A 144,179-nucleotide genomic window follows, 5' to 3' on the forward strand; every position below is an offset into this window, starting at 1 on the left:
GGGTCGCACAAAAATAGAATGCTCGTACAAGCTAGAGAGGGTTGTAACTGTGTTGTTCTCTTTTGGAATGGGGGCAGTAGACTCATCCAGAGTTGTAGACAAGAGAGTTAGCATACTTAACAACGTAAAATTATGTACCTGGAGGCGGTTTGAAGAAGTGACTAGTATCCAAATCGTCAAATGCCTAAACAAATTCTTGAAAATAAAGGTCAACAACAAAATTCATCATTTGAGTAATGTTATGCAAGTTAGAACAAACTAAAGTACAGATGCCATAAAGTTCAAGTCATACAGATGGGTGTCAGATATCGGTGAGGTGGATTGTATATGTGAGTAAGTTTTCAAACCATTGATTATTGTCACAAGAAAATTAGAAGCTAGTAAAATTTCATCCGTGTTATTGAAACTAGCTAAAATATCAAAACAACGGCTAGATTCCATGATTTCCTTCAAGTAAATCGGCAAAGTTTTACAAGTTTTAGTGTGAATACGTGAAAATCTTTGAATTTTGACCTAAAAACAAAGGAGCTTTAGGTGTGCCCGCATTGTCTTCAGTTAGGAAAATTGTTTTTAGTAGGCCCTAACTCGATCAACAAACATTGCTATGAGTACTCTGATCTAAAGAGAATTTCTCGTGAAAAAATTCGTAGGAACTACTTTCGATGGTCATCTTTGAATGGATACAAAAAATAGTAAAATACCAGGAGACATAGTAGTGCTTTTCGCCACCTTAAATATAGACACACAAATCTCGCACTGCGTAGCCACGAACAAAATTATGTATGAAAACAGACTGGTACAATCCTTTTGTATCTATTCCAATGCCTGGGTAAAGGGGGGGAAAATTTTAAAATTAAAATAAAAGAAAGTGAAAGATTGGAACAAAAAGTCTAAAAGCATGGGAGTAAACCATCATATCATCGTCACTGGTCGACATTGCCAGAGAAAGGATTGCACTGCTCGCTGAAGAATTTCATCAATGTTCGCCGTTGTAAGTAGCGATATTCAGAAGGGAAAGAGTAAGAGCAAGATGAAGTAAAATCTTATATTACTGGTCTTCAAAAGGCCATGGGGATCAAGCTCTTGTGGATCTACGATAATATCTGGGTACAAAAATGAAGTACAATAAAATACTAAAAATAAATAAAGAGAAATCGTCAGCATCACCGTCGTCGATGCTAGAGGATGGTCGACAGTAGGTCTTGTAGGAGAAAGTATTGTAGTATTCACTGAAGAGTGTCGCCATGACCAAGTAGGTTGTCAGTTGTAGTGTGGCAGTTGCGAAGCAAATGTTGTCAACCGAGAAATTTCCACTAGTCATTAATTCGGTGTCTGGCTACATGTTATGACTGTCCAAGCCATCCATATTTGAATCTTGCCTTCCCTGACTGCGGTCAGTTACGAGGCAGAGAAGAAAACGAATGGTAGTTGTGGCAACAATGTAGTCATGGTCTTGAGAGGATTTCTCTCGGTGGGAATCACCTCTGTGTTTGATTTTTTTTTCTTTAAAAAGAAAAATGATGCAGGGGTTTTCTTTGAGTCGCCTGGAAACATGGCGAGCATGGGAAGCGAGGGATCAGAGGTTTGTACTGGAAGCCTCGTGCTGGGAAGGGAAAAAAAGGAAAAAAGAAAGGTGCAGTGTTGAGGGGGGCAATGGAGGGGAGCTTGCAGCTTGCAGGTGGGAAAAGAAGAGCCAAATGCTCTCATAACGCTGGAGAAGGGCTTCGCCACAGCGTCGTCAATGCATGCAAGTTGGTGTCGATGTGTGCACAACTGTTCTGCAACAACGAGGGGCAGAGAGAGAGAGAGCGAGAAAGAGAGAGAGTTTTACTCGGGTGGACATTGTTTGCATGTTACAGACGATCAAGGGGAGAGAGAAGGATTGCGAAGGGTTGCCACTCGTTGATTGCATGAGTACTGGGAGTCGAAAAAGGCTGCGGCTAGTGGTGGGCGAAGAGGTTGGTGCACGACCGGCTGTTCGTGGATGAGAGTTGCAACCCACTCAACTTCAAGGTAGGAGTGGTTGTCAGTTTGCATGGTGTGTGGTGTAGGGAGGCTTGGCAGAAAGTCGGGTTGTGTGTGGCATCGATATCAGGGCAGTCGACGTAAGGTGGTGAGGTTGCATGGAAGCGTCTGAGTGAAGGTGGGTGGCAGGGAAAGGTCGCCACCGGCACTGACTATGTGTGTGTGTGGGTCTTGTGAGAGCATGTGGCAGGGAAAGGTTGGTTGCCACCGGCAATGACTGTGTGTGTGTGTGTGGGTCTTGTGAGAGCATGTGGCCGCCAGCCGCGAAGGTTAGAGGGGTTGTGGGAAAGTGTTGCCATGCAGCCATTGGTGGTCATCCTTATTGTTGGCGGTCAGTGAGCGCAGAGGGGAGATCTGAACGGCCTGACAAATGAGCACATGCTTGGGGACGACAGTAGGTAAGTGGCTACGACTGACAGATGACGGCAAGGAGCTTGCCGTAAACTAGCATGAGGGTGGCGCATGATATGCACCCGAGTTGGTGGAGCGTCAGCTGACGAAAGAGGGAGCACGAAACTCATCGATTGCCTGTCAGGAAAAATGTTGTGTCGATTCCATCACTATTATGTCGTCATTTTATGTTGGTTAGAGCGTTTATGAACCGAAGATTGCAGGTGCGAGCCCCGCAGGGAGTATGCTTTCTAAATCAAAGAGGTCATTTGTTTGTGGGATGTCAATCGAAGAGCGTCTTGGTTTAAAGTGTACATGAAACTTAACCCTCTACCGTATTTTGTGATTTGATGTTGGTATAGTAACATTATGCAAAGGTATCGGTCGAGTGAATAGCAATACGATTTGCCCCTAAAGAAAAAAAAAAAAAACACTAGGATCTCCACTACATCCTCATGCTTACATCTCTCTTTCTATTTCACCAATTACAAAAAAAGAAAACATTTCACTCAGCTGTTCCTTATTTGTCTTCTTTAAGCCGTACTTATACATGCAATACATACATCTATGTCGCAATGTATTAGGTATATTGTATGCATCTCATTCAATTGGGCATGGTAGCCAAATACACCACAAGCACTCTTACCGCTCTCACAAAATTAGTAATAATCGTTTCTTCACAATGCTGAATAACAAAATTTAAGTCCAAGGTAAGCATAACTTATCGTTAATATTGTAAGTCTCCATAGTCACGCTCGCTGCAAGCCCAAGAGCATAGTCCGCGCTCTGATACCACTGCTACAAACGGAAGGCGTGGTTGCCCTGCAAAATACGTAAATAACATGTTGCAATTCATGAAAGCACGAATCGGTATACCTGGCACAAACCCATAGCATGTATGCAACGCCGTACTCGAATAGATAGAGAGACATAGAGCGGTAGAGAGAGAAAAGAAGCCTGCAGGCGCACCTCCTAAAGTGGAGTGCTACACCGGCACAGCGAGAGATAAGAGAAGAGGAGAGAAGAGCAGACACAAGCACTGGGTGCAATCTCCCCCCGTGCAAGAGTGACCATTTCCCTCTTGCACGTATTTCATTTATAGATTTCTTGAATGGTCAAATTGAATACAAACTTGCCGGCCGGACATAATTGGCCAAAGCTTACAAGGAGCACTTGAATAATCAAATATACATAAAATGTAACATCCTTCTGCATAATCCATTATCTCCTAATGCTTTTGCCACCTGTCAGCTGTAATAAATGGATAAATATCAATTCCATAACAACAACCAATAGACATAGAGCAAGAAGATTGGGAAGATCTTGATGAGCTTGCATGCTCTACAATTGAGCTTTCATTTATAGATTCTCTGTTTTTTAACATAGAGAAGTTGAATTCTGCCTATGCTATGTGGACAAGACTTGACGATTTGTTTGCTTAGAAGAATGATGCTAGCAAGGTCTATTGGCTAAAGAAGTTGATGGATCTTTGCATAAGGGAAAATACAGCCATGTTTGTACATGTCAATGAGTTCCACTCAATATTTTTGCCATCCAATTTCTTTGAAGTTTAACATTGAGGATGAGTTCAAGGCCAATTTCTTGCTATACTCTTTGTGTCAAAGTTGGGATACATTCAGGATAGCCATGAGAATCTCCAATGTTATGCTGATGTACTCCAATGTCGAGAGCTCTTTGCTCATGGAAGAGCTCAATTGATGGAATAATGCAGCCAACAAGTCTTCTAGTGCATTTCATACTAGAGGTAGATCCTAGCAGAAGAGAAATTTGAAAATAAAGGATGTAGCAAGTCTCATGGGGAAAGATGTATAGTGTCATCATTGTGGCGAGGAAGGACACTTTAAGCGTGACTGCTATAAGTGGAAGAAAGAGAAAATCAAGGATAAAAAGACTCATGATAGAAAGGATGAGAAGAAGAACAACCAGCTTGCAAAGAAGAACAATGTCAAGTTAGAGGAAGTCATGAGAGTGACAATACCTCGGGCACATTTACATCCAAAGTAGACATTCTACCATTTTCTTTCCCTGCACAACCAACCTTCCATGAGGTGTCTAGATATGAAATGATTGCTTACGCATGTTTCTATAAAATAAGCATGATGAGATTCTTTTGAGATATCAAAGTATACTTTCCTTTGATCAAGACAATCATGAGATTGAAGTAGTTCTCTCTAAGTTGAGCATGTTAAAAGCTTTATAAAAAGACATCATAATGAGATAGATTCTACCATACTTCCTCTTAGGTTCTTTTAGAAATTAAATTCGTAGCATATTCTTTTGGTATGCTAGTGCCATAGTCCTTAGTGTTTGGTTGGTTTTTGGCTAGTTCAATTAAATCTTAGAGGAAAGAACATGAAAAGTCGTTCATCTCCTAGTGCTTGACATGTGCCTCTCAAGTGGAGTTTCACACAATAAGATATGAAGGAAGTCATTTCATTTCTTGGAAATGTGGGGTCTTCACTTTAAGAGCTTCCTCAATTTAGAATTGTATTATAAGTCCGCATCCAAGGAACTCCTAGAATGAATGCTTTGTTGATCTCTGTATTTGCCATCACATGAAATTGATGTGGTCATTGATGGTCGTCAATGTTGATTGACAGATTGGCTTGGCCTAAACTGAGCATCTTTCCTCGATTTGTAGCCTTGAGCTCTAATTAATTTATCGTTAATGGTACATCGATCATCTTTATGTATGTAGAGTACTTGAGGACATTGGCTCGAGCTCCAATGTCTGCAAGTGCTCGCTCTATCGATCCATCTGGAAGTTGTATTCGGATTCATATGTCCATGCCTCCAAGCCAATTTTGCTCTATCTGAATTGCTTCGATTTGAGGAGGTGCCATTGCAGGTTGTGGTAGAATTTGTACGTTGTTCTGTCGATCCTTGCGCTTTAAAATATGCAACTTAGCTTCCTCTTGGGCTTGTGCTTGGTTAGCATGGGCTTGCTTTTTCTTTCCAGCTGCTTCTTGGATATTTTCCAACATTTTCGTGGGCTAGTCTGGTGGATGATACTTCTTCAATCTGCAGACACTAATCTAGTTGGGCATCTCTTCTCCCTCTAAAGTTACAAGTTTTATTGCTCCACTTGAAGATATGTCGTGAATCACAAATGGGCCATTTTCTCGCTTCTTTAATTTCTTGGAGTGTTGCTTTGAGGTGTAGGTTAGTACATAGTCACCCTTTTTGAACTCCTTGTTTATTACATGTTGATGTGAAACTCCCTCATGCGTCTTTTTTGTGCATAGATGCCTGCCAACTCGTAAGCGTATCTCGTCACAGTGAATTCGAGGAAGATCTCTTTCTATACTCGTGAGCATAGTGAGAACCATTAATCCTCAAGCTACTTTCTCCATTCATTTTCTCACACTAATGGATATGATTCTAGCATGATGGTGTTAGTAGATTGCACCTTCCTACCCCATTTTATCAAAAGCACTCTCACCCAAGGCAAAGAGTTAGGAATATCCCAATCACCATCGATTCTTCTAACACCAACCTAGTTTCACGAGACACATGACAAACTTTGCTTCTCTGTAGAAGACAAAAGAAACTATTTATGCTTTTCTATTGTTCTTTTCAAGAATTTTCGATCAATTTCCCACATACAAAAGGAAAGCTTGTAAGTTGTGTTGCCACCACTTTGTCTACGAAAGAGAGGATAGCTTCATGTGTACAACTACCTTTCCCAAGTCATTATCTTTCACTCAATCAAGCATTTAGACTCAATAAAAATTCTTAGTTATGACAATTAACCCAATTACGTGTCTTTTTTATGTTTTTTCCAAACAACATAGAGTTAAATATATATAGTAAATAGCATTTCGCAGGTTGGCACTAAAGTACCAACCTTCGAACGTGTTCACAAAGCCTTCACACCTAAGAAATGTGTGCTCGTGCAAAGAGCTAGAGAAAACAAGAAACATATTTGATATGCATTCAATTTGAACAAATGAATAGGGAGAAGACTCGAATGAGATACTTATGAAAAGAAATACATTTGCTATGTGGATGTTATTAACTCTCAGATGAAAACACAATGGAAGCTTTCCACAACCATTTGGAGAGTTTTGGCCTAAAAGTAGGCCTCAGTAATGTTGCCTCATAGGCATTTGAACTATAATTTTGATACCCCCACATAGAGGCGGGTACTCATAAAAGAGAGAGGGATGGGATTGATGTTAGCTGCTTTGTGCCACACACACACACACACACACACACGCGCGCGAGTGGGTGGGGGTAAGACCTTTGTTTGACAATTGCACCTCTTTGAGGTGCAGTTAGTGGGTGGAGGGAGGGAGGGAGGGAGGGAGTTATTTAGCGTTCGAGCATTGTTGTTTTGGCAAAAAGGAAAAATTGTGATTCTTGAACCCGTGAGAACGAAGATTATGCGGCAACTCACATGGGACATCGATTGTTGCGAGCATATTGGCCACTTGTTATGAACTATTTAAGTTCCCCTGGGTAATTTGTCAAAATTTGTTATGCACTAATTGTGACTAGTTGCAAGCTCGTTCCACCCCTGGGAGGTGGAACACCACGGGAACCGTGGAGTCGAAAAACATTCGACAGTCAAAATGATGGCTAAAAGGCTTGGCATCTTCTATGTTGGGTCGCATGTGGAGATATGCATATGCAAATTCATAGTTGACGTGTAAGGTTGCAAGTAGGGAGGAAAAAGTGACAGATGGAAAGTCCTTGGAAAAAAGATTTGGCACTTCATGTGAACATGCATGGTCCTAGATGTAGATTGCCAAGAAGTTGGCAAACCCCCCACACATGAACTGGCTCTATGTTGTCAAGAAACAAGATCAAAGATGCACAAATTTGGTACTGATGTACCTGAGTGGTGTAGTATGAAGTTAAAAGGGAGCTTGTGTGGTGGGCAAATCTTAGAAGCCTTCTAGATGATACATGTATTCAAATGTGATACCTCCTGTAGAGTAGATCCAAGGAAGGGAGGACTCAGAAAAGGAGTCAAAAGGAATAGTATCATACTAGAAAACGTATGAAGGATTACGGGTACAATAAAATAAGAGAGTTGGAGGTCATAAATAGATATAATGCAAGATGCCAAAGCAGGAGTGATGGGAGCCAATGTGGTAGTGCCAAGTAAGGCTCTTTTACTCGTTTGGTTACGGGTGCGGGATCATGAGGTCACCTGGCGCATCATGCTGCTGCGTTTCTTGTGCCCGAGATCGGCAAGGACTAGCCTACAGTGTACACGCAGGCTTTTCTCTCTCTCTCTCTCTCTCTCTCTCTCTCTCTCTCTCTCTCTCTCCCCATCTCTCTCTAATACACATTAGACTGTAGAGAGTGTCGACAAACACAAGGTTGCTGCGCAGTGCGCGCGACCCCCACTTTCCCGATCTTCTCTTTTATCCTTTCCATTTGGGCGCTCTACCCTCTCTCTGTCTCTCTCCGCACTTGGGCGATTTTCTCTTCTGTATTTGCGCCGCATCCTCATCCCCGGCTTCTAATTGCCTGCGGTTTCATCGCCCGGCTCATTTTCTACCGTCTTCGGGTTTTCTCCGGCTTATGGGCGATTTCCGTTTCAGCAATTTCGGTGTTTCGCACTTGGACGATCTTTTTTAGTGCAATTTTCTGCCATTTTCGCGGCTTTTCTCCCCAATTTGCACCAATTGTGCAGCTGCCCAGTTTCAATTTTCTGTTAGCTTTTCGCCATAGCCAGGGCCTCCTTCAAATTTCTGCTGGGCCTCAGGTGATATATTCTATCCTTCAAACCCCCTACATGCAGCGACGATGATCTCTGAGGGTCAGATCATTTTATGCGATGAGAAGCGGGCCTTCCATTCATGAAGGCAATTTTTCTACCTTGTTGCAGAAAAATCGCTTTCTGAGAGAAGAAGTTAGAGCACAGATCAGAGGGTGAAACAGCTATTGAAAGCATCTCTTTGTCCTCTTCTTGATCTGTTTTTGCACAGAAGCCATCAATATGAAGGAGTGCTAGTTTTTGATGCAGAGGAGACAAGATCTGTTTGCTACAGCCATGGTAAATCGAAGATTAATTGAACTCTTTGAAGTTTTTGGTCACAATAACTGTGTCCACCACTGCCATTGAGGGCTTCCCCACCTCTTTGCACCATCAAAACTGGCTCTTGTTTTTTGCTGCTGGCTTTTGCTTCTCTTTGCCATTTTTAGTGATGCCTTGAGCAGAGGCGATTCTGCGTTTTTTGTTTTCTGGTGTTTCTCCCAGTCTATAAAAACTAGCAGGGATGACAATGAATTTGAACTGCATGAGCGAGTGGGACCGCTGCCTTCCGAGGCCCGACGAGCTGACCCCCCTCTCTCAGGGGCTTATTCCCCATGACTTGGCATGTGCATTCAATATTCCTCCTTCCTCCTCAGCGTCCACGTGTACAGTCACAACACCATCGTCCGATGTGCTAAACACCTCCCCCCATTCGGCATTTGAGTCATTCCTCCGAATGCGCAGCGTCCTCTTGCCTTCTATAGAGTCTGAGCAGAAAGGCGTAGCAGAGACGGCCGTCCCTTTGTATCAAAGCAATTTTAATGAGCCTAGAGATGTTATGAAGCCAGTAAAAGAGACAAGTGATCAGAGTCTTGATGGTATGCAATTAAATCAAGCAGGACGTGTCGGAGGAGTTTTAATGGCAGGGGCATATTCATCATCTGCACCAGATAATGATTATGGGAGTGTGCTCGGTCCGGGAATGACCAACGGGCTGTCTCGACTCATGTCTAATTCATCATATGCTCATATAACAGAAAGTTCAGTTGTTGATGTAAACCATCCCAAAGCATTGCTTGAAGAGGCAAGAGGCGGATGTGGTCGAACGACTGGATCGATGCTTGAAGGCACAAATTTTATGCACCTTAAAGTGGATCCAAGTGAAGAAGTTGATTCAGCACCATCATCCATGGATACCTTCCAAGGCAACTCTGTTGCTATTTCAAATGAAGAACAGTCCGCCCGGACCCTAAAAAAGCCTCGGCTTGTGTGGACTCCACAACTTCACAAGCGCTTCGTTGATGCAGTGGCTCATCTTGGGATCAAGCATGCGGTGCCAAAGACGATCATGCAGCTTATGAATGTAGATGGGCTGACAAGAGAGAATGTTGCCAGTCACCTACAAAAGTATCGCTTGTATCTCAAGCGCATGCAGGGTTTGTCAAACGAGGGACCCTCTTCTTCAGATCACCTCTTCGCGTCAACCCCTGTACCTCCAAGCCTCGCTGCATCAGCTCATTTCCTAGTTTCACACCATAGCCAGCATCTTGACCACCCCTATGGGCCAGTGCAAAATTCAAATCTACCAGCCATACTAGGCCATACTGCCCACCACCTCGCGCCACATATTTCCTCTCAAGCGCCATCGTTTTCAAGTTTCAATACGCGGCCTGCATTTTCATCCCTAACAAGAGCACCTGCTCCACCTTTGATGAGTTCAGATCTTATGAGAGAAGGCCACATGCAGCAATCAAGCTCTGCACCTGGTCAAGTACTCACGCTTTTTCCAACTAGTCACAACTGAGTGCATGCTGATAAGGATGCCGCGACATGGAGCGCGCTGTACTTTGTGGTGATCAGTACGACGCACATGGATGCCATTTGCCGCTTTCAGGGTTCGTGAAATATGGATGAGATCATACTCTATTTGTGGGAGATGGTGCATAGGTGTTGCTCTTTGCAGGCCAGCGAGAGGCAGAAGCCTCAGAAAAGCAGATGTATTTGGAATATGTTAACTTTCTCTGCTATGTCTGTCTGTCTGTCTTTGATTGTACATGACCCAACCTATGAGGTGTAACTTTTTCTTGGTGAAGATGTCATAACATTACAGAACAAAATCGTGGTTTCTTGTTTTCAGATGTTCTGATATAAATGCCCCATTGTCGTGCTGTTGCCTGCTCTTAAGTGTAGGTGCCATTTTTGTTTTACCTGTAAGATTATGCAGAGAAAAAGGCAGGGCAAACTTACGCAAAAGCATGAATCTAGACCAGTATTGACATCCACTTAATGAAGTATATGCATGGATTTGAATGAGCAAAGATGTGCGAAGTATTGAAATGCAGAAGGCGTTGAAGATCTGCTCATTGCAAATTGGGCTTTGCATTAGGTCTGATGGAACTTGGGACCTTTTTCTTTGTCAGCTTGGCATCTGGGTCGTCTGATGAGTGTCGACACACGCTTGGTTGTCCCCCATCTAGTGGATGTATTATCGATACTTTGGTTTCCCTCTCCTTCAGGTGTTGTGTATATTGCTTTCTGAAGATACCCTTTACATATAAAGTGGTTGTTTAGTCTCATTTTTTCTAGTTCTGCAAGGCTGTTGCTAGTTTTGTAGCGTACTAGCATGCTGAAAATTGTGTTACAGCCGAATTTCCAGCCCCTCGCAGGTGTGGTTTTTGGGTGGACAGCAGGGAGGAAGTTCGCCTTTCTGCATTGGGTTGTCGAAAGACTTTGTGAGGGGATGACATCTACGCCATGTTGCTAGGCGTCTTGCAATGCAAGGCCTCACTTTTGATTTCTCAGGAAGGCCCTTGACGACCTATTTTGAGGGTAAAGGCACCTTGTTGGGAAAGATATTGACTTCCTCATTGAAAGAGTGGCACAACGTTGTATAAAATTTGGTCTGCTACATGAAAGTGCATACATTCTGGCTATGTCAAGGTTTGAGGTGAACAGTACCTTGAACTAACATCAGTACATTTGAGACCTGCCTTTGTAAGGTTCATAGCAAGAGGGGACAGGCTACATTCTCACTAGAGAAATTTGGGAGTCCATTTTTGGGTAAAGAATTTTGCTATTTTACGATTGCCCGGGGGTGCAATTTTTATTCATAAATTTTCTGTTACATTTTCTTTTCTTACATAAGGAATTTTTTAATTGGGAAAAAGAAAAAAGAAAAAAAACCGGCAAGTTCAACAAGAATAAGAGTTTATTCTATTACATACAAGGTTCTTTTAATACCAATTGAATGCAAGTGATATACGTTGGAATGGACTTTGTGGAACGCAACATGCATCATACGTGGATCTTATATCTGCCTTTCAAAAGTACAATTGCCTTGTTTGATTTTCATTACGCTTTGTTTGCTCACTCGCTAATTCCATGCCTCAATACCAGAAGTTTTGAACAAATTCCCACAATATTCCCACATTGTGACTTACCTCAACATCATGAGCGTCTGTGAGGGAGGCGCCGCATACCTAGCTAGGTACAATTGGGGGCAGGGGACCGTCGGCCCCGTGGGCCCCCTTATGGGGCCGGCGGTTCCCTACCCCCAATCGTACCTAGCTAGATATGCGGTGCCCCTCGAGCAGAAGTTCATGATGTTATGCATTGTATGAAAAACACTGAAAAAAGACTCCATTTTCCTTCAAGAGAAAATTTCTATCATCCAATTATCAACATGCATGCTGCAAATTATTGAATGCAAGAAAGCTACCAAGATAATTCAGTCTACCCAATTCGCCCAAACCCATGAAGGAAAGATTATGAAGACTTCTACAGCAACTCGTGTCAAGAGTTTGCGCATTTGTAGGTGCCCTTCCTTTTATTTTTGCTAATGAAGTCGGAGAATTCATTGGCAACTTTCACCTTTAGGTGCAATAATGTATTCTAGTGGCTGCATTATGACACCATTTTCTCCAAAGCAAGGGATCCAATTGGGGGTAACCGCCTCATACAAGTTGCAAAGGTATTCTTCCCAAGCTTTATGTACTCATTGAAATGATGAGTGTAGTGAAGTGTAAGCAGGGTTGTGTGCACAAGGGTGAACAAATTTGGGAGTGGAGATCGGGCCACATCTTCTTGTTAAAATCTTTTAACCATTATTTTAGCAAGGCTACCATTTTCTGAATGAAGGGCATGTCTCATGCTGCCTGTGTATGTCACGTATCATGATGCTATTTCCTGATTAACGTCAACCACATTGTAATACTTATACCAAGCTTGCAAGGTCACGTTCTAATTCACTACACAGAATATTAAAAGGGAAAATTGTGACAGCTATCAAATCTTATAGCACCGGTAAGGAGCAAGAGAAAAAGGAATTAATTTCGCATAAAATTTAAGAAAAATATTGGTAAAATGTATCAAATTCGTCAAACTTTCCTTATCGAAAAAGTATAAAGAGGAGACATCCGTGGTTACGACTACTTGTGCCTTGTTGTTAACAGATGGAATGCCTAGGACGGGGGAAAATCTTGGCCATCAGTAAATAAAAGATCTCAGAAGAAGGACAAGATTATGGACCTTCTGTGCCAAGGAGGGGGCGGGTTGGTAGGGGTGGCTGCCCTGATAGCCGATGTAATTATAGTCCCTGGATGATGTCATGGCTCAACAAGAGCATGACAAGACCTTGTAATTTTTTGGGATGTTCAATATAATTCACTCACAATTGTGAGTTTTGCTAAAAAAAGAGAGAACGATTTTTGCCGAACATTGAAAGGGGGGGACCACCCATACTCTTCCAAAGAAGAAAGATGGAACTCTTCGACTCCGCATCAACTATAGAGGAGAGTAACCATGTGTAATTTTAAACTCATTATAATATCATCATAAATTATTGCCCACACGTTATAATATCATTATAAACTACTGCCCACACGTTACAAACGGTATATAGCCGCATTCAATGCACCAGAGTATGCCTGATTGCATCCAAAAGCACAAGAACTATGCCTTTTGTATCATCCAATCAGTACAAATTCTTTATAATCATGTTGGCATGGATGATTGTAGACCTGCTTTCATTTGACCATATCCTCAATTATTGTAAAAAATCAAATTCATAATAATCATTACAAGGCAACCATATTATGTACATAAACGAGTATTTGGAAGACAAGACGTGGACCCTTTCACACCAGGAAATTTCATCAGCCTTGGATTAGCATTGAAGTCTTTGCTGCTAGCCGGGTGAGTGTGCGTTTGTGGTACAAGTAGCGCATTTTCCGATAGCTTTGTAAAAAATCACTCACACTAATCTCCTCAGAAAGTAGCTGCTTGAAAAGGCCTTCTGATTCATCATCTATTTTTGACGCGGCATCTGTACCATGCACATGCAAAATATGAGGAAGTAACAGGGTTTATATACCTAGATGAATCCAGGATAAGCCCAGATTCACCCTTAAAGGTTGTCTACAGTAGACGAAGGCACTTCCTTTGATTGAGTAATCTCTCTCTCTCTCTCTCTCTCTCTCTCTCTCTCTCTCTCTCTCTCTCTCTCTCTCTCTCATGCGGACCTAAAAAAAATTTTATGTTGTTCACTACACGCTTAAAATAGTAGCTCTATGTATGTACTTCACAAAGGCTTCATACACCACATTTTAATTGGAGACCCCTATGAACATGCACAGAAAAAAGCACGACATAGTCCTTGCCTGCTCAAGACCCACTCGAAACGCACCTTGAAGACGTTCTATAAGCACTGCAGGAGAGAACAGTGCTTTAATATCCGTTTCCTTCTTGCGGACCTCGTTGAATCTCTCTTGAGCTGCTGCAAGCTCCGTGGTACGAATGATGGTGCACTGCAATGAGAAAGAAATGTCCCAATTATTTTACATGTAATGAAAATAGCACGACACAGGTAAAATTAAAATGTTCCATTACATTCTTCAAATGACACTGCAGTACGAAAAACCTGTTGCACAAAAGGTTAGCATGATGTTCTGTGGAAACCTGCCCCTTCATTGCAGAAGGGTTATCTGCCTAAATTGTTGAGTTCAAGATCAAAACTTTCCCTGTCTGCTTCATTATCATAAACAAAAACTTCTCCACAAAGGAGAAACAGAGTGGACACGCACGATCACGTACCATTAATACACGTAGAAAATGTTTGGTACTAATCGCACTACAAAAGTTATAGCCTACTGTAGATGTTACATACGATAAAAAATAAAAGTCTATTTATTAATAGCCTAGAGTCTAATCTTTAATCTTTAAACACTCATACAGTACATACTGGAAGAATATTAAAAAAAATCATTACTGTGAAAGATTCCCCCGCTTTGCGCATCCCTCCCCCTCCCCCACCTGTGCATACCCCTATCTCACCATGCTCTCTATTCCCTACCTCCCCCGCCAACACCTTGCGGCTTCTTCTGTCGTCTGCCTCTCTTATCAACATTTGTCTTCTACATAATTATGCGCCAGATCTGCAAGCCCCCCTCCCCCATCTTCCTCTCTCTTATGCGACCTACGAGAGACAGGGAGAGAATGGTCATGGGCCTGCACATGAGAGAGAATAGGATGGGCTCGTGACCAGCTGAGAGAGAGAGAGAGAGAGAGAGAGAGAGAGAGAGAGAGAGATCTAGATCCTTGCTCTTTGCTGCAAAAGAACGCGTAGAGGGAGAGGGAGAGGGAGAGAGGTGTGCTATGCCACTTCTCTTTATGCATGGTGGCGCACTTTTCCTAAAAACGGAAGGAACATAAGGAGTGTAAACAGCCAGCTGCACCTTATATGACCTTTGTGATTGCAAGCATCTAAACAGATACTTCCTGTTTTGGAATAAATCCCAGCCATACCTCCCTACTGGAATAAAGGGCCAAAAAGGCTAGAGCCGAAACACATGGAAAAGGGTCAAAAATGCAGTCCACCATGTCCAAAAAAGAGGCCATAATTGCAGGTCACAACATTGACCTGAAAACTGTCGAACAAGTCATGAACAAAGCGCACTAATTCATGGTAGAGAACATAACATACAAATTGTCCCGTACGTCAAGCGTGAACTACCTTAGAGAGATTGAGTACTTCCCAGGAAAGCAGATGCTTTCCCGTAAAGGAGTCTATGTTCGCATTGCATCTGTGCATGAGACTACATCCAGGGATGCCTGGTTGTGATTGTGTAAGCATAGTTCTCAGCTTATAAGGTTTTATTGAGTTTTGAGCAGGTTCAAACCGTTTTTAAACACTCATTCATCTACAATATTACGGCCAAAAAGCTGGCGCCCACATCTTTCTGGCTATAACTGGCAGCATGTGACTTCTCTCTCTCTCTCTCGCTCTTTATGGCGTGGGCAGCAAGCCAACAGCTTCTCCTCTCTTCAGGCGCCCCCTTGCTCCTCTATTTTTGCTGACCCACCTTCCTCTATTCTTGTCAGACCCTGGTGGCCATAAAAGCATGCTGGCACCCTAGTTCCAGGGGGCAGATTTGCAGGAGGAAAAGCAAAACTCCAAGGATTCCTCATGCTGCTGCAGATTTCCGCCGGGCCAGATGATGATGCTAACGACCACTAGGGCTGTCCTAAGTGTTCCATTGTCACCAAGCCCAAGTAGACGAGTTGCATCGCGAAGAAGTACCTTTGGAAACTGTTTCCATCACGACAAGCTGCTGTTTTTCTCTGTTTTCAGCCTATAAACGTCGTGGACAGGGCTAATTTACTAGAAGGAAACTTGAGAACACACCTCTCTTGTGTGTATGATTGGAAGAGAGAGTTCTCTGCATAGAGATCGCTTCCGAATAGTTGCTTTCTAAGATCCGAGTAGAGTTCCAGGTCTTCACATTTCATGTTTTGATCTAGGAGTGTTTGTTTGCAGGTGCACTTCCTCTTCATGAGGAAGTAGGAGCAGAGGAAGGTACGAGCCTCTGCAGAAGAAAAGCGCTTTGTGTATACAAAGCCAGATCAGCCCAAGGATTTCATACCCTAGGTTTGGGAGTAGATTCACAGATCTGAGAGTGGTAGACTCTCGAGTTGGGATCAGGAGTAGAGAATTCTTGAGAAGGGACTTCGTGTCCAAGATAGCAAAGTTGATCCTAAGATTTCTACTCTAGGAATACAATCGACATAGAGGTATAGGGATGTCATGCCCTAAAACTGGAAGATGAGTTCCAAAGGTGAGAACCTTGTTTCTCGAGGATTTTGAGCAAGGAACCAGGGTTCCTAGGATTAAGGTTTTGCCTTGAGATTAGGAAGTTGAGGCTTCCGAGTACCATCAAGTCTGAGATCTAGAATGGACGTGATAATAAGTTCGGTTCAAGTGCTCTCCCCAATAATAAAGATACTCTTTACAATGGGGACCAACCCATCTTCTGCTCCCCAATACTATGTCAATCTTCTTTCTCTCTCTTTCTCTCTCTATCAATTGGCTTCATTATCAAGTGATAAAGTCTATTTATCAGAGTATATTTGATATTGTTATGCCCTCTCCTTTGTGACACCATTCGGACAATTTTTGCCCTTGCTGCCTTTTTTGGGTGGCCCGTTCATCATATGGATGTCGTCTCGGCTTTTCTGAACGACGACTTAGAGAAGGAGGTGTATGTGAAGCAACCTCTAGGGTTCTTGGATCCAGATTTTAGTGACATGGTTTACAAGTTGTGGAAGGCTCTCTATGGCTTGACAAGCCTCTTGAGCATGGTACCAGAAGATAGACTCCTTACGGCACTCCTTTAGTTGTTCTTCTGCAGATACAGATTTATATATTTTCAGAGAGGGAGGATTGGTGACTATTATTATCCTCTATGTGGATGATCTTGTGGTCATAGGTAGCCATGTTGAGCATATCCATAGTACTGTGTAGTATGGAGAGGCTAAGGAGTTTAAGATTACAAATCTCGGCTTGGATTAAAGATAGGAGGGCATCTTTCTCTCTCATTATGTCCAAGAGGAAGCATTTGGTATGACTCAGTGTAACCCTATCTCATCTCCTATGGATCCCAACCAGAAGTTGTCGCAGTATGACCCCTCAAATGCAGCAAATGCTACAAGTTATCAAAAACTAGTCGGTTCTCCTATTTGGGTGCTCAACACCCGGTTTGATGTCAGTTTCCTCATGGGACTTCTCAGCTCTTTCATTCGAAGACCCGCCACGTCATAAATGGAGCAGGCTCTTCAGACTGTGCAGCATTTGAAGCGGTCAAAGTCGTTAGGCATTTTCTATGCGGCTGGAGGTAAGGACTCCAATATCATTCTTCAAGGATGGAGTGATTCAGGCTGGAGTAGAGATCCAAATGGATACACGTTACACCTTTTCTTTTGGCTCAAAGCAATAAGAAACAGCCTACAGTTGCCTTATAATCCATAGAGGTGGAGTATAGGGTTGTTTGCAATGCGACATATGAGTCAATGTGGTTACGGAGGCTACTTTCCGAGATTGGCTTGCCACAATAGACCACCACAATTTTACTCTAACAACCAGAGTTGTATAGCCACTGCGAGGAACCCGGTTTTTCATGCCCAAACCAAGCATAAAGAGATAGCTCTATTTGACTAGAGTATGTTCTGACATTCGACAACCCTCTTGATATCTTCACCAAACCTCTACCATAGGCGACAATCTCCTCTCATGCTAGCTGCCTTGGATTGGTTCCCCATCGAGGAGCTGAGAGGGGGTGTTAAGAGTTTCAGTAGATTCCTGTCAAGATTTCATGTCCGATGGTGGCTCCAATATCTCCGAAGTGCAGATCAGGAAGTGATGGTTGTTTTGTGGCTGTGCACAACCGTACCTGAGATAGACGTACTTTCTCGACGGTGCATTCTGTTGTCTTGCCCACCGGATAGGCTGTCATGAGGCAAGACCCCTATTCCTAGGGTTTCTCGGGGTAAGAGTCTCCAATGTTTTGCAGTTTTTCTTATAAATATGGGCAATATATCAACTATAGTGACTTTTACACATTTATTGGTTGTTTGGTCCATTTTTACCAAGTCATGGGGGTATGGCTGTAGGTAGGGCCTATGTAAGTTTTCCCTATATATTCAGACCCTCTCCTTGTACTTTTGGCATATTAGTTTAGCAGAGCTTGCAAACATTTGGGTCCAATACACTCTATAGCATTTTCTCTCTCTAGCGTTTATGCTATCTGTCAATTTCTCTCTCATCGCGTTTTTCATTCACAAGCGTTTTTCGACTCTAGCGTTTTTGCCGGCAACACCTCTTTCTCTCTCTAGTGCTCCCTATTTCCTCCGTCTTGACACCCTCTGTTGCACGCTTGCTTACAGATCTGCTACCCATAATTGTTCGGTGGGCGGTACGCGATAGGACGACGTTTCCAAGGAAATCTGTCATGATATATTTGAGATTCATTGGCTGGCCGATCCCGAGAGAAGGTTTGCTCGCGGTTGCAAACAAGATCCTCACTCAATTCACCCTTTTCTGTTGCTCCTTTGACCCGAGAAGCCCTAGGAATAGGAGTCCTGCCTCATACCAACCTATCAGGTGGGGACTGTCACCAGCGTGTGACTACTATCTATCCTTTTTGTTGATTTCTTTCTTATTATCTATTTACTTTCACTTTTTGGAAACACCCCTCGGGAAATCTAACTGCCCTGCATTGCATAGCTAGTGTGGAACTGTCCAGAGGGAGTCCAGGCCCGAGGGCAAGAGAGCACTAAGGTTGGACAAGGACTATGGTTAGCCAAAGTGGGGTCATTGACTAGCCAAAGTGGAATCCTTTGCTACAGAGGCTACATTTCAGTTTTGGATGTGGCCGCAGTGTACAAAGAGGGTCGGATGACCTAGAAAGATACAATGGCAGCATCTCCTAAAATTTAGGGAACTGCTATTTTGGGACCTGAAAATGTGTTGGCGTCATTACCTCCGGAATGACAAAGGGAACATTTTCTTACTCTGCCGTGAAGTCAACTGGGCAACCGGTTGGGATATTTTTAGGCGGCAACCCCGAAACGGGAAAATGCTTCTAAATGTGCCAAGTGGCACATTCTGGTGCACTTGCCTTATGCAACAAGAAGTGGCGCTGAATTTGAAGAGGGGAGAGCCTCATTTTCAGATTTTGTCACAGGTTAAGAGCTATGGAGTGCTTGCTTTCCCTCTTATGCACAGTGCGGTGCCAGGAGTGATGCCCTGCACGCTACGCACTGCCCTCTCTCTCCCCTTTGGCAGTATGTTATGCCCCTCTAGTGGGCTCTTCATTTGACCAATGTACAGTTGTGTGGGTTCATGCGCGATTGCCGAGGCAAGAGCCTCTTGCACAGGTACTGGATTAGCTAGCGGCTAATCCCCCCGCAGGTACAGGTGAATTCGGAGAGGTTTCACGCCAGAAATCTCGTCCGATTCAAAGGGCAAGTAGCCCTACAGGTGCGGGAGCTCGAGGACTTGCTAGGGATGCGACCGGCACGCGAAACGGAGCCCGAAACAGCGAATTACAGCCTGCTGTGTATTTTTGCAGGTTTAGGGTTTTGGCCCTAAACGGACCCTAATACCCCCAGGAGGTTCGGGGACGCAAGGGGACCGCTGTACAGGCGATCTGGCGCATTTTCAGGGCTGAAAACAGAGAATTCAGCGTGCTGCAGTTTCTCGCCAGGTTTTGCAAAGTGCCCGTATGCGTCGGGAAAGTCAGTCAATGCGTGGGAATACTGACCGTGAAGGGTTCTAGTACAGTTATGCTGCCGAAATCGGGCTGGAACAGTGGAAATTCAGCCGAGTTTGTGCAGGGCAGCTTGTAGGGAACCACAGCGTTTATTCCCTCTTTTTAACAATAAAGAAATACCGAAAGGGGCGCCTAAGTTAGGGGCCAATCTGGTGTCCGTCTACTCATACAGGTGCAATCTAGCAGCCTGTATCCCTCTCCCCTTTGTTGTGTCTTGAAAGTACAGGTAAAATAGACGACTAATAATGGGTGAAAGCTAAATCAAGGTTTAAAGTAAAGTCTACCGCCCTTTTTGGATTGAACAGGCCGGTTTCATGGTTCCATCGACGGGATTAAATCACTTTTTCCCATAGAAGTGAGCCTTGGTCAGTTTTGGGCTTGAAGACACAGGGGATCATAGACCAGACACAGGGAATTGCAATTATAGCTGACAGACCAGATGATGTGACTGAAGAGGGTTCCTCTTCACAGAGTCAACAGACACATGAAGTGGGTGAGTCCTCAAGACCACCACAGACAGATGACGATATATTCAGGACCCAGTTGGCTACTGCTATGGCTATGTTCACACAAGTAATGCAGAATCCGAGGTTTTTAGCCTTTCTGCAACCTCCTGTTCCGTCTCAGCAAGTTGGGTCATTGGATCATATTCAAAAGCCTGTTAAGGCTCGAGCACAGGTGATTCATACCGCACAGTCAATGGAAACACCTGTACACTTGACGGAGAACATGCGGTCTCCACAACCTATGCCTAAGGTGCAAGAACAGGTGACTGAGATGCCAGCTTTTCCGGCTGTACCAGTTCAGCCCGCCACCTTTCAGCAGCCTATAGCTGGTTCTAATGGGCAGGGAAGCAACCTACAAGCTATGCAACAGGTCTTGCCACCACCTTCAGTACACTCTGGCTATTTTGGAGGTGGATCGGTATTCCAGAGCATGGCTGGTCATGCACCTGGAAATCAGTTTTACACTCCAGGAACAGTGTTTGGCGGTGCTCAAACGATGATGCCTAACCCCATGTATGGTGTCACGGGCATGCTACCAGGTTTTCAGAGCACTCAGGGCCAATTTGGGATGCCACAGGCAAATTTTGGTATGGCTGGAATTACAAATCAGCAGCCAAATATGGCATTTCCAGGTCAAGTTAATAGCGGCCAAGGAACACAGATGAACCTTAATAGTGTTCCCATGTTTCAGTCACTTCCATATGACAATTTAACGCCGCTGGAGAGGCCAACTCCGTACAAAGAAGGTGGCAAAGGTGTGTCATTCACGACCTTTACAGGGTTTGATGACAGGAAGAAGGCTCTTTCATTCCTCCAGCAGTTTGATAAGGCCTATGCAGGGGGAAACTTTACAGAGGCTTCAAAGGTCCGCAAGGCAGCCACTTTCTTGACAGGGAATGCGGGACAATGGTGGACAACTTTATTACTTCAAGGGCAAGCTCCGTCCACATGGATTTACTTCAAGCAGATTTTTGCAGCAGCATGGTTATCTGATGACTTTGAAGCAGATGTCATGACAGAATGGCACCAGCTAAATGCTGCCACTTGCAGAAATCTGGATGATTACAATCGGAAGTTTTGGAAAGCTCTACTTCCAGTAACTTCCTATAGGTTTGTGCCATTGACAGAACAGATTGAAAAATACTGTTGTGGCCTACCTAAAGGATTGAGAAAATACTGCACGAAGACAAAAGTCACTACTTTGACGCAGCTCATTGAGGTAGCAAACACTGGCAATGGTTTGCTCAAGGGAGAAGATTGTGAATTTAACACTGGCGTCAAGGCAGGATCAGGCAAGAAAAATTCAGCCAAGAAGCACGTTCCCAATGAGGCTCCTAAAGGGACTCAGGAGTCAGCCAACGCAGGGAAAGATAAAGCTACGGCTGAATCAGAAAAAGGACCAGCAAAGAAATGGAAAAGACGTTTTCCTCGCAAGTCAGAAGAGCAAAAGAAGGTCCTGAGGACAGAGAACAAATGCTTTATATGTGAGCAGCCTGGCCACATTGCTTACAATTGTCCTACAAAGAAAAGGCCAGCTGATTCTGAAGACAAGGAGGACAGGAAAGGAAAGAAGCCCATGGCTGGTCTAGTGCCAGATATGGTGGGCGATAAGCCAAATTCAGATGCAAGTGAGCTTTGCAGAGCATGGGGAAAGGTTAGGGATCAAACAGTGCTTATCTTCTTTGATCCAGGTGCCAAAGCCAACTTCATTTCCCCAGAATTGGCTTCAAAGTTGGGAATCAGACCTGAAGAGATGGGGTATACAGCAGAGGCAGGTTTGGCATGTCCTGGCCATACAGAGGCTGTGACACCCATCATTGGAAAGTTGCGTCTACATATCCAGTCCTATGTAGATGCTGAAGAATTTTACATCATGCCACTGGACGGATGTGATGTGTTGTTAGGTATTCCTTGGTTGTTTCGTGTACAAGGAATCATGGATGCCTACAACAAAAAGATCACTGTACAGAGCAAGGGAAAGACTCACATTCTGGATGTAAAGCTTAAAGGGGAGTCTATTCCTACTATATCAGCTTCTGCTATTACTTCTGTAATGAAAAAGCATCTTTCTGCGTACTTGGTTTTTGCACGTGAAGTGTCAGATTGTGATGAATCAAATTTATCTGTGCTAGATAAAGAAAGGTCAATGTTTTTACAACAGTATAGTGACTGTTTTTCCGATTCATTACCGTCTCAATTACCGCCAGAGAGACCCGAGGACCATGCGATAGATTTGGTGCCAGGCTGTAGCCCACCAAATAAGCCTCCGTACAGGGTTAGTGCGGCTCAGCAGAAAGAGATAATGGGCCAAGTACAGGAGTTGTTAGAAAAGGGGCTGATTCAGCCCAGTTCATCTCCATTCTGTTCTCCAGTGTTGTTAGTGCAGAAAAAAGATGGCTCATGGCGTATGTGCATCAACTACCGTGCACTGAACAAGAATACCATCAAGAATAGGTTCCCTATACCTAGAATTGATGATATTATGGACAAATTAGAAGGAGCAGCTATGTTTAGCAGGATAGATCTAAAGAGTGGGTATCATCAGATCCGCATTAGATCAGAGGATGTGCACAAGACTGCTTTTAGAACGACGTTTGGCCTTTACGAATTTTTAGTGATGCCCTTTGGTCTCACAAATGCTCCTGCTACGTTTAATAGGATGATGGACAGAATTTTCCGTCCACACCAGCAGTTTGTTGGTACATTCTTTGATGACATGATAGTCTACTCAAAGAATGAAGAGGAGCATAGGCATCACTTGGCCATTGTGTTCAAAGAGCTACGCAGTCATAGGTTGCTCATCAATGCAAAGAAAAGTGAGTTTTTTCTGGAAGAGATTCACTTTCTGGGACACATAGTCTCAAAGGATGGTGTCAGAATGGATCCTGCAAAAGTCGAAGCGATCAAGTCATGGCCAAATTTGAAGACGGTGCATGATGTCCGAAGCTTTTTGGGACTATGCTCCTATTACAGAAGGTTTATCCGAAATTTCGCTGAGATTGCTTCACCTTTACATGCTCTTCAAAAGAAGGCAGTCACCTTCAGATGGACACAGAAAGAGATTTCAGCTTTTAATCTCTTAAAGGAAAAGATGACTTCAAATCCAGTCATTGTGTTGCCAGATCTTAGGAAGTCATTTGTGGTCCAGTGCGACGCCTGCGGTAGTAGCATTGGTGCTGTGCTAATGCAAGATGGCAGGGTAGTAGCCTATGAGAGCAGAATTTTGCAAGGGCCAGAGATGACCATGCAGGTCTATGAGAAAGAATTACTGGCTGTGATTCATGCGCTCTTAAGTTGGAAACACTACCTGCTAGGTGCAGATTTCGTTGTCCAAACGGATCATCAGACCTTGCGATACTTCTTGACACAGACAAAGTTATCTGAGAAGCATATGCGATGGGCAAATATCTTGTCCATGTTCCATTTTCAGATTGTGCATGTGGAAGGCAAGAAGAACGTTGTGGCTGATGCCTTGTCAAGGAAGCCACAAATTTCAGCTGTGTCGATTCCTTATCATCATGAACTTGATGATATGAGAGAACAGTATACAAATGATGAAGATTTTGCAAGGGTCTTCGAGCAGCTAATGGATAGACAACGTCATGAACACTATCTTCTTAAAGACGGGTTCATGATGATGCATGGAAGATTGTGTGTCACAAAACCATTGCGACGCAAAGTTATGGAAGAGAGTCATGTCCCACCGTAGGGCTGAAAACAGAGAATTCAGCGTGCTGCAGTTTCTCGCCAGGTTTTGCAAAGGTCTTCGAGCAGGGCATCGTGGTATCGATGCTACAGTTAAAGCGGTTGAGACATTCTTCTATTGGCCTACATTGAGAAGAGATGTGGATGCCTTTGTGCGAGAATGCCTAATATGCCAAAAGGTCAAGTTTGACAGGCAAAAGGCACCAGGGTTATTGCAACCACTACCTATTCCAGATAAACCATGGGAAAGTATTGCTATGGATTTTATCTTTGATCTTCCGAGAACGCAGACAGGAAATGATGGTATTTGGACCATTATTTGCAGATTCAGCAAACAGACTCATTTTATTCCTGTCAGGAAGAAGATAAAGCCAGATCAGATGGCACGCTTGTTTATGAGCAATATTTTCAAGTATCATGGCATGCCACAGTCGATTGTCAGCGACCGTGATCCACGCATGACAAGTTTGTTCTGGAGAGGCTTGTTTGAGAATATGGGCACCACGCTCAAATTCTCTTCGTCATTTCATCCTCAAACAGATGGGCAGTCAGAAGAGGCAAATTCTACTGTCCTAGATCTGTTGAAGTGCTATGTGTCAGAGCATAAAGGAAAGTGGGAGCAGTATTTGCCATTGGTGGAGTATGCATACAATAATACAGTGCATTCATCAACTGGCAAGGCACCTTTTGAGATAGTTGAAGGTGGCAAGAAAGTTCCTCCCATACTGCATACAAAGGACAAGATATTTGAAGCAGATAAGTATGTTCAGGACATGGATGAAATGTACAAGAAGGTCAAAGTGGCCTTAGAAAGGACTCAGGCAAAGCAAAAGAAAGCAGCTGATCGTCACCGCCGTGAAGTGGTATATTCACTTGGTGATTGGGTGCTTTTACGCTTTGAAAAGGCAAGGTTAAAGAAGATGAAGGGCAAGGAAAGACTGTTTCCAAAGCTCAGCATGCATTAAAATAGATAATAAGAAAGAAATCAACAAAAAGGATAGATAGTAGTCACACGCTGGTGACATACCCCCCTCTTGAAATCTCAAACGTCCTCGTTTGCATCTATGTCGTACATGCTTACTGTCAACACTGATGTATTCAACACCTGTCGACACATATACGACACATACATGCTCATTGTCAACCCTGGTGTATTCAACACCTCGTCGACTCATGTATTGCCTGCGTGTGAACCCTGTCCCAATGACATAGTGGTAGCTGCGCACTCTGCCATTGCTTTGAGTCACGAACTTTCCAATGACAAAATGGTAGCTGCACATTTTGCCACTGTCTTATAGTACACGTTGGATCCCGTAACACTTTCGAGCATACCCAAACCGACAATTTAAGAATGCAGTTACACATGTACTCTTCAATAGAAGCAATCACTGTATCCTTGACAAACTGACAAGAAATACTCACTTCTATAGCACTAATCAAACTTTTGGACATTCCATAAGAGCAATTGCCAAACTGACAATCTGTACAGCTCTAACATTCATGTAACAGGTATTTGATTTGAGCTTACTTTAAATACCATGTACATCATTTGTTTCAGAAGCCATTGTCACACTGACAATCCATGTAGCTTTGAAACTCAAGGGGTCAAGGTAGGTTGCAAATCGAAGGCTTCCAGGTAAAGTGATAACACAGTTGGTGACTCTGCAAGTTCACCTTCTTCCATCCACTTAGCATCCATTGGTGGATAGTTTCTGAACTTTACCAAGTAACGCCTAGCAACCTTGCCTTTCACTTTCCTTTCTTTGTGTGCCAAAATCTGTTCAGGGACCAAGATCTCGTCAAGTTCCTCGACTTCCGGCTGATCTTCAGCTGGCATATCTTCTGGCACATCACCCACATAGGGTCTGAGAAGACTCACATGAAACGCATTGTGAATCTTCCAACTGTCAGGCAATTTCAGCCTATATGCAACATCACTGATTATGTCGCATACTTGAAAAGGCCCATACTTTCACTTTTTGGAAACACCCCTCGGGAAATCTAACTGCCTTGCATTGCATAGCTAGTGTGGAACTGTCCAGAGGGAGTCCAGGCCCGAGGGCAAGAGAGCACTAAGGTTGGACAAGGACTATGGTTAGCCAAAGTGGGGTCATTGACTAGCCAAAGTGGAATCCTTTGCTACAGAGGCTACATTTCAGTTTTGGATGTGGCCGCAGTGTACAAAGAGGGTCGGATGACCTAGAAAGATACAATGGCAGCATCTCCTAAAATTTAGGGAACTGCTATTTTGGGACCTGAAAATGTGTTGGCGTCATTACCTCCGGAATGACAAAGGGAACATTTTCTTACTCTGCCGTGAAGTCAACTGGGCAACCGGTTGGGATATTTTTAGGCGGCAACCCCGAAACGGGAAAATGCTTCTAAATGTGCCAAGTGGCACATTCTGGTGCACTTGCCTTATGCAACAAGAAGTGGCGCTGAATTTGAAGAGGGGAGAGCCTCATTTTCAGATTTTGTCACAGGTTAAGAGCTATGGAGTGCTTGCTTTCCCTCTTATGCACAGTGCGGTGCCAGGAGTGATGCCCTGCACGCTACGCACTGCCCTCTCTCTCCCCTTTGGCAGTATGTTATGCCCCTCTAGTGGGCTCTTCATTTGACCAATGTACAGTTGTGTGGGTTCATGCGCGATTGCCGAGGCAAGAGCCTCTTGCACAGGTACTGGATTAGCTAGCGGCTAATCCCCCCGCAGGTACAGGTGAATTCGGAGAGGTTTCACGCCAGAAATCTCGTCCGATTCAAAGGGCAAGTAGCCCTACAGGTGCGGGAGCTCGAGGACTTGCTAGGGATGCGACCGGCACGCGAAACGGAGCCCGAAACAGCGAATTACAGCCTGCTGTGTATTTTTGCAGGTTTAGGGTTTTGGCCCTAAACGGACCCTAATACCCCCAGGAGGTTCGGGGACGCAAGGGGACCGCTGTACAGGCGATCTGGCGCATTTTCAGGGCTGAAAACAGAGAATTCAGCGTGCTGCAGTTTCTCGCCAGGTTTTGCAAAGTGCCCGTATGCGTCGGGAAAGTCAGTCAATGCGTGGGAATACTGACCGTGAAGGGTTCTAGTACAGTTATGCTGCCGAAATCGGGCTGGAACAGTGGAAATTCAGCCGAGTTTGTGCAGGGCAGCTTGTAGGGAACCACAGCGTTTATTCCCTCTTTTGAACAATAAAGAAATACCGAAAGGGGCGCCTAAGTTAGGGGCCAATCTGGTGTCTGTCTACTCATACAGGTGCAATCTAGCAGCCTGTATCCCTCTCCCCTTTGTTGTGTCTTGAAAGTACAGGTAAAATAGACGACTAATAATGGGTGAAAGCTAAATCAAGGTTTAAAGTAAAGTCTACCGCCCTTTTTGGATTGAACAGGCCGGTTTCATGGTTCCATCACGTGTCTATCACCGCCGTGAAGGTACGTCTACCTAAGGTATGGTCGGGCACAACCATAAAACAGCATTAACTCCCTACTTTGCTCCTTGGAAATATCGAACCACCATTGAACAAGAAGACGTAGTTTTAACGCCCCCTCTCAGCTTCAGGAAAGGGAACCAATCCAAGGGAGCTGGCATGAAGGGATAATGTTGCCTACGGTAAAGGTTTAGTGAAGATATAAGCAAGTTTATCTCACGTAGAACAATAGTTGAATAGAGCCGTCAATGGTCTTCTCACGAACAAAATGGTATTGTATCTCTATATGCTGGGTCCAGGCACTTAGTTCCACTATACAATTATGGTTGTCATAGTAGATCGTGGTTGTCTACTGCGGCAAGTCTCGTAACCACACTGACTTGCATGTAGCATTACAAACAGCCCTATACTCGGCCTCTATGGATGATAACGCAACTGTAGGCTGCTTCTTGCTGCTCCATGAAATCGCTCCTAAGCCAAATGAAAAGGTGTAACCTTTAGTCGGATTTCGACACTCCAAGTCGAGAATCTACCACAACACACTTGAGCAAACCAAAAGAACTAAACGAAACTAAGAGAGAGATGACACGACACGGCATGGCGCAGTTCCACGCCCAGAGAGATTGGCCCCCAAGATTGGTACCCCTTTCGGTATTTCTTTATTATTAATGCTTCTCAAAGTACATCGCCCGAGGGTCCTTGTCTCAACAGGAGCCTATCTACCTGAAATTGAGGACCTGGCACTTTATTTATATGCATTGGGCCTTCGAAAAGCAGTATACATGAAAAGCTTCAAGTCTAAAAGCATCTCGGCCCCAAAAGCTAGCGCTAGGGCTACCAGTGCGTTTTACGGAAATCTGTATAGGTGCCAAGCCAGCAGTGCAGTTCGTGGAGGTCCGTACGGTTTGCCACACCAGCAACGTGATTTGCAGGTTCGTACAGCTGCCACGTCATCAACCCTTCCGTGCATTTCTTTTAGCCTTTGTCCCTTGGGCCCCATCAAACAGGACCCCATAAGTTAGCACAACTTATAAAATTGGTTGTCCTTTCATTTTTGGCTTCTCGGATCAGTTCTACAAGTTAGTACAACTTCTACGTCTTTCAACAGGAGCTCTGTCCCTTCTCTGTCCGGAGTCTGTCCTTTAGGTCATGCCACGTCACCACTTTGAGACATACCCCCCTCTTGAAAGAAATGTAATCGCCCTCGATTACGCCTGCAAAACCATCATAAAGCAGAAACCAATCAATAGACACTGACTTTAAGTAAGATCTTTGATGAGAATCATGATCATTGAAACGTATTTAGCAATCACATCCAGATCTCACCGATCTCTATCGAATGTTCAGATTGAGTAAATCTTGTTACTATCATATCCACATCACCCCTCACGTGAACAAGACCGAAATGTTGCAGTTGTTTCGTCTTTCAAACATGCACTCAAACACAACACACATGAGAGAGTGCATATATAAAATTCATTTAAAAATTTCCCATTTTAAAGTACTTCTTTTCATAAAGTCATACAACAGCATACTGTCATCCGATCAGTACCCCTGAAATCTCAAAAGAGATTAGTAACTTTCATCCATCTGGGTAATCTTTGCCAAAGGAGTGGAATAATTCCCCTCTTGTGCAGTCCGCACCACACCAGGTTCAACCCGCTAATCATCGGTAACTCTTGGAATAGTCGAAGCAAGACCAAAAGCCGCAAGGTAAAGCTCTAAAACCCGAGGAGTATCTGCTAGGTCCTCCTCCATCCATCCATTTCGCATTCCAATGTCGGATAGTTCTTAAACTTGACTAAATACCGGCGTACCAGCTTACCTTTCACTTTCCTTTCCTTGTGAGTCAGTATCTGTTCTAGAACGAGAATCTTCTCGGTCTCTTCCACTTCAGGTTGCTCCTCTGGCTCCCTATCCATTGGCACCTCACTTTTGAAAGGTTTCTGTCACATCACACATCCAACCCTATGTGTCCGTGGACAAGCTACAGCATAACAGGGTTCAGTCAGTCCAGTCAATCTAGATTTAGAAGTGATCTGGCACTTTCGTGAGTCTATTCGTAGACAGTGCATGCCCAATCACTTAGTGTAGATGCATATCCTTTGGTTGCACACAGCATGATCATCAGAATCCATTAGAATCAGTTAGGGGATTTTTCCAGTGCATTTAGCCTATTTTCCCTATTTTTGACATTTTTCACTTATTATTTTTAAGTGACTTTCCAACAAAAGTAGGTAGGGCAATTTTGCTAAGTTAATATATAAGCAAACCCACTTAAGTTAGCACTAAATGGCAGAAGAGGCAGCAGGAGCTTCCCGCTCAACAGGCATCTTCTCAGCAAGAACCCTGCATTACCCCTAGCCTTGGCGACTTCAGCCATAGCGTTTCTGGACATCTTCAGCACCTCCCCTCACTTGGCGTTTTCAGCATTGCTTGGTCGCCACAGACATCCTACAACCTAGCGTTCCAGATCAAGCAAAACGCAGCAGTACCATTAGCGTTTTTCAGCATAAAAACGCAGCAGCAGATGTACCAGCGTTTTCAGCAGCAGTTGAGCTTGCGTTTTCAGCAACAGGCAGATCTGTGTTTTCAGCCCTAAAGCACTGCAGACAGCAGCGTTTTTGGTCAAGAAGTTTCAGCCCTAAAAACGCAGCCACACCTGCGTTTTCAGCCGCACAAAACAGCCCCAAAGTTCCCGCAGATTTCAGCCCTAAAGTCGTCGTCGTCGTCACCGACATAGTCCCAGGTTGCATCAGTCCATTGCATCGTCATTGTACCACTTTGTGCAATCATAAGTAGACCACTCTCGCCGACGAGACTGGGGCCTTCGGAGGAGGGTTTTACATCTCTCTTTTCTCTCTATCTCTCGGTCTCTTACACTTGCACGCACAGTGTCCATTCACTTTGTTTGTGATCATAGCACTTTCCATTAAGAACGGAAGGCTCTCCCTTCCATAAGAACTAAAAGGAACCTTGAGCACAGTTGAACATAAGCTCCAGACCACCCGGCTCGCTGCTGCTGTTCGACCTCGCTGCGCCATCGCGCCCCCCCCCCCCCCCCCCCCCCCCCCCCCCCCCCCCAGCGTTGCCCCCCGCGCCCGTGTGTGTTGTTTTTTCTTCACCCCGTCAACTCCCTGCAATTGGCCCCCTTCAGCACTGAGTTAATCCTTGGGGCAGTGCTCTGCGCGCCTAATTGCAGCGTCCTTCCGTCGCCCTCTTCTTACGCCACAGCAGTAGACACAGATGGAGGCTCCAGCTTCGCCACAGAGGGACTCACCAGAAGCCCCCTCGCCCGACCCCGTTGAGCCCACCATTCGACTTGCTCTCTCGCCGACAGAGCAAGCGAGCCTTGCCGCAGAGGTAGAGCGATTACAAGCGACTTCGGTCATCTGCAAGATTCTCGGATCCCGACCTAGCAGAGGGGAGCTGCGAGACCTTCTCTAGGCCCGCCTTCTCGCAGAGGTGGGCAAGATCCTAGATGTCCAGATTCTCGGACGGGGTTACTATCAGATCGAGTTTGAGACCTCCGAGATGGCATCCAAGGTCATAGCTATGAGTCCACTGGCCATCCGAGCATCACGTGCCCACTTTCGACAGTGTTGACACGGCTTCGGATGTTCTAGTAGAGGAGGTAGACATCCCCATCTCAGTCTGCTTCCCGGGTTTACGGAGGGAGTACTTACCACTTCTCTCTAGGATCGGCTCCGCCATTGGGACTGTCCTGGAGACACCTCATACGGCAGCATCAGTAGCTGCCAAGGCAGCTCGCATTCCCTCAGTTCGAGTTTTGGTCAGAGATACCCACACGCTCCCGAAGGTTATCCTTTTGCCTCGGGTGAGTGGGGGTTGGTTTAGATAGAGTGTGGAGTACTCGGGCCTCCCGAAGCAGTGCTTCATTTTTCGACAGATGGGCCATCTAGCGAAGGCCTGTCCACGGAGGAGGCCGCGACCTGCACCACAGCCTCAGCCCCAACCTGCCAGGGCTGACCCGCAGCCACAGTCAGTGGCACAGCGCACACATGCCGAGCCACCCTCCGAGCCTGGGGCTCCAACGGAGGAGGGGTGGCAGCAGGCCTGTGGTCAACGACGACAGGGGCCACAGCGTCAGTCTGGCACTCAGAGTGGCCCTCAAGCGCCTACTCAACAATAGTGGGTTCCCACGGGGAACCGCTTTGGTCCTGTTGAGCAGGAGGAGATCCCTGCGCCAGCCCCCACCTCCGGTTCACCCTCGACAGCCTCCCCCCCCCAGAGTTCCCCCCCTCTTCCTCATCCTCCCCCCCGCCTTCTGCTCCCGTCGCCTCTCCACCTCGCCCCTCTACCTCTGTTGCCCCATCCCGCCCCTCTTCTCCACCGCTCCCCCAGCTCCTTCTCCCCCCTCTCCTACTCCAATTCCACAGTCGACCGAGGGGGCAGGGCCTTCTCCGGCAGCTAGGAGATCTCTTGACAGCGCCTTTGCCACGAGTCACCTAGCGAGAGAGGGTCAGCCTTTCTTACGGCCCTCTGTGCAGATTCAGACATCTTCCCTTGCAGCTATCCCTCGTGGTCTAACGAGCATTGACATCCGGCGCCGCTGGGACTTCTTCGACTACGGCTTCACTCGTTTTCTCGGTGATTCCGCAGCAGACCATGAGGCAGCCTGCTTCAAGGTCCATGCTTTGTTCCTTGCCGCTAGGGGGACAAAGGCCTTGGACTCGGCAGTTGGTTTCTCCTTCCCCCTCTGTGGCAGGGCTGAGACAGAGTGGACCCTCAACTCAGTGTTGGGATGGTTGCATACACAGATCCTAGAGTTCTCTCACCACATGGGAGAACTTGGAGTTTTAGATATGCTGCAGACTTCGTGGCCATTGGCCAAGTTTGCGGTGACACCCCTAGACTCAGCAGGATGTAGGCACATTGTGGTGTACTTCTTTGCTGATACGCAGTGTTTGCCTTGCTATGTATACATTCATGAGGACTCCTGGACAGAGAAGGTTGCTTTACGCACGGCTCGCTCTGCTTGGGCTTGGGCTAGACACTCACTGCAGTCACGCCTATCTAGAGGACGCTCGGATGCGGATTACTCCCCATCCAAGCCAGCCTCGAAGATAGCCCGTTTAGTTGCTGCGGCAGCATCTGTTCTCTCTCGCTCCCCATGAGGATCGTCTCATGGAACGTGCAGGGACTAGGTGGGCCCCAGTTTCAGCGTCAGCGGGGCCGATTGCGTCAGGAGCTTCAGCGTTGCCTTGTGGGAGGAGAGATTGGTCTCCTTATGCTTCAGGAGCACCATCTGTGTGAGAGCCGCATTCGGCGATGTGGTCAGATTTTGCTTGGACGATATGATACCTTTTGGTCAGTTGCTTTTGGACCTGGAGGCATCCAGGGTGGGGTATGTATGACTATTGCGGACTCATTGCAGCAAGCCATTGTGGGCAGAGGGATTATTGTGCCAAGCAGGGCTCAGTGGATTACTATGCAGGTTCAGGGTGGCCTTGTGGGTTTCCTGAACATCTATGCGCTCAATGTGGCGAGTGCTCGTGTAAATTTTTGGTCACTGATTGTTGAGTCTGTGCCGTAGACAGATCCTTGGTGCATAGGAGGGGACTTCAACATGTTGGAGGACCCTTCTGACAGGATTGGTGGCAGCCATGCTACTGTGCATGGAGTCGAGTTGGCAACTTGGGAGAGGTTATGTATGACTTTGAGGGTCTCAGATACATGGCAGCACTCTGGTTTTGTGAGGCCCCCAGACAGTGTTGCCTTCTCTAGATCGAACCGCAGAGTGGGAGGAGTGAATCTATCACGGATAGATCGCTTCTACACTAGTGACCACTTCAGTGACTTGGGAGGATCAGTGGGCATCTTGGCCGGGACCTCCTTCTCGAACCATGCACCAGTGATCCTGGCAGACAGACAGAGGAGTGGGAGCACGATGCTCCGCATCCCAGAGAGGGTCTTGTTGGACTCAGCACTCAGAGAGAGGGTAGAGGCTCTCTGGACAGAGGGCATGGACAGACAGGATTCTCCTACAGACAGAGTGGCCTCAGGCCTAGCTCAGATTAGCCACTTTTTTCTTCAAGAGTCTCTTGCTCGCCGGGCTGCAGCGAGAGAGATGGAGCAGCGTCTCAGACGGGGCATTGCTTCATTACAGAGGATGCAGGAGCAGCATCCAGGCAGTCCATGGTTGGAGGAGCAGTTACAACAGGCTCGACAGGAGCTTGCTAGCACAGAGGAGAGACGTCATGAGTTTGCTTTCCCCCAACAGGCATCTCAGTGGACTCAGGTGAGTGACAGAGTGACTGGTGCTTTTTTTGAGACAGTGGGACCTCGGCACTCGCATGCCAAGGTCAGTCAGTTGAGGAGGCCCGATGGGTCAGTTGCTTGTGAGCCCAAGGATATGCGTGCAGTTGCTACTGACTTCTACCGTGAGTTACTGTCTGTTGAGCCCCAATCAAAGCGGCAGGATGTATGCAGGGAGCAGGTTTGGGCACAGATGCCATGTCTTGTGACTGAGGAGATGCGTCAGAGGCTTGAGATGCCACTTCAGCTTGAGGAGCTGCACACGGCTCTTAGGGACCTCCCCCGTGGTAGCTGTCCAGGTGAGGATAGGTTGACTCCCAGCTTTTTCTTGGAGTACTAGGACCTGCTTGGCCCAGATCTCTGTAGTGCTTTTCAGTACATTTTGCACACAGGAGTGATGCCTGACAGCATGAGTGAGGGCCTGATCTACCTCATTCCCAAGGAGGGTGGCTCCTTGGATGAGATTCGACAGTGGCGCCCCATCACCACCCTCAACTCAGCCTACAAAATTCTTGCCAAGGCTCTAAGTTTGAGGATTCAGCCACTTTTAGAGAGCCTTATACATGGGACTCAGACAGGTTTTGTCAAGGAACGCAGTATCCTTGACAACATCTTTACTTTCTGGGAGGCTTCTGCCCTGGCACGGCTCCGTGGTGAGGACCTTGTGATTCTTCTTCTCGATTTTGAGAAGGCATATGACAGAGTTGACTGGGACTTTCTAGAGGGCACTCTACGCAGGATGGGCTTCTCAAATGCTTGGATCATAGGGGTGTCAGCCTTGTACAGACAGGCTCACAGTCAGGTGCTTTTGGCAGGAGGTAGAGGCGATCGCTTCAGACAGGGCTGTCCTCTTGCCCCCTTTCTCTTTCTGTTCTATGCGAAGGCGATGAGCAGATTTTTGGCGTCACAGTAGGTTGGTCTACGGGGCTTGGTCTACGGGGCTTAGTACTCCCTATTCGGGGAGATGAGCTACTGGACGCTGAGTTTGCCGATGACTCAGCCTTGTACTTAGATGGCCAGGAGGCCAATCTTCACAGATGTGAGCAGGCTTTGGAGACCTTCTGTTGTGCATCGGGCGCACTGATCAACTGGAGAAAGACAGTGGCTTTCTCGGTTGGTAGTGCTCCTGTGCCAGATTGGATGCCAGGAGAGGGTTTCAGGTGGATTCCCCCAGGGACTGCAGTTCGGTACTTGGGTTGTCAGGTTGGTTTGGACTTGTCTCCCGAGCAGCAGATTGCTCCCCTTCTCCTGTCCATCAGGAGAAAGTTGTTACATTGGAGCTTAGCACGACTTTCTCTGGTTGGCAGAGTAGTAGTTGCCAACCAGGTGTTGTTGGCGACTATGTGGTACATCACTTCCTGCTGGATCTTCTCGAGTTCTTGTATCAGCCAGGTAGAGAGGCTGATCAGGAACTTCCTTTGGTCAGGACGTGACACTCAGATAGCCCGAGCCAAGGTGGCTCGGCAGGTCATCACGCTTCCTTGTTCTCAGGGAGGGCTTAGGATCATTGATCCAGCACAGCAGAGCAGAGCCCTTCTTGGAAAGTTCATAGTCAGAGGACTTCTTCCAGGTGAGGAGCCCTCGAAGGAGTTTTTGCTGCACAGGCTTTGTGCCAGGGTGCCTCAGTCGGGAGGCCCTTGGCAACCTTCGACCACATGGATCTTTACAGATGCGCACAGTTGGCTTGAGCAGGAGACTGGAGGACCGCTTCGCTGTGAGTTTGCTTCGATCTTGGGAGCTCTTATGGCGTGACCTGGAGTAGAGACAGCCGACGTGCACGGAGGAGTGCCTACGACAGCCCAACGTCTGGAACCCCATGGTTAGCACTCAGAGAGGCCACTTGGTTGGTAGTCGGCCTCATGTTTCCTGGGGTCCCATGGCAGCAGGTCCAGCGTGCTCTCTAGGTGACTGGCTAGAGTTCACAGGTTTGTCAGAGGAGGTGTAGGGTTTCCAACTACAGGGCATGAGAGGTGTGCAGAGCATGTGTCAGGACATCTCAGAGTCAGTTCCAGCTGAGTGGCTCATGCCTCTCGAGCCAGTAGCACCCCGGTGGATGGGAGCCTTCACACGACTGGAGGTTCTCATCTCAGTCAGGGCCTGCTCAGAGACTGTCCTAGCCCTGTTCTTCGAGCTTCAAGGTGGGGGACGACTGCAGCGAGTTACAGTAGAGGCTTTGCAGGTAGCACAGTGTTGTTTCCAGAGGATCCGAGTAGTGGGCATCTTTGGGAGGACTTGCGTCATAGACCCTGACCCAGCAGCTCTTGAGACTGGACACTGGAGGCTATGGGCTTGGGAGTGTTGTCCACTGGCACGAGTACACTGGGATCCTGGTGAATGGCTATGAAGGGACCCCTTCTCTTCTGTAGACCACCCAGGAGTCCCTTTCTTTCAGTACACTGTTCGGCTTGGACGTCATATACTTGCAGCACAGAGAGAGGCCCGCCCCGCTGCAGCACGTCATTGGCAGGAGGAGGGTCTCACAGTCGAGTTCTTGGCAGCCTTTTGGGAGAGGCTGTGGGACTCCAGACAGCCGAGGCGCGTCACCTTGTTCCAGTGGTGGCTGGTCGCACACAGAGCTACAGCAGTAGGGAGCTGACTAGTGCATAGTGGTCTCTCGACCGCATGTACAGCCTGTGACCATTTGGTGGACAGTCACCGTCACTGTCTTTGGGACTGTCCCTCGGCTCAGTAGGTGTGGCAACGAGTTCTTCGGCAGATGCCTACTCTCTCCACGGCTCGACGGTACACTTGGGGGGCAGCAGCTTGGTCCACTCTCACGGACCCGGCTCTTTAGTTTGAGCTATCTTCCACCAACAGGATGATAGTGATACAGGGGGGCCGACCTACACTCCAGCCTGCTACAGAGCTTACTCCACAGGAGTGGTGCAGTGAGAGAGAGGAGTGTTAGGAGCTCTTCAGTGGGCTGACACTGTGGTTCATCTGGCGGGCCCACTGTTTCCGCATCTTTGAGGCTTGCCCTGTGCCACCAGCAAAGACTGTTCGTGACTTTTGGCTAAAGCTGATCCATACTCTCAAAGGACAGCTTGAGGGACTACAGGGCAGCTCCGACCGCATGCGGGAGCGCCGCGAGGCTTTCCTCCAACTCTAGTGCCCTGGGCCTTTGTACACCATTGTCCAGGGTGTGCTCAGATGGCACTACCGTCCACCTGTGTGGCTCTTCCCTCCTCCCATCTCTTGATTTAGCCTCATTGTATATATGCTGTTTTTTCATTGGGAGAGTCTCCCCATCATGCTTGTTGTAGGCCTCTCTTGCAAAGGTGGTTGTAGCTGAAACCGGACTGTTCAATTCAAAAAGGGCGGTAGACTTTACTTTAAACCTTGATTTAGCTTTCACCCATTATTAGTCGTCTATTTTACCTGTACTTTCAAGACACAACAAAGGGGAGAGGGATACAGGCTGCTAGATTGCACCTGTATGAGTAGACGGACACCAGATTGGCCCCTAACTTAGGCGCCCCTTTCGGTATTTCTTTATTGTTAAAAAGAGGGAATAAATGCTGAGGTTCCCTACAAGCTGCCCCACACAAACTCGGCTGAATTTCCACTGTTCCAGCCCGATTTCGGCAGCATAACTGTACTAGAACCCTTCACGGTCAGTATTCCCACCCATTGGCTGACTTTCCCGACGCATACGGGCACTTTGCAAAACCTGGCGAGAATCTGCAGCCCGCTGAATTCTCTGTTTTCAGCCCCGAAAATGCGCCAGATCACCTGTACAGCGGTCCCCTTGCGTCCCCGAACCTCCTGGGGGTATTAGGGTCCGTTTAGGGCCAAAACCCTAAACCTGCAAAAATACACAGCAGGCTGTAATTTACTGTTTCGGGCTCCGTTTCGCGTGCCGGTCGCATCCGTAGCAAGTCCTCGAGCTCCCGCACCTGTAGGGCTACTTGCCCTTTGAATCGGACGAGATTTCTGGCGTGAAACCTCTCCGAATTCACCTGTACCTGCGGGGGATTAGCCGCTAGCTAATTCAGTACCTGTGCAAGAGGCTCTTGCCTCGGCAATCGCGCATGAACCCACACAACTGTACATTGGTCAAATGAAGAGCCCACTAGAGGGGCATAACATACTGCCAAAGGGGGGAGAGAGGGCAGTGCGTAGCGTGCAGGGCATCACTCCTGGCACCGCACTGTACATAAGAGGGAAAGCAAGCACTCCATAGCTCTTAACCTGTGACAAAATCTGAAAATGAGGCTCTCCCCTCTTCAAATTCAGCGCCACTTCTTGTTGCATGAGGCAAGTGCACCAGAATGTGCCACTTGGCACATTTACAAGCATTTTCCCGTTTCGGGGTTGCTGCCTAAAAATATCCCAACCGGTTGCCCAGTTGACTTCACAGCAGAGTAAGAAAATGTTCCCTTTGTCATTCCGGAGGTAATGACGCCAACACATTTTCAGGTCCCAAAATAGCAGTTCCCTAAATTTTAGGAGATGCTGCCATTGTATCTTTCTAGGTCATCCGACCCTCTTTGTACACTGCGGCCACATCCAGAACTGAAATGTAGCCTCTGTAGCAAAGGATTCCACTTTGGCTAGTCAATGACCCCACTTGGCTAACCATAGTCCTTGTCCAACCTTAGTGCTCTCTTGCCCTCAGGCCTGGACTCCCTCTGGACAGTTCCACACTAGTTATGCAATGCAGGGCAGTTAGATTTCCCGAGGGGTGTTTCCAAAAAGTGAAAGTAAATAGATAATAAGAAAGAAATCAACAAAAAGGATAGATAGTAGTCACACGCTGGTGACATACCCCCCTCTTGAAATCTCAAACGTCCTCGTTTGCATCTATGTCGTTCATGCTCCTAGTCAACACTGATGTATTCAACACCTGTCGACACATGTACGACACATACATGCTCATTGTCAAACCTGGTGTATTTAACACCTCGTCGACTCATGTATTGCCTGCGTGTGAACCCTGTCCCAATGACATAGTGGTAGCTGCGCACTCTGCCATTGCTTTGAGTCACTAACTTTCCAATGACAAAATGGTAGCTGCACATTTTGCCACTGTCTTATAGTACACGTTGGATCCCGTAACACTTTCGAGCATACCCAAACCGACAGTTTAAGAATGCAGTGACACATGTACTCTTGAATAGAAGCAATCACTGTATCCTTGACAAACTGACAAGAAATACTCACTTCTATAGCACTAACCAAACTTTTGGACCTTCCATAAGAGCAATTGCCAAACTGACAATCTGTAGAGCTCTAACATTCATGTAACAGGTATTTCATTTAAGCTCACTTTAAATACCATGTACATCATTTGTTTCAGAAGCCATTGTCACACTGACAATCCATTTAGCTTTGAAACTCAAGGGGTCAAGGTAGGTTGCAAATCGAAGGCTTCCAGGTAAAGTGATAACACAGTTGGTGACTCTGCAAGTTCACCTTCTTCCATCCACTTAGCATCCATTGGTGGATAGTTTCTGAACTTTACCAAGTAACGCCTAGCAACCTTGCCTTTCACTTTCCTTTCTTTGTGTGCCAAAATCTGTTCAGGGACCAAGATCTCGTCAAGTTCCTCGACTTCTGGCTAATCTTCAGCTGGCATATCTTCTGGCACATCACCCACATAGGGTCTGAGAAGACTCACATGAAATGCATTGTGAATCTTCCAACTATCAGGCAATTTCAGCCTATATGCAACATCACTGATTATGTCGCATACTTGAAAAGGCCCATAGTAACGCATGCTGAGCTTTGGAAACAGTCTTTCCTTGCCCTTCATCTTCTTTAACCTTGCCTTTTCAAAGCGTAAAAGCACCCAATCACCAAGTGAATATACCACTTCACGACGGTGACGATCAGCTGCTTTCTTTTGCTTTGCCTGAGTCCTTTCTAAGGCCACTTTAACCTTCTTGTACATTTCATCCATGTCCTGAACATACTTATCTGCTTCAAATATCTTGTCCTTTGTATGCAGTATGGGAGGAACTTTCTTGCCACCTTCAACTATCTCAAAGGGTGCCTTGCCAGTTGATGAATGCACTGTATTATTGTATGCATACTCCACCAATGGCAAATACTGCTCCCACTTTCCTTTATGCTCTGACACATAACACGTCAGCAGATCTAGGACAGTAGAATTTGCCTCTTCTGACTGCCCATCTGTTTGAGGATGAAATGACGAAGAGAATTTGAGCGTGGTGCCCATATTCTCAAACAAGCCTCTCCAGAACAAACTTGTCATGCGTGGATCACGGTCGCTAACAATCGACTGTGGCATGCCATGATACTTGAAAATATTGCTCATAAACAAGCGTGCCATCTGATCTGGCTTTATCTTCTTCCTGACAGGAATAAAATGAGCCTGTTTGCTGAATCTGCAAATAATGGTCCAAATACCATCGTTTCCTGTCTTCGTTCTCGGAAGATCAAAGATAAAATCCATAGCAATACTTTCCCATGGTTTATCTAGAATAGGTAGTGGTAGCAATAACCCTGGTGCCTTTTGCCTGTCAAACTTGACCTTTTGGCATATTAGGCATTCTCGCACAAAGGCATCCACATCCCTTCTCAATGTAGGCCAATAGAAGAATGTCTCAACCGCTTTAACTGTAGCATCAATACCACGATGCCCTGCATACGGTGGGACATGACTCTCTTCCATAACTTTGCGTCGCAATGGCTTTGTGACACAATCTGCCATGCATCATCATGAACCCGTCTTTAAGAAGATAGTGTTCATGACGTTGTCCATCCATTAGTTGCTCGAAGACCCTTGCAAAATCTTCATCATTTGCATACTGTTCTCTCATATCATCAAGTTCATGATGATAAGGAATCGACACAGCTGAAATTTGTGGCTTCCTAGACAAGGCATCAGCCACAACGTTCTTCTTGCCTTCTACATGCACAATCTGAAAATGGAACATGGACAAGATATTTGCCCATCGCATATGCTTCTCAGATAACTTTGTTTGTGTCAAGAAGTATCGCAAGGTCTGATGATCTGTTTGGACAACGAAATCTGCACCTAGCAAGTAGTGTTTCCAACTTAAGAGCGCATGAATCACAGCCAATAACTCTTTCTCATAGACCTGCATGGTCATCTCTGGCCCTTGCAAAATTCTGCTCTCATAGGCTACTACCCTGCCATCTTGCATTAGCACTGCAGCAATGCTACTACCGCAGGCATCACACTGGACCACAAATGACTTCCTAAGATCTGGCAACACAATGACTGGATCTGAAGTCATCTTTTCCTTTAAGAGATTAAAAGCTGAAATCTCTTTCTGTGTCCATCTAAAGGTAACTGCCTTCTTTTGAAGAGCATGTAAAGGTGAAGAAATCTCAGCGACATTTTGGATAAACCTTCTGTAATAGGAGCATAATCCCAAAAAGCTTCGGACATCATGCACCGTCTTCAAATTTGGCCATGACTTGATCGCTTCCACTTTTGCAGGATCCATTCTGACACCATCCTTTGAGACAATGTGTCCCAGAAAGTGAATCTCTTCCAGAAAAAACTCACTTTTCTTTGCATTGATGAGCAACCTATGACTGCGTAACTCTTTGAACACAATGGCCAAGTGATGCCTATGCTCCTCTTCATTCTTTGAATAGACTATCATGTCATCAAAGAATGTACCAACAAACTGCTGGTGTGGACGGAAAATTCTGTCCATCATCCTATTGAACGTAGCAGGAGCATTTGTGAGACCAAAGGGCATCACTAAAAATTCGTAAAGGCCAAACGTTGTTCTAAAAGCAGTCTTCTGCACATCCTCTGATCTAATGCGGATTTGATGGTACCCACTCTTTAGATCTATCCTGCTAAACATAGCTGCTCCTTATAATTTGTCCATAATATCATCAATTCTAGGTATAGGGAACCTATTCTTGATGGTATTCTTGTTCAGTGCACGGTAGTCGATGCACATACGCCATGAGCCATCCTTTTTCTTCACCAACAACACTGGAGAACAGAATGGAGATGAACTGGGCTGAATCAGCCCCTTTTCTAACAACTCCTGTACTTGGCCCATTATCTCTTTCTGCTGAGCCGCACTAACCCTGTACGGAGGCTTATTTGGTGGGCTACTGCCTGGCACCAAATCTATCGCATGGTCCTCGGGTCTCTCTGGCGGTAATTGAGACGGTAATGAATCGGAAAAACAGTCACTATACTGTTGTAAAAACATTGACCTTTCTTTATCTAGCACAGATAAATTTGATTCATCACAATCTGACACTTCACGTGCAAAAACCAAGTACGCAAAAAGATGCTTTTTCATTACAGAAGTAATAGCAGAAGCTGATACAGTAGGAATAGACTCCCCTTTAAGCTTTACATCCAGAATGTGAGTCTTTCCCCTGCTCTTTACAGTGATCTTTTTGTTGTAGGCATACAGGATTCCCTGTACACGAAACAACCAAGGAATACCTAACAACACATCACATCCGTCCAGTGGCATGATGTAAAATTCTTCAGCATCTACATAGGACTGGATATGTAGACGCAACTTTCCAATGATGGGTGTCACAGCCTCTGTATGGCCAGCACATGCCAAACCTGCCTCTGCTGTATACCCCATCTCTTCAGGTCTGATTCCCAACTTTGAAGCCAATTCTGGGGAAATAAAGTTGGCTTTCGCACCTGGATCAAAGAAGATAAGCATTGTTTGATCCCTGACCTTTCCCCATGCTCTGCAAAGCTCACTTGCATCTGAATTTGGCTTGTCGCCCACCATATCTGGCACTAGACCAGCCATGGGCTTCTTTCCTTTCCTGTCTTCCTTGTCATCAGAATCAGCTGGCCTTTTCTTTGTAGGACAATTGTAAGCAATGTGGCCAGGCTGCTCACATATAAAGCATTTGTTCTCTGTCCTCAGGACCTTCTTTTGCTCTTCTGACTTGCGAGGAAAAAGTCTTTTCCATTTCTTTGCTGGTCCTTTTTCTGATTCAGCCGTAGCTTTATCTTTCCCTGCGTTGGCTGACTCCTGAGTCCCTTTAGGAGCCTCATTGGGAACGTGCTTCTTGGCTGAATTTTTCTTGCTTGATCCTGCCTTGACGCCAGTGTTAAATTCACAATCTTCTCCCTTGAGCAAACCATTGCCAGTGTTTGCTACCTCGATGAGCTGCGTCAAAGTAGTGACTTTTGTCTTCGTGCAGTACTTTCTCAATCCTTTAGGTAGGCCACAACAGTATTTTTCAATCTGTTTTGTCAATGGCACAAACCTATAGGAAGTTACTGGAAGTAGAGCTTTCCAAAACTTCCGATTGTAATCATCCAGATTTCTGCAAGTGGCAGCATTTAGCTGGTGCCATTCTGTCATGACATCTGCTTCAAAGTCATCAGATAACCATGTTGCTGCAAAAATCTGCTTGAAGTAAATCCATGTGGACGGAGCTTGCCCTTGAAGCAATAAAGTTGTCCACCATTGTCCCGCATTCCCTGTCAAGAAAGTGGCTGCCTTGCGGACCTTTGAAGCCTCTGTAAAGTTTCCCCCTGCATAGGCCTTGTCAAACTGCTGGAGGAATGAAAGAGCCTTCTTCCTGTCATCAAACCCTGTAAAGGTCGTGAATGTCACACCTTTGCCACCTTCTTTGTACGGAGTTGGCCTCTCCAGCGGCGTTAAATTGTCATATGGAAGTGACTGAAACATGGGAACACTATTAGGGTTCATCTGTGTTCCTTGGCCGCTATTAACTTGACCTGGAAATGCCATATTTGGCTGCTGATTTGTAATTCCAGCCATACCAAAATTTGCCTGTGGCATCCCAAATTGGCCCTGAGTGCTCTGAAAACCTGGTAGCATGCCCGTGACACCATACATGGGGTTAGGCATCATCGTTTGAGCACCGCCAAACACTGTTCCTGGAGTGTAAAACTGATTTCCAGGTGCATGACCACCCATGCTCTGGAATACCGATCCACCTCCAAAATAGCCAGAGTGTACTGAAGGTGGTGGCAAGACCTGTTGCATAGCTTGTAGGTTGCTTCCCTGCCCATTAGAACCAGCTATAGGCTGCTGAAAGGTGGCGGGCTGAACTGGTACAGCCTGAAAAGCTGGCATCTCAGTCACCTGTTCTTGCACCTTAGGCATAGGTTGTGGAGACCGCATGTTCTCCGTCAAGTGTACAGGTGTTTCCATTGACTGTGCGGTATGAATCACCTGTGCTCGAGCCTTAACAGGCTTTTGAATATGATCCAATGACCCAACTTGCTGAGACGGAACAGGAGGTTGCAGAAAGGCTAAAAACCTCGGATTCTGCATTACTTGTGTGAACATAGCCATAGCAGTAGCCAACTGGGTCCTGAATATATCGTCATCTGTCTGTGGTGGTCTTGAGGACTCACCCACTTCATGTGTCTGTTGACTCTGTGAAGAGGAACCCTCTTCAGTCACATCATCTGGTCTGTCAGCTATAATTGCAATTCCCTGTGTCTGGTCTATGATCCCCTGTGTCTTCAAGCCCAAAACTGACCAAGGCTCACTTCTATGGGAAAAAGTGATTTAATCCCGTCGATGGAACCATGAAACCGGCCTGTTCAATCCAAAAAGGGCGGTAGACTTTACTTTAAACCTTGATTTAGCTTTCACCCATTATTAGTCGTCTATTTTACCTGTACTTTCAAGACACAACAAAGGGGAGAGGGATACAGGCTGCTAGATTGCACCTGTATGAGTAGACGGACACCAGATTGGCCCCTAACTTAGGCGCCCCTTTCGGTATTTCTTTATTGTTAAAAAGAGGGAATAAATGCTGAGGTTCCCTACAAGCTGCCCCGCAAAAACTCGGCTGAATTTCCACTGTTCCAGCCCGATTTCGGCAGCATAACTGTACTAGAACCCTTCACGGTCAGTATTCCCACGCATTGGCTGACTTTCCCGACGCATACGGGCACTTTGCAAAACCTGGCGAGAATCTGCAGCCCGCTGAATTCTCTGTTTTCAGCCCCGAAAATGCGCCAGATCACCTGTACAGCGGTCCCCTTGCGTCCCCGAACCTCCTGCGGGTATTAGGGTCCGTTTAGGGCCAAAACCCTAAACCTGCAAAAATACACAGCAGGCTGTAATTTACTGTTTCGGGCTCCGTTTCGCGTGCCGGTCGCATCCGTAGCAAGTCCTCGAGCTCCTGCACCTGTAGGGCTACTTGCCCTTTGAATCGGATGAGATTTCTGGCGTGAAACCTCTCCGAATTCACCTGTACGTGTGGGGGATTAGCCGCTAGCTAATCCAGTACCTGTGCAAGAGGCTCTTGCCTCGGCAATCGCGCATGAACCCACACGACTGTACATTGGTCAAATGAAGAGCCCACTAGAGGGGCATAACATACTGCCAAAGGGGAGAGAGAGGGCAGTGCGTAGCGTGCAGGGCATCACTCCTGGCACCGCACTGTACATAAGAGGGAAAGCAAGCACTCCATAGCTCTTAACCTGTGACAAAATCTGAAAATGAGGCTCTCCCTTCTTCAAATTCAGCGCCACTTCTTGTTGCATGAGGCAAGTGCACCAGAATGTGCCACTTGGCACATTTACAAGCATTTTCCCGTTTCGGGGTTGCCGCCTAAAAATATCCCAACCGGTTGCCCAGTTTACTTCACGGCAGAGTAAGAAAATGTTCCCTTTGTCATTCCGGAGGTAATGACGCCAACACATTTTCAGGTCCCAAAATAGCAGTTCCCTAAATTTTAGGAGATGCTGCCATTGTATCTTTCTAGGTCATCCGACCCTCTTTGTACACTGCGGCCACATCCAAAACTGAAATGTAGCCTCTGTAGCAAAGGATTCCACTTTGGCTAGTCAATGACCCCACTTGGCTAACCATAGTCCTTGTCCAACCTTAGTGCTCTCTTGCCCTCAGGCCTGGACTCCCTCTGGACAGTTCCACACTAGCTATGCAATGCAGGGCAGTTAGATTTCCTGAGGGGTGTTTCCAAAAAGTGAAAGTAAATAGATAATAAGAAAGAAATCAACAAAAAGGATAGATAGTAGTCACACGCTGGTGACAGTAGCCCTATGGGCAGTTTTCATTAACTAATAGAAGGATCTTTTTCTCGGAAAGAAAAAAGCCTTGAGCACAGTTCGGAGCACTCATCTTGAGCAAAGCACAAACAATCATTCCGCTGCACCTAACATTGGTATCAGAGCTTTGACAGTGTTCTGTATCACTCAAGGAAAGAAGCACAAGAATCACAAGAATTTTTTTTGCTTGTTGCGATCGCACGAACCCATGTTCGCTTGGGCGTGTCGATTCCTAATCGTGTTTTTGAAGAGTGACAGGAATCCTAGGAAAGAAGGGCTTGTCCAGCCTCCCCTTGTGCCTCTTTTCACTCATTGAGAGCGGACCGTGCACTTAGCGGCCGGCCACTCGACGTGAGGTGGGAAAAAGCAACCTTGGTGTGAGAGCAAGGCCGCCAAGGGGTGCGCCCGCAGAAAGGAGTAGAACTCGGGTGAAGAGAAGATCCTTCTCAACACGGTTTGCAAGCGAAAGAAAACCTCAAGATCCTCAAGAACCCAAGAACCTCAAGACCCTCAAGAACCCAAGTTCCTCGTGGACTTAAGGACCAAAGATCATAGTGCATGGTCATCACCCGAAGTGGAATGGATACTTCGCATACAGGTGATGAGCATGAGAGAGGCGACGAAGAATTTTCCCCACCAGGAGATTTTTTCGACCCTCCGCATTCGCCATCTACGCCACCAAGTGTACCAAAGCCTATGGAGGCAATGGTCAAGCAGATGATGGATGCCTTGCTTTAGAACGCGAGTGTGACGCACGCAAAGAAAGAAAACGACAAAGAAAGGCGGAAGAGGCAGCACGAAGCGCAGCCTTGGAGATCGAGCGAGAGGCTCAAAGAGGACTACGAACTCAAGAATTGGTTCGACAGGTACTCGCCGCGAAGATCGAACCACCCAAAGATCGTGGGAGTTCCTCAAGTGGTGCAAGCCACGATGCGGATTCCAACCATCCAGTCACAGAGAAGTTGACTTTCAGTAAGTATGACGGTAAGATGGATGCTACGGTTATTCATTCTTGGTTGCATCAATTTAATGCTTATTTTGCGACAAAACTAAGAAGACGGGAAATAGCAAAGTTTTGACGGCAGCTATGTACCTTGCCGGTGATGCCATTAATTGGTACCACGCATGGCAAGAGGCACAGTTAGCCGCGCACCTAGAGGAAGTCGACGAATTCACGCCCCTTTCCTTCAATTGGGCTGATTTCCAAGACAAGCTCAAGGCGCGGTTTATGCCACCTCAGTACCTTGCACGATTGAAGGACGATTGGCGCGCTCTCAAGCAAAATGGTATGCCAGTCATGTCTTTTTCTAATCGTGTTTTGCAGCTAGGCACTCAATTACGCAAATCGGATGATGATCGCAAAGAGGCTTTTCTCTTTGGATCGGACGAGTATATCAAGTACGATGTCGAGGTGCTCGATCCAATCGATCTCAATAAGGCGGTAGCGATTGCTCTCGCACAGGAGATAAAGCACAACAAGGGAAAGCCCAAGGAAAACAAGACTTCCACAAGTACCTTGCAGACTTCTCAGAACCCTCAGAACGGTAAGAATGGTAAGAATGGTAGCTCTTCTAACCAATCTTCCAACAGTCTCTCAGAAAAGAATTCTTCCAATGAATCTAAGGGTAAGGCTAACACAATTGCTAAACCTAAGCTTACTCCAGATGAAAAGGTAGCACAAGGAATTGTAGGAGGATACATCACGTCGGAAGAGCAAAGCACTTATTCTAAGGAAGGTCGTCGTTTTCATTGTCACATTAAGGGTCACATAAAAAGAACATGTCATAAGCTTGAATCGAATGAATCTAAAGAATCCACAGAACCCACTTCCTCTGTCAATGAATTTAATGATAACACGAGTGTGCCCAAGTTTCTCATGACCCTCCCATTGATGATTCTCTCATTAAATGTTATGGTCGTACGTCGGGGTAACGTTTTGTCATATTGTTTGACCCAGGTAGTATGCATGATGTGATCAGTTCCTCTCTTGTTGAGAGAGCCCGCCTCGAAGTTAGTCCGAGATCTCCTATCAAGGTCTCTGGCTTTGTTCCTGGACGCTCTCATCACGGAGGAGTGCCTTGATGTCTTGTTTGCAATTCAACAAGCTGCCTTCACTAGAAGATTTGTTGTTTCTCCTCTCTCAGGATGTGATATGATTTGGGGCATTCGATGGTTTCGTGACAATAACGCTCTCATTGATTTTGAGGCTAACACTTAACTCTCAATGCCAAAAGTGATTCTCCTATTGTCATTCATGGAGAGGACATTGTTCATTCTCCATCTCTCATTGCTAATATGCAAGACAAGATTGAAAGGATTCAGGAGAAGGAGACTCTCTCAGTCTCTTTTTCTCCAGAGCATGACACACAGAATTTGCATGATTATGAGAAGCATGATCATTTGAATGATAATGATGAGCATGATGACAAGCATGATGATTTGCATGATCAAGATGTGACTTCTCACGAGCATGATGAGTTGCATGAAGATGATGTGATTGTTCATAAGGATGATGTGTTAGTGGATGCTTTTTCTAGCGAAACTAACCTCGTTGTAGATTCAATCAATCACGAAGAACCGATCTTGGCTTTCGAGTAGAGATCCAAAGATCCCCCACAAGACGATTCGATCATTCAGGAAGAAGCGATCTTGGCTCTCGAGCCTAGGTCCAAAGAACCCTCACACGAAGTATTATGTGTTCGCATGATTGATACGCACGCATTGTTCGAATGTTTCATTCGTGACCGTTTCCTGTATTTTAGTCGGCATCTTTATGTGATCCCTTTTCCTAAGCATGACATATTGTATGATGAGCACGCTTCTCTCATGGATGAGCACGAATGTATGCGGATATGCGGATTTTTCATGAAAAGCAAAAAAGTATGTATGTAAGGAAGTCACATTCCATGTCTCTTCCTTGGCATGACACAGTTTCCGAACGAGCACATAAAAGTATGAGCACCAAGCATGGGCATTTCCGTTGTGAATTGCCACAGTTGATTGCTTTAAATCAAAAGAGAAAGGTTCGACCTCATTGTTTGTGTGTATGTGGTGAACGGTTTGGCACTCCATCTATTCGTTCATCTACATTGCATGCACAGTCTTTGAGGAAGACGAGATTTTTTCCACTCACTTTACATGGTATGGGTATGTTCATGGTTTTGTGTTGGAAATGGTTTCAAGAATTTTCAGTCATGGAGATTCTTGAAGAAGAACGAAGCACAACTCTAGACGAAGTTGAAGCATCGAAGGAGCCACAGAAGAGTTTGTCGCTTTCGGCGCGGCCCAGACAAGCAAGCGTTGCAAACCTTTATGAAGTTCAAGTACCGCACGACCCACACATCAGAGTGGGACGGCGAAGAGTCCCTTCCAAGATTCCGGATGCTATTGGCGATCTCCCTCGACGCCATACAGTTCGGTACCAGTACCTCACTTTGAAAAGGAGGGGATGTCACGTGACACATCCAACCCAATGTGTCCGTGGACAAGCTACAGCATAACAGGGTTCAGTCAGTCTAGATTTAGAAGTGATCTGGCACTTTTGTGAGTCTATTCGTAGACCGTGCATGCCTAGTCACTTAGTGTAGATGCATATCCTCTGGTTGCACACAGCATGATCATCAATATTCCCATCTGAATCCATTTGAATCAGTTAGGGGAGTTTTCCAGTGCATTTAGCCTATTTTCCCTATTTTTGACATTTTTCACTTATTATTTTTAATTGACTTTCCCACAAAAGTAGGTAGGGCAATTTTGCTAAGTTAATATATAAGCAAACCCAAGTTAGCACTAAATGGCAGAAGAGGTAGCAGGAGCTTCCCGCTCAACAGGCATCTTCTCAGCAAGAAACCCGCAATACCCCTAGCCTTGGCGATTTCAGCCATAGCGTTTTTGGACATCTTCAGCACCTCCCCTCACTTGGCATTTTCAGCATTGCTTGGTCACCACAGACATCCTACAACCTAGCGTTCCAGATCAGCCAAAACGCAGCAGTACCATTAGCGTTTTTCAGCATAAAAACGCAGCAGCAGATGTACCAGCGTTTTCATCAGGCACAGCAGCGTTTTCAGCAGCAATTGAGCTTGCATTTTCAGCAACAGGCAGATCTGTGTTTTCAGCCCTAAAGCACTGCAGACAGCAACGTTTATGGTCAAGAAGTTTCAGCCCTAAAAACGCAGCCACACCTGCGTTTTCAGCCGCACAAAACAGCCCCAAAGTTCCCGCAGATTTCAGCCCTAAAGTCGTCGTCGTCATCCCCATCGTCGTCACCGACATAGTCCCAGTTTGCATCAGTCCATTGCATCGTCATTGTACCACTTTGTGCAATCATAAGTAGACCACTCTCGCCGACGAGAGTGGGGCCTTTGGAGGAGGGTTTTACAACATCTCTGGTGTCGTATCTCTCTTCTCTCTCTATCTCTCAGTCTCATACACTTGCACGCACAGTGTCCATTCACTTTGTTTGTGATCATCGCACTTTCCATTAAGAACGGAAGGCTCTTTCTTCCATAAGAACTAAAAGGAACCTTGAGCACAGTTCGGAGCACCCATCTTGAGCAAAGCGCAAACAATCATTCCGCTGCACCTAACAGTTTCAATAGATTCACATGAAATGCAATGTGAATCTTCCAAGTATCTGGTAACTTCAATCTGAAGGATACGTCATTCATCTTTTCCTAAATCTAGAAAAGGCCATAGTAGCACATACTCAACCTTGGAAAAAGTCGCTCCCTACCCTTTCGTTTCCATAGGCGTGCCTTCTCAAACTGTAGAAGCACCCAATCATCGTCCTTCAACTGCAAGTCACGTTGATGCTTGTCCGTTGCCTTCTTATGCCTTGCTTGAGACTTTTCAAGAGCCTCGCGCACCTTTGCAAAAGCACTCTCCAGATCCTGAACATACTGATTTGCTTAAAAAATCTTATCCTTGGTGCTTAGAATAGGTGGAACCTTCTTAGCACCCTCGATGATCTGAAATGGCACCTCCCCATAGACGTATGCATGTTGTTGTTGTAGGCATCAGAAGTCATTTCTTTAACTAAGGCTCTCATTTTAAATGGGAGGGAATGTCACGATTGTGACTATGTTACATTATTACATCTAGTCCTGGTTGCAGATACATAAGTGGCATGTCAAGGAGGACCCCTACACTTGGATGGTCACGACCTTTTGCTCTAGAGACATGCCTCTCGCCAAAAGCCAAACTCCTTCAACGATTGGTCACACCCTTTCACCCGATGGTTGCAGCTCTTCGTCCAAAGAATGTGTCTTTACGTCTACAGTCATGTCTCTTCACCATGAGACATGTCTTTTCATTTGTGACTCTTCGCCTCCTAAATAAGAAGCCTATTGTACTCAATTTCATGCAATCAATCAAACACACAGTCTCTTAGTCTCTTGTTAGAGTTATCTTTTCGAGTTCTAATCAGAAATATAGTAAATAACTATGAAGTACTAGAATTAGGACACAGATCTTCACACTCCAATTGCATACAAAATGCCTAACGACTTTGACTACTTCAAATACCACAAGACCTAAAGAGCATGCTCCATGTGCGACCGCCGACTTGGCACGTCTCTGCATAAATGAACTGAGACGTTCCATCGAGACGACGTTGATATCAAACCAAGTGTTCAGCACCCAAATAAGAGAACCGACCAGCTTCCTATACTTTTGTAGCATCTGCTACATTTGAGGGGTCATATTCTCGCAGGAATCCATACGAGAAGAGATAAATTTGCACTCGGTCATACCAAATGCTTCCAAAAACTCTTGGACATAGAACTGCTCAGAGAGAAAGATGCCCCCCGTTGTCTGCCATATCTCCAATCCAATGAAGCAAGCCAAGATCTGTCATCTCAAAATCCTTTGTCAAACTCTCCATGGTACTGCATATGTGTTGCTCGCAACTCATGGCTACCTGTGATCACAAGGTCGTCCACATAAGAGGATAACAAGAGTCACCAATCCTCCCTCGCTCACAATATACAAATTTGGGCCCGCAGAAGAACGACTGAAACGAATGTCATAGGAAGAAAAAATCTATCGTCTAGTACCACGCTTGAGAGGCTTGCTTTGGGCCATAGAGGTCCTTCCACAACCTGTAAACCATGTCGCTGAATTCTAGATCTAAGAACCCTGGAGGTTGCTCACATACACCTCCTCTACTAGATCACCGTTGAGAAATGACTACACAACATCCATCTCATCCAAAATGGGTTGCAATACCAAGTACTCTCTAAATAGTCGCCATCCTCGCAGTCAGTGCAAAGGTCTCGTCATAGTCCACACCCAGTCTCTAGGAAAAGCCCTTCGCAAACGAGTAGTGCCTTGTGCATATCCAAAGATCCATCTGATTTGTACTTGGTTTTTTAGACCCACTTGACACAAATGACCTTCCGCTTTGTTGGCAACGGAACCAACTCCCATGCGTTATTCTTCTTCATGGAATCAAGCTCTGCTTGCATGGCCTTTTTCAACTTCACTTGAGAAAAGGCCTCCTCAACTATAAGAGGTACTTTGTCCTTTCATCGCTAAGAACATCAGAGCATAGTTTACATATAATAAAGTCTCATCTATCTCAACATTCTAAAGTTGTTGAGACCGTTACATAGTACCCACATCACGCCAACCTAGTGGAAAATATGAAGTAGCTGCGTCACGCAAAGTCCCTAATAGCCACTTCGATAACTTGTCGGGTTTTCCCCCCTAAAGAGGGAGCCATTGGTACATCCTCCTCAACATTAGCACCATGGTGAGAACCGCTATCGACTGCATCATCATGGATTGATGCATTCTCCTCCAGAGCTTGACGAACAGAAATTGAAGAGCATTTGTAACAGGCGTGGACACTCCAAGCGAGAAATCAATAGCAACCACATGTGAGAACCTGCAACAACGGAACTTGAAATAGAGAGAGAGAGAGAGAGAGAGAGTCAATACAAAGCAATGGAGTTTCCGCTTCCAGATGCACGAGCCCCAAATTCTAGCCCCCTTTCAGTATTTCTTTCTTTATTGCTCGATCACAAGAGCACAACTCCCGAGGGTCCAACTCTTCACAGGCTCTCACGACTTCTGTATGCAAGAGAGGAGCCCTAGGCACACTTATAAACAGTACATGAGAAGGCTTAGAAGCCTCCAAAAGCACTAGTTCCCAGAAGCTCTTACCCGAAAAAGCTTGTGCATTTTCAGGGCCGTCCCGTACAACAAGCCACGTCAGCAGCTCTACGTTTTGCAACCTGAGTGCCACGTCAACAGCAACATAATTTCCGGGCATGTAGTACTATCAGGTGCAATGGAAGTGTAAGGATTTAGCTTGAATCTAGTACTCCGCACAAACACAAGGGACACTTTACTTCACTTGAAAGAACTGAACTGAATGAGAGAGAGAGAGAGAGAGAGAGAGAGGAGAGCCGACACCGATTGTCGGGTCCCAAACCCTCAAGGGCCCCCTTGCTCTGTTGCCAAAGCAAGTACTTTCTTTATTCTTGCACAATGCTGATACACTGACTAAATGCTGAGATGTTGATGCTAATGGGTACTGAGGTACTGAGGGGTTCTATGTCGACGACGACGAGGTATTGATGGGGTCTATGTCGACGATGATGACGACGACGACGAGGTACTGATGAGATTGACGACGATGACGACAACGACGAGGTAGTGATGGTGTTGATAGCCGATTTTCGAAAATCAAGAAAAAGAAAGAAAAAGGTTCATCTTTCCTCTGCCCGAAGCACGACAACACCAACGAAGGCTCGACAAATCCCCGGTCAATTGGTGAGCCACAAATTCTCTCTCTTTTTCCTGCCACCGCCACAGCCCATGCGGCCCAGCTCTGGAGGCACCCCTGGCCATGGCCCATCACTATCCCTCATTAGCCCCGGCTTTCAAAACCACGGCCGCAAGAACCAACCCCAAGTAGGGGAGAGCACATTACCAAGAAAAACGATAAAAAGTTGTTTTTTTAACATTCACCACCCCCTCTATACTTAACCACCGACGGGCTGCCACCAATTTGGCCACACCTCTCTCCAATATCAACAAAAGACAGGGGTCTCTCTCTCTCCTGCTCGGCTCCGCCAATCCACCACCATCTCTCTTATCCCTCTTCCTGTGTCACCTAGCCCCGCGGGCGCATAAACCAAGTTGCCACTGTCATATTCCACTGGCGGGCCGCCATGCATGGACAGAGTTCTCTCTCTCTCTTGCATTATTTATACACACACACTTTCACATTTTTTTAACCTCTCTCTCTTACCTCTTGCTCGTCCATACTACACCGGCGGGCCGCCATACCTCACCCCTCCCTCTTCCCTCTCGTCCACACTCCCTCGACCTCACTCTCCCCTCCCTCTCTCTGTAACTAAGTCAGACTTTGTAAATAATTAATTTATTTACGAGAACAGAATCATCTAATTAGTTGTGTGCACACCAGAATAGACCTAGCAGTTCTAAGGCCTCGGGTGAGCCTAAATGCGGGCCACAACACCTCAGAGGGACCTTAGCAGAAATTACCCTGAAGCCCTAGTGATTGGGAAATCGGGTCTTCAGAAAGGGGTAAGCAGTAGCCTCAAATTTTAGGCTCAGGAAAAATACGCGCGTCAGTACAAGCACATGAATGTGATGGGGTCCTTAGAACAGTGACCCTAAGGCGAATAAAGCTAATAAAGCCTTAGGGTAAGTTTCGTTAAATTAAATTTAACGGTCCGTGCTCGGACAGGCGGCCGGACAAGTGTGAACAGGTAAAGGCAGTGCAGTGCAAGTGCGGCAGTTTTTAAAGTCAAAAGTTGAATGGTTTTTAAGTTTTTAAAGTAAGTGTGCCAAGTGGCACACTTACCAATGCAAACTAACTCTCTCTCTCACTCTCACCCTCTCTCTCTTCCTAGCGCCCCCTCTCCCTGATGGCTATTTAGGAGCCCCCCTCCCCCATTTTCAGGGCTCGCAGTGCACCTACCCCCCCTAATGTGAGCGTGCTCTACGCGGTGGAGCCCTCTATTGAAGCTTGAGAGCAGCCCCTTGCGACATATGTGGTAGCCTTGTGCTCCCATTGTCAAGAACAAGGGATCTCACAGTCATAGACACCTTCTGGTGAAGTTTCATCGCGAGAAGCTGCCGTAGACGCTCTCTTAGCAGAGTGCAGCTGCTGTAATTCTCTGTTTTCAGCCCCTAATCACCTCGATTAGGACTGTTTTCAGCAGATCAGCCATAGAAATTCTCTTCTCTCTCCTTATCCTAAGTCTACATCAAGTTTGGCGCGATTCCATCGCGAAGAAGACCTCTGTTTCGACGTAGGGGTGTGCACAGGTAAGAATTTCAGGTTATGTGCAGAAAATTACAGCAAGCATGTGCGTGTGCATTTTGCTTGTTTCTCTTTTGTGTTCGATGCATGAATGAATGAGCATGAAGGCAACACATAAGGGAAGATGGACTCTCCTCTGTGAGAGCTTCCGATGAGCTGTTTTGGAAGATAGACTCTCTTTTCGAGAGCTTCCAACCAGTCTCGCAGAAGAGGGAAATCCCCTAAGCAGAAAGAAAGTGGAAACACTTTCTCAGTCAATAGTCAGAACAGAACAGAAGAAAGAATAGAGGACGGGCGTATGCCCCGTTCCTGTGCTTGTAAAGATTCTCCCTTAGTAATAAAGATATTCTCTTTATGGGGGGGGACCAGCCCATCTTCTGGTCCCCAATGGAGTGTCAAGTTTTCTCTCTCCCTCTAATTCTCTTGAGTATTTGAAGTGCAATTAAACGTCAGTTTACGCTTCCGTATTTTTGTGACAGTGGTATCAAAGCAAGGTCCTCTCTCTCTTCTTGAAGGGATTGACGACTCTTGGCAGACTGCAGAAATGGGAGGACGCGAGATAGAGTTCTCTCTCCTTCAACAGCAGGTGGAAGAGTTGGAGAAAGCTCTCTCCCATCCAGAAGTCCAAAAGATTCTCCATACTCTTGAAAAAGGGAAGGAGAAAATGCAGATGGGGTCGAGAGAAATTCCGCAGAACCCAAAGGCGCCACAACCAAGAAAAGATCCTTTGATTGGAACTTCCCGCATGCACGAGAGACAGAAGAAATCTCCGGAACGTCATGTGCGGTTTAATCCAAAAGTTCAAGAGCAGGATCCCCCTGATTCCCCTCAGTTCTCTTTCATGAAGGATCTGGAAGACATAGTTTCTCAGGAAGACATGTTTCTCGACGATCCGTCGCAGCAAGAAGTATATTCAAGGGAAAGGACTCCTGTCCCCAAGGAGTCTAAGCATAGAAAGAAGGAGCACCATAAGAAGAAGCACCACAGGCAGAAAACATTCAAGTCGGGAGATAGAGATGTGAAATTCGACACCTACAATGGACGGCGTGATAATGACAGCTTTGGCTTTCATCCGCCAATTTGAAGTTGCATTTGCTGAAGGGAATTTTAAAGAAAGATCCAAGCTTCGCCATGTTAGTTTGTACCTGAAAGGTACCACTGTCACCAGCGTGTGACTACTATCTATCCTTTTTGTTGATTTCTTTCTTATTATCTATTTACTTTCACTTTTTGGAAACACCCCTCGGGAAATCTAACTGCCCTGCATTGCATAGCTAGTGTGGAACTGTCCAGAGGGAGTCCGGGCCTGAGGGCAAGAGAGCACTAAGGTTGGACAAGGACTATGGTTAGCCAAGTGGGGTCATTGACTAGCCAAAGTGGAATCCTTTGCTACAGAGGCTACATTTCAGTTCTGGATGTGGCCGCAGTGTACAAAGAGGGTCGGATGACCTAGAAAGATACAATGGCAGCATCTCCTAAAATTTAGGGAACTGCTATTTTGGGACCTGAAAATGTCTTCGCGTCATTACGTGCAGTTTGACATGGGGATCATTTTGTTACTCTGTGGCCAAGTCAACAGAGGCTGCAGGTGAGATATTTTTAGACCCGAGGGTCTAAAGCGGGAAAATGCACAAATGAGTGACACTTGGCACTTTGAGGCCAGTTTACTACTTATAGAGAAGGCAAAAACGTGATTTATAGTTGGGAGGCTCATTTTGCAAGTCTCTGTCACAGGTTAAGAGCTATGGAGTGCTTGCTTTCCCTCTTATGCACAGTGCGGTGCCAGGAGTGATGCCCTGCACGCTACGCACTGCCCTCTCTCTCCCCTTTGGCAGTATGTTATGCCCCTCTAGTGGGCTCTTCATTTGACCAATGTACAGTTGTGTGGGTTCATGCGCGATTGCCGAGGCAAGAGCCTCTTGCACAGGTACTGGATTAGCTAGCGGCTAATCCCCCCGCAGGTACAGGTGAATTCGGAGAGGTTTCACGCCAGAAATCTCGTCCGATTCAAAGGGCAAGTAGCCCTACAGGTGCGGGAGCTCGAGGACTTGCTAGGGATGCGACCGGCACGCGGAACGGAGCCCGAAACAGTGAATTACAGCCTGCTGTGTATTTTTGCAGGTTTAGGGTTTTGGCCCTAAACGGACCCTAATACCCCCAGGAGGTTCGGGGACGCAAGGGGACCGCTGTACAGGCGATCTGGCGCATTTTCAGGGCTGAAAACAGAGAATTCAGCGTGCTGCAGATTCTCGCCAGGTTTTGCAAAGTGCCCGTATGCGTCGGGAAAGTCGGTCAATGCGTGGGAATACTGACCGTGAAGGGTTCTAGTACAGTTATGCTGCCGAAATCGGGCTGGAACAGTGGAAATTCAGCCGAGTTTGTGCGGGGCAGCTTGTAGGAACCACAGCGTTTATTCCCTCTTTTGAATAATAAAGAAATACCGAAAGGGGCGCCTAAGTTAGGGGCCAATCTGGTGTCTGTCCACTCATACAGGTGCAATCTAGCAGCTTGTATCCCTCTCCCCTTTGTTGTGTCTTGAAAGTACTGGTAAAATAGACGACTAATAATGGGTGAAAGCTAAATCAAGGTTTAAAGTAAAGTCTACCGCCCTTTTTGGATTGAACAGGCCGGTTTCAACCACCAACAATTGGTGGTTAACCCTTATCCTGGAAGATCGCAAACCCCAAGATTGAACCGCTTTCAAGAAGGAGTTCTACGCACAGTTCCTTCCTCCAGACTATGAGGAAGAGGTAAAGAAAGAATGGGATCGACTTTCACAGTCAGAGAACGAAACTGTTCCACGCTATGTGGATAGGTTTTGGGACGTTCTCTTGAAAGTCACTCCATTCAAGAAGATTGACGATTCGGAGAAGATGCGCAAGTTTGAAGCAGGTTTGCATGAAGCCTTGCAAAAGGCTATGAAGCTTTACCCTCGAGGTAACTTGCAGATACTTATGGAATCAGCCCGCATAGTTGATGGAATACATGACGAGGGTACTCCCAGGAAGATGGAGCAAAGCACTTACCATGCTAAGCAGAAGGCTCTCCATGAGCAGCCTACCTCTTCTACTTCTTCTCAAAAGAAGAAAAGAACCGCCTCCGAAGCAGAAGCAAAGCCAAATCAGCCCAAGAAAGGGAGATATCTCTCTCCTGCTGAGTTGCGAACATACATTAGTGAAGGAAGATGCTTCAAGTGCGGACAAGTTGGTCATATGAAGGGTGACTGTCCTACCAAACCTCCACAACCACCCTCTTCCAATGCAGTCCCAGATATACAGGGAAATACAACCAAGGATGGAAAAGAAAGAGCTCTTCTCAAAGCATGGGGTAGTATCAACAACCAGCGGGCTCTTATTTTGTTTGACCCTGGTAGTACAGACAACTTCATCTCTACCAAGCTAGCTGACGACCTGAACTTGCAGCCCAATCGTTTTGGAGTCTCTATTCAAGCACAATCTGCTTTTAAAGGGCAGAACTCAAACTCTACTCCAATCATAGGGAAGTTGAATCTAAAGGTCGACGACTACAAGGATCAAGAGTCTTTCTTACTAGCTTCACTTGAAGGATGCGATGTTATCTTGGGAATGCCTTGGCACTACAAGATGCATCCCATTCCTGACTATGTTCAGAAAACCTTATCTTTTGCTCATAAAGGAAAGGAGTATCTTGTACTTGCAGATGCAGGTGATTGGCGTATTCATCTCGGCAATCACATTGCCATCAAGAAAGAAATGAAAAAGTGTGTTTCAGCGTACTTGATTTTTGCAAGAGAGAGAGAGGTGTCTGTTTCACAACTTTCTTCCTCTTTAGAGCAAAAAAGACTTAAGTTAATAGAAAGATATAAAGATTGTTTTGCAGATGAACTTCCAAATGAACTCCCACCTTCGCGACCTGAGGATCATACAATTGATTTGATCCCAGGAAGTTCTCCTCCAAATCAGCCCCCTTATCGAGTTAGTCTAATGCAGCAAGAGGAAATTCTCAAGCAGGTTAACGAACTTTTGGAGAAGGGCTTAATAAGGCCTAGTACTTCTCCATATTGTTCACCTGTCTTGCTAGTACAGAAAAAGGATGGCACATTCCGCATGTGCATAGACTATAGATCTCTAAACAAGATCACAATCAAGAATCGATTTCCAATCCCTCGGATTGACGACATTCTTGATAAGTTACAAGGAGCCAGTGTCTTTAGTCGTATAGACTTGAAGAGCGATTATCATCAAATCCGCATAGCTCCTCAGGATGTGCATAAGACTTCATTTAGAACAACCTTCGGGTTGTATGAATTTCTAGCGATGCCTTTTGGGCTCACTAATGCACCAGCTACATTCAACAGAATGATGGATAGAATCTTCCACTCATACAGAAGCTTTACAGGCGTTTTCTTTGATGACGTTTTAATCTTCTCAGAGACGGAAGACGAACACTATAAGCATCTCGCCTTAGTGTTTGAAGAATTACGCAAACACAAATTATTTGTGAATGCTAAGAAGAGTGAGTTTTTTCTAAAAGAAATCCACTATTTGGGCCATATAGTATCTCACAACCAGGTGAGAATGGACCCTGATAAGATTCAAGCAGTTGTAGAATGGCCTACGCCAACTACAGTACATGATGTACGAAGTTTCCTTGGCCTCTGTTCTTATTATCGGCGTTTCATTCGAGCTTTTGTCGCGATAGCAGGTCCCCTCCATGACCTAACAAAGAAGCGAATTCCATTCCATTGGGGGTCTGGACAAAAACAAGCTTTCGAAAAGCTTAAGTATCTACTCAGTCACGGACCTATTCTCACCGTCCCTGATCTTCGCAAACCTTCGAGGTATACTGCGATGCATCTGAAGATTGTGTAGGAGCAGTTTTGAACCAAGAGGGTCACGCGATAGCCTATGAAAGTCGGCGCCTTAAAGATGCAGAGTTGCATGCCTCCATATACGAAAAAGAGCTAATGGCAGTAATTCATGCTCTTTCCATTTGGAAACACTATCTATTAGGAGCTGATTTTATTATCAAGACAGATCATCAAAGTCTTCGCTACTTTCTCACACAGAGAAAGTTATCAGAAAAGCAGATGAGATGGGCCAACTTTCTTTCAATGTTTCATTTTCAGATTTTACACACTTCTGGAACAAAGAATGCAGTTGCAGATGCTCTCTCCAAGCGTCCAAAGATCAATGCACTAACAACAATTTATCATGAGGAACTAGAATCTCTCAGCGAGATGTATCCTCAAGATCCAGACTTCGCCACAATTTGGGCAGATCTTCAAGCTGGTCACTCAAAGCCACCTTATTCTATCAGGGATAATACACTCTATCGTCAACAAGCAATATGCATAGCTCAGCCCTTACGACAAAAGGTGATCGATGAAGCACAAAATTCTCCTTATGCCGGGCATCGGGGAATTGCTTCCACCACTAGTGCCCTCGAAAGGTATTTCTTTTGGCCAACACTCCGTGCGGACATTGAAAAATATGTACGTGAGTGTTTAGTCTGCCAAAAGGTAAAATATGACAGACATAAAGTTTATGGCAAGCTTCAGCCGCTCCCGGTGCCTAACACGCCATGGGAAAGTATTGCCATGGATTTTATTACGGATCTTCCTCGATCCAAGAATGGAAATGATGCAATCTGGACTATAGTAGACAGATTCAGTAAGCAAGCCCATTTTCTTCCAGTAAAGAAGACGATCAAAGCTGATCACATGGCTAGAATATTTCTAGCTCAGATTTTTAAACACCATGGATTGCCAAAGACTATTGTAAGCGATAGAGATCCCCGCATGACTAGTCTATTTTGGCAAGCATTGTTTGAAAACTTGGGAACTAAGCTTGATTTTTCATCAGCTTATCACCCTCAAACAGATGGTCAAAGCGAAATCACTAATGCCACTGTTTTAGATCTCCTCAAGTGCTATGTTTCGGAACGACAATCCGAATGGGAACAGTACTTACCAAAGTTGAGTTTGCGTATAATAATACCATACATTCCTCAACCGGTAAAGCCCCCTTCGAAATTATTTAAGGGAAGCCACACTTACTTCCTATTATGGTGACCAAAGAAAACATCTTCGCCGCAGATGAATTTGTGCGCAATATTGATATTGCCCATCAACAAGTAAAGCAAGCGATTCTTCGTACTCAAGAGCAACAGAAGAGAAAAGCAGACAAGCACAGAAGGAATCTCAATCTTGAAAAAGGACAATATGTCCTGCTTCTGTTTGAGAAAGCTAGATTGAAAAAGCGGGTCGGCAAAGGAAAAGTTGTCAAACTTTCCCATAGATTCTACGGCCCTTTCAAAATTACAGATAAAGTCAATGATGTGACTTTCAGATTGGATTTGCCTTCTAACTGGCGCATCCACAATGCTTTTCATGTCAATCTCCTCCGACCATATGTTGGACCTCCTCCAATGGCGCCCGTACAAGAAGATCCTCCAGAAGTCGAAGAGATTGAGGAAATCCTTCAACCTCAACAGATAATACACCACTCGGAGAGACAACTCAAGTCGGGGAGTCTACATCGAAAGTATTTAGTCAAGTTCAAGAATTACACTCCTTTAGATGCAAAGTGGATGACTGAGTCCGATCTTAAGGACTACCCTGACATCTTGCACAGTTATGTTGACGCTCCACAGTTGAGGTCAACTGTTTAGAACCAAGAGGGATGTAACTAAGTAAGACTTTGTAAATAATTAATTTATTTACGAGAACAGAATCATCTAATTAGTTGTGTGCACACCAGAATAGACCTAGCAGTTCTAAGGCCTCAGGTGAGCCTAAATGCGGGCCACAACACCTCAGAGGGACCTTAGCAGAAATTACCCTGAAGCCCTAGTGATTGGGAAATCGGGTCTTCAGAAAGGGGTAAGCAGTAGCCTCAAATTTTAGGCTCAGGAAAAATACGCGCGTCAGTACAAGCATATGAATGAGATGGGGTCCTTAGAACAGTGACCCTAAGGCTAATAAAGCTAATAAAGCCTTAGGGTAAGTTTCGTTAAATTAAATTTAACGGTCCGTGCTCGGGCAGGCGGCCGGACAAGTGTGAACAGGTAAAGGCGGTGAAGTGCAAGTGCGGCATTGCGCCGGCAGACCTTTGGTGTTCTCATAAAAGAATCATTGGTAGCATTTGTTAGTTAGTTGCACATTTTTAATTAATGAGCTAGAAGTTTTTAAAGTCAAAAGTTGAATGGTTTTTAAGTTTTTAAAGTAAGTGTGCCAAGTGGCACACTTACCAATGCAAACTAACTCTCTCTCACTCTCACTCTCACCCTCTCTCTCTTCCTAGCGCCCCCTCTCCCTGATGGCTATTTAGGAGCCCCCCTCCCCCATTTTCAGGGCTGGCAATGCACCTACCCCCCCTAATGTGAGCGTGCTCTACGCGGTGGAGCCCTCCATTGAAGCTTGAGAGCAGCCCCTTGCGACATATGTGGTAGCCTTGTGCTCCCATTGTCAAGAACAAGGGATCTCACAGTCATAGACACCTTCTGGTGAAGTTTCATCGCGAGAAGCTGCCGTAGACGCTCTCTTAGCAGAGTGCGGCTGTTGTAATTCTCTGTTTTCAGCCCCTAATCACCTCGATTAGGGCTGTTTTCAGCAGATCAGCCATAGAAATTCTCTTCTCTCTCCTTATCCTAAGTCTACATCAAGTTTGGCACGATTCCATCGCGAAGAAGACCTCTGTTTCGGCGTAGGGGTGTGCACAGGTAAGAATTTCAGGTTATGTGCAGAAAATTACAGCAAGCATGTGCGTGTGCATTTTGCTTGTTTCTCTTTTGTGTTCGATGCATGAATGAATGAGCATGAAGGCAACACATAAGGGAAGATGGACTCTCCTCTGTGAGAGCTTCCGATGAGCTGTTTTGGAAGATAGACTCTCTTTTCGAGAGCTTCCAACCAGTCTCGCAGAAGAGGGAAATCCCCTAAGCAGAAAGAAAGTGGAAACACTTTCTCAGTCAGTAGTCAGAACAGAACAGAAGAAAGAATAGAGGACGGACGTATGCCCCGTTCCTGTGCTTGTAAAGATTCTCCCTTAGTAATAAAGATATTCTCTTTATGGGGGGGGACCAGCCCATCTTCTGGTCCCCAATGGAGTGTCAAGTTTTCTCTCTCCCTCTAATTCTCTTGAGTATTTGAAGTGCAATTAAACGTCAGTTTACGCTTCCGTATTTTTGTGACACTCTCTCCTCTTGTTTTCCTCCCACCGGCGGGCCACCGCGCACCCAAGCACAATAATATTCTCTCTCTTCTTTCTCTTTTTTTTTGGAAAAAGTCAAGGCTGTATATTACTGAGTACAAAATAATCCCAGCGGATGCCAAAATAGCCTATCACGTGGGGTGTACAAGCTGAATGAAAGGAGGAGAGCCACTATAGTGACTACTGGACTAGAACAATCTCATGGTGGTCAGTGTTCTCTCTCTTCTTCCTCTCTCTCTCTTCTTTCTTTCTCTCTCTCTCTCTCTCTCTCTCTCTCTCTCTCTCTCTCTCTCTCTCTCTCTCGCAAAAGGTCTAAGAAGGGTAGCACCAAGAAGAAATGGTTTGACATGGAATGTAGTCAAGCCCGAAAACACTTGCTAAGATTGGATGCAATCAAAGACAAGGAAGTTTACTTGGAATGTTCACACACATACAAAGCACTTGTTCAAAAGAAGAGGAGAAGGTGGGAAGTCGAAAAACAACTTCTTTTAGCACAAGAGAAAGCACATGCATGTGGCAAGTTTTGGCAAAATCTAAAAGGCAAGCGCGTTGAGAGCTTTGGTGACTTGACTCTTGAGGATATGTATATGCATTGTAAGAACCTCTATGAGCAACCCAATGTTGATAAGATGGAGGGTTGTAGCTCCCTTCCATTTATGTCTCCCTTCTTTACCATTGAAGATGTATGCCGCGCGCTTGAGAAACTTGCTACTCGCAAGGCAGGTGACCTTCAAGGTGTCAAGGCTGAAATGATTAAATGGACAAGCAAGAAAACACGATATTGGATATGCGATATGTTTAACCTTGCACTTCAGTATGGCATGCCTCATGATTGGAGTGCAAATTGGATCAAACCTTTGCACAAAGGAGGAGATGTAAACAATGTGAACAACTATCGCACTATAATGGTTGGTTCTTTGATGGCAAAGTTATTTGGATGTATCATGGAGATGAAGATAAGTGAATGGGCTGAAAAGAATGGCAAACGTGCGCTTGGCCAAGCAGGTTTTCGAAAGCATCATAGCACTATTGATCACCTTGTCACTCTTCGAGTTCTTATGGAAGCGTCTCGATTGAAAGGAAAAAAGTTGTATTGTTGCTTTGTGGATTTCAAGAAAGCTTTTGACATGGTACCGCGAGGAAATCTTTGTAGACGTATGCAAAGCCTTCAAGTGCCGAGAGAATTTATGCATGCAGTCTTTCGCATCTACCAAAAAGTGATATGTCGATTACGTATGGGAGATGGAATTTCAGAATTTTTTGCAAGCACTATTGGTGTCAAACAAAGATGCCCACTTTCCCCAACCCTCTTTGGGCTACTCATTGATGAATTGGAATACATGGTTCTTGATTTTATGCAGCAAGAAGGCATAGAAGAGGTTAAGATTGGAAATGCGGTGATCATGCTTTTGCTTTATGCCGATGATGTAGTGCTCTTGGCACATACCTTAGAAGATGCACAAAAGCTTACGAGTGTCTTGGAACGCTTTTGCCTACATAGCGGGCTGATCGTGAATGGATCCAAAACCAAGGTTACGCTTGTAAAGACCCTCAATGACGAAAATCCATGCATTGTATACAACAATGAGAAACTTGAAGTGGTAGATCACTTCAAGTACCTTGGCCTTGAGGTTCCATCCAATCATAAATGGAAGGATTGTGCAATGCGTCGCTTGGAAGCCGGAAAGAGGGCTTATTATGCATTTGAGAACATGTGCAATGCAGGAGAGATCAAGTGTTGGGCTCTCAAAAAGTACCTCTTTGACACATTGGTGACACCGGTGCTTCTTTATGGAGTGGAGGTGTGGGGTGGAAGCATCGGGAAGTCTACTTGGAAAGAGTTTGAGAATGTCCAAAAGCGTTTTCTCACCAACTTTCTCCAAGTCAAGACACAAACACCCTACATGCTCTTACTTCTTGAGTCCGGATCGCTTCCCATTGAGGTCTTGGGCATGGAAAGGGTTGTGGAGTACATGCGTAAGACACAACGTAGCCCTTTAAATCGACTTCCTAGAATCGCATATGAAGCAAGTCAAAAGGTTCAAAAGACATGCAAGAGCAAAATACTAAGTTCGGGGTGGATGCTTGATATCAAGAAATGGTTTGGAAGATGGGATGCATGTCACTTGGTCAAGGATGCGTCGATCGACTCCCAAGTTAATGAGGCCTTCTTACAACGCCAATGTATCATGGCTTGGGAGAAATCCAGAGGTTCTCGCTTCAGCCATTACACCACACACGTTGCCCCAAACTACAAATCTCTCTTCTTCTCGGAACGAGGTAACCGAACCCATTCCTACATCCTTGAGCCCATCCCGTTGAGTGCGATCCGCACCATTGCCTCCATTCGTCTTAGCTCCCATTCTCTACGCTGCGAGACAGGACGTTGGGGCACTGGCGAGGAGTGTCATCGACTTTGCACCTTATGCCCTTGTCAAGTGCGAGAGAGTGAGTACCACACACTACTTGAGTGCTCAGCTTTTGACCACATTAGGTCCTCTTTTCCCCATATATTCAGCCATGAGCTCTCCCTACATACCTTCCTCTCCCAACCACGATGTGGACTCTCTATTGCGACGCTCATTTCAGCCATTTTTGAGCATCGAGAGTCACTTATGAACTCCACTCACACCACGTGACATGTTCATTTGGTCCCATAGGTCATATTTGACCTCCCAGGACGATAATAGAACTATCTATCTATCTATCTATCTCTCTCTCTCTCTCTCTCTCTCTCTCTCTCTCTCTCTCTCTCTCTCTCTCTCTCTCTCTCTCTCTCTCTCTCTCTCTCTCTCATCGATTTACTCTCTCTCTTGCTCTCTATGTCAAGGAGCCCGAAGGCGCATAATAATATTCTCTCTCTCTCTCATAACCCAACACCCCCTACTCTCCCCACCCGTTGACCTTACCCCCCCCCCCCCCCCCCCCCCCTCGCTCTCTGTCGGCTTGGCCACACGGGCTCGCTCGCCATCTCGCCCTCTCTCTCGCAGGCCCGTGCGGGCGCAGCGCAGCTCAAAGCGTTCTCTCTCTCTCTCTCTCTTATTCACACCACACACACACACTCCCTCTATAGCTCGCTACCCGATCTCTCCCACTCCCTCTCACTTTCTGTGTAGCCGCCGGCAGCAGCACAGAGCCATTCCCTCTCTCTCTTATTACGAACGCGCACACGCTTACACACCCACACACACACACACGCTCCCCAGCCACACAGTCCCCCATCACCCGCTCTCACACTCTCTTACCATCTCTCTCCCCCTAGTTCTCTGCAGTCGGCGTAGAAACACCATTAAAGAAAAAAATATATATATATAAATAACTATGTATTCCTCCGTTCCCACACGCACACACTCACGTATACACACACACACATTCACCTACACACATATACTCATCCACACCCCCTCATCTCACGCTCTCTCACCATCTCTCTCCCAACTCAGTAATTGACCTCTCTCTCTTACCATACACAAACACATACACCCACACATTACTCGCGCACTCACATACATAAGCACACGCTTACACGCACGAACATAAACACAATCAAACACGCACGCCATAGGCACACATCAAAGAAAGCAAGAAAACCGAAGGAGTCGACGTCAGCAACAAAAAAAGAAGAAGAGGCTAAGTCGCGCGCCGTCGACACCGAAATAAGAAAAGACGCCGAAGGCATGCCCCGACCGACCCCGAAAATGACGAAGCCGGCATCTCATCCACGACGCCCTCTTCAGTAAATCCGTAGGTTGTCATCAATTTTTCCCAGTTCTAAACCAAATCTTGTAAAAACCCCAATTTGTAAATTATCACCTCTGTAGGTGATGGCCACAAAGGCCCAAATTATCACCTCTGTAGGTGATGGCCACAAAGGCCCACCTAGGAGTTTTCATTTTTTTAAATTCCCAAGAGAAAGCAAGGGTCAACCATCTAGGACCCACCGCCTTGCTTTGTCCCCCCTGATTAGGACCCTAAATCTAATCAGATTACCCTAACCTAAAGCAGTCAACACCTATAAAAAGACACTGAGAGGTCACTATCAGGGCGGGGCAATTTCATCAGAGGTGAGCACTTGGTAGTATTTGGTGGGAGGGATTGGCAACACTTGCATCACGAGAGAGGGAATTTAGTGTAGCAGTTTTGGGAATTTGCATTATGTAAAGAAGCTATGTCTACATCTTGAATCCAATGATCACCACACACACACTCATGCTAGCAAAGTCTCCGTGTTTGTGAGTCACCTCTAGAGAACGCACTATTAGGCTCACTATCTCTCCCTCTATCTCTCTATCACCATGGTTGCCACCTCGTCGGAAATAAAGTTGTTGTAAATATTGCATGAAAATAGTTTTCCCTCACACCCCGAGGGTTTTCATCACTTGCGTCATTCTCTCTCTCTCTCTCTCTCTCTCTCTCTCTCTCTCTCTCTCTCTCTCTCTCTCTCTGTGTGTGTGTGTGTGTGTGTGTGTGTGTGTGTGTGTGTGTAGAGTTTGTGTTATTTCCAATCACCGTTGTCCGCGTCCTAGCCGCTCAAAGCTAGGTGGTCCCCCCCCCCCCCCCCCGATCGCTTCACCGTGGCCGGCTCGACGTGCATCGGCTCCTAGCGTTTTGAGGCCGTCGGGGTCTGTGTCGCGCTTTGCGCTCGTCAGTGTCTATGTCGACGACGATGACAATGACAACGACGACGAGATACTGATGGGCTCTATGTCGATGACGATGACGAGGACGACGAGGTACTGCTAGGGTCTATGTTGACGACAAGGTACTGATGGGTCTTCGTCGGCGACGACGACGACCTTTTGATGGGGTCTATGTCGACGACGACAACGAGGTTCTGATGGGGTCTATGGATCCTTATGCCAAGCCAAGGCACAAGGAGTACTAGGTGTTGGGTATCTGTGTCAATGACAACGACGACGACGCTAAGGGCTGAAATCTAATGCGATCATGCTGGCTGAAAACGCTGATCATGCTGGCTGAAAACGCTAATCATGCTGGGCTGAAAACGCTGATGGAGAACTGTTGGTTCCTATGGCACTTGGTACGGCTTGGTTCTTGAGAGGCTCCTTCACTGCTCCTCTACCTTCTACCGGTGCCCAAAGGATTTCTTTTATAGGTCCTTTAGCCATTTGCCCTACAACAAGGGTATATGAAAAGTCACTTATTAATAAAATGCACTTTAAGAGGTGGTTCACGTGCAGTAAATGCCCAAGTGCTAAAATGCGGTACTGTGCAAGAGAGGGTATGCAACTATGACCGGCTTGGACATGCACGTCCTACTAGAGGCACACAAAGTGCCAGGCTAGGTCCTAAGCTAAGACTCATGCTAGACTGTAGCAGAAGCATGTCCACGTAGCGCAAGTGAAGTGCCCAGGTGACATCCCCCCCTGTTAAAGGTGAGGCACAACTGTCGAACTTCTATCTTGGATACTTTTATGTACTCATGTTGACCGCTTCTGATCTTGTGGATGCATAACCGACGAAGATTCCTCCAAACGCGTGGATACTGCGGAGCTAGGTCTGGTGCGATGTAACCACCGACCATACGAGTTGCTAGGTAGCCGTACTCCTATCGCAGAATACCAGCCTTGGTGCTCACTCTGCCTTGCAAGCAACTACTACCACTCGAATAGTCCTGTCGTGAAAACATTGCGGGTGCTCGGAGGTATTTCCAAGGGTTTCTTGTCGATGGAAGTGGATCCACACTACATGTGAATGCGAATGCAAAAGAGGGTTAGGATCCTGTCCTTAACTCCTTCCATATCGGCATAGGAAGCAAGTAGATCATGGTACTCAAGATCTAGGTTTTCGTGTATCCAATGTCGATCTTCCTTCAAAGATGTCACATGACACATCCCAAGCCTATGTGTTCGTGGACAAGCTACACCACAGCAGGGTTCAGTCAGTTCAGTCAAGTCTAGATTAGCAGTATTCTGGCACTTTTGTGAGTCTATTCGTAGACCGTGCATGCCCAATCACTTAGCATAGATGCATATCCTCCGGTTGCGCACAGCATGATCATCGGAATTCCCATTAGAATCCATTAGAATCAGTTAGGGGAATTTTCCAGTGCATTTAGCCTATTTTCCTATTTATTGGGATTTTCACTTATTATTTTTAAGTGACTTTCCGACAAAAGTAGGTAGGGCAATTTTGCTAAGTTAATATGTAAGCAAACCCAAGTTAGCACTTTCAGGCAGAAGAGGCAGCAGGAGCTTCCCGCTCAACAGGCAACTTCTCAGTAGTACCCCCTCAGCATCAAGACCCATCGCCGACCATCTTCCCCCATCTGGCATTGTCCTCCACAGCAGTCAGCTATCGCCATCAGGATCATCTCTTGGCGTTTTTCCCTAGAGTCTAGCATCGCCATCAACCCTTGTGGGCTGGTGTTTTTGGAACTCGGGCAATTCAGCCCATCAGCGTTTTGCTCACAACAGCCATGCCTATGCAGCGTTTTCACTAACGCTAGGCTCTGCACCAGATCAGCCAATTTCAGCCCAGCCTTTCCAGCGTTTTCAGCCCAATCCACTAACGCAAGAAAGTCTGCAGTTCAGCCTCGTAGAAACGCAATTGTCAGCAGTTAACAAAGTAGCAGATTCCCCCCAAGAAGGTTGCAGATGGTTCCCCAAGTTTAGCCCAAGAAAACGCAGCCAAAACAGTCATTTTCAGCCACCAAAAAGTTCCCGAAATCAGCGATTAAAAGATCCCAGATTTCAGCCATCAAGCCGTCGTCGTCATCGGCATAGTCCCATTGCATCAGTCCATTGCATACACATTGTACACCTTTGTGCAATCAAAGTAGACCACTCTCGCCGACGAGAGTGGGGCCTTCGGAGGAGGGTTTTACAACCTCTCGGTGTCGTAACTCCTCTCTCTCCTTCTCTCAGTCTCATTCACTTGCACGCACAATATCCACTCACTTTGTTTGTGACCACAGCACTCTACAAGACGGAAAGCTCTCTCTTTCCCTAAGAACTAAAAGGAACCTTGAGCAGTAAAGATCACTAATCTTGAGAAAATACAACATTCATTCCGCTACACCTAACATTGGTATCAGAGCTTTGGAAGTGTTCTGCATTACTCAAGGAAAGACCCACAAGAACCACAAGAATTTTTTTGCTTCTTGTGATCGCACGAACCCAAGTTTACTTGGGCGTGGCGATTCCTAATCGTGTTTTGTTGAAGAGTGACAGAAATCCCAAGAAAGAAGGGCTTGTCCAGCCTCCCCTTGTGTCTCTTTTCACTCATTGAGAGCGGACGGTGCACTTAGCGGCCGGCCAATCGACGTGAGGTGGGAAAAAGCAACCTTGGTGTGAGCGCAAGGCCGCCAAGGGGTGCGCCCGCAGAAAGGAGTAGAATCGGGTGAAGAGAAGATCCTTCTCCAACGCAATTTGCGAGCAAAAGAAAACCTCAAGAACCCAGGATTCTCACGAATCAAGGACCTCAAGAACCTCAAGACCCTCAAGAACCTCAAGACCCTCAAGAACCCAAGTTCCTCGTGGACTTAAGAACCCAAGACCCCAAGAACCCACGATTGCAGAATGGTCGTCACTCGAAGCGGAATGGATACTTCGCTTGGAGGTGATGAGCATGAGAGAGGTGAAGAAGAATTTCCCCACCAGGAGGCTTTTCCGACCCTTCCCCATCTACGACAAAGATTGCACTAACTCCTGTGGAGGAGTTGGACCAAGGAAGAGAAGCAGAAAGAAAAGACTACGAAGAAGATATGGCAGCCATCGAGCGTAAGTACCAAGACAGAATGGCAGCCATAGCGCGTGAGACCAAAGCACTACAAGAACAGAGCGACCGACAATACAAAGAGTTCTTGCGACTTTTTTCTCAAGTACAGGCATACTTTGCACAGAATCACGGAAAGGAAACTGTCTCAGTCTCTTCTTCTCCAAAGCAGGATACACAGGATTTGCATGATTGTGTGAAGCATGATGAATTGAATGATAATGACTTGCATGATGATTTGAAGCACAATGATGAGCATGATGATTTGGATGCCAATGATTTGCATAATGATTTGGATGACAATGACAAGCATGATGATTTGCATGATCAAGATGTGATTGCTCACAAGCATGATGAGTTGCATGAAGAAGATGTGATTGTTCACAAGGATGATGTGTTAGTTGATGCTTTTTCTAGCGAAGCTAACCTCGTTGTAGATTCGATCAATCACGAAGATCCGATCTTGGCTTTCGAGTCGAGGTCCAAAGAACCCCCACAAGACGATTCGATCATTTAAGAAGAACCGATCTTGGCTCTCGAGCCTTGGTCCAGAGAGCCATCACAGGAAGTATTATGTGTTCGCATGATTGATACGCACGCATTGTTCGAGTGTTTCATTCGTGAAGGTTTCCTGTATTTTAGTCAGCATCGTTATGTGATCCCTTTTCCTAGGCATGACATATTGTATGTTGAGCACGTTTCTCTCATGGATGAGCACGAATGTATGCGGATTGTTCATTGTATTTCAAGAAGTCACATTCCATGTCTCTTCTTTGGCATGACACAGTTTCTGAACGAGCACATGATTGTATGAGCACCAAGCATGGGCATTTCCATTGTGATTTGCCACAATTAATTGATTTTGATCAAACAAAAAAGATTCGAGCGCATTGTTTGCATGTGTTTGATGAACGGGTTGTCACTCCGTCTCTATGTTCATCGACATTGCATACACAGTCTTTAGAGAAAACCAGATTTTTTTCCTTCCCTTTACATGGAATGGGTATGATCATGGTTTTGTGTTAGAGATGGTTTCAGGAATTTTCAGCCATGGAGATTCTTGAAGACGAAAGAAGCAGGACTCTAGACAAAGTTGAAGCAAGAAAGGAGATTCAGAAGACTGTCGCTTTCGGCGCGGCCCAAAGAAGCAAGCGTTGCAGACCTTTATGAAGTTCAAATACCGCTCGACCCACACATCAGAGTGGGCCGGCGAAAAGTCCCTTCCAGGATTCCGGATGCTGTTGGCGATCTCCCTCAACGCCATACAGTTCGGTACCAGTACCTCACTTTGAAAAGGAGGGGATGTCACGTGACACATCCCAACCCTATGTGTCCGTGGACAAGCTACACCACAGCAGGGTTCAGTCAGTTCAGTCAAGTCTAGATTAGCAATGATATGGCACTTTTGTGAGTCTATTCGTAGACCGTGCATGCCCAATCACTTAGCATAGATGCATATCCTCCGGTTGCACACAGCATGATCATCGGAATTCCCATTAGAATCAGTTAGGGGAATTTTCCAGTGCATTTAGCCTATTTTCCTATTTATTGGGATTTTCACTTATTATTTTTAAGCGACTTTCCAACAAAAGTAGGTAGGGCAATTTTGCTAAGTTAATATATAAGCAAACCCAAGTTAGCACTTTCTGGCAGAAGAGACAAGAGGAGCTTCCCGCTCAACAGGCAACTTCTCAGCAGTACCCCCTCATCATCAAGACCCATCGCCGACCATCTTCCCCCATCTGGCGTTGTCCTCCACAGCAGTCAGCTATCGCCATCAGGATCATCTCTTGGCGTTTCCCTAGAGTCTAGCATCGCCATCAACCCTTGTGGGCTGGCGTTTTTGAAACTCAGGCAATTCAGCCCATCAGCGTTTTGCTCACAACAGCCATGCCTATGCAACGTTTTCACTAACGCTAGGCTCTGCACCAGATTAGCCAATTTCAGCCCAGCCTTTCCAGCGTTTTCAGCCCAATCCACTAACGCCAGAAAGTCTGCAGTTCAGCCTCGTAGAAACACAGTTGTCAGCAGTTAACAAAGTAGCAGATTCCCCCCAAGAAGGTTGCAGATGGTTCCCCAAGTTTAGCCCAAGAAAACGCAGCCAAAACAGTCATTTTCAGCCACCAAAAAGTTCCCGAAATCAGCGATTAAAAGATCCCAGATTTCAACCATCAAGTCGTCGTCGTCATCGGCATAGTCCCATTGCATCAGTCCATTGCATACGCATTGTACACCTTTGTGCAATCAAAGTAGATCACTCTCGCCAACGAAAGTGGGGCCTTCGGAGGAGGGTTTTACAACCTCTCGGTGTCGTATCTCTTCTCTCTCCTTCTCTCAGTCTCATTCACTTGCACGCACAATATCCACTCACTTTGTTTGTGACCACAGTACTCTACAAGACGGAAAGCTCTCTCTTTCCCTAAGAACTAAAAGGAACCTTGAGCAGTAAAGATCACTAATCTTGAGAAAATACAACATTCATTCTACTGCACCTTACAAAAGACATGGCAATGAAGATGGGGGCTGGTACTGGATGCATGATACTGAGGGTGCTGAGAGGCTAACAAGTCCGGGGTAGGGGCGTAAAGCTTCTTTAAGGAAAAAAAACCGGGGGAGGTGTCACAAATTGCTGACGTGTCAAGTCACTAAAGCGCAGAGCCAACCTTCGGATCACGGCCGAGGGGCCTAAACCCTCAGTGAAGAAGCAAAAGCAACAGATTGTACGAACGCCCGCAATTCGCACTGACATGCTGACGTGACAGTTGTACGGAATTCCGGATTTTCTGCTCACTGATGACGTGGCAAACTGTACGGATTTTCGCGTTTTGCGTTGACTTCTTGCGTGGCAGTTGTACGGATTTCCGTGATTTACGCTGGCAGCTTTTGGGCATTGCTTTTGGGCCAGTTGCTTTTGAGTTTGAAGGCTTTTCATGTAAAACTGCTGTTGGGACCCAAGGCCTTTAAATTTGAGGCCATGGGCTCATTCTCTGTCACGTGACACATCCAACCCTATGTGTCCATGGACAAGCTACAGCATGATCAGGGTTCAGTTCAGTCAAGTCAGTCTAGAATAGGAAGTGATCTGGCACTTTTGTGAGTCTGTTCGCAAACCGTGCATGTCCAGACACTTAGATTAGATGCATATCTTCTAGTTGCACACAGCATGACTATCAGATTCCAGTCAGATCCCATCAGTAGCATTTTTACAGTGCATAGGCCTATTTTCCCTATTTTTGACATTTTTCACTTATTAGTTTTAAGTGACTTTTGTTGGAAAGTAGGTAGGGCAATTTTGCTAAGTTAATATATAAGCAAACCAAAGTTAGCACTTTCTGGCAGAAGAGGCAGCAGGAGCACCTTGCTCAACAGGCAACTTCTCAGCAAGACCAACCCCCGCAACAACTCTCGCGTTTTCTCTCAACAGAAGGCCTAGCGTTTTTGCACCAGATCAGCCAACGTTTTGCACTTGCAGATTCCCGGCGACAGTAGACAGCAGATCAGCCCCAACGTTAGCAGACTCCCACAGAAACACAGCGGATTTCCTAGCGTTAGTAGATCTCCCCACAAGGTCAGTTTTCAACCCTAGCGTTTTTGGTTTGCAGATCAACCTCAGCGTTTTTGCAGATCATCGCGACAGAATCAGCCATAAGACCAGCGTTTTCAGTTTTCAACCTTTAGACACCGCTGATCAAGTCCCAAACCTCGCAGATCTCACCTCGCCGCAACAGATCCTCGCTGCACGGTCAGATCCAGCAAAGTTCACAGTTTCAACCCGGAAAACGCAGATTTCAGCATCTGCGTTTTCAACGCGTCGTCGTCGCATCGTCACCATCGACATCGTCACCGACATAGAGTCAGAATTCAGCAGATAAAGATTTGCACATTTCAGCCCTTAGCAGTTTCAGATTTCAGCCGTCTTGTTGTCGTCCTCATCGTCGTCGACATCGTCGGCAAGTCCAAGCATTGTAGAGATTTGTGCAATCATAAGTAGACCGCTCTAGCCATAGAGAGTGGGGCCTTCGGAGGAGGGTTTTACGTCTCCGGTGTCGTATTCTCTTTTCTATCTCTCAATCTCATACACTTTCACGCACAGTGTCCATTCACTTTGTTTGTGTTCGTTGCACTCTCTCATTAAGAACGGAAGGCTCTCCCTTCCATAAGAACAAAAGGAACCTTGAGCAAAGTTCGGAGCACTCATCTTGAGCAAAGTTCAACATTCATTCCGCTGCACCTTACATTCTCTAGCCTGCTTCTGGACGAAGGTGCAAAGAATGGAGTACCGGCTTGTACTCAGTTGTTGAGATATAAAGAAATACCGCAAGGAGCACCAAGGTTTAGGGCCAATACTCTCTGGGGTGGAATTCTGCCATTCCGTGTCGCGTGTCGTCTCTCTCTTTCAGTTCAGTTATTATTGAAGTGCTAAAAGTCTATTCAGTCTGTTCTTTTCTATTGTCACGTGGTGCCCGTCTTGTGACAAGAGGTTCCTTGGGTTCTTGGTTCTGCTTGGGTTCTTTGGGTTCTTGGTTCTTCCCTTGAGTTCGCGAAGCTGAAGCACGCACAGAGCTTTGATACCATGTCAGGTGTAGCGGAAGTGTTTAAGGATTTAGCTCGGAACTAGTACTCCGCACAAACACAAGAGACACTTTACTTTACTTGAAAGAACTGAACTGAACTGAATGACAGAGAGAGACACAAGAGAGAGAGAGAGAGACGACACCGAATGTCGAGTCCCAAACCCTCAAGGACCCCCTTGCTCCGTCGACAGAGCAAGTACTTTCTTTATTCTTCCACAATGCTGATACAATGACTAAATGCTGAGTTGTTGATGCTAATGGGTATTGAGGTACTAATGGGTTCTATGTCGACGATGATGACGACGACGACGACGACGACGAGCTACTAATGAGGTCTTTGTTGACGATGATGACGACGACAACGAGCTACTAATGGGGTCTTTGACGACGACAACGACGACGAGGTACTGATGGGGTCTATGTCGACGACAATGACCACGACGACGAGGTACTGATGGGTCCTATGTCGACGACAACGAGGTACTGCTAGGATCTATGTCGACGACGAGGTACTGACGGACGGGTCCATGTCGACGACGACGACGAGGTTCTGATGGGGTTTGTGGATCCTTATGTCGAGCCAAGGCACAAGGGGTCTATGTTGACGACGATGACGACAACGACGACGACGACGCTAAGGCTGAATGCCGAAATCTGCTAGCGATGTCAATGGCTAAGGATCTACAACCACGACGAGGCTAGGGCTGAAATCTGATGTGATCATGCTGGCTGAAAACGCTGATCATGCTAGGCTGGAAACGCTGATGGAGAACTACTAGTTCCTGTGGCACTTGGTACAGCTTGGTTCTTGAGAGGCTCCTTCACTGCTCCTTTGCCTTCTATTGGTGCCCAAAGGATTTCTTTTATAGGTCCTTTAGCCATTTGCCCTACAACAAGGGTAAATGAAAAGTCACTTATTAATAAAATGCACTTTAAGAGGTGGTTCACGTGCAGTAAATGCCGAAGTGCTAAAATGCGTTACTGTGCAAGAGAGGTATGCAACTATGACCGGCTTGGACATGCACGTCCTGCTAGAGGCTCACAAAGTGCCAAGCTAGGTCCTAAGCTAAGACTTATTCTAATGAGACCTTGCTCCACAATGCCCCCTCTGACCTCTTTGCCAGAGCGTGGATCTTGTATGGACATTGCATCCTCTATAAAGGCCACCTCTAGGCCTAACTTGCACACTTTGTGCACAAACATGAGATGGAAACCCAGCTTTGGAGCATAAAGAACTTGGAGGTATACATACCCCCTCTGCTGTCTGGAATCCATTCGATGATACCCTTGCTGTGAACACGAATCTTTGATTTGTTGCCAATGAAAATGGAGCCACAAAGTCACCGGAAGTTGGATAACAGATCCTTCAAAAGTGTTGTGTCATGAAGCATCACTATCAAGGATCCAATTCAAAGCATCACGGATTGCAAGAGCAGTCTCAACCTCCGATGTCCCTAGAGAAGTCTCTATAGGTAGCATCTCCAAATGAACAAAGGTTGGGGATTGCACCGCAATCGAAGAAGTAGAAGCCTCGTAATGGCTTTTTCTCCACAATGATTGCAATGCAGATCAGCTTTGAAAGCATCCTTTTCAGCATCCGTCTTCTTGGTATTGTTGGTGCACTTCTGCTTACCCTTCTGCTTCTTCTTGTAGTTGGAAGAACCAGCCAAGGCTGGCTTCTCCCGCGCATTAAATTGCTCCTCTTGGTCCAATACCATTGGACCAGTTTCATCCTCCATTTTTAGAAACTCGAAACATCCCTACAAGCAGGTTGAGCCATTTACATCCACAAAAGCAAGTCCACCTTCAAGAGAGCTCAAAGGAGACGGAAAGACAGCTAGCCCATTCTTTTAAACTTTGGCGGGAAACTGATTCCACACCACAGGTTTCGGTGATTCACAATGCAGGCAAACTATATGCTTTTTCCTCATCCTAGTGAACTTTCTATGCTTAGGACTCGTACTGAGAAGAGGGGCTGTGGCATGTGTTCAGCCATGTTCCCTCCAATATACTTCAGAACCTCCCTGCCTTTGAGCTGATTTGTTTCGTCAGTGGTGAGGGTTTTATTGCAGAAAGTTGAAACAAGATCTCATTTCATGTGCAAACCTCCAGAATCTTGTATAGCCTGCTTTGATACGATTTTTAATTCTGAGTTCTAACCAGAACTCTCAATGACTAACAGCAACTTTTACTCTACCCAAATAATTCTTTCAGTGTGAACAAAAGGAGAGCAAAGACATCAAGTGCTTTGAAGGTGTCACAATATGCAAAGAAAGTACCTGATTCTTTAGCTGAAAAAGGTCAGATTCCTTCTCTAAATTTTGTTCTGCAACATATACTGCACATTAGCTCAACAAGCTACTAGAAAAAGATGTGATGCTTAAGCAAAAATAGCGCCAGATTCTTACTTGCAAGTTCAACATTCCTATTCACCATCTCCTTCCAAACCTAACAGAAACAGGAAAAGAACATTCTTAAACCTCTTGTCGATCATTAATCATTAATCACAGGCAAAAAGAGGACAAGGAACATCCCCTTACAGATTCGATTTGTTTAACTGCATCTGAAGAATGAAGAAATGCATTGTATGCATCCTGATCTGACAAAAATCTTTGAAGCTCCTCCGTGCTGAGAAACACAACTCTCTCTCTCTCTCTCTCTCTCTCTCTCTCTCTCTCTCTCTCTCTCTCTCTCTCTGAAAGAGGCTGATTCTATTACTTGAAAACCCCCCCGAAGTTTGACGCCCGAATGGTGCCTATTATGAGGGCAAGTACATCAAAAAGAAAATTGGAAAGCGAGATGCAATTAGGCACATTCTTGATGTTCTTGATGGTGCAGACTGTTCTTGATGCTTTGCCACATTCTTACTAGACTTTTGCTAGTACTTGGAGACTTATGACCCAAGGAAATCCTAAAAGTTGTCAAGTTTGATGCATTATGCACATTGTTGTTGCAAGTCGCTTTCCAAAAAAAACAGGGCTAAATAGCATGCAAATGAACAGGCCTTTATTGCTGCTCAAAGAAAAAGTGGTAACAACAATGTAGCCACTTCTCATGGTTCTTCTACGAGTGGAAAGACACCTTGTTCCTAATGCTTCTGCTGGCAGCCATAGTTACAAGTTCAGGTCCCCGTTCCCGGTTCCCATCCTAGTTTCCTGTCCCAGATTCCCGTTCCGTGTTTCAAATGTGAGCATCCTAAACACGGAATGGCATTTCATGCATGTTGCCGTTCCTTGTTCCCCGTTTTGATTTCCCATTCCGGGTAACTATGCTGGCAGCACTTCGTCTGAAAATTCTGGTGAAAAGGGTAAAAAGAAGATGCGTTGCCATTATTGTAAAGCTAATGATCACTTGATCATGTCCGAAACTGAAGTGTCCGAAACTGAAGCAAAAGAGGCTAGAAGAACGAGGCCAATTCCACTACAAGTGCAGCTATCGTAGAGTCTTCTGTGAAAGGAGATTGTGATGTTGATGTAGATGCAAAATGGGATTTTAGTGCAGAGTGTACTTATGATCCTTCTGTCCATGATGCATGTATGTCAGTTGTTGCAGATGCTCATGTGTGGCACTTCGACAGTGGTGCTACAAAGCACATTACCTCTCATCGTGACTTGTTCACCTCTCTCGAGGATGTCCCTCGCGGGAATACAGTCACTTGTGCAAACAATGCCTCTTATCCGGTCAAGGGAGTTGGAAAGATTGTGTTTGCTAGGCTTGGTCTTGTTGTGAAATTTGTGGATGACAGATGTACAATTCATGATCTCAATTTTGGTGATGAGATTGTTGCACCAGCATTTTATGTCGTGGGTTGTATAAGCTCACTTTGTATAACAGGTGTGGGCAGAGTTTTGCAAATGCAGTTGTGGATTCAAAGGTTGTTTCAAATGCAAAACTTTGGCATGCATGTATTGGGCATCTGAATTTTGTCAGTTTGCAGCGTTTGCAAAAATCTGATATGGTTGCTTCTTTGCCGCCTCTTGAAGCACCTGTAAAGCATGTTTGTGAGGGCTATATTTTGGGCAAAATGCAACATTCAAAGTTTCCAAAGGATGGTTCAGTAAGGGCTACATGCAGCTTGCAGCTTGTGTATAGTGATGTTTGTGGGCCCATGCAAACTCCGTCCTTGGGCAATTACCTTTACTCGTGACTTTCATTGATGATTACTCCAGGCATGCATAGGTGTATCCGCTTAAAGCAAAGTCGGAAGTGTTTATGTGCTTCAAGCCTAAATGTACTATGGGCACCCTCCATTCCGATCGAGGGGGGAGTATATGTCTCATGAATTTAGTGCATTTCTGGCTAGTCGTGGGATAAAACACCAATGTACAGTGCGTATACACCTCAGCAAAATGGTGTTGCTCATAGGAAAAACAAGTCACTTACGAAAATGGCACGATATATGGTCAAAAGTCAAGCTTTGCCACATTCGTTTTGGCTTGAGGCAATCATGTGTACTACTTATGTACTTAACAGGTACCCTACGAAAGCTTTGTAGTCTATGACTCCATATGAAGCATGACATGATAGAAAGCCATCTATTGATCACATGCGCGTTTTTGGCTCTTTGGCTTATGCTTTAGTGCCACAAACACAGCGCAGAAAATTGGATGATAAGGCTGTCAAATTCTTTAAATTTTTTTCCGAAAAAGAGATCCTTCTATTAGTTAATGAAACTGCCCATAGGGCTACAACCACCTCTACTAGAGAGGGCTACAACAAACATAAGGGGAGACTCTCCCAATGAAAAAACAGCATATGTACAATGAGGCTAAATCAAGAGATGGGAGGAGGGAAAAGCCACAAGGTGGACGGTAGTGCCATCTGAGCACACCTTGGACCATGGTGAAGAAAGGACCAGGGCGCAAGAGTCAAAGGAACGCCTCTCTACGCTCCCGCATGTGGCTCGGAGTCTCTCGAACTTTCCCCTGAGAGTATGGATCAGCTCTAGCCAAAAATCTCAAACAGTCTTTGCTGGTGGCACAAGGCGAGCCTCAAAGATGTTGAAGCAACGAGCCCGCCAGATGAACCAGAGTGTCAAGCCACAGATGAGCTCCCAACACTCCTCTCTCTCACTGCACCACTCCTATGGAGTAAACTCTATAGCAGGCTGGAGTGTAGGTCGACTCCCCTGTATCACTATCATCCTGCTAGTGGAGGATAGCTCAAACTGTAATGCCGGGCTCGTGAGAGTGGACCAGCAGTTGCCCCCCAAGTGTACTGTCGTGCTGTGGAAAGAGCTGGCATCAACCGAAGGACCCAAAGTCAAACCTGTTGTGCCCTAGGGTAGTCCCAAAGACAGTGACGCAGACTCTCCAAAGGATGGTCACAAGCTGCACATGCTACCGAGAGGCCACTATGTACAAGCAAGCTCCCTACTGCTGTAGCTCTATGTGCAACCAGCCACTGGAACAACGTGACTCGCCGCGATTGTCTGGCGTCCCACAACCTCGCCCAAAAAACTAGCAAGAACTCAACTGTGAGACCCTCCTCCTGCCAATGAGGTGCTGCAGCACGACGAGCCTCTCTCCGTGCTGCCAGTATGTGAAGTCCCAGTCGAACAGTGTACTGAAAGAAAGGGACACCTGGATGGTCAGCTGAGGAGAAAGGGTCCCTCCAAAACCACTCTCCAGCATCCCATTGCACTCGTGCCAGTGGACAGCTCTCCCAAGCCCACAACCTCCAGTGGCCTGTCTCAAGAGCTGTTGGGTCAGGATCTATAACACAAGTACTCCACAGATGCCCACAACTCGGATCCTCTGAAAACAACACTCTGCAACCTATGGGGCCCTACTGAGACTCTGTGTAAACGACCCTCACCCTGTAACTCGAAAAACATGGAGGGTACAGTCTGTGAGCAAGCCCGAACTGCAATGAGGACCTCCAATCGCATGAAGGCCCCCATCCATCTGGGCACTGCTAACTTGAGAGGTGTAAGCCACTCAACGGGTACTGCCTCTGTGATGTCTTGGCACATGCTCTGCACCCCTCTCATGCCCTGTAATTGGATGCTCTGAAGCTCCTCTGATAAAACCTAAGAAATGTAGCCAATCACCTAAAGTGCGTGTTGGACCCTTTGCCATGGGACCCCAAGAAACATGAGGCCTACTACCAACCAAGTGGCCTCTCTAAGTGTTGACCATGGGGTTCCAAACGAGTGGCTGTCTCAGGCGCTCCTCCGTGCAAGTAGGCTAGTGTTGCTCCAGGCCTCTCTGCAGACAGCTGCTCCCAAGATCGAAGGAGGCTCACAACAAACCGGTCCTCTAGTCTCCTGCTCAGGCCCACTCTGCGCATCTCTGTGAAAATCCACCTGGTGTAAGGTCTCCAAGGGCCTCCAGCCTGAGGCACTCTAGCTCTAAGCCGCTGAAGCAAAACTCCTTCCAGGGCTCCTCCCTTGGAAGCAGTCCTCTGACAACAAACTTCCCAAGAAGGGCTCTGCTCTGTTGTGCTGGGTCTATGATCCCCAACCCCCCATGAGAACAAGGTAGAGTGATGACCTACAAGGCCACTTTGGCCCGGGCTATCTGAGTATTGCGCCCTAACCAAAGGAAATTCCTGATCAGCCTCTCTACCTGGCTGATGCAGGAGCTTGAAAAGATCCAACAAGATGTAATGTACCACATAGTAGCCAACAACACCTGGTTGGCCACTACAACTCTCCCTGCCAAAGAAAGTCGTGTCGAACTCCAATGTAACAGCTTCCTCCTGATGGACAGGAGGAGGGGAGTAATCTACTGCTCAAGAGACAAGTCCAACCCACCCTGACAGCCCAAGTAACGAACTGCGTCCCTGGGGGGATCCATCAGAAACCCTCACCTGGCAGCCAATCAGGCGTAGGAGCACTGCCAACCGAGAAAGCCACTATCTTCCTCCAATTGATCAGTGCACCTGATGCACAACAAAAGGTCTCAAGAGCCTGCTCACACCTGTGTAGGTTGGCCTCCTGGCCCTCCAAGTACAAAGTTGAGTGGTCTGCAAACTCAGCATCCAGTAGCTTATCGCCCCGAATAGGAAGCGCTAAGCCACGTAAACCAACATGTTGTGAAACCAAAAATTTGCTCATCGCCTCAGCATAGAACAGAAAGAGGAAGGGGGCAAGAGGGCAGCCTTGTCCGACCGAACATGTGAGCATGAACCGATCTCCTCTATCTCCTGCCACAAGCACCTGACTATGTGCACGTTTGTAAAGAGCTGACACACCTCTAATCCACGCATCTAAGAACCCCATCCTGCGAAGATTGCCCTCCGAAAAGTCCCAGTCAACCCTATCGTAGGCCTTCTCAAAATCGAGAAGAAGTATCACCAAATCCTCACCACGAAGGCGCGCGAGGGCAGATGCCTCCCAAAAAGTAAAGATGTTGTCAAGGATACTGCGCTCCTTGACAAAACCTGTATGGATCCCATGTATAATGCTCTCTAGAAGTGGCTAAATCCTCAAACTCAGAGCCTTGGCAAGAATTTTGTAGGCTTAGTTTAGGATGGTGATCGGTCGCCTCTGTCGAATCTCATCAAGGAGCCACCCTCCTTGAGAATGAGGTAAATCAAGCCCTCAAATCATGTTGTCAGGCATCTCTCCTGTGTGTAAGATGTACTGAAAAGCGTTGCAGAGGTCTGAGCCAAACAAGTCCCAGTACTCAAGAAAAAACTAGGAGTCACACCATCCTCACCTGGACAGCTACCACGGGGAAGTGCTCTGAGGGCCACGTGGAGCTCCTCTAGCTGAAGAGGCACCTCAAGCCTCTGGCGCATCTCCTCAGTCACAAGACAAGGCACCTGTGCCCAAACCTGCTCTCTGCATGCATTCTGACGCTCTGACTAAGGCTCTGCTGCTGACAACAGGTCACGGTAAAAGTCAGTAGCAACTCCACGCATGTCCTCTTGCTCTGAAGCAACTGACCCGTCAGGCCTCCTCAACTGGCTGATACTGGCGTGCGAGTGCCGGGGTCCCACTGTCTCAAAGAACGCCCCGTAACTCTATCACCCACCTGAATCCACTGAGATGCCTGTAGATGGAAAGCAAACCCATGACTCCTCTGTGATAGCACGCTCCTCACGAGCCTGGTGCAACTGCTCCTCCAACCATGGACTGTCTGGGTGCTGCACCTGCATCCTCTGCAAGGAGGCAACACCTCGTCGAAGACACTACTCCTCCTCTCTAGCTGCAGCCAGGCGGGCCGTAGACTCTTTAAGAAAGAACCTACTAAGTTGAGCAAGTCCAGAGGCCACCTGTCAGCACGAGTCCTAGGTGTCCAAGCCCTCTGTCCAAAGAGCCACCACTCGCTCTCTGAGCTCAGAGTCCAACAAGATCCACTCAGGGATGCATAGCATCGTGCTATCTTTCCTCTGTCTATCTGTCATTGTGAGGATCACCGATGCATGGTCCGAAAAGGATGTCCCAGCCAGGATGCAAATTGACCCATCCAAGTCACAAATGAAGTCCCTAGCATAGAAGCGATCTATCCTAGATAGATTCACTTCTCCAACTCTGCGATCAGACGAGAGAAAACCAAGCTGTCAGGGGGTCTTACAAAACCTGAGTGCTGCCAAACATCAGAAACCCTCATAGTCATACAAAACCGCTCCCAAGCTGCCAGCTCAACCCCTGCACCGTGACATGGCCACCTCCAATCCGGTCAGAGGGGTCCTCCAACATGTTGAAGGCCCCCCCAACACACCACTACTCTGCATGCGACAAAGACTCCACAACCTGAGACCAGAACTCTGCCCGTGCACTTGCCACATTGGGCGCATAAATGTTCAGGAAACCCATGAGGCAACCCTGAATCTGCATAGTAATCAACTGAGCTCTGCTTGGTACAATAATACCTCTGCCCACAATGGCCTGCTGCTGCTGCAAAGAATCCACAATAGTCATACATACCCCTCCCTTGATGCCTCCAGGTCCAAATGCAACTGATCAAAACCTCTCATAGCGATCACGCAAAATCTAACCACACCGTCTAAGGCGGCTCTCACACAGATGATGCTCCTGTAGCATAAGAATGTCAATCTCACCACCCACAGGGCATCGCTGAAGCTCCTGACGAAACCAGCCCCTCTGACACTGAAATTGGGGCCCTCCTATCCCTGCACATTCCATGAGATGATCCTCATGGAGTCACTGAGAGAAAACAGACGCTGCAATAGCAGCCAACCTCGCTATCTTTGAGGCCGGTTTGGATGGGGAGTAATCCGCATCTGAACGACCTCTAGACAAGCGCGTATGGAGTGACTGTTCCGCCCAGGCCCAAGCCGAGCGTGCAGCTCGCAGGGCTACATCCTCTGTCCAAGAATCCTCATGTACAAATACATAGCAAGGAGGGCTTTTGAGTGTCGGCAAACAGATGCACAACAATGTGTCTGCAATCCGCTGCATCCGGTGGCGTCACGCTAAACTTGGCAAGAGGCCTAAGTGTCTGTACGAAATCTGTCACCCCTAAGTCCCCCGTGTGGTGTGAGAACTCAGTAGCCTGAATCTGGAGCCAGTCAAGAACTGTGTGCAGGGTCCACTCTGTAGGATCCCTACCGCACAACGGGAAGGAGAAACCAACCGCTGTGTCCAAAGCCTCAATGCCTCGCGCAACAAGAAAGAGGACGTGGACTCGAAAGCAAGCCTCCTCCAGGTCAAGAGAAGAGTCACCCACGAACCGTGTGAAGCTATAGTCGAAGAAGTCCCAGCGTCTGCAAATGTCAAAGCTAGTCAAACCTCTTGGGATTGCTGCAAAAGAAGAAGTCTGCACCAGAAAAGGCGGCCTCGGATGGGGCTAACCCTCCCGAGCCACACGGCTCGTAGCGAAAGCACTACCAAGAGATCGCCTCGCGGCAGACGCGCGTCCAATCCCTTGTGTCTGAGGAGGAGTGGAGGGGTCGGGAGATGAGGCTGTGGGCCCAACTGGGAGAGAGGAGGAACGGGAGACGGGGTGGAGGTGCAGGAGGGGGAGGAGGCGAGGGAGGCGGAGCCGCAGCGTCTGAAGGAGGAGGAGGTGGAGGCGGAGGAACTAAAGTGGACGGGGCCTCCTCAGACGGGTCCTGTTGTCACAAACTGCTGACGTGTCAAAGCCCTGAAGAATAAAGCCACCTTGCAGATGTCGGCCGAGGGGCCTAAACCCTAAGAAGAACAAGTAACAGAAGAAGAAGTCCTACCAACTTATGGGGACCCAAGTGACATAAAGGATTCAAATAAAGCTCGACTCTCACACACAAAAGACTTGAACATTGATGACGTGGCAGATTTCTGAAAATTGCGTTGACATGATGACGTGGCAGGCTGTACAGATTTCCACGTTTTGCGTTGACTGCTTGTCAGGTGCAGCGGAGTTAAAATGGTGAAGATCTAGTTTTATACTTCCACAAAATCCTTTCCTTCTTTCCTTGCGTTAGTGAATGCTTTGTACTTCAATGAATGTTCCTTTTATGTTCCCCTGAAGAGAGGGGTTGAGAGAATGCAATAGAGATGTGTAGAGGGAGAGAAAAAGAGAGAAGAAGAGAGCGACACCCGATGGGGTCCCAACCAACCCTCTCAAGGGCCCCCCACACCGTTACCGATGTGGTATTTGCTTTAGATTGCGTAAATGGAATGTATACACAATGCAATACCTCAATGCAGACTCTAATGACTTGACGACGACAAATCACCGCGGTAACTCCTCGGGAAGAGGCACCTCCGGGGCTGCACCTTTGGATCCTTCTCGATGTGGGATTTGCGGATGGCCACCAAGGGTAGATTTGGGGCTGATTTGCGCTCCCAATGTGAGAGGAATGAAGGGCTGAATGATGGCTGCAAAAACGCAGATCTGCGACGAAAAACGCAGCTGATCTCTCGCGTAGAGCAGGGCTGAAACGCAGATCTCGATGACGGAGATGATGGGCAGCAATGTGAGCACTCAATGCCGGCGAGGGAATGGCCGAGAGGAGGCTCAATGGGCTGCCAAAGTACCGGACCGCAACGGGAATAGGCAGCGTTAGCAGATCTCGCACCTTTCGCGACGGAATGGGCTGAAAACTGAAAACGCTGGCTGATCTGCAAGGCTAAGGCTGGCGCAAGGGCTGGAATCTGGCTGGAATCTGCAAACGCTGGGACTTCTTGCCAAAAACGCCAGGGCTGATTTGATGTGAAAACGCTAGGCTGATCTGTAGTCTCCTGCTAGCGCTTACACAATCTTCTGCAACTTGTCTCCAAATGGGAGCTCTCCTGCTCCCTTTATAGGTGAGGCATAGGCCTTATGAATTAGTTTAGGTTGAGGTAGGGCAAGTGTCCACCAGTTTTCCCAACAAATAAATCATAAAATGATTTATTACAAATTGGTCCAAACTTGGTGAGATTGTCGCACATCTGCCCACCTGGGAATCCGATCGACGCGCAGTCTGGCACGTCGGATTCCTCTAACCTAGAACTACATGCTCGTCATGCCAGATGCCCACCGTAGTGTAATAACATTTGTCAAAACGCATATACATACCATTTATGCAATAGGGTTCCAAACTGGAAATCCTAATCTAATGGATTTGTCCGGACATGCAGGTCCTACGAACAGGCTCACAAAATTGCCGATACTAATCCTCCTAAGATTCTAGACATCCCTATCTAGGAAGAAGGGCAAAACTGGCTCTGGAAGTCGATGAAGTATGTCCACGTGGCACACAGAGCCATGTGTATGTGACACTACTCTACGGATTTCCGTGATTTACGCTGGCAGCTTTTTGGCATTGCTTTTGGACCAGAAGCTTTTGAGATTGAGGGCTTTTCATGTAAAACTGCTTTTGGGGCCTAGGGCCTTTAAATATGAGGCTAGGGCTCATTCTTTAGCATGCTTCCTGGAGAAGGTGCAGAGTCTCGAGTACCAGCTTGTATTGTGTTGATGCAATACAAAGAAATACCGAAAGGGGCGCCAAGGTTTGGGGACAATACTCTCTGGGATGGAATTCCGCCACTCCGTGTCGTGTGTCGTCTCTCTCTTTCAGTTCAGTTGTTATTGAAGTGCTAAAAGTCTGTTCAATCTGTTCTTTTCTATTTGGCACGTGGTTCCCTTTTTGTGACAGTGGTATCAGAGCATCAGGCGTGTGCTTTTCTGAAAGCATACCGGTCCTACCAAGGAGCAGACAGAGTAAGATTGCACTTTCAAAAGTTCATTGGAAATTTTAGCTCCGACCCCGGACTTATTAGCCACTCATTAGCCACTCCTACCGTTACTTCATCGCGCATCGGGCGCACTCCCGTCTTCACCGCTCATTCTTGGGCATAAGCCATAAAGATCACTTACAAGAGCAGGATCCAAGATTTGTTTCGAGTTGCTGTTTTTCTCAGAGGCAGTGCCATGCAGATGTTGATAGCTACCAAGCAGCATACTCCAAGTACTTGGAAAGCTTTCAAGAAAATTTTTGCCCGAAGTTATTCGGTTTCTGATATCTTCCTTCGAAGTGCAACTTCTGGCAAAGTGGGGTATCCTGAATGTTAGGGAATAAAGGCCTAAGTGCCTTGTACTTATAGCTTATAAGTTAAAAGGACTTATAAGTGAGGGGGCCCAAGTGTGAATGGCCCCTAGTCACTTACTCATATACTCAAATATGAAGCCCAAAAATACACCAGCGTGGCTTCTCCCAAAATTCTACGAGCCCTCTCTCTCTCTCTCACGTTCTTTCTCTGCGCAAGCTCCTTGTGCGCCAATCTCCTCTTCTCCTTCACTCTCATTGCATAGAACAGCAAGTGGGCTCTCTCTCCTGCTCCCCCACACTGAAATGCTTGCCATTAGCAGATTATAACTTCTTTACATCTCTCAGCACGTGCTTCTTGTTGATAACCTCGGAGGTCCAGTGTGACTGCTATGACTTGGGACTACCATCGCCGCCAGAGGAACATTGTCTATCCAAGAGCTGATGGACCATGCTGTGCTCGGCTGAAGTCGCGGAGCTTAGATCGACACACACACACACACACACACACACACACACACACACAGCTTACACAGTACGCAGAGAATTCGTTGAAGGGTTATCTCTCAAATCTTATTATTCACAAAAGTATAAGTGAGTATATACAAAGAGTTAGTGATAAGCGAGTTAGGTGGGCGATCGGCCATATCCGTATAAGAGGCCACTTGGGCTTTAATCCCAACAACCTCCCACTTAAAGTCCAATGTGGCACTTTAAGTAACTGTAAATCTATGAACATAAATGTACAAAGATTTACATGGCTACCATCTATCCAATGCCCAATAGCTCACGACAATGCACAAAGCCCTCTCCTGGAAGTCCCTTTGTGAGTAGATCAGCAAGATTGTCCTTGGTGTGGATCTTCAGCAGTTGTATCTACTTGTCTTCAAGTACTTCCCTAATGAAGTGATATTTCACATCAATATGCTTAGTCTTTGAATGGAACATTGGATTCTTTGCCAATTGTATAGCACTTTGACTATCACAATATAACTCTGGCATATCTACTTTGATTCCCAAGTCTGCTGCCAATCTACCAAGCCAAATAGCTTCTTTGCATGCCTCATTTGCTGCAACATACTCAGCTTCTGTAGTAGACTGCATAATACAATCTTGGAATCGAGATCGCCATGATATGGCACCTCCAACCAATGTAAAGACATAGCCTGATGTAGATCTCCTCTTATCCAAGTCTCCTGCATAATCTGAGTCAGTGTATCCTCTGACACTCAGATCCTGACTACCATAGCATATGCGCATACTCTTTGTATGTTTTAAGTATCTCATGATACCTTTCACTGCCTCCCAATGTTTCTTGCCGGGATTTGACATATATCTGCTAACCACTCCCACTGCAAATGCAATATCCGGACGTGTAGCAATCATTGCATACATCAAACTCCCACATGCAGACGAATACGGCACCGTATCCATTTCAACCTTTTCCACCTCAGGCTGTGGGCAATCTTAGTTGCTTAGTTTCACATATGACGGCAATGGTGTCATCAATGCCTTTCCCCTGTCCATATGGAAACGTTGCAACACCTTGTCAATATACTCTTCCTGAGATAAGTAAAGCATCTTCTCGTTGGATACGCATACCCAGTGTGAGGTGGATTGGAAGGAATCTAACCCTAATTTTTGGTACAAGTTTCAGGATGGGAAGTTAGTCGACTTTTCGAGCTCGGCTGATGTCGAGATTGCTTTTTAAGTTTGAAATCTGTTTGAGAACTTGTTTGGTGATCCTGTTTGAAATTTGTTTGAAATGGATGGTATCTATTTTGAGTCTGTCTTGGTGCCGATTTGAACTGTTAGACTCTGGTTTTAATACTGGTTTCATTGAATGGTGATTGTACTCCCGGGTGGAGAAGTAAGAAATATTGTATTGTTTGAACCTCGGAACGACGTACGCCAATGCTTGGGGAGCATTCCGTTGTATGCTAGAAAACCTCCGAACGACGCAAGCCGATGCCTGGGGAGCGTTTGGTTGTATGCTTGAACCTCCAAGCGACACAGACTACGGTCTGGGAGCGTTTGGTTGTACAGTCCTCTGAGCTCATGGCCCGGACCTTTTTAGGTTATTTGCAGGGGGAGTGACGAGGTAGTCATTGAGTAGCTTCATAACGCAGACCGTTTGTCTCGGGCGAGTGCTCAGCGGCGCTATTTGTTGTGTCTTGTAACATGCATATGTAAGCATTTGTGTTGTATTGTGATGTGCTAACTACTAAATATTCCTAATTGGATGAGATTGTCTGGGTATGTAACTTTAGTGCATCAAGACACCCGTGGAAGATCATTATGGTCGGGGTGTGATGGCTAACTTTACTACGCCGGAATATCAAGAGTTCCGATCTGGACGAAAGGAGAAGCTAACTCCTTGATCAAAAGAGCCGAAAGGAGAAGCTAACTCCTTAACAAAAAGAGCAAACTCATTGTCCCTCGGAATGACCCTTCGAAATTTTTGAGCTAACTTGAGTTGTTCTGCAGATATGCTGTAATCATGGACGATTACTCTCTTTCAAGAAGGGGAGATGTCGCAAACTGCTGACGTGTCAAAGCCCTGAAGCATAAAGCCAACTTGCAAATGTCGGCTTTGGGGCCCCAAGTGACATAAAGGATTCAAATAAAGCTGGACTCTCACACACACAAAAGACTTGCGCAAACTGATGACGTGGCAGATTTTCGAAAATTGCGTTGACATGATGACGTGGCAGGTTGTACGGATTTTCGCATTTTGTGTTGACTGCTCTACGGATTTCCGTGATTTACGCTGACAGCTTTTTGGCATTGCTTTTGGACCAGAAGCTTTTGAGATTGAAGGCTTTTCATGTAAAACTGCTTTTGGGGCCTAGGGCCTTTAAATATGAGGCTAGGGCTCATTTTTTGGCATGCTTCCTAGAGAAGGTGCAGAGTTTCGAGTACCGGCTTGTACTGTATTGATGCAATATAAAGAAATACCGAAAGGGGCGCCAAGGTTTGGGGCCAATACTCTCTGGGGTGGAATTCCGCCACTCCATGTCGCATGTCGTCTCTCTTTCAGTTTAATTGTTATTGAAGTGCTAAAAGTCTATTCAATCTGTTCTTTTCTATTGACACGTGGTGCCCATCTTGTGACACCTATTGAAGGGGGTCAAAACGATTCCCTATCGGAACCCAGTGCTGCTAAGCTGCAAGAGGTCGGCCACCAGGGGGAGCAGTGGGGCAAGCCCGCCCTTGTCGGCGGCGGCCAGGCACCTGCTGCCAACCGTCAGTTGTCTAATCGTTGGTCTCTATCGAGGTACCAGCCTGTGCGTCCTCTGTATCTGGTTGCTGGGTATGCTCAGCCTTGGGAGGCTGTTCATGCGCTATGGGCGAGGTCTCCTACGAAGACAGGCCTTTGCCAAATGGCCCATCTGTCTGCAAATGAAGCATTGATTCGGGAGACCCGAATACTCTACACTCTGTCTGATCCAACTATCAAATTCTTTTTTGTTGGTTATAGTACTAAAAGCAAAGGTTACAGGTTATACAATCCGCAAACAAAGCGTATCTCGGTTTCAGGGAATGTTGTGTTTGTGGAAAATTTGAATGTAAATTCGAATGAGGCAAATGTAGCCTATGGGGGTTTCTAAAAATATTACAGATCAGCCAATTTCTGGTGCAGATGTATATGATGTATTTGATGAGGAAAGGGCTGAGAATGAGCAGGCTAGAGGTATACCAAAATGGATGGTGCATACTTTGCGTGACAGTAAAACTGGATGCACCTTTGTCTAGTCGTACTCGTTCAGGTTCTAGCTTATGTGATGTAGAGGAACCTCTATCTTTTGATGAAGCACAAAGTTCAAAAAATTGGATGGCTGCCATGCAATCAGACTATGATGCACTTCTAGAAAATGACACATGGACTTTATGCGATTTGCCTCCTAGCAAAGCAGCCATTGGTACGAAGTGGGTTTACAAGTTGAAACGCAAGGCGGATGGTGAGATTGATCGCTATAAGGCTCAGCTTGTTGCAAAGGGTTATGCACAACAGAAAGGCATAGATTATGAAGAGACTTTTGCTCCCACTTGTCGTATGACTACTGTGCGTTTTCTATGTGCATTGGCATCTCATTTTGGTTGGGATGTACATCAATCAAGCATTGTTATTGCTTTCTTGAATGGTGACATATTTGAGGAAGTTTATGTAACGCAGCCTAGCGGTTTTGTCAAGAAAGGACGAGAGGATAAAGTGTGCAAATGTAAGAAAGCTTTGTATGGGTTGAAGCAATCTACTCATGCTTGGTATGAGAAAGCTAACACTCATTTGGTTAAACGAGGCTTTCGTAACAGTCCAACAGAAAGCACTTTGTATGTGAAGCGTGAGGGTGATGTACTTCTCATTGTTGTTCTATATGTGGATGATTTGTTGATCACTGGTCCGAATGAGACACACATTGCTGAATATAAGGCTGATTTGAATGAGACACACATTGCTGAAGCTTTCGTAACAATCCAACAGAAAGCACTTTGTATGTGAAGCGTGAGGGTGATGTACTTCTCATTGTTGTTCTATATGTGGATGATTTGTTGATCACTGGTCCGAATGAGACACACATTGCTGAATATAAGGCTGATTTGAATGCTACTTTAAGATGAAAGATTTGGGGCTATTGCATCTTCAACATTTTGATCACTTCAGGTTCGGTTTCTTTTGCAAACACCAAGTAACTGCAAATAGAGCTTTTCATTGCTTTCTTGATACATGACCCACAAGAGGAATGGAGTTACCTCGAACCCCTACGTCAATCACAAGATTCTTGCCTTTATGTGTGAGCTTAAGTTTGTCTGCATCTTTGTCATAAATAGGAATTGCCTTGACTTTGCGCATCCAAGGCATGCCTAGCATTACATCGCAGCCTTGAGTAGGACCTATTAGAAAGTCCACATGATCCAAATATCCCCCAATGTGAATTCTTAATGGATCCTTTATAGATGCGACTTGTGCTTGCTGTCCAAAGAGAGTGTCAACAATTGTTAGCATACCTTTGTCTTCATTAGTGAGACCAATAGATCTGCTGCTTCCTCAGAGATAAAATTATGAGTTGATCGAGAGTCGATCATAATTACAACAGGTAGATCTCTCAACTTTCCAAAAGATTTCCATAGTTGCCTTACTTTAACATCAGTACTGCATTCAGGGGCTTGGACGTCTGTAATGGTAGCAACCTTAGGTTTGGTTGGCTCTTCTATAATTTTCTTGTCACCATTCTTCTTCTTGCACTTTGATGCCATGTGTCCTTTGCCGCCGCATTTGAAACGCCTTCCTTCCTTGAGTCATCTCTTCATTTCTTCCTTTGACATCTTCTTGTAGGTTGGTCTTTCTTGCTTGAGCTCATCTTTAGAACTTGATGGTTTAGAAGATGCTAAAGACTTCTTTCCTTGATTCTCGTGAGTCTTTGCTCTCTTTAATGACCCTTCATTTGTTGAAGAACTTTTTCTCTTCAACATCCACTTCATATCACGAGCTTCTGCATTCAATGTTGATTCCATGCAATCCTTCAAATGTCCTTTTTAGAGACATGCATAAGAGGCTTCAAAAGTGGATGTAGGCCGCCTTCAAACTTGCGGATAACTTCACCGTCACTTACATTGATATATTGGGAGCCTTGAGGTATGTATCCCAAAAGCGATCAATATACCCTTGCACATTATCCTCTTTTTTATCAAGCTTATCCCAATCTGTGCATATGTCCTTCTTGAAGTTTGTAGGCAGAAATTGAGATGTAAATATCTCTTTAAATTCCTCCCAAGTTTTAGGATTTGTGTTCCTGGTTACATGGGTTAGATACCAATTACTAGCAACTTCTTTAAGATGCACACATACCTGATGAAGCATAGATTCTTCAGAAGAAGTTACAATTTTTGAAGGCTAAATCAAATTCTCCGATGAAGGCAAGCGCCTTTGCAATGTCCATGCCCTTTCCATCAAAGTAAGTAAGTTTTACACTCTTGTCTCCCAGCTTGCAAGTTTACTTCTTCTTTCTCTCATTTTCTGTTTCGAATATCTCCTTTGTACGTAGCTCCATTGATGAATGATGACAAGAGGCTATTGCATAGGGCTCCAAGGAAACAGCATTTCTAGAGGAGTCCGGACCGATGATGCCCTTCCTTAATAGATATTTCTTGGCAAACACAATTGGGTCTCCAAAATCAGAACTTTTAATAAAATCTTCAAAGTGAGATACCTTTGAATTTGTGATTGCCTTCCTAGCGACCACCAATTGCACATCAAGATCTGACAACAAATCCTCCATCTCTTTTATACGTTGAAGAAGCTTCTTTTCAAGCTTTGTCGATCCATCTTCTCTATGGCTATGAGCATGAGATGATGATGGGGTCTTTTCTCTATGTCGGCTCATTGATTTCCTATGGCTGCTACTCTTGAAGGAAGATTCTCTTTTTGAGGAAGAGGAATCCTTCGAACGACTATAATGCGTCATTGACTTCGATCTCTCTCTATGGCTTGACATCTTCTTGGTAGCAAAAGTCTTGAAATCCAAGACCTCCTTCAATTACCTAGATGGTAAGGAAGGTTACTCCGCTCTGATACCAATGAAACTCAGGACCTCATTACACCACAGGCTTATTACTGCCAATTCACACTTTGAACATAGGATAAATATCAATCTCTAATTAAAGCTTGAGAGAGAGGGACATATATATGTTGAGATATGGAAAATTTGAAAGACTGAGACAGATTAGATAACGAGAGAAGATTGACAGTGACACACTGTTGACCCGAAAGGCTGGGCCCCCTTCATAGGAATTATTTATTCCTCCAAAAAATTACAAGTGTATAGGCTGAAAATTCAGCATGGAATCACCATGCATTCTTCTTCGTGCAATCCTTCGGCAACACTTCCTTCGATGCCTTCCTTCCTCTTCATAAGCTTGCATGAGAGAGAGCAGAGAGAGAGCATGTAGGACTTATGGAAAGGAGAAGTAGCATGTAGAGAGCAATGGTGTAGAGGCTTCTTGGAGTGACGTTGGGCTGAACTTCAGCAAATGGAAATGTGTTCAAGTGAAGGAAAAGGCATGTATTTATAAGAGAGGTGGTCTCCCTTGGAAACCTTCTTTGAAATTTGAGACCTTTGAAATTTGAGTCCTCCTTTGAAATTTGAGGCCTTCTTTGAAAATTTGGGCCTTCTCGAAACCTAGTAAAGCAACCCCAACATGAAGAAAGGGGAAAACCACAAGAGAAATTGGCACGTAAGCATTGCACTTGAGCTACGTGGACAAGCTACTACTAGAGGTCAGCATCAATCTTAGTCAGCTTAGTATCTAGTCTGGCAACTTTGTGAGCCTCTAGAAGGGCGTGCATAATCAAGCAGGTCATAGTTGCAAACCCTCACTTACACAATACACTCACTTAAGCATATAGATATATGATCAATCACTTAATCATTTAGTAATAAGTGACTTTGACATGACATTTATAAAAAGTAGGTAGGGGAAATGGCTAAAAGAACCTAAAAAAAAGTCACTTCGCCTTCAGTTTCTAGGATATCAAGACCCACTACCCTCAGGGGCATCCAACGCCCACAATACCTCAGCACCTAGCGTTTTCATCACCAGGACCCCGGCATCATCAGCGTTTTTGCAATCGGTTCACCCTAGCATTTTTGCATCGGATCAACATCAGCATGAAGCATTTAGTATTCAGCATTTTCAACATTGTATCAACATTTTGTGCAAGTAATTAGAACAAGTACTTGCTCTGGCAATGTCAGGTGCAACAGAATTAAAATGGTGATAAGATCTAGACTTTACACTTCCACAAATCCTTTCTTCTTTCCTTGCTTGGATGTGTGCTACTTAGTACGAATGATAGTTCCTTTTAGAGAGAGAATGAGAGGTATAGAGAGAGAGAGAGAGAGAGAGAGAGAAGGAGAACGACACCTAATGAGGTCCCAACCAACCCTCTCAAAGGCCCCCCACACCGTTGCCGACGTGGTATTTGCTTTTGATTGCGTAAATGGAATGTACAGACATGCAATACCTCAAATGCAAACTCTACTAACTCGAATGGGGAATGTCGTCATGGTAACTCTTCCAAATGAAGCGCCTTTGGGGCTGACTGGATGCACCTTTGGATCCGTCTCGATGTGGGGTTGCTAATGGCCACCAAGGGATATATATGGGGCTGATTTGCGATCCCAGTGTGAGAGGAATGAAGCACTGAAAACGTAGATGATGATGGAGCCGATAATGGACAGCAATGGGAGCACTCGATGAGGCCAGGGAATGGCCAAGAAGAGGCTCAATGGGTTGCCGAAGACCGGTTGTCAGCAGGGAGAGTAGCATTAGCAAATCCACCACATTTCCGACAAAGGGAAGGGGCTGAAAACTGAAAACGATAAACTGCTAGCTGAGATTTGGTGATGGAAAACCAAAACGCTAGCGCTAAAAATGTGAAATGCTGGTTGATCTGCAAAATGCTAGGGCTGATTGCTAGCGCTGGCTCTGAATGCTGGAAATGCTGGGTCTCATGCTCCTTTTATAGGGTAGGTATATTGCTTAAGAACCCCTTAAGACTTAGGTAGGGCAAACTTGGAAGACAAATTTAATGATAAACTTGACTAGGCAAAGTTTCTGAGAAAACTGTCGCACATCTGCCAACCTCAGAATCCTATTGACACGAAGAATGGCTCCTTGGATTCCTCTAGCCTAAACTACATGCATATCATGTCAAATGCTCACCGTAGTGTAAGAACATTTGTCAAAACGCTTGTACAAACCATTTATGCAAGAGGGTTCCAAAACTAGAAAACCTAATCTAATGGACTCGTTCGTCGGACATGCGCGTCCTGCAAACAGACTCACAAATTGCCGATACTAATCCTCCTAGCATTCAAGACACTCCCATCTAGGGATAGGTACAAAATTGGCTCCGGTAGTCGATGAAGCATGTCAACATGGCACACAGAGCCATGTTCACGTGATAGGCAACAGAGTAAGGGGTCCATCAACGGTGGTTGGGACCCGACATGCGGTGTCGTCTCAAATATTTAAACCCTTCCGCTGCACCTAACAAAAATGATATGAAGTAGGATGTGGTAGCATTAGTGTCTCCACTTGGAAAGAGATTGAAAATTTTCAAATTTTAGATGCAACTGAATTGAGAGAATAGGTAAAATCAAGCTTTCAAAATTCCATAATCCTTTGTTCGTTCCTTGCATTAATGAATGCAACTTTGCGTTGCTTTTAGTCAAAGAGATGAGGTAGAGATATAGAGATATAGAAACTCAGCTCGTTGGTTTAATAGAGTACATTCAAAGCATGAATGACCTCTATACAAACCTGCACCTACTCTTGGGCACTCACGACATGAGTAGGGATGTCTTAGGTGTTGCCCAAGCTATGCATAATAAAGGTGATAATCTTAATCTTCCTTTTTGGAAAAGCAGCGAAGTTGAGGTCGCATATTGTCAAGTTTGAATCTTTGTCCTTTGGTTATTTTCAGCCTCTTCTTCATAGCTTTGTAGTAGTATTCATTTCTAGTATTTAGCTCACGTTAGGTCTTAAGAATTTGTTCCTTTAGAAGTTGTTGTGTGGAGTCTGATTTCTAGGATTAAGTCTATCTTATCCTTTTTAGTTTAAAGTTGAGTACTTGTTTCGAGTTTTAACCAAGTAAGCTGCTTCAACTTATTTTGCATATATGCATTTTCTAAAAACATTTTCAACTAAATAATGGTTTGTTTTATCTTGTTTTGTTTGATTTAATTTATTTTTTCTTATATCCCTTGCTTTTGTAGTTTTATGAGTGTTTTATCCCCTCTTATAATTCATGAGTTCAAACTATTCTAAACTAATGAAGGTATATATATAGAGATATAGAGAGAGGGAAGAAAGACGCACCAATGGGGTCCCAACCAACTCTCTCAAGGGGCCCCCATAGCATTACCAATGTAACATTTGCTTTAAATTGCTTGAATGGAACTACACAATTCAATACCTCAATGCAAGACTCGACTCGACTCGTATGGATGATGTAGCTAGGTAACTCTTCGAGATGAAGCACCTACGGGACTTATTGATGCACCTACGGATTCTGACTCGGTGTGGGTTGTGGAAGGCCACCCAAAGGAAGCTCTCGGACTAATTTGCACACCCAATGTGAGAGGAAACAAGGGGCTGAAAAATTGCAGATCCGAGACGCAAGACACGCCACCAAACTTTGCGTACAATCAGGATGAACAGGCACCCGAAGATGGTAAAGATGATGGACAGCAAAGGGCACCGAATTCGAGGTCGATGGGGTCCGGGAGCAAGGAGTGAAAGATGGTTGCCGGAGACGCCAAGAAACTGTACGAGAAGGGAGCACTAGCCTGAAACATTGGCAAAAGTAGAGGCACTGATTTTTCCCAAAACGCTAGAGAGAGGGAGCCCTAGTTTTCTAAGCTTTCATATTCTTTTTACGTAGAGTCTTTTGTTGTCTTCACTTTGGAATGCCATATTGGCCTTAAGTCAATTATAAGGCCTAGGTTTGGCAGGTGACTTTGACATAGCTTATTAATAAATGACAAATCGCCTATTAATAAGTTTATATCACAAGGGTAGTTTCTAGGTGAAATTGTCGCACCTCCCAACCCAGGAATCCGATTGCCGTAGGGAGTGAAAGATGGCTGCCAGAGACGCCAGGAAACTGCATGAGAAGGGGGCACTAGCCTGAAACGTTGGCAAAAGTAGAGGCAGTGATTTTTTCCAAAACGCTAGAGAGAGGGAGCCCTAGTTTTCTACGATTGTTTTTACGTAGAGTCTTTTGTTGTCTTCACTTTGGAATGCCACTTTGACCTTAAGTCAATTATAAGGCCTAGGTCTGGCAAGTGACTTTGATATAGCTTATTAATAAATGATAAATCACCTATTAATAAGTTTATATCACAAGGGTAGTTTTTAGGTGAAACTGTTGCACATCTCCCCAACCAAGGAATCCAATTCTCGCAAGGATTGGCATGTTGGATTCCCTTAACCTAAATCTACAAGCTCGTATTGCCAGATGCCCACCGAAGTATAATAACATCAAAATGTGTGTCCAAATCATTTATGCAAGATGGTTCGAAAACTAGAAAGCCTCATCAAATGGACTTGTCCGAGCATGCACGTCCTACAAACAAGCTCACAACTTTGCTAGTGCTAGATCCCCTAAGTTCTAAAACATTGCTATTTACAAGATTGGCTCTGAAAGTCAACATAGCATCTCCACATGGCATATTGTGCATGTGACATCGAAGGCGTTGGCATTCAAACTTTCTCCAAGTGAAGATGTGAACACCTTACATGCTCCTTCTCCTTGATTCAAGATCACTTTCCATTAAGGGTATGGGCATGGAGAGGGTTTTGGAGTACATGATAAAGATGTTCCAAAGCTCTCCACATCGGCTTCATATAGGTTAGGATTCCAAGAAGTGGTTTGGAAGATGGAATTAGCACACTTGCTTTAGGCTACATAACTAAACTCACAATGATTGAGGATTTTTTACAATGCAAATACATCATGACATGGAAAAAAATCTAGAGGCTTTGGATTAAGCCACCTGCATTTCCCCTACTTATAAAAGCATGTTCTTCTCTTACAAAGGACACGGTAATCACCCACACATACTTAAGCATGTTCCCTAAACCGCAATCCACACCATAGCAGCAATCCACTCATACATACATACATACTTGAGCATGTTCCCCTTACCTTCCACTCCTTCGATGTGAGACAAGGCGCTGGGGTACAGGGAAGAGTCGCTAGAGTCGCTTCAAGCACACTAATGCCCCTTGCAAGTTCAAGTGCTCTACTTTGGATCACATTGAAACTTGCTTTCCTCACATTGTCAGCCTAGCCCATTCCCCACATACCTCTATCTCCTAGGCCCAGCCACTCGTAAACTCTCAATTGCCACCTCATATCCACAATCTTCAAGCATCGAGTCTCGACATAGAGCATGTGACATGTTTCATTTGGTCCATAGGTCATACTTTGAGGACGATACCCCTCTCTCTCTCTCTCTCTCTCTCTCTCTCTCTCTCTCTCTCTCTCTCTCTCTCTCTCCACTACCTACATTCAGTTCAGTTTTGTATCAGTTTTGTTTCATTTGTCTTTCCGATAGACGGATGACATACACACCATGTACATCTGTTTTGTCTCATAGGCCGATTTCGGCCTGACATAGACGTTAAAAATCTTTCTTTCTCTCTCTCTCTCTCTCTCTCTCTCTCTCTCTCTCTCTCTCTCTCTCTCTCTCTCTCTCTCTCTCTCTCTCTCTCTCTCTCTCTCTCTCACACACACACACAGGCACGCACACATGCGACAACTTTTTGCAAAGTCTATGCTTGATGGCTATTAAAAACATGCAAGTATAAACACCAAAGCATGTACACCCATGAGCAAATGCTGGACTCAACAACATTCTAAACTACTATGAGCCTGTAAGAATATATTCTCGAAGATATAATACCTCTTATTCCTAAGAGCTAGGAAAACATCAGAGGAAGATGATCCCGTTGGAGGTTGCGAGGAAAATGGTCTGAATTCATTGATCTGTGGCGATGATGAGTTACCTCCAGCTGAGGTAGGTTCTGGTACGTACTGTGGTGTAGGATACCATGACTGTTGTGGATAAGAACCGTTTCTGAAAATTGCAAAAAAAGCTGTATAAGGGTTTGGCCATTACCAAACGTACATTAGCAAACTGATACGGCCTTTCACATCTCAAAATGCTCTCTAAGTAGGGACTATGAGACAGAGATGTTAAATTATTCCCACTTTTTCTGTGCAAATCGATTAATGCAAAGTGGCGAGTCCTACTAGGTGTAGAAATGCATGGGTTGTGTGTTAATTCAAGCAGGAACATGATGAGAAACAGCATTCGAGCACATATGATTTGGCAAGTGGGATCACAGATAAAATGACGATAAACCCAGATCCCTCCATGGAGATCAGACAAAAGAGCCGAGAAAATTGCGAAAGACAAGAGCACTTACGAGTAGGGCCACATAGTTCAAGGCGCTAGTCCACGAAGCTGCGTTGGGGTATGTATGAAGGAGTGTCCTAGAGAGCCAAACTGAACTCCCTGCACACAGTCAATACCTGCTCGCAAGCAAGACAGCGTAGGAGGGAACGTTTTAGTGAAAAGCACCGCGGCGTGTCGCGATCGACCCCGATCAGGAAAAGCACGACTGATCGACCCCCAAATTAACGTTCGGCCATCCACCAATCCAATGGCCTTGAACGTGTCACATGACACGACAAGGAAGGAACTAGTCTTGTAATGTTTAATACAATTCAAGTTTTTGGGGAACATTATGTTTAACTAGTGTGGCAGGCGGGCCTCTCTCTCTCTCTCTCTCTCTCTCTCTCTCTCTCTCTCTCTCAATTCTGTCGCCGGATTTGTTGGGCACACAAGCCGGATCATCGGGATGTTTAATACAATCCAGTAGACACAAAATAGAGGACATTATAATGACAAAAATTTAATAGACATGAAATCAACGGCATTATAACTCATGTGTATCAGAAGTAGTATATGCATGCTACCATGATAATAAGGAACGGAAGTTGTGCCTTGCTGTGTAGTCTTTATGTGTTGTCCAAGAAAACACATAGGCATGGAGGTTTGGATCTAGATTATGAACCTTGCAATTTCATCGAGGTGGAACCATGCTTGTCCATTTGAACATCCACTGCTGTGAATATATATGGTTCCTGTGGCACACATCACAAGTTGTAAAATAGATGCAAAAGACATAGAATATAAACCTAACTTAATGAAGAGGAGAGTATTTTATAGATGAGAACATGAATCGAAATAAATTAGGAGTATTTTTAAGAGAATTGGAAGTGCAACCAACGTTTAACAGATTAAGTTTAATTATTTAGTGGCAAAGTCTCAACTTGTTTCCAATGCATCAGTATATAGCTCCAATAATCTTGATCTCTCTCACATGACTTGCTTGAGGATTGGCTATTGCATGCCATGTAGCTTTCAATTCACCTTTCTGTAATGGCCTGATAGGGAGTTTCAAAGCGCTTAGGGGGATTTTTTTTTATGGTTGAAAACACACACACACACAGGCATGCGCACACAGACAATACATACTTCTCTTCTGTCATCCCTGATCGTCATCTGGCTTTCCTTCCTCTCTTTCTCTCTCTCTCTCTCTCACGTCTACTGAGTGCTACTAATTATACAATGAGAACGTACCTCTATCGTATGATGGTGTCTTCTCTTCCAAGTAATATTGTCTCCTCACTTGCCTTGAGCCTCCATCTGTAAAATATTGAAAAGCGTCATTTGAAGAACATTGAAAAGCATCCCAAGGTCAAATTAGCCCCTAGATTTTATGGTCCCTTCAAGATCACCAAAATCATTAACCCAATGCATACAAGCTTGACATTCCACATCATTGGCGCATCCACAACTCTTTTCATGTTAGTTTGTTGCACAAATTTAAAGGTACCCCACCTATTGCACCTATTTTTGATGACCCACCCTTACTCGAAGATGATGAAGAATTACTAATTTTAGAATCGATTATTGATCATGACTTCACTACTACACGCACTGATACACAATATCATAGATATCTTGTTAAATATAAGCATCACTCTGTCAAAGAATGTCAATGGCTTCCTAAAGCCACTTTAAGTCCCATGTACCAGCACTTGATTTCTGCATACCACAATCACAGTAATGCATTTAGGCATGATGAGGCACCTTTAGGCAATGCATACCATCAACTTTGGTGGAATGGTTTGATCATCCCTAAATGGAATGGAATACAATGACTGAACTTGATTGGTACATTGGTTGGTTTTTATGGAATCAATTCAAACACATGCTAGAGTTCCTACACCTTTGATAGGCAGGTCTCTCTGTTATGCAAGTGATATGGAAATTGTTGTTGTTATCTACATGTGTGTTAGAGTTCCTACTCCTAGTGAGACACGACTCTCCGTGATATTTACATGTGGAACTGATCCACCACATATTACTTTGCTACTGTTATGAACAACTGAGGTCAATTGCTTTTGTTACCCCGGGGTATGTTATGGAATGGATTCTGAGAAGTTGGACACTAACACCTATGGTCATGTGTGCGTGATGTAGCAAGTCAAGGTAGCTGAGTCATGGGCAGGTGCCTGACAGTAGATAGCAGGACATGGAATAAGCCAATAAGAATTAGGGTTTTTAGTTATTTTAATAAAGTCTGTATCCCCAAAGTGGAATGTAAATAGCCTCATTTATGAGATGTCCCTTTTTGGAATGAGTATAAATACATGCCTACAGGAAGCCAATTCACTCTAGGTATGGGAGGATGATTGTACCCAATGCTCTCTTCTCTCTCTCTCTCTCTCTCTCTCTCTCTCTCTCTCTCTCTCTCTCTATATATATATATATATATATATATATATATATATATATATATATATATATATATATATATATATATATATATATATATATATATATATATGGTTGTTAGCCATAAAACTCTCTACGTGTGATGGCTAAAGTCAAAAGTCAACATCAATAGCCTTCAATAGTACCAAAGTAACTTAGTTATCCAAGACAGCTTCAATCGACCTTAATTGGCAAGACATACATAATCTCATTGAATGTCAGGAGTCTAACTTAGATTATATGATTAATGCTTATAGCACCATTGCTAACCTCAACAAACTGGCAACATCTACCAATGCCATACACAACCGAGTTGGCTTATTTAAAAAAGCAGTCATTATCTCATCCACCCTCAGGTTGCACACAAGGTGACATTCCTCCCTCAATATTGCAACAACAACAACTCTCAAAGTTACATATATGACAACCCCATGATTGATGACATCTCCACATAATCGGCTCGCTCTCACTCTTGGTCCATTTGGTAGCTATGTCACTCTCAAGCTAGAGAGCACTAGCTGAGTGTCAACTTGCAATAGAGATGTGCACACTTGACATTCTCTCAACACCATCGCCCTCACTATTGCTATGGAGTTGTTGCATCACTGGCGAGAACTTTTCAAAAGGAGCATATTCTGCCAAGCTTCCATGCTCTCACAATGGAATTTTTAAAAGGACATTTATATATGTGTGTGTATATATATATATATATATATATAAGATTCTCAAGTGAAGTAAACACCAATTTGAGACTCAATGTTCAAACATGCATTCATATTGGCAAGATTCTCAGCTTGACACAATTCCAAGGCCAATCTACTTTTATTTCATGGAATCCTTCACGGCATGTTCAAGATATTGTCGTGGTCAAAGCTATCATTATTTGTTCTCTTATCCTCACCATTCAAAACATTTTGGGCTATGGTCATCAACAACAATGGCCATCCAATATTTATGGGCATTGCCAAAGTTTCCAAGCTCATTTGGGCACATCCAAAAATTTGATCAAGGGGAGAAAGAATCGACATCGACGGTTCTTCATTTTGGAAGATGCGACCAAGGTGGGAGGAACCACACAGATTAGATAGAGACACATTAATGTTACCATATACATGTGGTAGTGATGTGTGTGAACACACTTAGGACCACCGGGGCATTTTTCCCTCTTGAGGAGGTTTTTTCTCCCGTGCATTGTATATACGCCCATCACTCTAGGGCTATCTATCTTTCCATTGCACACTAAGCAATACACTCTCTATGGTGTGCCTTGAGATTCCTTCATCTTCTCCAAGCTGTGTGTGTTTTACTGCAACCCTAATTCCAACAATTGGTATCACAGCAGGTCACGTCCTTTGGGGCTTAGTCGCAAGCAGCTCCAACACACGCCTGCTCACTTTCTCCAATTCCAGTGAGCTTTGGCGGGCGTTCGTAGGTCGACAAGAATTTTGGGGAGGCTTGTAGAGTTTAGTCTGCTCAGATTTCTGCTTCGAGCTCATTTTGACCTCCGTTTCCACTACAACTAGGTCTGCATAGTCAATTTTGTCATTTTGTGCAGAACTTTTGTTAGTGCCAATTATTGCATAACAGGTCCCATACATTCTACTATGGGTTGTTCTATATAGCACATGCTGGTCTCACTCAATTTCTCCTCATTTCGGCAGTTTTCAGATCAGGTGCAGGCATTTTCCATGGCTGACAACAACACATATGTGTTCAAGATGTTTGCTGTTGAGGACGGATTGGGTGGGGACAATTACCCTATGTGGGCTTACATGATGCAACATGTTCTTGTGCCAAAGGGCGTCTAGAATATTGTGCAGGGCATTGATGTACGTCCTGGTTCTAAGGATGTAGGTGATGTTGAGGATGTGGTAGGTCTTGCTGCAAGGATTGCTGCTCTTAGAGTTGTTTTGCCTAGGGCAAAACAAGCTCGTAGGGATGTAAAGGATGCGCAAGCTCATGGGTTGATTGTGTTGTCTGTGAAGCACACCATTACTCCTCACATTCGTTCTACGAAATCTACAAAATAGGCTTGGGATATTCTGGCTGGTCTTTATGCAAGCCGCAATGAGGCAAAAATTGCATTGCTATGTAAAGAGTTGGAGTCAAACATTATGTATGAGGAAGATGATATGGACACTTTCCTTGCTGGTGTCAAGGATATCAATGAGAAACTTATTTCTGTAGGTGAAGTCATTTCAGATAGTTCCCTTGTGCAAACTGTTCTTGATGCCTTGCCAGACTCTTACTAGACTTTTGCGGGTACTTGGAGACTTATGACCCAACGAAATCATGAGGTTGTCAAGTTTGATGCATTGTGCACATTGCTGTTGCAAGAGTCACTTTCCAAAGAAAACAGGACTAGACAGCGTGCAGTTGAACAGGCTTTTATTGCTTCTCAAAGAAAGGGTGGTAACATCAATGTAGCCACTTCTTATGGTTCTTCTGTGAGTGGAAATCACATGTTCCTATGCTTTTGCTAGCAACAATTCGTCTGAAAATTCAGGTGATAAGGGCAAAAAGAAGATGCATTGCCATTATTGTAAAGCTAATGATCACTTGATCAAGCAGTGTCCTAAGTTGAAGGCCAAAGAGGCAAAGAAGAAAGAGGGTGATTCCATTGTAAATGCTGGTTCCACTACAAATACAGCTATTGTTGAGTCTTATGTGAAAGGAGACTGTGATGCTGATGTTATGTAGAATGGGCTTTTAGTGCAGAGTGTACCTATAATCCTATTTTCCATGATGCATGCATGTCAGTTGCTGTAGATTCACATGTGTGGTATTTTGGTAGTGGTGCTACAAATCACATTACCTCACATCGTGACTTGTTCACCTCTCTCGAGTCTCTGTCCCTCATGGGAATTCAGCCACTTGTGCCAACAATGCCTCTTATCCGGTTCAAGGAGTTGGAAAGATTGTGATTACTGCTGCAAGTGGCAGTTCTTTCACACTTCTTGATGCACTTTATGTACCTGGGATCAAGAAGAATCTTTTGTTTGTATCTGCACTTGCTAGACTTGTACTTGTAGTTAAATTTGTGGATGACAGATGTACAGTTCATGATCTCAATTTTGGTGATGAAATTGTTGTATCTGGCCTTTTGTGCCGTGGTCTATATAAGCTCACTTCGTATGAGAAGCGTGGACAAAATTTTACAAATGCAGTTGTAGATTCAAGGGCTGTTTCAGATGCAAAACTGTGGCATGCACATTTTGGGCATCTAAATTTTGCCAATTTATTGCGTTTGTAGAAATCTGATATGGTTGCTTCTTTGCCGCCTCTTGAAGCACCTGTCAAACATGTTTGTGAAGGCTGTATTTGGGTAAAATGCAGCATGCTAAGTTTCCAAAGGATGGGTCATTTCGTGCTACATGCAGGTTGCAACTTGTGCATAATGATGTTTGTGGGCCTATCTGAAAGGCCTAGGAGACTGAAATGTCGGATCCACCACCCTACCACCCTAAATATAGGCTAGCTCCTAGCCCTAGCCACAATATGGATACCTAGTCCACACTGTTCCAGTCCAAGCCCCTGGCTCAAGTCTCTGACCCCCTAGGTCGAGCCTTGCTCCTTAGGATCCTTGTCCTGACATTACTCCCCCCTTGGAGAAGTGTTTGCGTCCTTGAAAACAAGAGTGGTGATACACTAATATTGTCCACAGTGGCATCCTTCATGGATCCAACTGTATGCTTGACCGGAACACGGTTCAATAGGAGGTTCAATGAAACCAAGAGTAACATCTTGCTTTTCCATATTGTAGTCCATTTGTAACCATGTTGTGTTACCGGTTCCCATCCAATCATAGTTGGTAGACACCATTTAGAACGCACATGAGCATGCTAAACGAGTTATCACAACAAAGATGTACCCAAAAGAGTACCTCCTTTCACTTTCCATGAAAGTAACTTGATGACATAACTCATCAGCCAAGTTTAAGTCCCTGACTTGTTCTCAAATTTCATCAGTAAACAACCCCACCATAGCTAGTGTTCCAGGTTGATAATCTGACTTATACATGAAGAGACTAAACCTAGTCACAAACATGCTTTAACTTATGGTAAGCAAACTCCAAGTAGAGCAATAAATGCTTATTAATTGGATTGCTTGGTGCTAATGTACGCACTTTGCATATCCTTTAGCACAAGATTACCCTTTGTAATCTGCCTATCCCCTTGGATAATTGATACTACTGAGGTGTTTTTCCCCACGGTTTACAGACAGTCTTCCCAGATGACTGGTAAACGGGGATCACTATATCATACAACATTACTGAGCAAACATGTCATAAAATCTAATATCTAACCAAATCAAATGATTTTCTCATATTAAATTGATCATTTAATGTGGGAGAATAAATGGAACAAGGGTTAAGATATAGACATGTGCTTATAGATCTATCTCAACATGGGGCCAATGGTAAAGGGGCCCAAATGAGAGATGGTCTATTAAAGAGTAGGGCTAACCAATGGATCATAAGACCTTAGGGTTAGCTTCATTGAAGACCTCCAATAGTTAGTGTAAAATTCCTTTGACCTTAGGTAAGCTAGGTGCTTGTGGATAACTGAGGTGCTTGAGATGCTCGAGGTGCTTGATGATTGAGATGCTTGAGGTGCTTCATATGCTTGAGATGCTAGGGCTGTACTTGAGGTGAGAACCCAGTCCAAGCTTAAAGTGCTTAAGGGCCAAGCTTGTAGTGGGAACTGGGCCTAAGCTTGAGGGGCTTGAGGTGTCAAAAGTCAAAGATCCAATCCCTACAAGGAGGGGGCGATCCCTACATGAGGGGGGATGAGAGAGAACACCCACACACACACACACACACACAAGGCATACTTGGTACAAAGAAAGCATAAGGGACACTTGTCAAGTTCCTCCTCATGTTGCCCTCATGGTATGCCTGAATCCTATTGGTTGGCCACCCAAGGGGTCCAATGATAATTTAGGAGATTTAATTAATTGTCTTTGCATTTATCAAGTCCTCTCTCTCAAAGGGGAAAGGGGGACACTTGTCCGAAGGCTACCCTTGTTGCTTGCAATGCCTCTTGCTTGTGATTGGCTAGGCCTGGAGGGGTCCAATGAGCTTTAAGCATGAGTTGCAAGGGGGGGTCAACCAAAGCAAGCTAGGGGGTTGCTTAGGGGGTATTCTCCCACACACTCTCTCATTAGGGGGTATACTCTCCCACACACACTCACACGCACTCTCATTGTGCATCGTGCAAAGTGCAAGAGCTCTCTCTCCTTCTCCCAGCAAGTAGAGGTAGAGAGCCTACACCAACACTCTTGGCTATGGAGTGCAAATCCAACCAAGAGCCATGCTTCAATTCTTAAGCTTGCCATCTCCTCCATCTTCATTACTATGATATTATGTATGCTAGCAAGAAGAGTTATGATAAGTGAGGAGTTAATTCTTTCTTCTATGAAACGTTTCTTCTTCCTCTTCCCTACCCTCATTCCCTGCTAGCATACTCAAAAGTACTCTCATTAATTTCCGCTACTCTCAAGTTAATAAGCCAATTCCATTACAAAACAACAATGTCCTGAATAACCATCTTGGTTAACGTGAAAAATCCACAAGCACCCAAACCAAGCCATGACCTCTATTGGTGATTGGTAGACCCCAAAAGGAATCTCATAGAGATACTGCACTTAGAGTGCAAAAATGCTTCATAAGCAACTGATGTGATGAATATGCATGCTGCTCCAAATCAGCGTTTGCTAAACACTAGGGCCCATAACACATAGTGTGTATGCATTCAGCACGAAACAAATATGAACCTGTATATCCATGATCATCCTTGCCAAAACTTATGGCAAATGTGATGCTCCTAGCACAAATTAAAGAGGAATGTTGATAGTTTTGAAAAGAAACTAAATACTTTCAGCTGCAATCATTTGCAAGCCTTGCTGAAACGTTTGAACCATAATAGAAGGTGAAACAGTAATCACTTCTAGGTACAAACAATGAAACCTTTTCATTAACAACTCATAGCTTTGCTATATGCATAAAGAACCATCTGTAATGTTGTTTAGTTGCACTTGTACCTTAACAAGTCATTCTAAGTATCCAACAATTTCTAGCCACCAAAATTGCTCCTGATATGTCGTGCTAAAAATAGTCTAGAAAACAGAGTTGACTAGCACCTAGGAACTTTGTCGTGACATAGAATTAAAATAGTGGGCGCTATGTCAGTCCCAGAGACTCATATTCTCCACACGTGGAATATGTCTCATGTAAGGGTGTCTGAAAAAAGAACATCCTTCAAGTACGAGATGTACTTGAGCGTGGGGGTAACAACAAACACTCTAACGGGAGTGAGAGGGACCCTCATTAGCCTTGCTTCACACTGGCTAAACCAAACTCCTTGAGTTCCTATACCATGTTGTATCTCATGTGACAACATGTGCCAAATAAAATCCTACAAGTGGGTCCAGATCTGCGTAATGCATCAATTTATTTATTTCTGGGCTCTTACCTGACCTTGTCATCTTGCTGAAGAGAAAACATGGATGAAAACATAGAAGTTTATGCATCCTAGTTGGAAAAGGAAACAAAAAGCGTAAAACCAAATCAGACGCGTACCTAGGGGGTGAACATAGTGTTCATTTATTCGTAGTGAAAGGCATCTGTCCAAATTTCCCACCTGCAAAGGCCTAGGAACACTGATTGAAAATTAATGAAATGCAAGTAGTATTGCACATGTAACCTTGGGTGTTGCCTTTGCAATCTAGACCCCTTGGTTAAAACAACATTGTCAAACCCCTTGATGAAACATTGCATGAAAACTGCTCAACTAGCAGCCGATAGTATCTTAATTTAAGTTTGGAAGTTGAAATTTTCCTCGAGCTTTTGGCACCTTTTGGACTTTTTTCCTTGAAAGTGTAAGTGTGAAGATTCCAGGAATTGACCATCACACTTAATAAGTGATTTAATAATCACAATCTGGGTCTTACCCGAAAAGTGGACTCATATAGACACTCTAGTGCTAGAGATAAAATAGGAGATCCACTGAAGTTGGAATTGTATTTACAACTAGATCTTTTCCGGACCCAAAACTTCATAATCTTGGTTTTTTGTGAACATCCATGCTGTTTGAAATGCTGGCGTCATCTATACACCTTGGTAGAGATAAGCCTTATGAGTTTAAGTCGTTTAAGAACTCAAATCGATTTTCACACTCAAAGTGTGTAGTGCTAAAATATGCCCAAAAAATCACTAATGGCAAGACTCTTGCTTTTCCATTATTGTTAGTCATTGTCGTCCACTTCTACTAGTCATGGGCCGGGCTTGTCGGTCCAATAGGAAAAGGGTAAGAGTGATCGCTGATGAGAGGCGCACTCTAACAGGAACATTCAAGGGTTAGTTGGCTAAGTATGGGCGCCCAAGTGTGAATAGGGCGAGCTCATATAAAAGTCACCTAAACCTAAAAATCACTTATAATTCTCTCATTTGTGCAATTGAAGAGTGCTCTTGCTCCATCTCCATCTTCTTCTTCTTCATCTCCTTGTGTGTGTGTGTGTGTGTGTGTGTGTGTGTGTGTGTGAGAGAGAGAGAGAGATAGACACAGAGAGAGAGAGTGATTGAGCATTGCGATGACGGCACGGCGGTAGCTCCTTCTTCTTCGCGACGAGGAATCCTCCACGAAGGCGAGTGAGTGACACACCCTTGCTCTCTTGAGCTTGCTAGATTAGTCTAGTTGTGTGCTTGGAGCCATTTGTGGCTTGCACACAGTGTATCGGCAAGTCCCTTGCATTGACCCGTGCGACAGACGTGCCCATTTTTGGCGCCGCTATCGGGGAAATGCCCTGCACTAATCTCAAGAGGCACTCTGTACTGCGTTGTGGTGCAATTTTGAAATGTAGGAAAGGTAGAGAAGGAAGGTGTGTGTGTTGAGAAGGAGTTTGTTTTGCTGATGTGTATTGTTTTATTAATAAGGTGTTGAAAGGTACAGTGTTCTTTTTGTTAATAAGGTGTTGAAAGGTACTGTGTTTTCTTTGTGATAAGGTATTAGAATTAGGGTAGTAGATCCATAATGTTAGTTCTGTGTAAAGTACAGTAAGTAGTTCTGTTAGCTAATGAGTTGCTGTAGTAGTGTGTTAGTGTCTAACAGTAGCTCTATTAGTTGTAAGTAGGTAGGTTAGGTGTGTGTGTGTACTCGTGCGCACAGCGCGGCCGTGGCGACCTTATCCCAAAACACAAAAAACACAAAAAAAAATCTTTTTTAAATTTTTTTAAAAAAATTTAAATTTAAAAATTTTAAAGGTAGGATCGGGCTCGGGAATATTTTCCAGGCCCAAGCCCAAGTCCAAGCCTAAGCCCACGCTCAGGCTCCAGGCCTCAGTCCCCCTTTAAAATTACGTATTTTAGTCTCATGCGTGGGTAAAAATCGACATTTTTGAGAGCCAACGGAGCTTCGAGTAACCGAACACTGTGCCGTAAAGCACGCCACGACTCTCTAAGCGATACACTCGTTTGGAGCTATCACACGCTCTAATCCACAAACCGTTCATTAAAAAACATTAAAAAACATCAAAAAACAAGTGAAAACGAACTCCTTAAAAAAAAGTGGTTAATCTTCGAGGTCATTCGCGACGCTTACAGGGTGCCAAAGGCACATGCATCTGCGCTCTGGTCGTGTGCTAGAGGCCGAGCAACTAGAGGGCATTTCGACTTACGCGAGTTCTCAATATCCACCTACCTTAGGTTCCGGGCCCTCGATGGAAACCCAAGGTAGTACCACTCAGGACCCGCATACATCGTTTAGTGACTCTTTCTCTGACTACGACGTCATGGAGGCTTACCCAATGCCTAATTCCGATAGCTCAAGCCAAGACATGCATGCCATGGGTCCACGATCCGGGCTGAGTGTGCTTAGCTGCTTGAAGGAAACCTTTAGTAGAGCCACTCGCTCCCAACATGGAGCTAATGACGTAAATGAGGGGGTTGGGAAGTAAATTCGCCATTCATGACCAATGTAGACCCAATGCTCTAAGAGAGTGTGCACGCGAATGCTTCATTCACTGCACCCCCTGACTCTTCAGAGCTATTCCCCTCTGAGGTCATATTACCTGATGGTAGAAGCATTGCCGAAGTGCAAGAGGTTGAGCGATATATCATTGCGGCTATGGAAAAGGAAATCGAGAACTTACGCAAGGCAGAGCAGCGAAGAGAATTAAAAGAAAAAGCTCCTATGTCAATATCATTGCTAGGAGAGCAATTGAGTGCTCTGAATTAGCGACCACTAATGGTCAACCCATAGAGAGCCACATTGCATCCAGTTCAAAGGACACCCCTAACACCTCAATCCTAGATGGAGCGTTCTTAAATGAGAACTGGGAGTACGAACTACAAACGGAAACTCTAACCGACCTATACACAGGTCACACCTATCACGTGGGTTGGTTAGATGTCCTACAATCCACAACGGGTGCTACTATGTGTAGGATCAACAACAAAGAGTTTGTGAGGTCATCCATAGAGTCATTGAGCTAGAGAGACAGAACAAGGGGACCCACATGCCTTCAACGGGTCTCATGAGATTCTTGGATACAAGGAAAGCTAAACAACCAACCTTATCGCAAATGGAGACTCCCTGAGTAAGTCCGATGGATCCTCCATATGTGGATTCGCCAGGGATCTTTGTGCAATCTGAGCCTACAAGTGATAGATTTACTTTTCCAAGTCTAGCTCATCTTTCCCTTGATGACACCACGGCTACCATGCCTACCCCAATGATAGGCATACCAAGAAATATGTCATGGACCTCATTTGTTAGTAAAGCACCGCTACATGGTAGCTCAATGCCGACAACGGCCCCTACAAGTGTGTACCAATCGTATGCACCTATGGGTCCTAGTACTCATGTAGTCCCTACCCCTCCCATTGTTTCAACAACCCATGCTCCACAACCACAACACCCAAGCTCTTATTTCCATGGGACCATACCGGCTAGCATTAGCATGTCACATCTGACGTTTGCTATGCCTAGGGCCAGACATATGAACTTTGGGCCGCCACATGGCACTACACCATACCAAACGTGGAACCCAAGGGCTTCCTACGCGCCAAGTCCAATGACAATACCTACTCCACATGTAGTCTCTGGAGCACCTTCACTCACGGTGCATGCTCACTTAGGTGACTTGGCAACTGAGAATATGCGTAACACGCCTGATAGAGAACCTAGAAGTAAGGCAGTACAAATAGCCAAGCTCACACAAAAATTTAGTGGAGACGGGGATGTGAGAAAGCATATCAAAGTGTTTGAACAAATTTGTGATTCTCTAGGAGAACACAATGACCTGCATAAGAGTAATGCTTTAAGCCTAACCTTAAGTGGGAAGGCTGGGGATTGGTATCGAACCCTAAGGGTGGAAGAAAAAACGATTTACCCTACTCTTAGGACATTGTTCTTAGAAGAATACATACGAGCGGGAGTACTTTGGGGTGTAGCCTCTCAGCTCCAGAAAGCCCAACGAGAGGAAGGAGAGTCGGTGAGAGACTTTATTAGTCGCTTGAAGCATTTGAATTCTTGTTGTAATCCAAATGAGTGCTTCAATAATAACCAATTGCTTGATAGATTCATTAGGGGATTACGACATGAGGATATCTGTTGGAATTAGGGTTGCAGAGAAACGCACACAGCTTGGAGAAGACGAAGGAAGCTCAAGGCACACAATAGAGAGTGTGTTACTTAGTGTGCAATGGAAAGATAGATAGCCCTAGAGTGATGGGCGTATATATAATGCTCGGGGGAAAAAACCTCCTAAAGAGGGAAAAAATGCCCCGACGGTCCTAGTGTGTTCACACACATCACTACCACATGTTTATGGTAACAAATCCCCCCTGGAGTGATGCGGTGAATGAGAACTGGCACATGAGTAAAGGGAAGTGCCATGCCCTGAGGACATGATCAGTCCACAAAGGGGAGTAAGCCCAAAGCTTTGCGGAAAGCTTCAAGCTTCTCACGAGACAATGCCTTTGTGAAAAGATCTGCAAGGTTGTCCTATGTTGGCACATAAGCCAAGCTGATCTCTCCTACTGAGAGCCTCTCCCTGACATAGTGGTAATGCACCTCAATGTGCTTTGTGCAAGCATGAAAAACTCGGTTCCTTGCAACTGCCAAAGCGCTCTGACTGTCAGTGTAGATAGTGTTGGCAGTGTCCTGTCCAACACCCAAATCAGCCATAAGACGTCTGAGCCATATACACTCAACCATAGCTATGAAGACTGCCCTGTACTACTCAGCCTCAAAACTCAAAGTGGCCACAGTAGGTTGCTTCTTGCTCAACCATGATATACATGAATTGCCAAGCATGAAACAAAAACCACTTGTGGACACTCGCGTGTCAAAACGACCAGCCCAATCTGAGTTCGAAAAAGCATGTAAGTCTGGCGGCAATGATCCCCCCTTGGGATAAAACAAGCCAAGATGTAAAGTGCCACTAAGGTAGCGGAAAATCCTCTTGACAGCCTGCCAATGCTTAGACCATGGGCTATGCATAAATCTGCTGACCTGTGAGACTGCAAACTGAATATTTGGCCTCGTGTTGCATACATAAATGAGGCAGCCAACAGTAGTTTGGTAAAGAGTGACATCAGCAGGATCGCCAGCATCATGTAGACTCAACTTCAAACCTGTTTCCATGGGAGTGGCAATAGGTTTGCAATCCTCAAGTCGAAACTTACATAGCAATGTCTCTATGTAACTTTTCTGATACAAGGCAATACCACCATCACACTGCTTAAACTGTATACCCAAATAATGATGCAACAGCCCCAAATCTTTCATCTTGAAAGTAGCATTCGAATCAGCCTTAAATTCAGCAATATGTCTCTCATTTGGTCCAGTGATCAGCAAATCATTGACATAAAGAACCACAATGAGAAGTACATCATCCTCACGCTTTACATACAATGTGCTTTCTATTGGGCTGTTACGAAAGCTTCGTTTAACCAAATGAGTGTCAGCTTTCTCATACCAAGCACGAGGAGATTGCTTCAACCCATACAAAGCCTTGTTACATTTGCACACTTTGTCCTCTTGTCCTTTTATCACAAAACCGCGAGGCTCCGTTACATAAACTTCCTCAAATATGTCACCATTCAAGAAAGAAATAACAATGTCTGATTGATGTACATCCCAACCAAAATGAGCTGCCAATGCACATAGAAAACGCACAGTAGTCATACGACAAGTGGGAGCAAAAGTCTCTTCATAATCTATGCCTTTTTGCATAACCCTTTGCAACAAGTCAAGCCTTATGGCGATCGATCTCACCATCCAGCTTACATTTCAACTTGTAAACCCACTTCGTACCAATGGCCTTTTTGCTAGGAGGCGAATCACATAAAGTCCATGTGTCATTTTCTTATAAGTGCATCATATTCTGATTGCATGGTAGCCATCCAATTTTCTGAATTCTGTGCTTCATCAAAAGACAGAGGCTCCTCAACATCATGTAAGCTAGACACAGCCAAAGCATAACAATCTGATGCATAAGATGCATGGCGACAGCCTGAACGAGTACGACTAGACAAAGGTGCATCCAATTTACTATCACGCAAAGTGTGCACCAGCCATTTTGGCATACCTCTAGCCTGCTCATTTTCAGCCCTTTCCTCATCAAGTACATCATGTACATCTGCATCAATAATAGGATGATCTGTAATATTTTCAGAAACCCCCATAGGCTGTACATTTGCCTCATTGGAACTTACATTCGTATTTCCATCACTGAAAAGAGGCAACAAAGTGTCATAAATGTCCTGTGAGCTTACATTACTGTCTCTAGTACATGACAACAAGGGCTGAACAGAATCTTCCACAAACACTACATCTGGAGAAACCAGAATACGTTTTGTTTGCGGATAATACAACCTATAACCTTTGCTTTTAGCACTATAACCAACAAAAATACATTTGACAGCCTTATCATCCAATTTTTTGCGCTGCACTTGTGGCACCAAAGCATATGCCAAACAGCCAAAAACATGCATGTGCTCAATAGAAGGCTTTCTATCATGCCATGCTTCATATGGAGTAATAGACTGCAAAGCTTTCGTAGGACACCTGTTAAGTACATAAGTGGCACACATGATGACCTCAAGCCAAAAAGAATGCGGCAAAGCTTGACTTTTGACCATACATCGTGCCATTTCCGTCAGTGACCTGTTTTTCCTCTCAGCAACACCATTTTGCTGAGGTGTATAAGGCATTGTACATTGGTGTTTTATCCCACGACTAGCCAGAAATGCATTGAATTCATGAGACATATACTCCCCCCCTCGATTGGAATGAAGGGTGCCCATAGTACATTCGAGACATTTTCAGCCATAGCCAGAAATTTTTTGAAGCACATAAAAACTTCGGACTTCGCTTTAAGTGGAAATACCCATGCATGCATGAAGTAATCATCAATGAAAGTCACGAAGTATAGGTTATTGTCCAAGGACGTAGTTTGCATGGGCCCACAACATCACTATGCACAAGCTGCAACCTGCATGTGGCCCGAATTGAACCATCCTTTGGAAACTTAGAACACTGCATCTTACCCAAAATACAACCTTCACAAACATGTTTGACACGTGCTTCAAGAGGCGGCAAAGAAGCAACCATATCAGATTTCTGCAAACGCAGCAAACTGGCAAAATTCAAATGACCAAAACGTGCATGCCAAAGTTTTTCATCTGAAATAGCCCTTGAATCTGCAACAACATTTGCAAAATTTTGTGCACACTTGTCATACAAAGTGAGCTTATACAGCCCACGGCACAAAAGGCCAGATGCCACAATTTCATCACCAAAACTGAGATCATGAACTGTACATCTGTCATCCACAAATTTGACTACAAGTCCAAGTCTAGCAAGTGCGGATACAGACAAGAGATTCTTCTTGATCCCAGGTACATAAAGTGCATCAACAAGTGTGAAGGAACTGCCATTTGCAGCAGCAGTAAGCACAATCTTCCAACTCCCTGAACTAGATAAGAGGCATTGTTGGCACAAGTGACAGAATTCCCATGAGGGACAGACTCGAGAGAGGTAAACAATTCACGATGTAAAGTAATGTGCTTTGTAGCACCACTGTCGAAATACCACACATGTGAATCTGCAGCAACTAACAAGCATGCATCATGGACAGCAGGATTGTAAGTGCACTCTGTGCTAAAAGCCCATTCTGCATCAACATCAGCATTACAGTCTCCTTTTACAGAAGACTCAACAATGGTTGCATTTGTAGTGGAACCAGCATTTGCAGTGTAACCACCCTCTTTCTTCTTAGCCTCTTTGGCCTTCAACTTAGGACACGACTTGATCAAGTGATCATTAGCTTTACAATAATGGCAACGCATCTTCTTTTTGCCCTTGTCACCAGAATTGCCCGACGAATTGCTGCCAGCAGAAGCATTAGGAACAGAAGTTTTGCCACTCGCAGCAGAACCATAAGAAGTGGCTGCATTGCTGTTACCACCCTTTCTTTGAGAAGCAATAAAAGCCTGTTCAATTGCACGCTGTCTAGTCCTGTTTTTTCTGGAAAGTGACTCTTGCAACAGCAATGTGCATAATGCATCAAACTTGACTTCTGGATTTCCTTGGGTCATATGTCTCCAAGTACTAGCAAAAGTCTGGTAAGAATCTGGCAAGGCATCAAGAACAGTCTGCACAAGGGAACTGTTCAAAATGACTTCTCATGCAGAAATAAGTTGCTTATTGATATCCTTGACACTAGCAAGGAAAGTGTCCATATCATCTTCCTCATGCATAATCTTCGACTCCAGCTCTTTACGCAGCAAAGCAATTTTAGCCTCATTGTGGCTTGCATAAAGACCAGCCAAAATATCCCAAGCCTGTTTTGCAGATTTTGCTGAACGGATGTGAGGAACAATGGTGCACTTCACAGACAACGCAATCAATGCATGAGGTTGCGCATCCTTAACATCCCAATGAGCTTGTTCTGCCGTAGGCAAAACAACTCTAACATCAGCAATCCTTGCAGCAAGAGCTGCAACATCCTCAACATCGCCTACATCCTCAGAACCAGGACGTACATCAATGCACTGCACAATATTCCATACGCCCTTTGACACAAGAACGTGTTGCATCATATAAGCCCACATAGGGTAATTGTCCCCATCCAACCTGTCCTTAGCAGCAAATATCTTGAACACATCTGTGTTGTTGTTGTCAGCCATGGTAAATGCTGCACCTGATATGAAAATTGCCCAAAAATAGGAGAAACGGAGCGTGAACAACACGTGCTATATAGCACAACCCATAGAAGACTGTAAGGCACCTGTTATGCAGAAAACGGCACTAACAGAAACTCTGCACAAAATGAGGAAATAGCTTGTGCAATACTGCATGTAGTGGAAACGGAGGCCGAAATGAGCCCGAATCCAAAATCTGAGGAGACCTGCGAACGCTCGCCAATCCTCACTGTAATCGAAGAAAGTGAGCAGGCGTATGCTGGAGTGCTGGGACCGCAGCCACCACATCCGAGAATCACTTCTATGAATCAAGTGGGTTGTGAGTCATCTATTGCTTGTTTGGAAGGCTGTGAGGAAGATATAGACCCTAATATTGCCTATGGGATGGATGCGCTTGAAGAAAGTACACATACTACATGGAGGACTGTTGGGGACAAGTCAAACCTGCCTATCAAGTAGCTACTCTTGCTACAAGAGGCAAAAATATCAATTACACTACTAAGAGACCACCTCTTCAATGCTATGAGTGTGGAGGTCCACATCGTGTGGCCGAGAGTCCTATTAGGCTACAAAAGAACTCCACAATAATGCAAACCAATCAAGTGAGCATGTCTACAATGCCAATACTCATGTGTAATCAATGTGGCATAGATCATTTGATTGCCCAATTTCCAAATAATCCAAATGCACCAAAGATCACACCATTAAACTTGATTGAGGTTATCGAGGAGCCATCACAAAGTACACCTGTGGTACCATTAAACGTACTCACACAATCGATGCTTTAAAAACAAAATTATATTCTTGAGGAAAGAGACACAACATCAATTGCCCAATCTCAAAAAAAGAAGAAAACACGAAGGAACAGATCGCAAAAAGCAGTGAAGTCAGACTCTAGTTCAAAGACCAACATAGGGACAAGTGACGACCCCGTATATATGACTCTGATTCAGGTGAAACCATGGAGACCGAAACGACCACTAAGATAGAAACCAACAAGGAAGATCTTCATGAGCCACAATGGCCAGGATCCAAGAAGAAGATAGGAACTTATCCAAACCCTATAGAGGAGATCGAGCGAGTCAAGCAATTAAGGAGTTTGGTAGAAGATACCCAAAGAGATCTAGAACCAACACCTAGGTAGATCCAGATTATAGACACCGTGTTCCTTACACAACAGCAACCTCACCAAGTCCATAGACCTTGAGCCATACCTAGTGTCATCCAAGAAGAAAGTGACTTAAAGTCATGGGAAAGTGGGCGTACTCACTTCTTGATGGAAAGAATGTTTACAGAGCGACTACCTGATCCTATCGAAGAAATGGAGATCACATCTTCCCTATGTCAAGGGGCTAAAGCCCAAAAGGTGCTGTTAAACATTGCCAAATTGATGGATTTCATGTCTTCAGAAGTTAGAACCACCATCATGTCCAAACTATATAAAGACCATGAGCTAGTCTCAGCTCTTTGAGCTTTCCTCAATGGAGAACTGAAGTTTGGGCTACCACAATTTGCACAGATGGATGGAGCTGGGGAGATGCCAATATAGGAGGAACACTTAGATCCAAAATCCAACCTAGATGAGAACCTTGTTGTCAAAATACCTGTTAACAAGTTGGGACAATACTTTGAGGGAGATGAATCCAATGCAACCATACCAATCACTACCAAGGGATTAACTGTGAAGGGAATCCTTGATGGTGGTGCTAGCATTAGCATTGTGACTAAAAATTGTTGGGAAACTATGGGAAGACCTCACCTTGGAACCACAACCATAGTAGTAAAGATGGTTAATGGGTCTATTGTTAAACCTATTGGGATGCTAGAAGATCTCAAGATCAAGGTGTTTGGACATAAAATAAGAATTACCTTCATTGTTATGGATTTCTCCAAGCACACTATGGCATCTGAGATGATCTTAGGACGTCCTTTCATGAGGGAAGCAAAAATGGTGCATGACTGGTCTAAAAACCATGTCTACTTGCAGTTCCAAGATTCTGTCATTCGAGTGGATCTTGTAACTGGTCGAGCACATCCCTAGGAAATAGATTTATAATTGATCATAGATCTGACACCACAGTTCACTTGGCCCCATTGCAGTATTATTACACGTGTAAAGGGGACACTGATGGTGGGGAAGATTCTCCTTATATGGATGTACTACCGAGGATGACTGAGTCAGACAATGTGGATTGGGTCCACCTAGCAGCAACCATAGACACTTGGGGAAACAGGGGGATGACCTAGGTAACACCTGAGGGGGATGAAATGCCCGTACCCTTAAATATGCTACAAGCAATGCATATAGCTTCTCACAATACTCATCCTAATATAATGAAGAAAACATACAAGTGGGTCCCTAAAGCTTCTTTAGCGACCATAGCTAGTGCTAAAGAACAGAAGCCTTGTAAGAAACGTCCCATTGGCCCCAAAAAATGTAAGGAAACGTGGTGGTGGATTCCTAAACGACTATTAGAAGCCCAAGGATACTATCAAGAAAATGATCAAATCTGGGTGCCAAAACGTAGATTGTGTTCTTACTTGTCACCTGACCCATGTGAGCCTAATCCCGTAGTTCCAAAATGAATCAACAATCACGGAAAGAAAAAAATCACAGAATGCTACACAGCCGCTCCAGAGCTAGTTTGGGTATCAAAGAAAGAACGATTTGTTCCACCTAGCTCAAGAAGGGGGAAGTCCCATGAAGCTTCTAGCTCCTCCTGTAATGCATCCATAGAGGTAAAATCTTCTCCATAGACTCCACCTACAATAGTGGACCTCCATGAAGCTACATAGGAATCCACACCTCCCAGTGTTCAAGAATCACCCGATGAACCACTTCAAGTTTGATCCTGGGAGAGTACCTTACTACCTTGCAACTCGACGAGGCACCTAAGGTAATAGAAAACTACTGGCAAAAATCCTCACCTAGTACCAACTAGAACAATTGATTTCAAAGGGTGACGAGCACATTTCAAACGGTATGATCTACCCAAGGAAGGGGGGAGTGTTTGCTGACAGTCATCATTCACTCACTCCCCTCTCAACCTTCCTCCCTGACCTCTCAATCTCCCAATCTTAGGGATTGTATATATAAAGTCTGATACTCACAAAAAACAAAAATAGTAAAGAGTAAGAGCAATTAGCAAACGAGTATGCACAATAAAAGTCAAAACATTCACCAGACCTACACATTCACATCCGGTACACTGAAACAGAATCTTATGTCATCAAACACCTTTGATCCTCATCACTTGAGTGATGGAGTGTAGGTAGGATTAGTACAATATGAGTGTTTCTGTTTTAGAGTTTAGTGATTAGCAAAGTTCTTTTTTCATCACTGATGTGCCTCCTAGAGGTATTCTTGTGTTTCATAGTGTGTACAGGAACGTGTTGTTGTGGTTAGGATTTGGACCTTCATGGAATCTTTCTCTAATTCACTCTTCAAACCAAGCATGATCATCAACACACACAGGTGTTTTTTGTCCATTAGCATTGTCCCTTATCTTTTTTGCATCTATGTTTGTCTGCTTTAATTGTGATTGGTAGCATAATATTCAATGCATTTGCTTAGTATCAAACATTAAATCAATGTAATTTTTTGTCATAAGCACTTATCTAGGTTTAAAAATCAAGCAGTCCGACTCGGCTAGTTCGACCAAGTTAGGCGTTAGGGATCTTCTCTTAATACCATGGGAAATGCCTTCCTAATAATCAATGGTTACTTAGGTTCTTAATCCGATTTACACAGCATTGTGTGCAATGTACTAGGGCTTTCTAGTGGGCTTAGTCCCTATTGACCTTTAGCTTAAGTATGATAAAGGGAGTTTACTAGTGTGATGAGCCTGGGGAGGGTAACAATGTTATATGACCCCCCAAAGTTACAAAATTAAAATGCTGAAAACGAAAAAAAAAAAGAAATCAAAGTGCCACAATGTAAAATCTTAAGCTGGAAGAGAAATCTCAGTTTGATTTGGTACTCCACTCACATGTATCGCCTATGGTACTAGAGCCTTAGAGGTTCCTTGTGTGGGTGCTTTTCCTTGAAAAGCAAACAACCCAAGGCATAAAAAATAAGCACACACATCAAAATTGAATCACTATTAAAAGACTTTGAGGGCTCAAAGAAAAGGTAATTAGTCAGGCGATGATTTCATGAGAAATTCCTTTTATCGTAGCTTAACTACAAGGCCTTCTAGGTATAGCCTCTAGTCAGCCCTCGGACATGAAATACTTAGCTCTCGCGATTAAACAACTTAATTGACCAAAGAAAATTGAGAATCTTGCCTATGGTATTAATAGTCGATCTCTAGTGCCTTTCAATCGTTAAATTAGTGACCCCAGTCTTGTTTAGTTTTTGACCTTCACAATTGTTTATGCGTTTGATTATATTACAATTTAATGTTTATTGCTGACAAATGGTTTAAAATTCTGTTACCAATCAATTTGTTTGTCTACAACTACATATGCTTTTTAAATGTATATGAGAATGCAATTACTGTGCCAATGTTGTTTGATTTTGTAGTGACTAAACAAGGCTAAGGACATTCATGTCAAATGCGCTTCCACCTCGACGAACGAGCTTCAACTCAATAGCTTCCGAGGACAGAATCTACATCAGGAAGGGGGGCATGTTAACCCTCACGCACATTCCTGTCACCTACGACAGAAGTCGTATTATTTATTTGGTAGAGTTAGGTACTGGGCTTGTCAGTCCAATAGGAAAAGGGTAAGAGTGATCGTCGATGAGAGGTGCACTTTAACTGGAACATTCATGGGTTAGTTGGCTAAGCATGGGTGCCCAAGTGTGAATGGGCGAGCTCATATAAAAGTCACTTAAACCTAAAAAACACTCATTCTCTCATTTGTGCAATTAGAGTGATCTTGCTCCATCTCCATCTTCTTCTTCTTCATCTCCTTGTGTGTGTATGTATGCATGAGAGAGAGAGAGAGAGAGAGAGAGAGAGAGAGAGAGAGAGAGAGAGAGAGAGAGAGAGAGAGAGATTGAGCATTGCGACGACGGCACGGTGATGGCAAGGCGGTTGAGCGCGGAAGGCGGTAGCTCCTTCTTCTTCGCGATGAGGAATCCTCCACGAAGGTGAGCGTAGGGCGGTGAGTGACACACCCTTGCTCTCTTGAGCTTGCTAGATTAGTCTAGTTGTATTCTTGGAGCCATTTGTGGCTGGCACACAGTGTATCGAAAAGTCCGTTGCATTGACACATACGATAGACGCACACAATTATAACCGATGGGTACTTAACTGGATAGAAGTGTTTGATCTTGAAATCAATCACTGATGGACTACAAACAGAGGGCGCTTAGCCATGCCAATGCTCTTAGCCATGCCAAAATAGGTGTCAAGAGATGGCGCTTAGCCCTTCCTGTTACCGTATTGACATAAAATGATTGCTATAAAATCATGCCTAGTTTCACCTTTCCCACATAGAAATTGGAAAGAGAGAGAGAGAGAGAGAGAGAGAGAGAGAGAGAGAGAGAGAGAGAGAGAGAGAGAGAGAATGCTGAGCTGAGGAGATCCCCCTCATTCTAATGTGTTGTATGCCCTTTGTAAATGCTCCAGGGCAGACCATGTCTGTGTCGTAGCTTATCCTACAAGCGTACATCGGTGTAGTTGTACCATGCCCTCGAGAGTAGTTTTACATCGGTGTAGTTGTACCATGTCCTTGACAGAGTAGCTAGTGCTATAGCGGAAGCATATGCAATGATGGATATTGTACGTCCATCATACTAGTATGCCATGCATACATATCAAAAAATAGAATGATAAGCCCTTGGCTTCAATGACAATCTCAACCATGTGAGCCGCTGGTATACGTGCCTTGCACGATTGCGCTGGCATGGAAACATCATAGTGCACCGTTGCGTAAACTATGAGCTTATATCCACATAGTGCCAAAGATGTGTGCCATTATCATTCATCCAAAGTCAATCGATAATACTATGGCACATAAGAGAAGTCGTGCTTCACATGAAGACAGGCAAAGCACTTTGCTTTGTACAGTTGCTTCGTATGGAGTCTGCCCAAGCACTTTGCTTTGCACAACAGAGAAATATTTTCCAAAATGAAAAGTAAAACACAGGCAAGAACAAACATAACTTGAAATGTACTAACCTTGTCGCCCACTTGTGCCAAAGTTGTTGGTAGTGCGCTCGAATCTGCTCGAGTGAGTGAGCGTATGTATCAGATACACTCGCATGGGATGTAAAAACCTGTAACATCTCGGCAAGTTTTTCCAAGTTCGTGTGCTAATGGCATATTCCAAACTGTGAAAACCGGGTTGCCAAATGGCAAAAAGGAAGCCTTGCTCATAAGTACTTATGGAGTTTTGGTGCTCATAGCGAACAGATCCTCTTGCCAAAGAAAATCAACCGTGTCCAGCAGTCACAAATAGTCGACCTTGTCAAATTGTGCAATGGGTTGAAACATAGAAAAATACTTGTAAGAGATGTACCTGTGCTTGGCTTAATTACTATTATCATGAGGATAAGACGAAGCCTTGCCCCTGGAATTGCAGTTAAGGAGTGGCCTTGTCACATAATGGAATCTTATAAGTCACAGGCCCTGCTTGGCTTGCCGGTGTGTCTAGGCAACCTTGCCTATACGCAATAGCTATAATTGAGGAATTAAAATAAAAGAAACTAAAAAATTACCTCATCCTGAATTCAAAGCTCGTAGCCCACAACCTTGTCGACTTGCTCCAGAACATTGGTCATGAATTCTACTCATCATGTATGTTGAGCGATTGGCGGTCCTTGATTCCTATAGATTCTGCTTGATTGAGGGAAGCTCAATTTGCCATGCCTTTGCATGATACAGCTCAATAGACCAACGTTGGATGTTTGGCTACCCACAAAAACTTATCGAACAGAGGCACCCTGTGCTTGTTGTGTGATTATTATGGTAATGTATGTTGCAACACTTAAGGAAATTTCCTTCCTGAGGACACAATCCTCATCAAACTGCCTATAGTGGTCATTGTAATGACCCTTGCAATATCAATCGGATGCCATGAACATGCACTGTGAAATGTTCAATAGTAAGCCATGCAAGCCTTGCTCAAGGGATATGACTTTGGGGGTTTTTTTCTGTTAGACTCTTTGGGAATTGTACATTACTCTACAATTTCATTGCCCTGTGTGACACTTCACCATGCAGCCATGGACCCCCCTTGCAAAGGCCTTTGCATGAGCATGTAGCCGTGCATGATTGCATGCACCCATCTTCACGAGCCCCTGCAAGCCCAAGGCATGGGACCTACTCCTTGTAATGGAAAGGGCCAATAGAGGCCGTCCAAAGTTAAAAAAAGAGAAAAAATAGTCTAAAACTTGCATCGGCACACCTACGGGTACTGCACGAGGGAGAAGATCCCTTCGAGAACTCTATGTGATGCTAGCCTAGCATGCTCCATGTGACGAGAACTCCTCTACAGGCTCTAGAGAACCCAACAAGCCCACCCTCGCCCCATTTTGTCATGGTGTCAAGCTTCCATCTTCTCCTGTAAGCGGACATGCCCGCGGCTTTGTCGACTTCCTTTAGCTCTACAGGAGCCCTTTCCCATGGGTCATCGAAAAGAGGAAAATGAGAGCGAGATTGAGAAGGAGATATTATCCATGCAAGCAGATTGAGAAGGATGCAACTTCCCCCCTTCCTCCATGGATGCATGCTCCGTCTCCCCAACCCCCTGAGCTCTGATACCAGTGAAAGGCCTAGGAGACTGAGATGCCATATCCACCACCCTACTACCCTAAATATAGGATGGTTGCTAGCCCTAGCCACAATATGGATACCCAGTCCACACTGGTCTAGTCGGAGCCCCTGGCTCAGGTCCCTGACCCCTTAGGTCCAGCCTTGCTCCATAGGATCCTTGTCTTGACACTATACAAACTCCATCCTTGGAAAATTACTTGTACTTCGTGACTTTCATTGATGACTACTCCAGGGATGCATGGGTATATCCGTTTAAAGCTAAGTCCGAAGTTTTCATGTGCTTCAAGCAATTTCTTGCTATGGCTGAAAATGTCTCGAAATTTACTATGGGCACCCTCTGTTCCAATCGAGGGGGGGAGTATATGTCTCATGAATTTAATGCATTCTGGCTAGTCGTGGGATAAAACGCCAATATATAGTGCCATATATGCCTCATCAAAATGGTGTTGTTGAGAGGAAAAATAGGTCTCTTATGGAAATGGCAAGATGTATGGTCAAGAGTTAAGCTTTACCACATTCGTTTTGGCTCGAAGCTGTCATGTGTGCCACTTATGTACTCAACTGGTGTCCTACGAAAGCCTTGCAGTCTATGACTCCATATGAAGCATGGCATGATAGAAAGCCATCTATTGAGCACATGCGTGTTTTTGGATGTTTGGTTTATGGTTTAGTGCCAAAAGCGCAGCGCAAAAACTTGAATGATAAGGCTCTCAAATGTATTTTTGTTGGTTATAGTGTTGAAATCAAAGGTTACAGGTTGTACCATCCGCAAACAAAGCGTATTTTGGTTTCATGTGATGTTGTGTTTGTGGAAGATTTTGTTCAGCCTTTGCTGTCATATACTAGAGATAGTAATGTAAGCTCAAAGGACATTTATGACACTTTGTTGCCTCTTTTAGTGGTGGAAGTACGAATGTAAATTCCAATGAGTCAAATGTACAACCTATGGGGGTTTCTGAAAATGTTACAAATAAACCTATTACTGATGCAGATGTACATGATGTACTTGATGAGGAAAAGGCTGAAAATGAGCAGGCTAGAGGTATGCCAAAATGGCTGGTGCACACTTTGTGTGACAGTAAATTGGATGCACCTTTGTCTGTTTGTACTCATTCAGATTCTCGCCATGCCTTTTATGCATCAGATTGTTATGCTTTGGCTGTGTCTAGCTTACATGATGTTGAGGAACCTTTGTTTTTTGGATGAAGCACATAGTGGCTGCCATGCAATCAGAATATGATGCACTTATAGAAAATGACACATGGACTTTATGTGATTTTCCTCCTAGCAAAAAGGCCATTGGTACAAAGTGGGTTTACAAGTTGAAACTCAAGCCGGATGGTGAGGCTGATCGCCATAAGGCTCGACTTGTTGCAAAAGGCTATGTGCAACAGAAAGGCATAGATTATGAAGAAAATTTTTCTCCCACTTGTCGTATGACTATTGTTCATTTTCAATGTGCATTGGCAACTCACTTTGGTTGGGATGTAGATCAATCAGACATTGTTACTACTTTCTTGAATGGTGACATATTTGAGGACGTTTTTGTAACACAGCCTCGCAGTTTAAGGTGTGAAAATGTAACAAAGCTTTGTATGGGTTGAAGCAATCTCCTCGTGCTTGGTATGAGAATGCTTACACTCATTTGGTCAAACGCTTATGTGGATGATTTGTTGATCACTGGTCCCAATGAGGCACATATTGCTGAATTTAAGGTTGATTTAAATGCTACTTTCAAGATGAAAGATTTGGGGCTATTGCATCATTACTTGGGCATACAATTTAAGCAATGTGATGGTGGTATTGCCTTGTGTTAGAAAAGTTACATAGAGACATTGCTATGTAAGTTTGGACTTGAGGATTGCAAACCTATTGCCACTCCCATGAAAACAGGTTTGAAGTTGAGTCTACATGATGTTGGTGATCTTGTTAGTGTCACTCTTTACCAAACTACTGTTGGCTGCTTCATTTATGTATACAACACCAGGTCAAATATTCAATTTGCAGTCTCAGATGTCAGCAAATTTAAGCATAGCCCAGGGTCTAAGCATTGGTAGGCTGTCAAGAGGATTTTCTGCTACTTGAGTGGCACTTTACATCTTGGCTTGTTTTATCCCAAGGGGGGAGCATTGCCGTTAGACTTACATGCTTTTTCAGACTCAGATTGGGCTGGTTGTTTTGACACGCGAGTGTCCACAAGTAGTGTTTGTTTCATGCTTGACAGTTCATGTATATCATGATTGAGCAAGAGGCAACCTACTGTGGCCACTTTGAGTTGTGAGGCTAAGTACAGGGCAGTCTTCACAGCTACGGTTGAGTGTGTATGACTGAGATGCCTTATGGCTGATTTAGGTGTTGGACAGAACACTGCCAACACTATCTACAATAATAGTCAGAGCGCATTGGCAATTGTGAGGAACCCAATTTTTCATGCTTGCACAAAGAACATTGAGGTGCATTACCACTATGTCAGGGAGGAGCTCTGAGTAGGAGAGATCAGCTTGGCTTATGTGCCAAAACAGGACAACCTTGTTGATCTTTTGAGAAGTCCACAAAGGCATTGTCTCGTGAGAAGTTCGAAGATTTCCACAGAGCTTTGGGCTTACTCCCCTTTGTGGACTGATCATGTCCTCAGAGCGTGGCACTTCCCTTTGCTCATGTGCCATAGCTGTCGTTCACCGCATCACTCCAGGGGGGTTTGTTACCATATACATATGGTAGTGATGTGTGTGAACATACTTAGGACCACCGGGGTATTGTTCCCCTCTTTAGGAGGTTTTTTTATATACGCCCATCACTCTAGGGCTATCTATCTTTCCATTTCACACTAAGTAATACACTCTCTATTGTGTGCCTTGAGCTTCCTTCATCTTCTCCAACCTGTGTGTGTTTTCCTGCAACCCTAATTCCAACAATTAATCAGTGGGTGACATGCCAATCAAATGGAGACACATGGAGCGGATAACTCTTAATGTTTGCCCTGTCCAGGCAAACTTGTTGAGATTTCCAAAGCTCAATAATTTTAAAAATCATAAAAATTTTCACTTTTTGTATTGCATTACACTAATAAACCTCAAGTTTCTTTTCCTATGGGTTTTCTTTTGACCTCTTCATATCATTTTTATCCGGGTTTAGACATTGCCCATGTCTCTTACATGTGATAAGACCACTCATCACCATTTCCCTTGCATTAACCTTCGGTTCATTTCATAGGCTACACTTCTGAGACCACCCTTTTCTTTGCTCATTTGTAAAGGATTTGGAATGGGGGGTCTGTTTGGCCTCTAAGTCATATGGAGAACTGTGGGATTCAACCTCTAAACCAAGGAACTCATGCCTTTGAGCCACATTGTCTCTAAGTCATGCATCAAAGGTTGATTTAGTGTCCTATTGATGTATTTTCCATCGTTGAGTCTAGGATGAACATGTTGTCTCTTAACCATTTTACGTGGCACCAATCACCTTTTAAGATTGGTGTCATATCTCATCATTTAAGTCCACCAATGAATTGAAGGGGGGTTTGTTAGCTCTATGGGATACCTCTCTAGCATAGTTCTCTCTTTCTGACACAATAGATTAGGTCACTATTCACTAACCCATTTAGTGATATCACATGCACATCATTAGGACTATACAACCCACACCTATGTACATTTTCATGGTTCCATCTAGTCATTATCATTGTGTGTTGCTGGAATGAGTTGGTCACTCTTAGTCAGTTATTCTAGGTTGGTATTTACAGTTAGTTTAGATCAAATAGTAGACTTTAGACCATATCAGGCATAGACACAACTGGGACTAGAAACAACACTGGAACTCGAAACGACATTGAAACTGGAATTGAAAACTAAACTTAGAGACTAGAACTGGAATTGTATATTAAGAACAGTAAACCATTACAATGGGTAAACTCAATGGTGAGAGTTGGATTATATAAGTACAATAGCTCTGAGTACAAGAGTTTGGGCTCTAGAATGATACAATGTAAATGGAATAGAATCCAATAGACCCTCAAAATGAAGTAATGGGTCCTATTTATAGTCTTCCCAACTGGGTTTTGACTAGTTGCAGAGTGTATCAGCTATCATGGTAGCTATCTGTAGATACTGCATTTGGAAGCCTCTACTCCATCCATCCACCATCCTCCTACTAAGGACCGTTCCTGCCATTTACATTCCTCCTGCCCTTTCTTGAATTTTTTAATGAACCAAAATTTCCAAAAGTTAGCTGATTTCATCCATCTGACCTTCTTGTTATTTGGTGACTTCTTCTTAGGGGGTTTGTGTAGTACCTTGAAAGGCTCTGGAGTGATGGAACTAGCATTATCCTTCTAAATTAACTTGTATATGGATTTTTGCACCAGCTAGTCTTTCCTGGCCATCTTCATCTTGAATTCATATGGTGTCAATGAATTTTAGGTTTTGGTATCAGGGTCATACAATGTGCGTTTTTCCCTGGTAAGCATGGACCTAGCCAACTTACGGCAATAGGATGCAATATGCATCCATCGGGCTTCGAACAATATTTTAGCCATCTCTTTGAGCTGAGGTTTAGAGGATGCTTCGTTAGCTAGGCCCTTCTCAGGTATCTTCAAGGCTTCTACGGTTAGTTGAAGGAGTTGATTTGTTATTTTCATGAGGCGCATGAGCTGTACCTTCCATTGACCCATCCTTAGCTGAAAATTTTGAAGGTCTTCAATTAGCTCATTGGCCCGATTCTGCTTCAAAGCCTCTTGCAAAACATGGTTCCAAGCCATCCATACAGTAGTGGCTTACTCATATTTTTCTTTGAGACCATTCACTATGTTGATGTAATGTTGTTGACCTGTTGGCTCGGTGTGTGGGGGATAGATCACTCAAAAGAAACGAGGCAGCTTCACTTCTTTTGCAGGAATGACATAGAGCACTGCTAAGGAGTCTAGGAAAAATTCCAAAAATTTTCATAATCAGTTTGTAAGGACAAGGATCCTAAGGACCAAGGCTCGACCTAGGGGGTTAGGGACCTGAGCCAGGGGCTCGGGCTGGACCAGTGTGGACTGGGGATCCGTATTATGGTTAGGGCTAGGAGGCGGCCTATATATATAAGGTGATAGGGTGGTGGATCCAGGATCTCAGTCTCCTAGGTCTTACATTGGTATCAGAGCTCAGGGGAGGGGAAGCTATGGAGGGGGAAAGGAGAAGGATGTGAGTCTTTGCATGGATGCATGATCTCTCTCTCTCTCTCTCTCTCTCTCTCTCTCTGTCTCTCTCTCTCTCTGTCTCTCTCTCTCTCTCTCTCTCTCTCTCTCTCTCTCTCTCTCTCTCTCTCTCTCTCTCTCTCTCTCTCTCTCTCTCTCTCTCTCCATGGAAACTTTGACATATGTTACCTTGATCGTTGTCACTTTAGTGAGGAAGGCAAGGTCGTGGACTCGGAAAAACCAGACAAGGTCGTGGGAAGCATGGCTTCCACTGACCAAGGGAAGAGATCTCAGAGTTCGATGGCCGTGTCAACAGCCGCTTATGAAGTAGGAGGGACATGGGTGACCTGCACAAATTTGACATAGGTTTAGGTCTGTAGCATCACACTGCTGAGAGCTTTATTGTTCGACTCTGGCATGGCCCCCATGGTGCGGCAAAACGCCCTCCTTGTCATCACCTCCTTTGGTGCTGCAGACACAATTCACCACGTTGTCGTTCTTTGTTGGCCAAGGGCCGATTCTCATGCACAAAGGTGCAATCAAGGATAGTCCACATTGATAAAGAAGCCAAGAACATGTTCTCTTGCACAAAAGTGCAGCCGAGGACAGTCAACATCGATAAGGAAACTAAGGATAGAGCCTGCCAAGGAGAAGGCTTGATCACACAAATCATGCAAGGCATGCCAAGTGGGGAGCAAAAAAATTGAAATCAAGCAAAGAGCCTCGACATGAATCAAGATCGGCCAAGGTAAGGCCAAAATCAACAAAGATATCGAGGATCGAGGGAAGGCAACATTACAAGCATCCACTTTGTCATGCGGAAAAGTATTACAAAGCTATTTTTGAATGCATGCAAGGCATGCAAGCAGAGGCAACAACATATGACATCGAGGTTTTCTCGATTTTCTTCTTTCTTCGATTAGTATGACGGTAAGACCGGGCAGCAGGAACACTTACTGAGCACTGCACTCAAGGCACAAGCAAGGCTTGTGAGCATTAACCAAAGTATGATATTTTTGTTTTTGAACACATGGTGTGCAACAACCACTCATAGTCAAGCAAGGCTTGAGTGAGAAATGATTTCATTTACAAGCAAGGATTCTTCCCCTACATGGCAAAGGTCATGGCATGGTAGTGCTTGAAAATATCATGACGATCGGCACGGTCTGTTGCTCGCCTTGAAGGAGCTACAGGTACTCAGCAATGTCGACCCTTAACTGCAAGGCCGACCCTTAACTGCAGTTCCAAGAAGCTGTCAAGAAAGTTGCTCGAGCTTGACTTCTAGGCCAGTTGTCTGTCATTAAAGCAATCAGACAACGACAGGATCCACCAATTGTCGACAAGCGTGATCCGATGATTTTTTCAAGACATCATTGGCGCAAGGCTCCGTCTACATAATCAAGTTAAGCAGGTACGAGGCACATATGCAAGGTTGTCCTATGTTGGCACATAAGCCAAGTTGATCTCTCCTGCTGAGAGCCTCTCCCTGACATAGTGGTAATGCACCTCAATGTGCTTTGTGCGAGCATGAAACTGGGTTCCTTGCAATTGCCAATGCGCTCTGACTGTCAGTGTAGATAGTGTTGGTAGTGTCCTATCCAACACCCAAATCAGCCATAAGGCATCTGAGCCATACACACTCAACCTAGTTGTGAAGATTGCCCTATACTTAGCCTCACAACTCGAAGTGGCCACAGTTGGTTGCTTCTTGCTCAACCATGATATACATGAATTACCAAGCAGGAAATAAAAACCACTTGTGGACACTTGCATGTCGAAATATCCAGCCCAATTTGAGTTTGAAAAAGCATGTAAGTCTGGTAGCAATGATCTCCCCTTGGGATAAAACAAGCCAAGATGTAAAGTGCCACTCAAGTTGTGAAAAATCCTCTTGACAGCCTACCAATGCTTAGACCCTGGGCTATGCATAAATCTACTAACCTGTGAGACTGCAAACTGAATATCTCGCCTTGTGTTGCATACATAAATGAGGTAGCCAACAGTAGTTTGGTAAAGAGTGACATCAACAAGAACACCAACATCATGTAGACTCAACTTCAAACCTATTTCCATGGGAGTGGCAATAGGTTTGCAATCCTCAAGTCGAAACTTACATAGCAATGTCTCTATGTAACTTTTCTGACACAAGGCAATACCACCATCACATTGCTTAAACTGTATGCCCAAGTAATGATGCAATAGCCCAAATCTTTCATCTTGAAAGTAGCATTCAAATCAGCCTTAAATTCAGCAATGTGTGCCTCATTGGGACCAGTGATCAGCAAATCATCCACATAAAGAACAACAATGAGAAGTACATCACCCTCATGCTTGACATACAATGTGCTTTCTATTGGACTGTTACGAAAGCCTTGTTAGACCAAATGAGTGTCAGCTTTCTCATACCAAGCACAAGGAGATTGCTTCAACCGATACAAAGCCTTCTTACATCTGCACACTTTGTTCTCTTGTCCTTTCTTGACAAAACCACCAGGCTATGTTACATAGAATTCCTTAAAAATGTCACCATTCAAGAAAGCAGTAACAATATCAGATTGATGTACATCCCAACAAAAATGATCTGCCAATGCCCAAACAAAACAAACAGTAGTCATACGGCAAGTTGGAGCAAAAGTTTCTTCATAATCTATACCTTTTTGTTGCGCATAGCCTTTTGCAAACAAGTCGAGCCTTATGGCGATCAACTTCACCATCTGGCTTGCGTTCCAACTTGTAAACCCACTTTGTACCAATGGCCTTTTCACCAAGAGGTAGATCACATAAAGTGCTTGGGTCATTTTCTATAAATGCATCATATTCTAATTGCATGGCAGCCATCCAATTTTTTGAATTATGTGCTTCATCAAAAGACAGAGGTTCCTCAACATCATGTAAGCTAGACACAACCAAAGCATAACAATCTGATGCATAAGAGGCATGGAGAAAACCTGAATGAGTACTTAGACAAAGGTGCATCCAATTTATTGTCACACAAAGTGTGCACCAGCCATTTTGGCATACCTCTAGCCTGCTCATTTTCAACTCTTTCCTCATCAAGTACATCATGTACATCTGCATTAGTAACAGGTTGATCTGTAACATTTCAAAAACCCCCATAGGTTGTACATTTGCCTGATTGGATTTTACAATTGTACTTCCACCACTGAAAAGAGGCAACAAAGTGTCATAAATGTCCTGTGAGCTTACATTACTGTCTCTAGTACATGACAGCAAAGGCTGAACACAATCTTCCACAAATACAACATCACAAGAGACCAAAATACGCTTTGTTTGTGGATGGTACAACCTGTAACCTTTGCTTTCAGCACTATAACCAACAAAAATACATTTGACAACCTTATCATTCAATTTTTTGTGTTGTACTTGTGGCAATAAACCATAAGCCAAACAACCAAAAACACTCATGTGCTCAATAGATGGCTTTCCATCATGCCATGCTTCATATGGAGTCATAGACTACAACGCTTTTGTAGGACACCTGTTGAGTACATAAGTGGCACACATGACAGCCTCGAGCCAAAACGAATGTGGTAAAGCTTGACTCTTGACCATATATCTTGCCATTTCCGTAAGAGACCTGTTTTTCCTCTCAGCAACACCATTTTGATGAGGCGTATACGGCACTGTACATTCGTGTTTTATCCCACGACTAGCCAGAAATGCATTAAATTCATGAGACATATACTCCCCCCTCGATCAGAATGGAGGGTGCCAACAGTAAATTTCAAACATTTTCACCCATAGCAATAAATTGCTTGAAGCACATGAACACTTCGGACTTAGCTTTCAACAGATATACCCATGCATGCCTGGAGTAATCATCAATGAAAGTCACAAAGTACAAGTAATTTCCCAAGGACGGAGTTTGCATAGGCCCAATACATCACTATGACCAAGTTGCAATCTGCATGTAGCACGAACTGACCCATCCTTTGGAATATTAGCACGCTTTTACCCAAAATACAGCCTTCACAAACAAGTTTGACAGATGCTTCAAGAGGCGGCAAAGAAACAACCATATCAAATTTTTGTAAACGTAGCAAACTTGAAAAATTCAGATGCCCAGAAAGTGCATGCCACAGTTTTGCATCAGTAATAGCCCATGAACTGCAACTGCATTTGCAAATTTTTTTCCACACTTGCCATACAAAGTGAGCTTATACAGCCCACGGCACAAAACGTGAGATGCAACAATTGCGATCATGAACTTTACATCTGACATCCACAAATTTGACTACAAGTCCAAGTCTAGCAAGTGCAGATATAGACAAAAGATTCTTCTTGATCCAGGTACATAGAGTGCATCAACAAGTATGAAAGAATTGCCATTTGCAGCAGTAAGCACAATCTTTCCAACTCCGTGAACCAGATAAGAGCCATTGTTGGCACAAGTGACTGAATTCCCATGAGGGACAGACTCGAGAGAGGTGAACAATTCATGATGTGAGGTAATGTGCTTTGTAGCACCACTATCGAAATACCACACATATGAATCTGCAGCAGCTGACATGCATGCATCATGGACAACACGATTGTAAGTGCACTCTGCACTAAAAGCCCATTCTGCATCAACATCAACATCACAGTCTCCTTTCACAGAAGACATGAATCTGCAGCAGTTGACATGCATGCATCATGGACAACACGATTGTAAGTGCACTCTGCACTAAAAGCCCATTCTGCATCAACATCAACATCATAGTCTCCTTTCACAGAAGACTCAACAATGGCTGCATTTGTAGTGGAACCAGCATTTGCAGTGGAGTCACCCTCTTTCTTTTTAGCCTCTTTGGCCTTCAACTTAGGACACTTCTTGATCAAGTGATCATTAGCTTTACAATAATGGCAATGCATCTTCTTTTTTCCCTTATCACCAGAATTTCCAGACAAATTATTGCAAGTAGAAGCATTAGAAACATGTGATTTTCCACTCGTAGAAGAACCATAAGAAGTGGATGCATTGTTGTTACCACCCTTTCTTTGAGAAGCAATAAAAGCCTGATCAACTGCACGTTGTCTAGTCTTGTCTTTTCTGGAAAGTGACTCTTGCAACAGCAATGTGCACAATGCATCAACTTGACAACTTCAGGATTTCCTTGGGTCATAAGTCTCCAAGTACGGTAAGGCATAAAGAACAGTCTGCACAAGGGAACTCTCTGAAATGACTTCACCTGCAAAAATAAGTTGCTTATTGATATCCTTGACACCAGTAAGGAAAGTGTCCATATCATCTTCTTCATGCATAATCTTCGACTCAGCTCTTTATGCAGCAATGCAATTTTTACCTCATTGTGGCTTGCATAAAGACCAGCTAGAATATCCCAAGCCTATTTTGCAGATTTCACTGAATGAATGTGAAGAGTAATGGTACACTTTACAGACAATGCAATCAACGCATGAGCCTACTCATCCTTTACATCCCAACTAGCTTGTTCTGCTGTAGGCAAAACAACTCTAACATCAACAATCCTTGCAGCAATCCTGCCACATCCTCAACATCGCCTAGATCCTCAGAACCAGGACGTACATCAATGCCCCGCACAATATTCTAGACACCCTTTGACACAATAGCATGTTGCATAATGTAAGCCCACATAGGGTAATTGTCCCCATCCAATCTGTCCTTCGCAGCAAAACATCTTGAACACATTTGTGTTGTCGTCAGCCATGGAAAATGCCTACACTTGATGTGTAAACTACCCAAAATGAGGAGAAACTACGTGAGACAAGCACGTGCTATATAGCACAACCCACAGTAGACTGTATGGGACCTGTTATGCAGTAATTGGTGTTGACAAAATTTTGCACAAAATGACGAAATTGTCTGTGCAGACTTGGCTGTAGTGGAAACGGAGGTGAAAATGAGCCCGAATCAGAACTCTGAGCAGACTAAGCTCTAGAGCTCACCCAAAACTTTTGTCTACCTATGAACACTCGCCAAAGCTCATTGAAATCGAAGAAAGTGAGCAGGCACGTGCTGGAGCAGCTGGCGACTAAGCCCGGGAGGATGCAACTTGCTCTGATATCAATTGTTGGAATTAGGGTTGCAGGAAAACACACACAACTTGGAGAAGATGAAGGAAGCTCAAGGAACACAATAGAGAGTGTATTACTTAGTGTGCAATGGAAAGATAGATAGCCCTAGAGTGATGGGCGTATATACAATGCATGGGGGAAAAAACCTCCTAAAGAGGGAAAAAATGCCCCGGTGGTCCTAAGTGTGTTCACACACATCACTACCACATGTATATGGTAACAATCACTTATTAAATGTTGATGGTCAATTCTTGGAACCTTCAGACTTGAAGTCCACAAACTGCCAAGGGTAGTAGAAAATTTCAACTTACAAGTTAATAAAGGAAAACCCAAGGGGGTCATGGACACAAGCTAAGGGTCGACTGCTAGTTGAGTAGTTTCCCTACAAAAGTCTAACCAAGGGGTCTGACAATGTCGATTTTAACCAAGGGGTTTGGATTGCAAAGGCAACACCCAAGGTTATATGTGCAATACTACTTGCATTTCACTAATTTTCAATTATTGTTCCCAAGCCTTTGCATGCAGAAAATTTGGATAGGTGCCTTTCACTATGGATAAGTGAACACTATGTTCAACCTCTAGGTACGCACTTGATTTGGTGTTGTCTCATTTACTATGTTTTTGTTTATATTTCCAAGTAGGATGCATAAACTTCTATGTTTTCATCCATTTTTGCTCTTAAGAGAGATGACAAGGTCATGTAAGAGCCAATAATTTTGGGCTGTCATGTCCAAACTAAGTTTTTGTATTACGCAGTTATAGACCCACTTGTAGGGTTTGATTTGGTACATGTTGTCACATGGGATACAACATGGTTTAGGAACTCAAGGAGTTCAGTTTATCCAGTGTGGAGTAAGGATAATGAGGATCCCTCTCACTCATGTCGCAGATTTTTGCAGTTATCTCCACACACAAGTACATCCCGTACTTGAAGGATGTTCTTTTTTCAGACATCCTTACATGAGGCATATTCCACATGTGGAGAATATGAGTCTCTATGAGACTGATATTGGCGTCCACTATTTCAATTATGTGTCGTGACAAAGTTCCTAGGTGCTATTCAAATCTGTTTTCTAGACCATTTTCAGCACAACGTATCAGAACAATTTCAATGGCCAAAAATTGTCGGATACTTAGGACGACTTGTTAAGGTACAAGTGCTACTAAACAACATTAATGGATGGTTGTTTATGCATATAGCAAGGCTATGAGTTCTTAATGAAAAGGTTTCATTGTTTGTACCTAGAAGTGACTTATGTTTCACATTCTATTATGGTTCAAACGTTTCAACAAGGCTTGCAAATGATTGCCGTAGAAATTATTTAGTTTCTTTTTAGAACTATGTACACTCCTCTTTCATGTGTCCTAGGAGCATCACATTCACCATAAGTATTGGTAAGTATGATCATGGATATGCACGTTCGGATCCGTTTTTGCTAAATGCATGCACACTAGGTGTTATGGGTCCTAGTGTATGGCAAAGACTTATTTGGAGCGGCATGCATATTCATCACAGTAGTTGCTTATGAAGTATTTTTCACTTCATGTGAAGTATCTCTATGAGATTACTTTTGGATCTATCAATCACCAATAGAGGTCATGGCTCGGTTTGGGTGCTTGTGGATCTTTCAAGTTAACCAAGATGGTTATTCAACACGACATTGTCGATTCCTCAACAATGCTGTATGACATTGTGATCCCCATTTACCAATCATTTGGAAAGACTGTCTATAAACCGTGGGGAAACACACCTCAGTACTGTCAATTAATTAAAGAGGATATCCAGATTACAAAGTGTAATCTTGTGCTATAGGATATGCGAAGTGTGTACATTAACACCAAGCAATTCAATTAGAAGCATGTATCACTCCAGTTGGAGTTTGCTTACCTTAAGTTAAAGCATGTTTGCGACTAGGTTTAGTCTCTTCATGTATAATTCAGGTTCTCAACCTTGAACACTAGTTATGGTGGGTTGTTTACCGATGAAATTGAGAACAAGTCAAGGACTTATATTTTGCTGATAAGTTACATTAGTCGGTTACTTTCATGTAAAGTGAAAAGAGGTACTCTTTTGGGTACATCTTTGTTGTGATAACTCGTTTAGCATGCTCGTATGTGTTCTAAATGGAGTCTACACACTATGTAAGATAGGAGCCGGTAACACATGACAATTGCAAATGGACAACAATGTGGAAAATCAAGATGTTACTCTTGATTTCATTTAACCTCCTATTGAACCGTGTTCTGGTCAACCAAACAGTTGGATCCATGAAGAAGGATGCCACGGTGGAAAACATTAGTGTATCACCACTCTTGTTTTTGAGGACAAAAATGCTTCTCCAAGGGGGGAGTAATGTTAGGACAAGGATCCTAAGGAGCAAGGCTCGACCTAGGGGGTCAGGGACCTGAGCCAGGGGCTCGGACTGGACCAGTGTGGACTGGGGATCCGTATTATGGCTAGGGCTAGGAGCCGGCCTATATATATAGGGTGGTAGGGCAGTGGATCCGGGATCTCAGTCTCCTAAGTCTTACACATCTGGTTCTCTTGCTGCATCATCTTCCTTGTAAGCCAAACCAAATGAAATAGACTCTTGTTATTCAGCTCTTAGTCCTTGAAAGTCATCCAAGTCTTTGGTCCTCGATTGCTAGTCGCATTATTTTTTAGTAAGGCTTTGACTCTTTGGTCCAAAAATCCTCTGGCACTCTGCATCTGAATCAACATGTCTTTGATTTGAATGTGTATGTCCTTCATACATTGGTAGGTCAGTTTTGTGCCTAATAACATCTCTACTTGTAAACTGAAGGACTTGAGGTCGTTAATGGTTAAATCCTTTATAACTGGGTTTACTGCTTTGTCATTAGTGGTTAGGCACTATTCTGGGACCCTCTCCAACACTTGGACATAGATTGCATGTGGGGGAAGTATTAGACTGTTTGATTGTGGTAGCTGATATATTTCTAGTCCACCACCATCCATCTAGCTCCCACATATTACAACTCAGATCTGAGTTAACGGTTTCATCATACTACTGAATTTGGAGATGCTTTTGCTTCCGTAGGGCTTTATTGAGCATGAGAAATGTAGTGGAATGGTTCTAGTCAGAGTTAGACTCAATTGTGATGGTCTTACCCTTACTAATCTTTTGCTGACTTTGAGATGCATGTTGCCCGATTTGCTGGTCAGTCGGAGGGTTTTGCTGTTGAGATTCTTCAACCAGTGGCGCTTGACCATCATGATGCCCATCCTTGGCCTGATTTGGATCCTGACTCCTAGTAGGTGATAACCTACCTGCAGCTGACCCTGGGGTGTCATCATCATCATAATCATCATCGTTGTTTTTGGGTGGCTGTTGGTTCCTTGGTTCCTCATCCTGGTCATCCTTTTCATAATCATCATCATCATTAATTTTTTTATTATCCAACTCAGTGAATTTGTCTTGTGAATCTGACTAGATGAATTCGATTACATTTTCTAGATTACTCAGATTCAATGTCAAATTATTGCCACCCTTGTCCATTATCTTTACTAAGGAATGATAAATGTATTTCTCCATGATGGCTGCTTTCATCACATGATGCTTTTGGTGGAGCTTATTATAATCTGAATGTTTTGCATTCAACATTGATTTGAATTGTTTAGCTGTTTATTGAGAAATTACTTTCTCCTCCTTTATGCATTCAGCTGCTTGCTGAGCAATCCTTTTCCCTTCCTAACCGTGTTTGCATTGATTAGTTTTTCTATGTTCTTCTGAGAATGTCCACTTCTTTGTTGTGCTATTGTTGCTGAACTTGTGAAGTCAGAATCTATTTTTCCCATTCAACACGTTCCCTTTTTAACAATTCCATCTCATCTTTGGTTTGCTGCAGTTCTTCCTTGAGGTTGTCCAATTCAATACTAGAAATGGATGTCTACGCTTCTATCATCCGGCCTATTGAATTTACAATTGTATTCCAGCCAGACTGGATAGCTGCAACACATCCTTATGTAATGAATTCTGAATCCGCCTCATATATTGTCATGGGAAAAGCATAGGGTAGTGAGGCTCTATTTGGCTTTTTCACGACCAGTATCCCTTTAAGCGATTGTTTTTGAAGGCATTGGAGCCTATCCAATTTTACTATTGGCATATGATTAGTGTTTGGGGTGGGTTCTGAATCACTGCCCAATTCCTGGTTCCTTTCTTCTTCAAGCCTGGCACTGGTTTGATCCTGTTCAGTGCTTGTATCTTAATTAGTAGTATTCTTCAGTTCTTGCTACCCACTGGTCTGTCCTTGCATTGTGTCTACTGGTGGCACATCAATGCTCACTTACTTTTGTATTCTAGCTTGAAATCCCTTCAATAGATCTGTTGTTTTTCTCCCATTGGCCTATCCTTGCATTGTGTGTACTGGTGGCTCATCAATGCTCACTTGATTTTATATTCTTGATGCCCACTGGCCTGTCCTTGCATTGTGTCTACTGGTGGCTCATTAATGCTCACTTGCTTTTGTATTCTAGTATGAAATCCTTTCGACAGATCTATTGTGTAAGACCTAGGGTAATTGAACCTGGGATCCTCCTCCCTACCGCCCCTTATATAGGCTAGATCCTAGCACTTGCCCTAAGCGGATCCCCAGTCCGCACTGGTCCAGCCGGCCCTTGGCCTAGGTCCCTGACCCCCTAGGTTGGGCCTTGCCCCGTAGGACCCTTGTCCTGACATTACTCCCCCCTTAAGGAAGAGTTTTCGTCCTCGAAAACACAAGTAGTAATATCTTCTTAAGAATACTGATGTTCTCTTTATTGACGTCCCATAAGTGAGCCAGTTGTCTGTATGACCGATAATTGGTGCAGTGAGGAGGTTCAATGAACCAAGAGCAATATCTTGATTTTCAACATTGTTGTCCATTTGCAACCACTTGGGTCTAAATGGTAACTCCATTTATAACTCACTTGAATGCTGTAAAGGAGTAACCACAACTAAGAGTCACTTGGTTTTAAATGGTAACTCCATTTATAACTCACTTGAGTACTGTAAAGGACTAACCACAACTAAGAGTTGTCCAAAGGCATAACCAGTTTTCAGATCTTCTGAAGGTACTAGAATAATGCAAGGAAACCTTGGAATAACTTTCCATGCAGCTGTGAGCCAGATTTACTACTCGCCTGAGTATCTTGAGAAGTCCGTAGATAGGGAATGTCCTCGTGTTAGAATTCTGAATAGTTTGGAACACAAAGAACTACATGTTCATCCCTAATGAAGGTTACTGGCCAACATACTTTGTCATCACACCTGGTAAGTCCTTGACGTATGAAAGTATTGACACAATCTCCAACCCCACCACAAGAGGTGTTCAAGGTCGAAAATCGTACTTAAGAAAATTCTAGAATAGGAAGAAAATCATCTATTCAGGAATGCGTTGTGCTAACGTATGCTCTTAGCAGATCCTTTAGCACAAGATTACTCTTTGTAATCTGCCTATCCCCTTGGATAACTGACAGTACTGAGGTGTGTTTTCCTCACGGTTTACAGACAGTCATCCTAAATGACTGGTAAACGGGGAATCACAGTAGTGTTTAACATTGGTGAAGAATTAACAATGTTTGAAATAACCATCGTGGTTAACTTGAAAAAAAAAAATCCACAAACGCCCAAACCGAGCCATGACATCTATTGGTGATTAGTGGATCCAAAAGTAATCTCATAGGGATAGTGCACATAGAGTGCAAAATGCTTCATAAGCAACAACCTGAGGAATATGCATGCCGTTCCAAATCAGCCTTTGCTAAACACTAGGGCCCATAACACCTAGTGTGCATGCATTTAGCAAAAACTAACCCGAACTTGTATATCCATAATGATCCTTGCCAATACTTAGGGCAAAAGGTCATGCGCCTAGCAAACATTAAAAGGAATGTAAATAGTTCTGAAAAGAAACTAAATACTTTTAGTTGCAATCTTTTGCAAGCCTTGCTGAAACGTCTGAATCACGTAGAAGGTGAAACATTGATCACTTCTAAGTACAGACAATGATTCATTAACAACTTATAGCCTTGCTATATGTATAAACAACCATCTGTAATGTTGTTTAGCAGTTCTTGTACCTTAACAAGTCATTCTAAGTATCCGACAATTTGTGGCCACGAAATTGCTCCTGATACGTCGTGCTAAAAGTGGTCTATAAAATAGATGTGACCAGCAACTAGGGACTTTGTCGTGACACATAATTGTAATAATGGCGCCAGTGTCAGTCCAGAGACTCATATTATCCACATGTGGAATATGTCTCATGTAAGGATGTGTAAAAAAAGAACATCCTTCAAGTACAAGATGCACTTGTGTGTGGAGGAACTGCAAAACACTCCGCGACAAGAGTGAGAGGGACCCTCATTATCTTGCTCCACACTGGCTAAACCGAACTCCTTGAGTTCCTAGACCATGTTGTATCTCATGTGAAAACATGTGCCAAATTGAACCCTACGAGTGGGTTCGTAACAGCATAAGACAGAAAGATAGATTGGACGCTTGGCCCAAAATACTTTGTGCCGACATGCCCTTGGCATGGCTCTGTAATAGTCAAGCGTACTGAGACGTTTTGAAAAACCAAGCAAAGCATACTAAAAATGGAATAACACCAAATCAATAGATGCGTACCTGGAGATTTGAACTTAATGTACAGATACTTGTATTCAAATGGAGAGGAGCATGTCCCCTACCTGAAAGAAAACAAAC

At 44.6% G+C, this 144,179-nt stretch overlaps 2 protein-coding genes across 2 annotated transcripts; one reads left to right on the forward strand and one right to left on the reverse strand.

The window, feature by feature from the left end:
- The first annotated feature begins 7,568 nt into the window (after nucleotides 1-7,568).
- Nucleotides 7,569-10,263, forward strand: LOC147432902 (uncharacterized). Its single transcript, XM_086492650.1, has one exon. The coding sequence runs from the start codon at nucleotides 8,670-8,672 to the stop codon at nucleotides 9,948-9,950; it is 1,281 nt and encodes a 426-aa protein (XP_086348776.1). The 5' UTR covers nucleotides 7,569-8,669; the 3' UTR covers nucleotides 9,951-10,263.
- Nucleotides 10,264-13,075: 2,812 nt separating this feature from the next.
- Nucleotides 13,076-101,120, reverse strand: LOC147432903 (vacuolar protein-sorting-associated protein 37 homolog 1-like). The gene is made up of 7 exons (XM_086492651.1): nucleotides 100,882-101,120; nucleotides 100,356-100,529; nucleotides 77,997-78,084; nucleotides 77,865-77,904; nucleotides 77,736-77,782; nucleotides 13,830-13,950; nucleotides 13,076-13,469 (listed from the first exon to the last, which is right to left on the reverse strand). The coding sequence occupies exons 1-7, from the start codon at nucleotides 100,893-100,895 to the stop codon at nucleotides 13,300-13,302; spliced, it is 654 nt and encodes a 217-aa protein (XP_086348777.1). The 5' UTR covers nucleotides 100,896-101,120; the 3' UTR covers nucleotides 13,076-13,299.
- Nucleotides 101,121-144,179: the final 43,059 nt, after the last annotated feature.

The sequence above is a fragment of the Adiantum capillus-veneris genome, chromosome 20 (assembly GCF_014529385.1).
Source record: "Adiantum capillus-veneris isolate H3 chromosome 20, ASM1452938v2, whole genome shotgun sequence".
NCBI classification, from domain to species: domain Eukaryota; kingdom Viridiplantae; phylum Streptophyta; class Polypodiopsida; order Polypodiales; family Pteridaceae; genus Adiantum; species Adiantum capillus-veneris.

Bases quoted from the DNA above. Each gene is read 5' to 3' on its own strand.
- LOC147432902 (XM_086492650.1), top strand. From the start codon at position 8,670: ATGACAATGAATTTGAACTGCATGAGCGAGTGGGACCGCTGCCTTCCG.
- LOC147432903 (XM_086492651.1), bottom strand. The intron at 77,905-77,996 runs GTAAGGGGATGT...TGTTTCTGTTAG, and splicing joins CAGTTAAACAAATCGAATCT to GTTTGGAAGGAGATGGTGAA. The intron at 13,951-77,735 runs GTACTTTCTTTG...TTCTCATTGCAG, and splicing joins TTTTTCAGCTAAAGAATCAG to TGCACCATCATTCGTACCAC.